This window comes from Vigna angularis, chromosome 2 (genome assembly GCF_016808095.1).
Source record: "Vigna angularis cultivar LongXiaoDou No.4 chromosome 2, ASM1680809v1, whole genome shotgun sequence".
Classification (NCBI taxonomy): Eukaryota; Viridiplantae; Streptophyta; class Magnoliopsida; order Fabales; family Fabaceae; genus Vigna; species Vigna angularis.
This window is the reverse complement of record NC_068971.1, coordinates 8,164,236-8,308,414: the sequence shown is the minus strand read 5'-3', so window position 1 is coordinate 8,308,414 and position 144,179 is coordinate 8,164,236. Positions and strand designations below refer to the sequence as shown.

The window sequence follows — 144,179 nt, the reverse complement described above, 5'->3', positions numbered from 1 at the left end:
GCTTTCGAACTAGTGGTGATGAACGAAATGAAAGCACAAAACGAAAAGAAGGAGACAAAGGAGATGAACGACTGAGATGATCTTTGCTATCAAAAGAAGAGATTGAAAATTGAGGAGAAGATGTGTAGATGAACTTCATGTTCTTCAATAAAGAATGAAAATAGAAGAGATTATGAGTTTCGTAAAGGTACATTCAAATGGCGAGGGAAGAAACTTTTGTTGAAATTTTAACCATAATAAGAGAATAAGTTTCGATTGTATTAATAACCAAAACATATTATGGAATAGACTTTATATTAGTAGAACCAAAGCCTATTGCTTTGCTTAAAAAAATGACATTTTGAAAATTTATGGAACCTTTTTGACTTCGATTTTGTGACAACTGAAGCCTATTCCTGGATAGACTTTAACTCCCTAATAGGAGAATAGGTTTTGATTCTCTTAATAATCAAAACATATTATGGAATAGGCTTTGTTTATTAGTAGAACCAAAACCTGTTACCTTGCTTATAAAAAAAAGATTGCATTTTAGGAATTTGTGGAACCTTTTTTGTTTCTGTTTTGTAGCAAGTGAAGCCTATTCCTTGCTTAAATAAAATGACATTTTAAAAATTTGTGAAGCTTTTTCGACTTTGGTTATGTGACAACCAAAGCCTATTCTTGAATAGACTTTAGTTGTTAATAAAATCGAAACTTATTCCATTCTCTCTCTCTCTCTCTATATATATATATAATATATATATATATATATATATATTTGTTTTGAGATAAAATATCTCATAAGTGTGACATATTGTTCTCAAGAGACCAATGAACAAAATATATCTAAATATATGTCTTAAGTTTAAATACTTATCCCTATACTTTCAAGTTATCTGGTTGTCCTATAGTTATTGAAAATACTCATATTTATTGAGGTAGGTAATTCTCGTTAATTTTAAAATTCGATTGGGTTTTTATTATATTTTGAAATTGGATGAAGGTAAAATTGGTTTTCAAAATTCAATTTTATCAAAATCAACATCCAAAATAAAAGGATTTATCATAGGCCAATTTTAGCATTCTAAAGAAAATTAGAGATGTGGGAAAAAAAGCTTTGGAAGTGTAAGGGAAACTCTCTCATTCTTTTTAGTATGACTTAACAAATCTATTGCAATATAGTAAAATAATAGTCTTTGGGTCAGTTCCAACCCTCTTCTGAGATAGTTGGATTGGGTTTAGTCAATCAAAATTTTGAAAAAAAGTTATTATTTTCAAGTATTAGCCTAATTAAAGAATATATAATTCAAAAAAAATTAGAATTAAAATAAGTTAATGAGTAAAGTTATAACAAATTTTTCTTGGTTGAATTCAAGAGAGTTATAAGAAAACAGGTGGTGGAAAATAAGAAGAAATGTTTTCATTTAAAAGAATGAAAATTATAAAATGTAAAACATTTTACTTAAAACACAAACATAGATAAGATTGTGTTAGAGAATTGATGACAAAGACAAATAATGTATGTGAGCAAAACTAACCCAAAAAAAAAATAATAATAATAAAATAATGAAGGCAAACAATTATAATGAAGGAAAATGGTGGAGGAGAACGACAAAGTTGAAAATGCTAGGGTTGATGTAAGGATGTTTAGGTTTGTTTCTGATGTTAGGGTTGAGATGCAACAAATGACAGAGGCCATGAGAGTTTTTATCTCTAATGACTTAAACATAAAATACACTCTAAATTATCTCTCAAGTTAATCAATGGTACACAATTTAAAATTAAAAACTGTCATCATTTAAAAATATACACTAAATGACATCATTTGGGTAAAATTAAAAAAAATTATACCCTATTTAATTATAAAGTCAAGTAATTTTAAAACATTGTATACACTAAATTACCTCCAAGGTTGTCAATGACATCATTTAAAACTATTACCTAAATATTCTTTAGCATCAATTTTATCATGGATGGGAAGATAAAGATAAGTTATTAAAAATTGATCAACTATATTAGTTACTTTATTGTTTGACTCAATTACATTGAGTTTATTGCCTATATTTTTCATATATTTTAATTCTCACACATTAAATTTAACCCATTCATTAAATATATAACGATGCAACTACAAGTTTAAAACACATAAATAACACGATATTTTAATTTTATTTTTATTGACAAGTCAGGATACCATTACAAATTTAAAGAATAGTAAAATATGGGAAAATTGTATAACATGACAATAAAATTGAAATAATAAAAATTGCTAGACAATGAAAATGGAGGGGTAAGATATATAATTAAAACTTAATTACGTTTTAAGTTTTAAAATAATTGCTCTATTAAATATTTAAATTATTATTTTTTATCTTCTCGAGGTGACTTCTCTCTGAACTTCAAATTCAATTAACCTAAATATTAAAAATTAGTCTTGATTTTCAGTATTAGTCTAATTAAAAAAATAAAATATTAAAAAAATTAATTTTGGAATTAATATAAGTTAATAAGTGAAGTTATAACAAATTTTTTTGATTGAAATTAATAGAGTTGTAAAAAAAGAAGACGGTGAAGAAGAGAAAATGTTTTCATTTAAAAGAAGTAGATCCATCAATTTGATCCTCTTATATGATTCTGTCTTGATTCACATGAGTTAAGGCTAAAAAAATAGCGTTATTTCCTTCACCACAACACAGTGTTTCCTGTGCCTCCCATCCCTCTTTTGCCTTTCCTGATATTTAATGTGATGGTTAAAAATTTTAACTTTCTCCAACTTCCAACCTCTTCATTAATAGTTTCCACCAATATATATGAATGCACCTCCACATTCCACTATTTCCACAGAAATCAAATTCCTCTTCTTTTCTCTTTTTCTGTGTAAATGTTTTTCTTTAAAAATAAAAAAAAATTCAAAGCAAAATCAATTAACTTTAATTAAATTAATAATAATTAATTAATTAAATAAAACAAAATTAATTTAATTAAAAATACATAATTTACTTAAAAGATAAATATAATTAAAATATAATTACTTAACTATCTAAAAATTAATTTACAAATCAATAAATTAATAAACTAAAAAGTAAAAAAATAAAAGAATTCGTTCAACTTTTAATGCTTTCTTTTATTTTTTTTTACAAACACTTCATTTATAAATAAATAATACTACATAAAATATTAAATTAAAATAAATGTACAAAAATTAACAACCTAAATAAAATTAAATTAATAACCTAAAAAAAATAAGAAAACGAAACGCTAAGGCCTCAACAAATATGGGATATCCGTTGGACCTTCAACGGAGGAAAAACACCCAAAACATTGAAAGGCTTCAACGGATATGGATCATCTGTTGAGCCTTCAACGGATCTCGAGATCCGTCGGATATCGAGATCCGTTGAAGGCTCAAGGAATGTCCCATATCTGTTGCTGCCTTTGGCGTTTCTCTTCTTCGTTTAACACATAATAGAGGCGCATATAGAATTACTAACCTGGATCGAAGACAACAAAAAGGAAACACCAAACTCCAAACACCATGAACCCACCATGAATCAAGCAACAACACAAACCCACCACCAACCAAGGACAAGCACGAACCAAGCAAAGGAGAATAGAACCTTGATGAAAATGGTAAATTGGGGAAAGAGGAAGATATGAAATTGGGGAAAGAGAAAGAGGAGAATAAGACAGGAAGAGAGAAAGTAAGAGTATGGGGTCGGGTGTGGTGTGCGACTGAGTGAATAAGAGAGTAAAAAATTAGGGTTTTAAGAAAAAGTTAAAAAAGGTAAAGGGTAAAAGTAATAAGGGTATTTTTGGAATTAAAAAAATCGGGGAGGTGTAAGGAGTAGTGTGTGGTGGTGGAGGGAGTGACACTCCTAGAAAAACTCATAAGGCCAAAAAGTTCATTATAAAAAAAGTTTACAGGACCAAAATATCTACAAAAGTCTTGTGGGTCAAGATCAACCCATGAGCTTTATTTTAAAAAAAAAGTGTTCATTTTGAATTAGTGCCGTCAAAATGGGTTGAAACCCGTGAGCCAACCCGGCTCACCACGGGTTTGAGCCGGGTTGGGTTGGAAAAAAATGCAAAATTTTTTATGCGAGCCAATTTTGACCCGGCTCACTAAGAACTCGGCTCACACGGGTTGAACCCGTGGTGGGTCGGGTTGGCTCACCAACCCACCTATTTTTTTAATTAAATTAAATTAATTATTCAAATCCTATTTTTTTATTGAAATCAAATTAATTAAATTAATTATTCAAAATGCACAACCTTTACTTAGCAATAGAGCATTTCGCGTTGCTGTCTTTCCAAAAGTTCCCCTTTGCAAATAAAACCCTAAGATTATAGATTGGATAATATTATAGATGGAGATAAAGAAGAAGATGTTTCAAGAGAGCATAATACTATGGATTTATCCATTCAGGACTCCAATTTAATAGATGGATAATATTATAGATTGGATAATTCGAGAATATATCATTTGTTTTATCTTGTTTTTAGACCTATCTACAAGCATGACAATTTTATCTTGTGCTATATATTTTTGTTAACGTCTATATGTAGTTTCTTGTATGTCTTACTAAATTAAATTGGCAAAATTTTACGCTTGATAGCTTAAAATATATATAACAATATATTTCTTTTGTTTCATTTTCTTTTATATCAATTGGTTCAATTATTACTGTTTCAATTTGATCGATCAAAGTAACATGTTATAAGAATCTGAGAAGAAGAAAGTGAAAAAAAAGTTAATTAAGTGAGCCAATGAGCCAACCCGTATAACCCACCAACCCGTGGTGGGTCGGGTCGAGTTCGAATTTTTTTGGCTCGCTAATAAATGAGCCGGGTTAGGTTGACTCACTAAGTGGTCAACTCGTGGTGGATCGGGTCGGGTCGGGCCGGGTTACCCATTTTGACAGCTCTATTTTGAATAACAAAAATGTAATTAATTCTTAATTTGTTACAAATCTAAGTGCTTTTAGTTTGTCAAATAATTATATACAAATATTTTAATGAGACTAAATAGACTTTGTAAGAGATTTCAATAAACTTGATTGCTTGCTTATATAGGAAAATTAAGCAACGAGGACGGTAAAATCTTTGATTGACTAAACATATTTTTTAAGTATATAATAGTCATTTAATTTTGTTGTGCAAAAACTTCATATATACATATATATATATATATATATATATATATATATATATATATATATATATATATATATATATATATATATATATATATATATTAATTACATATAAAATATGATAAAAAAAATATGGAAAGATGAAAAAAATATTAACAGAAGGTAACAAAGTATTTCAAACATTATTTTGGAATAAAATTCAATAAAAAACGATACATTAAATAATTATGAACTCAAATGACTTAAACATAAAATACACTCTAAATTATCTCTAAAGTTAATCAATGATACACAATTTAAAATTAAAAAAGGACATCATTTAAAAATATACCCTAAATGACATCATTTGAGTAAAATTAAAAACAAAATAAAACCCTATGTAATTGTAAAGTCAAGTAATTTAAAAACATTGTATACTCTAAATTACCTCCAAGGTTGTCAATGACATCATTTAAAAATATTATCTAAATATTCTTTAGCATCAATTTTATCAACATATAGGTAGATGGGAAGATAAAGATAAGTTATTAAAAATTGATAAACTTTATTAATTAGTTACTTTATTGTTTGACTCAATTACATTTTATGAGTAAATTATTACATTTTATAAGTTTATTGCTTATTTGTTTCATATATTTTAATTCCCACACATTAAATTTAACCCATTCATTAAATATATAACGATGCATCTATAAGTTTAAAACAAATGAATAAAACGATATTTTAATTTTATTTCTATTGACAAGTCAGGATGGCACTACAAATTTAAAAGAATAGTAAAATATGGGAAAATTGTATAACATGATAATAAAATTGAAATAATAAAAATTGCTAGACAATGAAAATGGAGGGGTAGGATATGTAATTAAAACTTAATTACGTTTTAAGTTTTAAAATAATTGTTTCATTAAATATTTAAATTATTATTTTTTATCTTCCCGAGGTGACTTCTCTCTCACCTTCAAATTTAATTAACCTAAAAAGACAATCTCAAAACCAAGGATGTTTATTTTTTTGTCTATAAAATCCAACAGTGAAGTCTTTTGTGGTCACTTCTTAAAAACCAGACAAGGGAAGAGACATGCAGCCGCAGAAAAAAACTGTCTCAATGGAAAAAATGAAAGCAGCGGTGGCTCCTCCTTCGCCCTCGCCGACGAAGAAGAGGTCACAGCCGACGAAGAAGAGGTCACTCAGCACCAATGCTCACCCCACTTACGTGAAAATTCGTGCTCTTGTTAAAGAGATTAGTCATCTCGTTATAGAGGTTCAATATTCCAGATCTCTGCTCTTTTTCTTTTTTTTTTGATACAGCAACCATTGGAATGTTTAATGTAGTAGTTGTTCATGAAACTTGTTGGCTGGTGTTTTAACTCTCCCTCTTCCATATCTTCAAATCTTGGTGTGAAAATCCGAAGAAAAGAATGAAGTTTTGCATGTCACTCTTAAGGAACTGGAACTATGGTAAATATGTAATCAGCACCAGATCCAAGTTATAGGATATCATTTCTTTAGTAGAACAGATTAATTAGTTAGAGATGTTCCGATTGAAAATAGTTGCATGCAGTTCTAAAGTTCTGAACTAGCAACTAGATCGTTTTCAGTATCATGTAGTTCAAAGTAACTTGCGTTTCTAAGCTCTTTTAATGTCAAAAGCGTTCATTTTGAAGTGTCAAATAGTAAAGCTATTGAAATATGGCTGTGATCCAAGATCTTTTCATTACTCCTCTTACCTGTTCTTCCACCTTACACTCACGATGTATATATTTTTTTTAATATTTTGAGATTTTTTTTTTAATATTTGGAGATGTTTTTTTTTTAATATTTGGCGATCTTTATTTTTTTAATATTGGCGATCTTTTTTTTTTAATATTTGGCGATCTTTTTTTTTCTTTTTAATATTTGGTGATCTTCTTTTTTTTAATATTTGGGGATCTTCTTCGATGTTTTGAATAAGTTAAGATTAATTAGTTAAAATTGTCTTATATAGTTTTTGCATGTGCATCTTTGTTTGGGTTAATATAGTATCAATCTAGAGAAGAGTTGAGGGGAGATTTGCAAATACATAATAAGGTCCCTTCCCTCATTTTTTGTGTTTAATTGTAAGATTCTTTCCTTCAAAGAAGAGAGTTTACTATGGAAAAAATTTGGAACTTTCCTCTTTTATTTTTTGTTTTTGGTCATGTCGGAACCAAGAAGGTGAGATTATTTCTTATCATTGCATACTTGAATGTACATCTTGAGTAGATGCTACATTAACTAACTCGTGACATGAATTATATCATTATGTATTGACTATATAGGTTGATCTATACTACCATGTACTGAGTAACTAGTTTCTTTTATTTGATGCAAGGTGGTATTATGAGTTCTTCAATTAGTATTTTAGTAAGTTATTATCTTTGAAACTGATTTGGATATACGTATGGACTATTGAATAATTTTCCTAATAGTTAAGATCATTTGAGTAAATTTCCAATGTATTTCTTTCCCTTTATCTGGTGTGTAGAGTAGTTGCCTTTTTTCACTTGAAACACTGGATGAAGTTCCTGACATTGCTGTTTGATCTTGAAGGTTCTCAAATATCCTGACATCAAAAAGTGCGAGTCATCCCGTGAAGTTGAAGAAAGTAAGCTCATCCTGACAAAATTATATTCATTTCATGATTGATTACATAATCAAATCATATATATATACACACATACATATATACACATATACATATATATATATATATATATATATATATATTTATATATGTAGGAGATTCATGTGTTTTATGATTGGCATATAGGTAGGACCTATGCTCCTTTAGTCAAATGCTAATGATATATTTGTTTTATTTCTGACTTATTTCTATTTTATTTATACGGGTTTCTCCACTGAGCATAAATAATTCTGCTGTCTGCATGGGTGTGGGTGGTGTGTTAGTGTTTCTGATGATGTCACCGTGTAAAAATACTCCATGTGCTAGGTTGAAACATGACTTTTGACTTCAATTGCAGAGTTGAAGATGATAACTAGTTTATATGAAAGCTTGCAAGCGGATGGTTTTTCACTGAAAGGGAAGAAGCTACGACAATCTGGAATTAAGCTTGATCCACCATCAGTTTCTGGCTCTCAGAAGCTGTTTAGAGATGGACTTCCAGAGACATACATGGTTGGAGCATCTGTATTTGGCTGGAATTTTATCACCTTTTTGGGAAAAGAACCTGTCTATTATGGTAGGTCAAAGGCTGAATATCGTGCTGGAAAAGTTTCTAAGTAATCCTATGAAGCTTTAAACCCCTCTTAATAATGTATGAGTTCTTAAACATTTCTTTAATAATAAACTCCTTTTAAGATACAAGACACTTGATGGTTCTGAGATGGGTTAGATTTTAATATTGAAAGCAAATGTATCTTATGTGGAAACTTTTATTCAATAAGGAAACTCATGCATTTGAAGTAATTTATGATATTCCTATACCATGTCTTGTTTCGTGATCTATATTATCTATATTGTTTCTTCGGATGTGTGGTTTGTTTGACTGCATGATATTTCAATTAAATAGTGATTTTTACACAGCTAAAGAACGAAATAGCCATTCAACATATATTCTTATTTTCTTCTCGAAAAAATATTGAGGTTTTTGTTAATTAACCTGTATAAGTTGCAAGTGTCTTTGAAAATTAAAAGGAAACTGTAATAGTTCTCTCATTTAGGTTTAGGCCAACCCACTTCTTTAGTCCTCAAAATAAAAGAGGTCATATGTTTAAATAAATTCAAACAAAGTTTTGCTGTCCTCTTAGTCTTTAAATTTAATTATTTATTGTCTTTATTTATTAAAAATATATCAATCTTATACTTTAAAATTACATGATATTTTGAGTTTGAACAAAGATGAATGGCTATTGTTTAGAATGTTTATAACTTTGTTATTTTCAAGAACTAAAATGTCAAGTTTAACATTTTCAAATATCAGTATAGAGCAAACTAATTCTAAATCTTGCAGCTGTTTAAAAACAGTATATTCAAATTGTCCTAATAATATCACATAGGATTTGCTAAAGAGTATCACAACATAGGCTAAGTCTTTTTGCCACCCTATATATATATATATATATATATATATATATATATATATATATATATATATATATATATATATATATATATATATATATATATATATATATATATATATATATATAGAAAGCAGAAAATTAAAACAAAACTAAAATAAGCACCATGTCCAGCAATTCATGTAAGGACCTAAATAATTTGGGGGTGGTGTATGGACAAGGATATGTTGGTAATTGATGTGGTGGGGGCTTCCTGTGATGAGTGGTGTGGTAGGGAATGGCTTCACGGGGAGGCAGCTGTTGAAGGGGTGTGGGAAGCAATTAAGGGAGTCACGGGAATTGGTTTTGGAGAGTAAAGAAGTCCGTGATTTCCCTCATGTTTGGCATCATTCAGCAGGCTGCAAACGTGGAAGATATAAGGGGATGCTAGGTTCTGAAATGAGGAAGGAAAACCTTGCTGCAAGGTTGGTGAAGGAGGTGAAGTTCAGAGTTGCTGGAGTGGGAAAGAAACCTTGGCACTGGAAATTGTAAGGACCTAGTATTTTATTTTTATTTTTATTTTAATATTATTTTAGAAGGGGTGGGGGAAGCAACTAGGAAGTCACGAGACTTGGTTTTATTTGGAAGTGGGGAACAAAGAAGTCCGTGACTTCTCTCTTGTTTTGGCACCATGTAAACTTGGAAGATAAAAAGGAGGTGCTGGGTTCTGAAATGGGGAAGAGTCTTTGCTACCTTGCTGCCATTTTTGTAAGAGAAGGAGAAGTTCAAAGTTTTGGAGGTGATTGGAGCTGCACATCTTGAGGAGGATAGATTCAAAGAATTCACAAAGGAAGTCTTCAAGAGGTAAGGGGAGATAGATTTTTCGTTTTGGTTAGTTCATTTTGCTGTTTTTGGTAGAAATCTAAAAGCTTTAGAGTTAAAAATGGAGGTTTTCTGGTTTTCTGGAAAATCTGTGATTCTGCAGAATCTGCAGAATCGCGTTCGTCCAATTTGGTTTCAAATTGGACGTTCGTCCAAGACTTGACAAATTGAACGTTCGTCCACGTTGGTTTGAGCGCTCGTCTCTTTTTCTCTGTCGAGCGTTCGTTTCTGAACGTTCGTTCGTCTTAATAACGAGCGCTCGTCCAAACAGTGTTGTCGAGCGTTCGTCCTTAAGTTACATGTTGAGCGTTCGTTCTTAAATATTCTGAACGTTCGTCCTAACAGTATATGACCAAATATAGGTGGGTTTCTGAGCGTTCGTTCATATATAGTGGATTAACGAGCGTTGGTGATAAGGATTTGAGTAGAGAGCGTCTGTGTGCGCCTGTAAACGTTCGTTCATTCCAGGTAAGGGAAGCTTATCTGATTTAATTCATGTTGAGTGCTTCGTTTGAACGTTCGTTAATTACTGTATGAATATATTGCATGATGTGCTGTGTTTGGAGCTGCATGAACATTCGTTGTTTACTGAGTGAAAATGAATATGACTAAGTTTACGTTTGTTGTATGAAATACATGAGACTTGGATGATATGAACTATATGAAGATTGTAAATTGTACCATGACTTGAACGAATGGAATTTATGAAACTGTATGATGAGAAATGAACTGGAATGTAAATGAATTGAAAAAGAGTTTCCCTTCATATTGAATGTTCGTATTGAACGGTCTTTGACCGTTCGGTTTCCCTTTTTATAGTCAAAAATGGGATTCGTTCATTTGGATCGATCCCTTGTTGAGGACGAGCGTCCTCGTGTCTAAAGTCTACTAGCGTTCGGTTTCACACTGAGCGTTCGTCCTGTGCTCGTTTTCAGATTGAGCGTTCGTCCTTTCGTGTGCTCGGGTTGAATATGAGCGTTTGTTCAAATTGGAGTTCGGTCTCATACCGAACGTTTGTTCAAATTGGAGTTCGGTCTCGTACCGAACGTTCGTCAAAAATTGGCGTTCGGTCTCAGATTGAGCGCTCGCTCTAATTGGTGTTCGGTCAGGTTTTTTATTTGTGCGTTCGACTTCAGATTGTGATTCGTGTTGTAAGGTGTACGGCTTGGATTTTGTTTTTAGTGAAAAACTGTACTGAATTATTATTAAATGTGATTTTTCTGAATCTATAGTTTTGACTATAATTTTTGGGATGTCACATTAGTGGTATCAGAGCAGTTTTGTTCTTTTAAGGACACTGTAGGTTATGAGTACACTGTGTTTTTGCTGTGTGCTTAAATTGCGTTGATAAGTTATTTTCAACTCTTTGAACAGGACTAAAGTTCATTTCTTTTCTCTGTTTCTCAGAGAACCTATGGCATCTAGACTACCTCCTCCTCCTCCACCACAGACCAATGATCATGATGGGCCCAACAACAACACCAGGCTATTGGAATCAGTGATCGAGAAGCTACAAGAGCAGAATGCTATTCTGATGCAGCAAAACACGGCTAATTCACAAAATCTTGAAGCTGCTCGCACCAATTCTGAAATGACTCAGAGGCAGCTGATGGAGATTCTTGCAGCTACTAGGGGTACGCCGGGGGCATCTGCTTCAAATGCTACTCATCAGGCTGAGTGGACTTTGGAGAGCTTCTTGCAGCACCGCCCTGCAAAGTTTGATGGGAAATGCCTTCCTGACGAAGCTGATCAGTGGATACGGGACATGGAGCAGATCTATGATGCCAAGGATTGTCCAAACGATCGAAGACTAGCATTCACTGAATATTTATTGACTGGAGAGGCCAGCCATTGGTGGACGACTGCGAAGATGATACTAGCAGAATCTCACAGCCCTATTTCCTGGAAAGTCTTCAAGGAAAAGTTTTATGAGGAGTATTTCCCGGATAGTGTTCGATTCAGCAAAGAGGTGGAATTTCTCCAGTTGGTACAAGGTAATATGTCTGTTTCGGAGTACACCAACAGGTTCAAACACCTGGTTCGCTTTAATACCCTTGCCACCAGTGAAGTGTGGCAGTGCAGGAAATTTGAAAATGGACTGAGAAGTGACCTTAAGGTGTTGATATCCAGCCTCTGCATTAAGTCTTTTCCTGTGATGATTGAGAGAGCAAAAGTGTTAGAGAAAAATGTGGCTGAAGCAGAACGACTGAAGAAGCAGCAACAAGCAACTAGGGGGCCGATCATGTCCAGGCCAAATCTGAATAGGAACAGGTTGCCGTATGCTCGCCCAGCACCACCATTTAATTCTCAAGCTATGGTTGTTGCCGGACAGTCTGGACAGCACGGATCAGTCAAGTGTTTCCAATGTGGAGGACCACACTACCGATCGTCATGCCCTCAATTATTGGGAGCGAAGTCCTGCACTCTTTGTGGAAGGAATGGTCACATAGAGCGCGAGTGTAATATGGGCAGACGTGCAGTAATGAGGCCGCCAAATGCCGGGAGGATGCAACAGGATCGGGGTGGAAGAGCACAAGCGGTTGGTCGTGTTTATGCTATAACAGGCGCCGAAGCCGCCAGTTCAGGTACGCTCGTCACTGGTACTTGCTTATTACATGGAATGCCTGTTTGTGTGCTGTATGATTCGGGGGCAACACACTCCTTCATTTCGAAGGCGTGTGTTGAGAAATTGGGATTAGCCGAACGCGAGATGCAGTTCGACTTGGTAGTATCAACCCCAGCAGCGGGTGAGGTTAGGACGTCTACTGTATGTGTTAAATGTCCTATAGAGGTTGAAGGACGTAACTATAAGGTAAACCTCATCTGCCTACCCCTAAAGGATTTAGAAGTGATCTTAGGAATGGATTGGCTGGCTACCAACCGCATTCTCATAGATTGTGGTGCAAAGGAATTGGTGTTTCCGGACGAGTATGAAGTGGATCTATCTGTGACGCTCGGTCAACTGAAAGAAGACATCGTGGATGGCGCCAGTTGCTTTCTGATCATGACGCATTCGGACGAACGACTTGAAGATTTGAATCATGAGCGATCGTCCAGTAAGTCGAGTGGAGAACGATCAGTTGTGGATGAATTCCCTGATGTATTTCCTGATGAAGTGCCTGGATTACCTCCTCCGCGCGAGGTGGAATTTACTATCGACCTAGTGTCGAATGCTGGACCTATCTCTATTGCACCCTATCGGATGTCGCCAGCAGAGTTAGCTGAACTCAAGGAGCAGATTGAAGAATTAATGGATAAGCAGTTTATCAGACCAAGTGTATCACCTTGGGGAGCGCCAGTACTCTTAGTGAAGAAGAAGGATGGCAGTTCTCGTCTCTGCATTGATTACAGGCAGTTAAACAAGATGACTATCAAAAACAAGTATCCTTTGCCTCGGATTGACGACCTGCTAGATCAATTACATGGCGCGACTATATTCTCAAAGATTGATTTACGGTCGGGATACCATCAGATTCGGGTGAAGGAAGAAGACATCCAGAAGACAGCCTTCCGATCTCGTTATGGACACTACGAGTATGTAGTGATGCCATTCGGGGTGACAAACGCCCCAGCAATATTTATGGACTACATGAATCGTATCTTCAGGCCGTATCTTGACAAGTTTGTGGTTGTATTCATTGATGATATTCTTGTCTACTCCAAGAGCTATGAAGAGCATGAAGATCACTTGAGGGTTGTTCTAGGCATCTTAAGAGAAAAGGAGTTGTACGCCAAGTTCTCTAAATGTGAATTTTGGATGAAGGAAGTACCATTTTTGGGACACGTGGTTTCAGCTGGAGGAATCTCAGTGGATCCGGCGAAAGTACGAGCAGTGTTGGAATGGGAGAGTCCACGCTCGGTAACTGAAGTTCGCAGCTTTGTGGGACTCGCGGGCTACTATAGACGGTTCATTGAAGGGTTTTCCAAAATAGTGGCTCCGCTTACTCAGCTGACCAGAAAGGATCAACCGTTCGCTTGGACCGATCGGTGTGAAGAAAGTTTCCAAGAATTGAAGAATAAATTAACAAGCGCCCCGGTATTAGTCATACCTGACACGGCTAAACTCTTCGTGGTATATTGTGATGCGTCTCATCAGGGTTTGGGTTGTGTACTCATGCAAGAGAAGAGGGTGGTTGCGTATGCTTCTCGACAACTGAAGGTTCATGAGAAGAACTATCCAACTCACGACCTGGAACTAGCAGCAGTCGTCTTTGCTTTGAAGATCTGGAGACACTACTTGTATGGTTCAACGTTCCAAGTATTCAGTGATCACAAGAGTCTCAAATACCTGTTTGATCAGAAGGAGCTGAATATGAGACAGAGACGTTGGTTGGAGTTCTTAAAGGATTACGACTTTGAACTACTCTACCATCCGGGAAAAGCAAATGTTGTAGCAGACGCTTTAAGCAGAAAGGTAGTTCACGTCTCCTCTATGATGGTCCGAGAGTTGAGTTTGGTAGAAAGTTTTAGAGATCTGAGGTTACAGTTTGACTTACAACCGAATTTTATCAAATGTTGTACTCTTAGAATCTCCAGTGACGTATTCGACCGGATCAGAGTGAAGCAACGAGATGATGAAGAGTTGGTGAAGATCTTGAGCGCACTCGGTACAGATCAAGCAAAACATTTTAACACTGGAACTGATGGTATGCTACGCTACATGAATAGAACGTGCATTCCGAATGATGGCGAGTTGAAAAGGATTATTCTTGAGGAAGGACATCACAGTCGTCTTAGCATACACCCTGGTATGACTAAGATGTATCAAGATCTCAGGAAGTCGTTCTGGTGGCCGGGAATGAAGAGTGACGTTGCACGTTTTGTGGCGTCCTGTTTAACATGTCAGCGAGCCAAGGCTGAGTATCAAAGGCCTGGTGGATTACTTCAGCAGTTAGAAATCCCAGAATGGAAGTGGGACAGCATTGCGATGGATTTTGTGACTCACTTACCTCGCACAGTCAGGAATCATGATTCCGTATGGGTAATTGTAGATCGACTGACGAAGAGTGCTCATTTCCTAGCAGTCAACCTGAAGATGTCTATGACGAACCTGGCTAAGCTTTATATCAAAGAAATAGTTCGTCTACATGGAGTTCCGTCTAGCATTGTTTCAGACCGAGACACCAGATTTACTTCTCGGTTCTGGCGATCATTACAAAGTGAACTCGGTAGCAAACTCCATATGAGTTCGGCTTATCATCCTCAGACAGACGGCCAGTCCGAGAGAACCATTCAGACGCTTGAAGACTTATTGAGGACGTGTGTCCTAGATCACATGGGCGTCTGGGATGAAGTCTTGCCTTTAGTAGAGTTCACATACAACAACAGTTTTCAAGCCAGTATAGGAATGGCTCCTTTCGAGGCTCTGTACGGGAGAAGATGCCGAACGCCCTTGTGTTGGTTTCAGGAAGGGGAAAAGGTGTTAACAGGACCAGAGCTCATTTAGCAGACGACTGAAAAGGTGAAGTTAATTCAAGAGAGGCTGAAGACGTCCAGGAGTCGACAGAAATCCTACGCTGACAAGAGGAGAAGACCCTTGGAGTTCGATGCAGAAGATCATGTTTTCCTTAGATTGCATCCGACCACTGGCGTTGGAAGAGCTATTCGACCCAAAAAGTTGTCTCCCAAGTTCATCGGACCCTATCAGATCTTGAGGAAGATTGGACCAGTTGCATACGAGTTGTCTTTGCCGCCTCAGTTATCAAACTTGCATCCAGTCTTTCACGTTTCTCAACTCCGAAAGTACGTATCCGACCCTTCTCACGTGTTGAAATGAGGAAGGAAAACCTTGCTGCAAGGTTGGTGAAGGAGGTGAAGTTCAGAGTTGCTGGAGTGGGAAAGAAACCTTGGCACTGGAAATTGTAAGGACCTAGTATTTTATTTTTATTTTTATTTTAATATTATTTTAGAAGGGGTGGGGGAAGCAACTAGGAAGTCACGAGACTTGGTTTTATTTGGAAGTGGGGAACAAAGAAGTCCGTGACTTCTCTCTTGTTTTGGCACCATGTAAACTTGGAAGATAAAAAGGAGGTGCTGGGTTCTGAAATGGGGAAGAGTCTTTGCTACCTTGCTGCCATTTTTGTAAGAGAAGGAGAAGTTCAAAGTTTTGGAGGTGATTGGAGCTGCACATCTTGAGGAGGATAGATTCAAAGAATTCACAAAGGAAGTCTTCAAGAGGTAAGGGGAGATAGATTTTTCGTTTTGGTTAGTTCATTTTGCTGTTTTTGGTAGAAATCTAAAAGCTTTAGAGTTAAAAATGGAGGTTTTCTGGTTTTCTGGAAAATCTGTGATTCTGCAGAATCTGCAGAATCGCGTTCGTCCAATTTGGTTTCAAATTGGACGTTCGTCCAAGACTTGACAAATTGAACGTTCGTCCACGTTGGTTTGAGCGCTCGTCTCTTTTTCTCTGTCGAGCGTTCGTTTCTGAACGTTCGTTCGTCTTAATAACGAGCGCTCGTCCAAACAGTGTTGTCGAGCGTTCGTCCTTAAGTTACATGTTGAGCGTTCGTTCTTAAATATTCTGAACGTTCGTCCTAACAGTATATGACCAAATATAGGTGGGTTTCTGAGCGTTCGTTCATATATAGTGGATTAACGAGCGTTGGTGATAAGGATTTGAGTAGAGAGCGTCTGTGTGCGCCTGTAAACGTTCGTTCATTCCAGGTAAGGGAAGCTTATCTGATTTAATTCATGTTGAGTGCTTCGTTTGAACGTTCGTTAATTACTGTATGAATATATTGCATGATGTGCTGTGTTTGGAGCTGCATGAACGTTCGTTGTTTACTGAGTGAAAATGAATATGACTAAGTTTACGTTTGTTGTATGAAATACATGAGACTTGGATGATATGAACTATATGAAGATTGTAAATTGTACCATGACTTGAACGAATGGAATTTATGAAACTGTATGATGAGAAATGAACTGGAATGTAAATGAATTGAAAAAGAGTTTCCCTTCATATTGAATGTTCGTATTGAACGGTCTTTGACCGTTCGGTTTCCCTTTTTATAGTCAAAAATGGGATTCGTTCATTTGGAATGACCCAGGGTCTAGGACGAGCGTACTCTTGTCCTACTGCTCTGTTGAGCGTTCGGCCAAACTTTGTTATATCTTATATGTTTGAAATAGTTCATTTCCGTTCGTAAAATCTATTATTTAAAGTTATTAACATTCGGTCTCAGACTGAACGTTCGTCCAAATATTGCCTGATATGAGCGTTCGTCTTTTCGTGTGCTCGGTTTTTATGATGAGCGCTCGTTCTAATTGGTGTTCGGTCTTATACCGAACGTTCGCTTTAATTGGTGCTCACCTTGAGCGTTCGTCCAAAATGGCGCTCGGTTTTGAATTGAGCGTTCGTCCAAGTGGTGTTTGGTTTTGTTTTGAGCGTTCGTCCTAAAGGGTGTTCGGTTTATACTGAACGCTCGTCCCAATGGTCTCGGTTTTGATTGAGTGTTCGTCCTAAGAGTGTTCAGTTTATACCAAACGCTCGTCCTAATGGTGCTCGGTTTAGAAAGGAGCGTTCGTCCTAAAAATGAGGCTCGGTCTTACACTGAGCGCTCGCTCAAAATGGTGTTTTGTTTTATTGAAAAAGCGTACGTCCAACTTCAGATTTGCCACGTTCGGTTATTGATTTAAAATTCACGAGCGTCCGTTCATTTAACTGATTCAACGTTCGTCCAAATAGCCATTCACGTCGTCCAAATGAACAGTGTACATTTGAAATTCAGCCAGCGAACGTCATTGAAATTCAGCCGTTCGTACTCTGATTCGAACGAGCGTCCTTTGTCTCGCTTACAGCGTTCGTCCTCGGTTTTATTGGGGACAGAACGTTCGTTTTTGATGGTTTCTTATGAATGGTGAAAATGATTATGCAATAATGATTATTACTTGGTGAACAGTAAATGACGAATGATAAATGATGAAGAGTATATGAGACGAAATGAAAGTATAAATACATGATGAAATATGAATGATGAAGAGTATATGAGATGAATGGAAAGTTAAAATTTTTGAAAGAGCGTTCCGGGGAGGAACGACTCAGAATTTGATTATTGAGATCTGTAAAGTATGACTGTGGGAAGTTAATGCTGGCTGTTCGATCCTGATGTTCCGTGAGTGCTTGTCCTCAAGTAGAGGGCGCACGTCATGTGTGGGAACGGCAGGAGGTCGTCGTCCTTAGAGGTACTTTGGACGGACGTACTAACCTCGGGTGGCAGCTGATGAGGATGCCAGTTACTACACCACCCGGGTGCGTGAACGCCTGTAACTACGCAGATTTCATACAGTCCGGACAGTCAGTCGTGTTGAGTTTTATTTAGTGAGTACGTTTAAGTGGGTTGTTATGTAATGAATGTGTATGTTGAGATATGCATGTATGTTTAATTGTTTACCTGAAATTGTATGTTGATGCATGAGTTAAATTACGTAAGCTTACCCTTTCGTTTTCCTTGTGTTGTCAATTGTCCTTGTACGTCCGTCTTGTCATTGCAATGATCATCCGTGTGGATGTGAGCAGAGGGAGATGAGCGTTTGGAAGAAATGCTGAATGAAGAGAACCTGATTAATGTTGAAGTGAAGACCGAACAGTGAGACCTCTCGGCCAGTAGTGTGATTGTTGAATTGAGTGGTCGTCCGACCATCCTTTGTTTTCGTTTAAGTTTATTTCGACCGTTCGGTAATTGTACTGTGTAAACCGTTCGGTCAGGTTTTTTATTTGTGCGTTCGACTTCAGATTGTGATTCGTGTTGTAAGGTGTACGGCTTGGATTTTGTTTTTAGTGAAAAACTGTACTGAATTATTATTAAATGTGATTTTTCTGAATCTATAGTTTTGACTATAATTTTTGGGATGTCACAGAAATCTTGGAGAAGATAGATTTAAAGATTTAGCAAAGGAAGTCTTCAAGAGGTAAGGGGAGCTAGATCTTTTGTTTGATTGATTGTATATGCTTTGTATGATGCAAATCTGGGTAAAATCTGGGAAGAAAGGGTTGAATTTGATGTTTCTGGAAATCTGCAATTCTGCAGAAATTCTGCAGAATCGTTCGTCCAATTTGATTTCAAATTGGACGTTCGTCCTAAATAGCTAACGTTCGTCCAAAATGGTTGAACGTTCGTCAAGGTGAATTTGGACGTTCGTCCAAATTATTCGGTAGTCGTTGGAGAGCGTTCGTTTGTGGACGCTCGTTCAAAGTTGGTGAAGTGAAAAGGGGACGTTCGTCCCATTCGCTATGCGCGTCCGTCCTTAAATCCAAGTGTTCGACATTGAGTGATTCGTTCTGTACGTGTGAGCGTTCGTCCGCAAAGAATCGTCGCGCGTTCGTCCAAGTTGTAGATTATGAGTGTCCGTGCTTCAGCTAGCAAGTGAGCGTTCGTCCAAGCTGTTAGTTGGCGTTCGTCCAGACTACGAGCGTTCGTCCATGACTTCAACTTGTGAACGTTCGTCCAAATGGCTCGACCAAGCGTTCGGCCTTAAATTCAGTGTTGAGCGTTCGGCCTTTGAGCGAGTGTGAGTGAGCGTTCGTCCTTAGTTAAATTCTTAGCGTTCGTCCTTGGTTTCATCTGTGAAGCGTTCGTCCATTTGTCCAAACCGAGCGTTCGTCCAAAATGATCAGCATTGAGCGTTCGTCCAAATAGTGAGCGTTCGTCCTTAACACATTGATTTGAGCGTTCGTCCTTAAATTGAGTGAGCGTTCGTCCAATAGTGTCCAGTGAATAATACTCGTCCAAATAGTATTTTACAAATATGTTGAATTTTAAGTTCCTTTGCTTTCGGATTGAATTATGTGTACCAATGTTTGGAATATTATCTATGACATGAATTATGTGAATGTATGAGATATGTTGAAATTGTTGGGATAATATGGTGGTATCTGATTTTTCATAATTGGGGTTAAGATTCAAAGTAACAGTAAGTTATGTTATTTAAATATTTCGGTTGCAATTTATGAATGCATGTTCATGTAATCAAGATTGGTTAAAAGGGTATGGTTATAAGTGGTTTATGATGTACATTGTTGATCTAAAAGAAATATCATGAGATTTAAAATGGTCGGATTGAATCGGAAATTTAGATCTCTCGGTGGGATCAGTTGGTGTAAAGAATGAATGTGGGAAGCTTAGCCGGTTGTTCATCCTGATGTTCCGTGAGTACTCGTCCTCACGTAGAGGGGGTACGTCATGTGTGGGAACGGCAGGAGGTCCTAGTCCTAGGGTATCTGGACAGATAGGACTAACCTCGGGTGGCAGCTGATGAGAGTTCCAGTTACTACATCACCCGGGTGCACGAACATCGAAGCTACACAGAATTCATTCTAGTCCGGACGAGTCTGTCTATGAAGTAACGAGTCGGTCTATAAAGTAACAAGTCGGGGTATAAAGTAACAAGTATTGTAATGTTGGTTTACCATGTTTGGATGACTTTTGCATGTTGTATGAGTGGGTGGAATTATGGTTTAATGAATATGCTCTAATTGTTCTTTTATACGAATCTAAGTATGATAACATTGAATTTAACTGTTCTATCTGTATAACATGTTTTTATATCTAGCTCACCCTTGCATTGTTTTGTTATGTGCTGTTTGGGTATGTTTCTTTGGCGATGATCATCCACTTGGATGGGAGCAGATGTTGTCGCGAAGTTTCCCTTGGAGCAATAGCTGGAGGTTGTTGATTTTGCAGAATAGTCTTCTTAGAATTTATTGATTGAACACTTGTAGTGTTCAATCCTTTCAAATGTTCAAGTTTGAATTTTTCAGTTTCTTTTATTTGGATGACTGTAATGTATTACATTTAATTACACGTCATACTCCGACTGTTCTCTATATTTGAATGTTAACGTCCTTATTATATAATATTGATTATTATATAATTGGGATGTTACATTAATGGTATCAGAGCAGTTCTTCCTTAGAACCCTGTAGGTGTGGGTGCGCTTCGTTTGTGATTGTGTACTTTGGTCTCGGGTTGGAAGTTGTGTTGGTTTGTGTCAGGCTAATGGTCTTTCTTTCTGTATGAACAGAAGATGGTACCTACTTCTTCTCCTCATTCGTCCCAAGGAGTTGATCCGTCTGACTCTAATTAGATGCTGAATGCGGTGTTCCAAGCGTTGCAACAACAGAATGCTGCATTGGTGGAGTAAAATACCATACCCCTGCATAATTAAGAAGCCGCTAGGGTATTTGCCGAGAACGCGAGAGTAACATCTGAGAACACTTAAAGACAATCCATTAAGGTGATTAACTAGTGGCAGGACCGTTCAGGGTGTTTTCTCTTCTGTTATTCCGGTCCAAGAATGGAACTTGGTAAGCTTTCTGCAACCCCATTCAGCCTGGTTTGATGGGAAGTGCAGTTCGAATGAAGCTGATCAGTGGTTTAAGGACATTGAGAGAATTTGTAGTGTTAAGAGATGTCCAGATGAGGACGAGGTATCATATGATGAGTACTTCCGTACAGTGTAAGGTATGACCTGGAGATTGAATTCCTTCAGTTAATACCGGGAAATATGTCATGACTGAGTATGCCGACAGGTTCGAGCATTTACTCTAATTGTACACCACGACTTCGGTTTTATATAAAATAAAATAAATAAATAAAATTTGTTATCCACTATGAATTTAATTCTCCCTGTCTTAACCTAGATGATGTGCTGTGTTTGGTCCATCGCTCGTGTTTAAGCCTAAACACTTTTTAAACCGTTTTTGTCATCAAGTTAATGTTTTAATCCAGTCACGCTCAACCTTAAACATTTATTCATTTCATTAACATGTATCATTTTTGGGTTATCAACCTCTATGTGTCTAAACCAGATTTCGGCTCCCGTTCATATGTCTTTTGTTTTCAATGTCATTGTGAGCCAATATAATTTTTCAGTTTCACCCAGTTCAGGTTGTGTTAAACGTATGTGTTCTGTGTTTTCAAAGTTCATTAATACTTTGTCATTTTTGCCTTAATGTGAAATTCTATTGATTAATTTAGAGTCTGCGAACACAAAGGTTGTTTTAAGTTTGGGGCAAATTAGTGTTTTGTTTACCTCATCGAGTATTGAAGTATCGTTAAAATCTTGATAAATTTTTAGACATAATTTTCACGCGTTTCAAACTCATTGATAACTTATTATGTTTTTTCGTTTGGGCCAAATAAAAATAAAAATAGTTGAGAATAACTCTGAGTCAAATTTCAAAATTTTGTAATAAATTAATATGAATTTATGAACAAGTACATATATATATATATTTTTAATAAATACAATAAAAATTACAAACAGGTGGTTGTGTTTCTGTGAGGTTTCCTCTTCTGATAATCTTGAGTTTGGTAACACGATAACCTGTAAATAAATCGTTAGAAAAATATATAATTGGCAGGGCAGATAATAAAAATAATAATCAGCAAACTAGCATGGCAGATAAATATTACAATGCATAATTAAAATAAAGATGTTCTAGAGTCGATCATAAGTGACCGTTAAATATTACAGTCCATAAAATACACAAATAAGGCAAATAAGCAAAAGCAAATAAAGGATGTTCGGGATTCGATCACTCGTGATCGTTAAGTTACAGATAAAAATAAAAATAAAAATTTAACGGAAAAATTCTCGAACGGGTTGTGGTGGTCTAAGGGAGAGCTCCGTCGAGGGAGCTCTGGTTCGGAATGCGAGAGGCATGGGTTGAGGGATTTGTCGTTCGTCCCTGTCATCGTCGATGATGATAGGAACGGGGAACAAATCCAGCAGCCTTGGCGCCTTCATAATTACCCAGCCATATTCTTCAAACAAAAAAAAAAAAAATTGTGTCAATAATAGAAGGGGAAAAATAAAATAAAATAAATAAAAATAAAAATAGTGGTAATTAGGGTTCTTACCATACATGTACAGCGGCAGTTGAGAAAATACGGTGCCAGTGGGGTCTAATTCCGCTTGCCAGCGCCTGACCCGGTTACCATGATTGTTGAACCAGCAGTGTACATTATATTCACTGACTTCTCCGAAGGCCCTGAGTCGAGATGCAATCTCGACGACTTGGGCTCTGCTGGGATGTGTGACCCCGTGGTTGAAGATATTGGTCATCATTTTGACCTGATCATCAGTAGGTTTCCACCGCTGACTGCTGAACCTCTCCATCTCCATCTCACTCATCCTTCCTTTCAAAGTGTTTCTAAAGCATAAAAATAAGGAAATAAAATAAAAAGAATAAAAAAAAAAAAAAAAAAAATCGTCAGTGTTTTCTTTATTTGTTTTGGTTCCTTTTAAGTTTACTTCGTCCAGGCGGTCTTTGTTGTTTCTGTGTCTAATCTCTGGTCTGTTTCACGGTCCTCGCAAATGTTCCTAAACGGATCTATGTTCATTTGTCTTGGTCCATTATTGTCCATGTTCGGTTCATACAAATAAATTTCCTCTTTTTAAGTTTTCTGTTTTTATGGGGTACGTGGCGTTGTTCTACCCGATTGTCTCTGCCATACCCTCAATCGAGGGGAGATTAACGTCTGGTTTCCAGCCGATATACCCCTTATCTTTGTTAAGGCAGTGTGTTCTTAGTTTTAGTTAATAAAAGGAAGGTAGAAGAAGAGGAAAGTAAATGCAGGAGCAGAAGTAAAAATAACAAGCGGAAAGTAAAGAAGAAAGCAGAATGTAAGTGCGAGTAATAAAAGCTCAGAAAATAAATAGTGTGTGAAAGGAAGCAAGGAAAAGAAAGGAAAGAGAAGAAGGAAGAAGTAAAGAAGAAGGAGAAACTGGGTAAAGGAAAGAAAGAAATAAGAGAAAAGAAATACTTACTCGAGGCGGGGCAAAGCCTTGGAACTTGCAGATTTGAAGCTTGCCGGAAGACTCTCCGATCTACCACACTCAGTCGTTCGGATCTCGCAAAGTTTTCACACTCAGAACTCTCAGTGCTCAGATATCTCTCTCGGATGCTCTCAGATCTCAACGTTTCGAAGTGTCGCCCAACGCGGCTAGCACCCCGTTTTATAGCCAAGGAACCTCACTGTGCTCACAGTTCCGGTCATGCATACCGGAGTCTTCAATAGTATCGGTTAAAAAAAAAAAAATGTAGCATGCGATTTTTGCCACATTTTGGGAGTATGAAATATTCAAATTAGAGAGGATCTCTTGCTATGTGAGTAAGTGTGACCTTATTTTGGTGTGAGATGTGTTATGTATGTTGATCTAGAATTGTCTCTTTGATGTGGTGGGAGTTGTACTGATGAGCTCTTTGAACGGTGGGAACTGCCCGGATAAGTTTGTTATATGAGTTGTGGTATGGCAACTCTACCTAAGAGTTAGAGGACAAGATGAGAGAGACGTATCTCAACTTGTTTTGGTAAGCTTAATTTTCGAGGACGAAAATTTTTGTGTTGGGGAGAATGTAAGGACCTAAATAATTTGGGGGTGGTGTATGGACAAGGATATGTTGGTAATTGATGTGGTGGGGGCTTCCTGTGATGAGTGGTGTGGTAGGGAATGGCTTCACGGGGAGGCAGCTGTTGAAGGGGTGTGGGAAGCAATTAAGGGAGTCACGGGAATTGGTTTTGGAGAGTAAAGAAGTCCGTGATTTCCCTCATGTTTGGCATCATTCAGCAGGCTGCAAACGTGGAAGATATAAGGGGATGCTAGGTTCTGAAATGAGGAAGGAAAACCTTGCTGCAAGGTTGGTGAAGGAGGTGAAGTTCAGAGTTGCTGGAGTGGGAAAGAAACCTTGGCACTGGAAATCTTGGAGAAGATAGATTTAAAGATTTAGCAAAGGAAGTCTTCAAGAGGTAAGGGGAGCTAGATCTTTTGTTTGATTGATTGTATATGCTTTGTATGATGCAAATCTGGGTAAAATCTGGGAAGAAAGGGTTGAATTTGATGTTTCTGGAAATCTGCAATTCTGCAGAAATTCTGCAGAATCGTTCGTCCAATTTGATTTCAAATTGGACGTTCGTCCTAAATAGCTAACGTTCGTCCAAAATGGTTGAACGTTCGTCAAGGTGAATTTGGACGTTCGTCCAAATTATTCGGTAGTCGTTGGAGAGCGTTCGTTTGTGGACGCTCGTTCAAAGTTGGTGAAGTGAAAAGGGGACGTTCGTCCCATTCGCTATGCGCGTCCGTCCTTAAATCCAAGTGTTCGACATTGAGTGATTCGTTCTGTACGTGTGAGCGTTCGTCCGCAAAGAATCGTCGCGCGTTCGTCCAAGTTGTAGATTATGAGTGTCCGTGCTTCAGCTAGCAAGTGAGCGTTCGTCCAAGCTGTTAGTTGGCGTTCGTCCAGACTACGAGCGTTCGTCCATGACTTCAACTTGTGAACGTTCGTCCAAATGGCTCGACCAAGCGTTCGACCTTAAATTCAGTGTTGAGCGTTCGGCCTTTGAGCGAGTGTGAGTGAGCGTTCGTCCTTAGTTAAATTCTTAGCGTTCGTCCTTGGTTTCATCTGTGAAGCGTTCGTCCATTTGTCCAAACCGAGCGTTCGTCCAAAATGATCAGCATTGAGCGTTCGTCCAAATAGTGAGCGTTCGTCCTTAACACATTGATTTGAGCGTTCGTCCTTAAATTGAGTGAGCGTTCGTCCAATAGTGTCCAGTGAATAGTACTCGTCCAAATAGTATTTTACAAATATGTTGAATTTTAAGTTCCTTTGCTTTCGGATTGAATTATGTGTACCAATGTTTGGAATATTATCTATGACATGAATTATGTGAATGTATGAGATATGTTGAAATTGTTGGGATAATATGGTGGTATCTGATTTTTCATAATTGGGGTTAAGATTCAAAGTAACAGTAAGTTATGTTATTTAAATATTTCGGTTGCAATTTATGAATGCATGTTCATGTAATCAAGATTGGTTAAAAGGGTATGGTTATAAGTGGTTTATGATGTACATTGTTGATCTAAAAGAAATATCATGAGATTTAAAATGGTCGGATTGAATCGGAAATTTAGATCTCTCGGTGGGATCAGTTGGTGTAAAGAATGAATGTGGGAAGCTTAGCCGGTTGTTCATCCTGATGTTCCGTGAGTACTCGTCCTCACGTAGAGGGGGTACGTCATGTGTGGGAATGGCAGGAGGTCCTAGTCCTAGGGTATCTGGACAGATAGGACTAACCTCGGGTGGCAGCTGATGAGAGTTCCAGTTACTACATCACCCGGGTGCACGAACATCGAAGCTACACAGAATTCATTCTAGTCCGGACGAGTCTGTCTATGAAGTAACGAGTCGGTCTATAAAGTAACAAGTCGGGGTATAAAGTAACAAGTATTGTAATGTTGGTTTACCATGTTTGGATGACTTTTGCATGTTGTATGAGTGGGTGGAATTATGGTTTAATGAATATGCTCTAATTGTTCTTTTATACGAATCTAAGTATGATAACATTGAATTTAACTGTTCTATCTGTATAACATGTTTTTATATCTAGCTCACCCTTGCATTGTTTTGTTATGTGCTGTTTGGGTATGTTTCTTTGGCGATGATCATCCACTTGGATGGGAGCAGATGTTGTCGCGGAGTTTCCCTTGGAGCAATAGCTGGAGGTTGTTGATTTTGCAGAATAGTCTTCTTAGAATTTATTGATTGAACACTTGTAGTGTTCAATCCTTTCAAATGTTCAAGTTTGAATTTTTCAGTTTCTTTTATTTGGATGACTGTAATGTATTACATTTAATTACACGTCATACTCCGACTGTTCTCTATATTTGAATGTTAACGTCCTTATTATATAATATTGATTATTATATAATTGGGATGTTACAATTCAAACAAATACTTAGTCAAGTATTTTTTATTTAGATATATATAATTATTACTTATATGTTGCTGCATGCATACAGAAAGGGAAAAGTAGGTGAACTCTATGACCGGTTTGAGGTGGAGAAGCCATACTGAGTTATGTTTGACTATTACCAGCGAGCTTGGGTTCTTCTGAGTGACATGGTTTATAGCAGAAATCGGTTATGTCCTCGCAACGACACTGTGGAGGAATCGATTTCGTGCAAACACAACTTTTACATGCAGAGTGACAAGTTTCTCCAACATCATTGCAACGACACTGAGGAGGAATTGATTTTGTGCATAGGCAGGTGTCACAACACGCTTTCTCTGTAGATTTCACGTACAGGTTTACATCTTCTTTGGAGAGAAACTGAGTGATTAAGGAACTTGGATCGAAGCGAGCATCAACTGTTGTCCCGGCGAACCCTAGGAGCAAAATAAAAAAAGCTACTTTCAGCAACCCTTTCGTCTTTAAATCCATCTTTCTCTCACTACAAATTCTAACCAATAGTGCCTCTTCTTTTACCACCAAAGAATCGGTCTATTTATAACCGAGTGCTTGTGTAAATAAATGAGTCCCTGTTTTTCTTTTCTTATCTTCAAATATTTTTCAACTTTACTACAATATCTACTTTCTTTGTATAGAATTTAAAAAAAAAAATATGTTCATTCATTAACTATAAAAATAATTTATTTTAATTTCAACTATAATTCACTTTTTATGTGTTAATTTTGTTATTCGCTATGCAATTTTAAGTGTATTTTAATTATTCCGGCAAATTTAATTCTAAATCTTAATTTTAAATGTTTTACCTTTCATTCTATGTAATTTTCATGCTAAAGATAGCTTCATTAATTCGATGAGTTATGAGTCACAAGTGGTTTAGTCAAACACGACGTGCACATAACTTCAATAATTTGATGATCCATAAAGTCTTCATTTACGGTGGCGGCGTTGTTAGGCTAATTATTGACTATTATTTCTATGATTCTGGATCACATAATCAGCTAAATTTATTACAACATTATCATTACAAGTTATTGACTATTATTTTTATGATTTTAGATGACCGAATTAGCTAAATTTATTACAAAATTATCCTTACCAACCTCCATCTAGTTTAAATTTGAAAAATTAATTTTGTAATATATGAAATAGAAGTACCCACAAACTAAAACTGACCACAAAGTGGAAGTGATGTTTGAATGGACTTTCGTAATGCTTGCTCATGTTTTCTGATGAGAAAGTTAATTCAACTAAGAATGTGATTAATTTCTTTGTTTACAAAGGGCACTGTTGAAACTTCTGAAAAAAACAATAAAAATAAGGTTATATTTTCCTGGAATGCTTTCTTTCTAAAGTTTCAAACAAAGACAGGTCATGCAAAAGAGTTTCTTCCTAAAGTTGTCTCGAGCTATTAGAAATTAAATATAATTAAATATTATATATGTATATCATATAATTAGCTATTTTACATTTTATTGTTCAAATTTGTTCTATTTATTAGTATATTATTATTATTATATCATATCTAATTCTATTTTAACTAATAAATAATTTTACTTCTACTTTAGCTCATGCTATTAGAAATGAAATTTTTAATGTTTAATAGACTATTTCTAATAGTATGAATATGTTTATGTTTACACCATAAACCTTATGATTATGTTTATATTATGACCTTGTTTTTTTCTTTCTAATTGTTTAGTTTTCTGCTGCTAATTTTATTTTAAAGATAATTGGATCACTGATTCCGGTAGGTAATTATACAACTCATTCCTTGACGTTTTCTTTTCTTTAATATTATAGATATATCACTGAGAAAACCTCACCTAATTAATTATATTATTCTTTTAATAACTAATTAAAACAGATATTATATATTCATTAGTTGTGTTTCCTTTACTGTTAATACAAATCTTGTTTTTTTCTTTCAAAATACCAATTCTTGTTTGATTTATACATCAACTTTCTCTCTTTCATAAAGAAATTTACTTCTCCTGTACTTCCGTTTATTTTTTGTGGTTATAAGAAAGTTTTTTAGAGACACAAATCATACAAATCCACCACAATATATCAAGAATACATTCTTAAATAATGAGTTAATTTGTAGAAGTATATATGAATATTCTCCAAAGTTACAAACCAACAACAAAAGGATTAGTTAACTAAAGTCTATATATGACAAACCTTGATGATGGTTCTGCAAGTTCTCCTCAACATTATTACAACATGATTTTACTCTCTATTCACTTGTAGTTCAATTTCTTCATTGTTGATTTTGTTGGCTAACGTGTGTGACATAATCCTAGCATACCCTAATTCTTTTTAAGCTAACAAAGTACATAAGTTCTTTGTTCAAAATAAAGGTCCTGGTTCTCTCCAATGCTTCTTAGGCTTAGAAATTGTCAAATACAAGGGTGTTTTCTTGAGTATAAAAGAAAATATGCTCTGACTTTGCTTGATGACACTGGTATCTTAGTAGCAATATCACATTACTCATGAATCATAGTTTACAACTTAGACTTAATAGTGATGACCTACTCAGGATTCCTCTGTATATAAAAACTAATTCGAAGACTCATGGACTTCACTATTTCAAGACCAAACATTACCTTTGCACACAAACTAAGTCAGTATATAGAGAATTCATTTAACCATACATTTAACTGCATCGATCACCTGATATAGTTCTTAAAGTTCACTCTAAGTAAATGTCTCTTATTTCCATCTAACACAAAATTGCATCTTTTCAATTAGGATGATAGACTGGGGCAATTGAAAGTTGTAAAAAGGTATTGTGCCCAAGTCTTTAGCATAATTAGAATATCTTGCCTAATCCTTAGTAGCCAGTGAAATGGTTTGACAGCTAGAATTACTCAAACATTTTGAAGTCTCAATTGACATAATCATGTTTTTTTGTGACAGTAAATGACGAGCTCCAAACCCCTACCATAGAGGCACATTCTTAAGAAAAATAAACATATTTAAAAGGAGAGTTTTGTTTATCTTCTTTTGGTTTAGTTTTGTGTTGACTTTTCTTTTTGTCGACTTAAATTAAGTTGATTTTATTGATTTGATTTGATTAAGTTGAGTTGATCTTGTTAACTTGATTTGAGTTAACTTGATTTGAGTTAACGGGTTGATTTTCTTGTTTAATTATTTGTTTTGTAAGAATAAGTTAGATCCAATTTGAAAAAGGATAGCACTAATGGGAGTGGAGGAGAAGCTTGGGCTTGGAGCCAAGCACCTTTGGAGTCTTGGAGAGCATTGGGAGGCAAGGTTGACCTTGCCTCTAGAAGGTCAAAGGCGCAGATTTGAGTCTTGGAGAGCATTGGAGAGCATTGGGAGGCAAGGTTGACCTTCCGGCTTGGAGGCTAGGTTTCTCTCCATTTCAAGACATCCTTTTTTACCTAGCTTCTAGAACCTTAATTTGTGTCATTGCTTTTGCATCATTTAGCTCTGTACTTTTGCTAAGAGACCCCTTCCCATCACTTATAAAAGGGCTCTTCTAGACTAATAATCATAAGCAAAAGGAAGAGGGTCCACAAAAACATCAATGTGAATGAGAAATGAAAGTGCTTATTCCTTCTTTTTTAAAAGTATATGTTGTACCTACGGAAAAAAGAACTAACACAGCAAAGTAAACAATATACCCTGAAGCAACCGAGTAAAACAACGAAATCAGCAAATTTGTGAACCCTCATAAAAACTTGGAACCAAAGGTTTCAAAGTAATACACGACATAGCAAAAACTTGCAGACCCATCACCTGGAAAAATTGAAAACTATTAGAATGAAGAAACATCTACCTTTCTCAGTTTATCCACTTCCACAAAATGAAATATTCACATGGATGGTTGCTTTCAACCCAAATTTCTTAACCGCAACAATGATATCAGAATGAGCAATTCGCCAATGAAGAATTGGAATGACCAAAAAACATGAATTTTGGGCACGTGTGAGAATAATAAGTAGGGTCACTATTGTATTTTACCTAATGGTAGTTTTTCTTACATATATATTGATAACTGTTAGAGAATCATAGTCATGAAACAATTATCTTCAACAACAAAACATAGTAACCAATGCTAATGCTAACAGGCTTCGACCCTCTGACTTACATGCCAAATCTAACCACTTTTCTGTTGGCAATTTAGCTGCTACGTTTTGCAACTCCTCCATATTGCTTGGACTATCTATTCTCGCAGGAAACATCCACGAGAAATAATAACATCCATAATCTACCAAAGCAACACAAACAGAACGAGCAAACATTTCATGATGTAAATCTTTTTCTCCAAATTATTTGATGATGCTACTAATATAGGATTTTATCAACGTCATACCCGACATTTGTCAATCTTAGTTGGTGGTAGGATCCTGGAGATGTGTAAATGGGAGTCTTGGGGTCATAAAACTCGAACTTGTGACTCTGCAAGAGAACGACATAGAGCATATGGGTGTTAGTTATAATCAACACAGAAATGACATTCTATGATGACAATTTGCAACATTCCAGGATGAGTCTATTAAATTAGAAAAATGACAGCCATAAATATCTTGAACCTACCTCTTCAGTAAGAGCCAAGTTAGCGTCATACAAGGATTTTATTGTTCCAATGTCTTCCTAATAATCTATGAAAAAATTCTACTGCAAAAATAACAAACATATAACTCGTTTACTTCTGCCATAGCTGCAATTAGAACTCTATTGTCCAAAAACATTTGAAAGAAGATATATTAATCGAATTTTCTCACAGCTGCAGGGATGGTTTTAGATCTGAAGTCATTGGAGGTGGATGCCTACAGTTGAGAAGATTGAGTAAAACGTCAGTCTTGAATACATAAACCCCCATAGTCGCAATATATGGTGACTTCAGTGCATCTGGGGTTGACAACACAAGAAGAGAGGCGTTCACTTGCTACGAGAATCCAACAGGAATATCAAATGAATCAAAAACCAATTTTTCTTAGAAAAAAAACACAAAAAACTTACCTTAAACTTCAAAAGAACACCAATGTAACCATAAACGACACCTGTAGAAAAGCATTAGCACATAGAGAAATGAAACAAAACCACAAACACTAAACTTACCTTTTCGGAAAAAGGTACCGATCGTATAGGACCTTTTTCAACGAAGTGCTAGACCAAAAAGCTAAAGAAAAAGAATCACAAGCAAAATGTAAAAGTTCTACACAGATATAAATTCACAACCCATACAAACCAACAACAATAAGAACTGCAACCATAACAAAAATAAACCAAACAGACCTCTACAACAAAAAAAAAAATACCCTTTTACTAACTTTAAACGTTGTCTTTGTGTTTGATTAAGAAAATCGTAGAACAAAAATCCATTCAAGCTGTGCAGAACCGGAAAGGAACAGGGAAAGTTCAAAAGACAAAAAGATCAATGGGTTGGGTTATGTGATATAGGTGTAAAAAGCTAAGGACAGAATGGACAATTCAAAAATGAAAAATTGGAATGACCAAAAACCTTGAGTTTTGAACAAGTGTCAGAATAAGAAAGAAGGAGGGTGAATATTTTATTTTACCTAATGGTAGTTTTTCTTAAATATTGATATATAGATTACCTATAAAAGTATAATCTCAAATTCAAGGATTTTCTTTTTCTATCTGTAAAATCCAACGGTGAAACCCTTGTGGTCACCTTTTAGAACTCCAGAAGAGAAGAGACACCAAGCCACAGAAAAAGTTCTGTTTCAATGGAAGAAGTGAAAGCAGCGGTGGCTCCTCCTTTTCCCCCGGCGACGAAGAAGAGGCCGCTCGACTCCAATGGTCACTCCACCTACTTAAAGATTCGTGCCGTTATTCGAGACCTTCGTCCTCAGTTTCTCGAGGTTCAATATTCCAAATCTCTGTTTTTTTTTCTTTCATACAGCAACCATTGGAATATTTAATGTAATAGTTGTTCATAAAACTTGTTGGCCAGTGTTTTAACTCTCTCCCACTTTTCAATTTTCAAATCTGTGGCTAATTGGTGTGAAAATCTCAAGTTTACTCCTCTTGTTGATTCGGTACTCTTTTGTGCTTGGGGTATTATTCATACCGAGTTTCGCTATTGCTTTTTAATATGTAGTTAGTAGGGTTTCTGTTAGGGTAATTCTAGGATGGGTTCCAAGAATTACACAGACAGACTAGGGAGGCCAAGGATGAAAAGCATCCGAATCTTATTAGAGGAAATTGGAGGTTCAAGAGTGTTAGTACAAAATTTTGATCCCATCCAAGAGGGTCCTCTGCTATTTATGGTTTACTGTATAACTGTCTAACAACTTTCCTCATTCTAACTATCCATTGACTAATTACAATTGAGATACTCTCTTATTGCTTGTTTACAAAATATCCCGTAACAAATCCCCTCCTTAGCTTCAGACTTGTCCTCAAGGCGGGAAGTGGGGGTATTTCTACTTCAAATCAAAACAACATACCTCTAAAACTTTAACCCCTGCTTATACGAGTGAGAGAAGGGAAAAAGGGTTATGTTATTTCCGTGATGAACCCTTTACTCCCGAGCATGGATTAAGCCATAAAAAGCTGCAGTTGCATGTGATGGAAGTAGATGAGTTACAAGATAATAAAGAGAAAGAAGTACTGCTTGAAAACTCCATGGGAACCAATTCTACATATCCTCAAATTTCTGTACATGCTCTCACCGGAATTGCCAATTTCCAAACCATGCGTGTGACCTTTTAACACCAAAAGAAGCCTCTCCAAGTTCTGATTGACGGTGGCAGTACCCACAAATTTTTTGACATTGAGGTAGCTAAAAGGTTGGATTGCAGGATAGATGCTTTTGATTCTCTGAGTGTGGTTGTTGTGGATGACACAAAGTTAAATGTTTCTACAGTAGTTAGAGGATTTCAATGGACAATCCATCAAACCAATTCACTTATGATATGTGGCTCATTCCATTGGGGTGCTGTGATTTGGTCTTAGGGGTCTAATGGCTAGTGTCGTTGGGTGATATTGTATGGAATTTTAACAAGTTGTATATGGAGTTTTATGTCCAGAGAAGGAGAAATGTATTGAGAGGAACCTCTTTGGGGTTGAAAACAGTTAAGAAACAACAATTGGGGAAAGCTATGGCAACTGGTGTTCATTTGTCATGTTTACTAGTTTGTGATGGCCAAGGTGGTCTTCTAAATTCTCTTACTACTCAGGCTGTTGTTGCTGAAGTCCCTCTTGCTGTTGCCAAATTGTTGGATGAGTTTGTTGACCTATTTCAAGAACCTAGTGAGTTACCTCCTAGCAGACTGGGTCATGACCATCAGATTCCTCTAGTCCCAGGAGTTCGCCCAATTAGTAAGAGACCCTACAAGTATGTTATTGGACTTTAACCGTAGATACTCTTTATATTCGTCCTCAATGAACTTGGAGTTGGTAGTTTTAGCCTCAGAGATATTGGCTGTTTTGAAAGGAAAACCATGCAAGGAGTAGCAATTTTCTCATATGTGATCCATCCTTTTACAGTATGTGCATTGCGGACGCCCCCAACCTCCACGTCCTCCTCTTCCTCGTGTGGCAACCATGACAGATGGTTCCACTAGTTCATGAACTTCGTGCGTTTGAGGCTCCGGGACACGAAGAAGGCATGTGGTCAAGGTCTCCATGTAAGGGACCTCATGATTGGTCAAAAATTGATCTCTGATATGATCAAAGTCTAGATGTAAAGCATAAAGGATCATCACCATATAATATTTGTCAAGTTTCTTCTTGATTTCCTCCAAAGATCCGACTTCCAAGAACATTGTTAGAGATTCAGGTAGGAATTCTAACTCACTCGTACTCTTACCCTCACGGAAACAACACCACGTAGTAAGGAATGAATAATGGGTGTGTATTCACAAGAAAGAAACTAGAATACAGAATAGTCCAGGAGCTTAACCTCCTTCACCAGGTGCTAAGACCGGTCCACAAATCAACAAGTGTCTAACTACCTAACTGATACAACAAAGAGGTCCTTATATAGGCCTCTTTCCCGAACCCACTTAACTGTCTAGCAGTTAAGTCCAAACCCACTTAACTGTCTAGCAGTTAAGTCCTCTGTTTTCCCTTTCTTCTCTCATAGACCCTCCATTCTCTAACATTACTCCCCCCTTGAAAACTGACCTTGTCCCCAAGGTCAAACTCGGGGAATTGTTCCTGCATCAAACTCTGATCCTCCCACGTTGCACTGTCTGCCCCTCCATCTTGCCATTCTATCAAAACCTGTTCACGTTGTTCCCCCTCTTGTTGCTGGACTCTTCTATTCAAAACCTTAGTTGGCCAGCACGTATATCCCCCGACTTGCAAATCTGCTGGTAGCTCAGCTTCCACCTGCTTTGTCCCAATCGCCAATTTTAGCTGAGACACGTGGAAAACCGGGTGAATCCTGGCAGTCGCGGGCAATTCTAATCTGAACGCCACCTCCCCTATCTTCTGGAGCACTTTGAACGGCCCATAGTATCTAGCCGTTAACTTCGGATGCAATTTCACCGACATAGAGGTTTGTCGGTGGGGCCTTATCTTTAAAAACACCCAATCATCTACCTTAATGGTTATCGGCCTCCTCTTACGATTTGCTTGCTTCACCATCGCGTCTTGCGCCTTCGACAAATGATATCGCAACTGCTGCAACGCTTCATCTCTTGTTTGTAATTCTTGAGCCACGACTTCCACCATTGTTTCTCCCGGAATAAACCTTGACAGCGACGGCGGGGCTCTCCCATACACCGCTTCAAACGGCGTGCATTTGGCAGCTCCTTGGTAACTGGTGTTGTACCAGTACTCCGCCCATGGAAGGACCACGTTCCATGTCTTAGGCTGCTCGGAACAGAAGCATCGTAAGTATCCCTCCAGCACCCTGTTCAGCACCTCTGTTTGGCCGTCCGTCTCCGGATGGTATGCTGTGCTCATCCGGAGATGGGTCCCCTGCATCTTAAACATCTCTCTCCAAAATGCGCTGAGAAATAACGGGTCACGATCACTCACTATGGTCTTGGGAATCCCATGAAGCTTTACTACCTCTCTTACAAAAACTTCCGCAACTGTTCGGGCAGTATAGGGATGTCTGAGCGGTATGAAGTGCCCGTATTTACTCAGTCGATCGACAACCACCAATATAGCGTCCTAGCCTTTGGATTTTGGGAGTCGCACAATAAAGTCCATGCTGACGTCCTCCCATATAGCTTGTGGAATAGGCAGTGGTTGCAACAGGCCCTGCGGTGACGCCGTCATGTATTTGTGTTGTTGGCACACCAAACAGCGGTTGACATACTCTGTCACTGATTGCTTCATCCCGTCCCAGTTCAGCAACTGTGCCAATCTTCGGTAAGTTCTATAGACCCCTGAATGGCCCCCTGTCGGGGTTGTATGAAACTCGGCCAACAATTTCTGTACCCACTCAGACTTTGCCGGAATAACCAGCCTCCCCTTGTAGTGCAATCGTCCGTTTTCAATGGTGTATGCCGGGTATTTGTTGGGATCCTGTGTGACTCCTTCTCTGATTTTATTCAAGTCATCATCTTCCTCCACTTCTCGCATCACGTCTTGGAAATCTTGCCAATACGGTCTCATTATCCCCATCATCCGCATTAGTTCTTGAATGTCTTTGCGTATGGCCATAGATTCTTGCCGATTTGCCGCTGATTCCGCTTTCATTCCATCCACCGCCATCTCGATGTGCTCCAATCGCCCCTCAACAACGTTCATCCTTCCCTCCATAGCACCCTCTCTCCTCCGCACAGATCCGGCAGGTCGGACCACTTGTTAGAGATTCAGGTAGGAATTCTAACTCACTCGTACTCTTACCCTCACGGAAACAACACCACGTAGTAAGGAATGAATAATGGGTGTGTATTCACAAGAAAGAAACTAGAATACAGAATAGTCCAGGAGCTTAACCTCCTTCACCAGGTGCTAAGACCGGTCCACAAATCAACAAGTGTCTAACTACCTAACTGATACAACAAAGAGGTCCTTATATAGGCCTCTTTCCCGAACCCACTTAACTGTCTAGCAGTTAAGTCCAAACCCACTTAACTGTCTAGCAGTTAAGTCCTCTGTTTTCCCTTTCTTCTCTCATAGACCCTCCATTCTCTAACAAACATCCTAGTTCTTCCACAACTGATTGGGTTTTTGTCGTAGGATACCATATCATGGTCTGCCATTTCTAGAGATGCATGCTTGTTTGTTGTATCATAGAGACATTGAATATTGTTGGCATAGATGTTTTGAGCTTTCTTCCAAAAGGAGTGACATGTTTTGAAAGTTCTAAGGGACGTCAGAAGTCTTGGTTCCGTGGATTGCCACAATAGGGCACACAATTGGGAATCTGCTTGTTTCCATTGTTAAGCTTTTTTAGCAGGCATATGACTTCCATTTTGCTCAAGGTGGTCATGATGTCCTTGGCCAAGAAACCACATTTCAAAAGATAGATAATTTTTACCATTTAGCTTCTCGGAAGTAATTGAGGGGCTTCTAGAGAATGAAATAACACTTCTAGTCATTATATGAGATCAAGGGAACAAAAAACAGTGAGGGGATGCACAAACAGTAAGGGAAAATGAAAACCTTAGGTGATTTCCACAAGGGTGGCTCCTGGACTTCATTGAAATGAAGTTTTAAGGGTCAAAAGAGAGAGGGGGTCTAGTGACAACTATGGAGGTGGCGCGATGACGTTCCAATGAGTGGACGACAGCGCGTGGACAACACGTGCCTGGTTGTAGTAGAAGAGATGATGCATGTGGTAGAGAATTGGCCCTCGACACTAGCAGGATTGGTCATCGCTTGGAGAGGTGATCCAGATTCGATGGTTGCTAGATGAAAATGAGATGGTAGAAGGCGGCAGACAGCGACAAATGACAACAAAAAGGCAGAGAACAATGGTTGATAGTGTTGGACAGTCTCAAATGGCAGTGGACAGTTGCGAACAACGATGACTAGTGTCGGTGGATAAGACGAGACAGAAACCAAAGCGGGATCGACCCGCTATGATACCAACTTGGGATTAAAACAGAGAAATATATTTATAGAGGGGTTGAAGAACCCCTCCCATGGTTCTCTATTTATATATTTGAAGGTTGATACAATAGGGAGATTAAACATCAAAAGCACTATCCTTAGACGTAATGATTACATAGATCTACTAATTATTTCAATCGTATCAATCCAGAGAAGTGTTGAGGAGAGATTTGCAAATACATAATAAGGTCCCTTCCTTCATTTTTTTCTTATAGGTGTCTTGTGTTTAATTGTAAATTTGTTTCCTTCAAAGAGAGTTTACTATGCAAAAAATGGACATGATTTGTAATTATGTTTATGTAAAGTCTCAAGTCCAATAATAAAGACCTGAAAAATCAAACAAATTTCAAGTAGCTTGATTTATATACCCGCACACCCTTACTTTGCTTAATCTAGATTTTCAATTGGTATTTGTAATGAAGAAAGACCTGCTAATAGATGATTTCTGAAGTATAGAACCATTTATAGAGGTTTATCCATTTTATAATTAGAAATAGCATGCTTAATAAGACTAACCCTAATCAAGAAAGTGATCTTAAGAAAAAAGTGAAAGTTAAGAACATAAGCTCGACAGAGCAAACTACTCTCTGCAAAATGGATGTAGAAAGTCCTCTGAAATACCAAATGGCCAACGCTAGTCTCTGGTTACACGCTGATTCAGCAAATTTTGGAAGTTTCCTCTTTTTAATTTTTGTTTTTAGTCATGCTCTAACCAAGAAGGTGAGAATATTTCTTATAGTTGCATACTTGCATGTACATTTTATGTGGATGCTTCATTAACTAACTCATGACATAAATTATATCATTATGTATTGACTATAGGTTGGTCTATACTACCGTGTACTGAGTAACTGGTTTCTTTTATTTGATCCAAGGTGGTGTTATGAGTTTTTAGTTAGCATTTTAGTAAGTTATTATGTTAGAAATTTATTTGGATACGTATGAACTATTGAGTCATTTTCCTAATAGTTAAGATCGATTGAGTAAATTTCCAATGTATTTCTTGCCCTTTATCTGGTGTGTAGAGTAGTGGCCTTTTTTCACTGGAAACACTGTATGAACTTCCTGTTTGATCTTGAAGGTTATCCGAACACCTGACTACAAAAAGTGCAAGGCAGCCCGTGAAATTCAAGAACGTAAGTTCATCCAGGCAAAATTATATTCATTACATAATGAAAACACACATTATACTTCTGATCATGAAACTGGATAATCTATTGATGTCTGTTTGTATTTGGTATGTCTTCTGAACAGAAACTAATGTTTTGTCTGTCTTGGAGGACCTGTGTTTTGAATGTGTCTATTTTGTCTGAACAAAACCACGTTTTTAATGATTGGCATATAGGTAGGACTTATGCTCCTTTAGTAAAAATTGTATTACATGATTGATAAAATAATATAATGCTAATGATATATTTGTTATATTTCTGACTTATGTCTATTTTATGTGTTTCTCCACTGAGAGCATACATAATTCTGCTGTCTGCATGGCTGTGGGCGCGTTAGTGATTGTCATACAGGCACAACCTTGGTTCCTGATGATGCCACCATGTCTATGATTTCTAGTAGTTTTGGTGTAGGTTGTGTAAAAATACTCCTCCATGTGGTAGCTTGAAATATGCCTTTTGACTTAAATTGCAGAGCTGAAGATCGTGTCAAGGTTATGTGAAAGCATGAAAGATGACCAGTCAAAGGCTGGTCAGAACATTGATCAGAAAACACCCAAAGAGCAGCAATCTCGACCATCTGAAATTAAGCTTACTCCACCAGTTCCTGGCTTTCAGCAGCAGCCGGTTGAAGATGGTCTTCCAGGGACCTATGTAGTTGGAGGATCTGCATTTGGCTGGAATTTTATCACCTTTTCAGGCAAAGATCCTGTCTATTGCGGTAGGTCAAAGGAAGAATTTCGAACTGGAAAAGCTTCTAAGTAATCCTATGGAACTTTAAACCCCTATATTGATGGTCAGGAAGAACAATAGAGTGTTGTAAGTGGTTATCTTAAACATTTTCTTTAATGATAAACGTTTTTTAAGATACAAGACACTTGATTGATGCTGTAGTGGTTCTGAGATTGGTTAGATTTTAATATTGAAAGCAAATGGAATCTTACGTGAAAAGTTTTGCTCAAAGGATAATTATGCGTCTGAAGTAATTTATGATGTTCCTATACCATGTCTTGTGTCGTGATCTATATTGTCTATATTGTTCCTTAGGATGTGGTTTGTGTGACTGCATTCTCAACTTTGATATTTCAATTAAATAATTTTTACACAACTAAAGAAAGAAATAGGCATTCAGCATATATTCTTATTTTCTTCTCAATCAAGGAAAGTATTGAGGTTTTTGTTACTTAAACGGTATAAGTTTCAAGTGTCTTTGGAAATTAAAAGGGAATGGCAGTAGCTCTCTCATTTAGGTTTTAGGCCGAACCACTTCTTTAGCCCTCAAAGTAAGCGCTGAGGGCATATAGTTTTTTAAGTGAATTCGAACAAAGTTTAACTACCATCTTAGTCTTTAAATTTAATTATTTACGGTCTTTGTTTATTAAAAATATATCAATATTGTATTTTAAAATTGCATGATATTTATTGAGTTTGAACCAAGATGAATAACTATGGTTTAGAATTTTTCTAATTTTATTATTTTCAAGAACTAAAATGTTAGTTTTAACATTTTGAAGTATAAGTATAGAGCAAACTAAGAATGGATCAACTTGTCCCTTTGTCTAGAAAAGATCGGCCGAGATAGAGATTTCAACTCCTCAACTCGAAATAGCTTGGTTTGCCCAACTTGTTGAGTTAGCCAGCGAGTCAAGTTGGGCCAGCTTGTGGCTGGTTTCGAAAGAAAATAGATGCAATGTTTGTGTTGTGTAGTATGCAAAAAGGAAGTCTTGTGTAGTTTTCATCACTCATATGTGCATGCCAAACAAAGGGAAAAATGCTCCCCCCTTACCTCTAACCGAACGGACAACTTCTACAACCTTAAGAATTTTGCTTATTCTTTCAGGAAATTCTAAGAACACATATGAACCATCGATTGGTGAAAGAAGACCAATCGTAGAACCAAAATGAAATCAGAAAAGGAAGAAGGAGAATGCGGAACACATGCAAACATGATTGTTCCTTGCATGCAGCAAAACCAGAAATCACTAAAAACTAGAGAACGAGACTTACCAGTTCTAAACGCTAAACCAAACAGTGAAACAGGAAGCCCTTTAGGTGCCTCTTGATTGTCGAACAGATGAGCCACCGGTGAGAATTTCTAGAGAAAAGGGAGAGGAAAAGTAGAGAATATTGTTTTTAGAGAGATAGAAAGTATTTAGATAATGAACCAAGCGTTTTAAATTCCTATTTACACTGCTGGCTTATTTTAACACAAATGCTCGATCTCATTACTTTAATATATCTATCTACTCTTAACAGGCCATTTTCTCGATTCTTACATTCTCCCTAACATCGAAAAATTTCGTCCTCGAAAATTCGCTTACCAGATAGAAAGAACAACCTATCCTCATCATATTCTCTAGTACAACGACCTATTTTGACAAAGATACTACTCCTCACAACCTGACTAACATGAAAACCTTGCCTTTGTGTTAAAATGCCCTAGTGATCAATAATGTAGATTTGGTCTAGCCATCATTCTCAAAACAAATCTTAACCTCTAAACCTCAATTAATACGAATCTTTCTTTCACATAAACAATTCTATTGTGTCTGCCACACTACTAACCCCGCTTCTATCCTCCGCTAATCTTGAATTCAAATCAACTCTTGACTGATACTCTTTTACCTCCTCTAGCTTCTTCTAAGAACCATTATCCCATTGGCTTGATCAACACAACTTATGATTTTTCTACCAACTGTTAACACTCTTGATCACCCTTAATCCCCACCTTTCTGATGACTTCACATTGCTTTCCTGATCTTCACTCTTGAGTAACATAGTTTCCAACTATGCTATCCTATTACCAAACTAGAACTCTTATCCGTTGTCATGACAAAACTAACCTGAGCACTCCATCTTTAGTTCTTCAACTTGTCAACCCGACCCATACTTAAAATCACTAGCTTGATCAGTAATTATCCACCTTAAGATACCTCTCAAACTAGGATTTATCCAACCGTCCTAGCTGAACCACTTTGAGAAACTCACCAATTATAGTACTTCAACAATACTAATGAGTTCTCTTCACCACATTCCCTTTAGACAACTAGCCTTCACACTTTGTCAACTAACTCTTATTCTATGCCCTTATCAAACCAACAACCTGAACCTTTTAGTTTGTTCCTACCACTATTAATGCTTATTCACCTCGAGACTAACGCTACAACTTGAAACCAAAACTCAGTTTCTCTTCTTCATCACATTGACCCACTTTCTTTGTTCAACGTCCTATAACACTTTATCATTTCAAAGTTTACACTGCAGATTAAACTGTAGGCTCACTTGTCTTCTTTGCCTCTTATCAAATTTTTCCATCTATTTTCACTTAAAACTTTCAAAAATCACCACACACTCTTAACTAAAAACAGACAATTACATCCTTACCTTGTTAAAGAAGCTCAATCTTCACAAACCACTGAACCAAGTTTAAGAAAGCGCTTCGCACAAGCCGCTTACTGATAAGAACCTGCCCACTAACATCCGCTGCGCTACTCTAATTCCATACTTCCTTGCTCCTCTGTTTACCGGATACTCTCTTCACACCAACTGTAACCCGAAACGATCCCTCTTAAGAACCTCCTTCAAAGCTACTATGATCTTGTAAAAACTCTTATAACTCTTCTCGTCCGTAATAACCTTGTTATCTCTCTTGCACTCACTCACAACCACTTATTCATATCATAGGACACTGTCGCACAAAGGCAACAATGTGTGATGTGACATCACCAGTGCACAACACTGCCTCAGCGACCACTATTGATGTCCCCCACAATTGTGAATCGAGAAGGTGTAAGATCAAAGGGAGAACGAAACCATTGTTGTTGGCACCCATAATAATAGATTGAGGAGGCGCGAGACCAAAGGGAAGACCACTATTGTTGTCAGCCACAATGTGGATCAAGGAAGTGTGAGACTAGAGGGAGAACAAGACCATTGTTGTTGTCACCCACAACGGGGGGATCAAGGAGGTGCACCACCACCACCAGTTTCGTTTATCATCTTCACTTGCTTTGTCTTAATTTTCCTTGATTTTCCTTATTGGCATTGCTTTGTGGTTGTCCTTGGTGATGTTAATTTTTACTATTATCTTAGCTATCTTTTTATTAACAAAATTATCTGTCTTTTAATTCTCTTAATTTTCATTTTTATCTTGTTTTTGTAAATGATTATATTTTGGATTATATTAATCCTCATTCTTTTGTGTTGATTTTGCGTTAGGAAGCTATTTGTCTCAAACCATACGAGTTTGCAATCCCGATAAGCATGAAGAAGCAATCAAGAACCTAAATTAAAAGAAGTGCAGTTGCAACGAGCCCCATAAAAGTTGTTCCCAACACCATAAAGTCAGAAACCAAATCTAGTTCCAGAATTGGCCAGCGTTGGGCGACATCTACATAGCATCGAGCACTAGCAAGTTAGAGAGCCCAAGCTATTCTAGGGTTGGCCAGCATTTGCTGACATGGAAATTTTTCCCTATTTCTACTTGGTTGCTCGAAGAGAAACTCATCTTTGATGGTTGGAGACATGAAAACACTTTTTTGGTAAGCTTTGAGATCTCCTAGTGTTTGTGAGAGCAATTTCTTCTTCCTCTTTGTATCTCCATCTTCTTCCATTTATCATTTTGTAATCTTGGACTTTTCATGACAATGGAGAACTAAACCCATTTTGTTGCAGGAAGATGTAATTGTTAAACTCTTAGTATTTTGCAAATGATTTGAAATATATATATGTCTCTTCCATTAAATGTTAGTATTCTTGTTTCTTTACTTGATGCTTGTTTTTATTTGGTCATTCATAGTTTAATACTTAGTTCATTAGATGTTAAAAAATATCTTTTGAAACCTAAACTTGAAACAAGATACCTAATGAAACTTATATTTAGGAATAATGCTTGACCCATTAGTAGTTTTAAACCCTAATTCATAAAATGAATTTGTTTATAAAAGATTGACTCTTAATAAAAAAAAAGTCTAGACTCATTCTACTAAGAGATTAGGATTTAAGTAAACTTATAAGTTAAATATATATATATATATATATATAATATGTTATTGGATATTCAAAAATTATTCTAAATCAATTTCCTTCATCTGTAAACTCCTAAGGATATAATTATAACATCTAATTTCTCAAATCATCATATAAATCTTTGCTTTATTTATATATATATATATATATATATATATATATATATATATATATATATATATATATATATATAATGTTATTGGATATTCAAAAGTTATTCTAAATCAATTCCCTCCATCTATAAACTCCTAAGGATATAATTATAACATCTAATTTCTCAAATCATCATATAAATCTTTGCTTTAAATTCAAATTGAACTTATATATTTAAATTTATCTTTGACATTCAAACATATTAAATGATTTGATTCAACATCATATTTAAAATTTATTTTTCAATTTCAATCTAAATTAATTAAAAAATAGTGATCAATTCATCAAATAATAACTAAATCAAACCATCAAACATTAAAAAAGTATGTAAAATTTATATATAAGAGAATGAGTACAAAGAATTAGGAACTGTTATGTTTAATCTCATTACAATAGTTAAGAAATAGTGAACATAAAACTGAATCAAAAAGATTGTCTGAGCCCAGGTTCGAACTGAGGACCTCTAGTGTGTGAGACTAGCGTGATAACCAACTACACCACCCAGACCCTCATACTACATTTTTTCCAATTATATAATTTGAAAGAAATATACTCGTTAAAGAGTGATCTCGATATGCAGCTTAAAATAAAACAATATTATATAACCAAGCAGGATGGATACAGTGATGATGATGTTGTGTGATAAAATATATCGATTTGACATTGGTAATAATGGTAATGTAGGTTTTCATTATATTTTATTACATTTGATCACTAATTATCATTATTTTATAAATTTATCTTTTAAATTTATTGAAGGGTAGATAAACGAATATAAATTAGATCTGACACTATATTGTCCATTCACTGTTGAAATGCCTTCAGGCATGGTAATCAACAATATCAACATTACGTAATCAGAAACCCGTTTTGATGTACTTATATGTGAATATTTGGGTAATGCAATATAAAATAACTTATGTATTATTAATGTTTCAACTGGTATGTGATGAATCTGGATGGAAATAAGAAATATGTATACCATGGTGTGAAATTATATGAGAAGTGTATTGTGTTTTGTTGGACATTCTTCTATGGTTGAAACGTATGATTTGAGATCATAATATAGTAGTTCTAAAGGTGAAAATTCTATTATTGATTTTTTGTATGGAATGTTTTGATATGAGATTTAGAGTGACACTATCCCGATTCTACTAAAGAAAAATACTTAAAAGTGAGAGTTGAATGAGGTATTTATAAGTAGATTTGTTGTTCATGGTTAAATCTATAGATGAGTGATTCATGTTGTAATAATGTTAGATTATTGCAAAAGAAAACATTGGATTGCAACGGTTAAAACTTTAATTGCCAACAATGTTCATATTCATTTTATTAAGTGCTCTAACGGTAAAATATTTAATGGTTTTTATTGTCTTTTATTGATTTTATTCTTTTCTAACTCTATAAATAGAGAGCTTTTCCCCCATTCCAAAAATACACCAAAAGCAATGTTCTCTCCTTCTCCTTTCTTCTTTTGCTCTTCTAAAATTATTCTGGGTTATTCTTATACTCTGTTTAGAGTTCCTTGCTAGTTCTGAGATCCTCAGAAATTCTGAGAAGTTCCTCTTGTATCTTGGGAGACTTGCGCAACACACCGCGGATAAGTCCTTAAGGACAGTGACTCTACACGCCTCAGGAAATTCTGTTTGTGATTCTGTCAACTTTTTACAACAATCTTAAGGACTTATGGCTGACAACAACAACAACTCAATCCCGAAGAATCAAAACTTTGTTTCCAGAACTCAGACAGTATTTGTGAAACCCATAACTTTCGGAGGCTGCCAAGGTGCTCGTAGCAACAATGACTTTTGATCGCATTTGTAAGGACTATGGATGAGAACGAATAAGCTGAGGTACTTGAGTACATTTTCGTATATTTTACCTACAAAGAGAAAATCACAACCAGGTATTTTCTCGTTCACTAATCTTAAATATTTTAAAATTGTGGGGGTGTAGGTAATTTTACTTAATTACTTGAAAAAATAAATTTTGGCTTTTCACCTAATGATATTGATAGTATTCTAAATTTGAAAATGGTGATTGTGTCATTATATGTTTGTATGTGGATGACATGTTAATTTTTGGTACATGCAATGAGATTGTTACTAGAACTAAATTATTTATAGGATCCAACTTTGAAATGAAAGACATAGGTGAAGCCAATGTAATTTTAGGTGTTAAAATCATAAGGAAGGGAGATAGTATATTACTATCCCAAGAATAATACATTGAGAAACTTCTTAAGAAGTTTGGGTATTACGATTTCAAACTCGTGAGTACCCCTTATGATGCTAACTCTAAATTAATGAAAAATAGAGGAGAATCATTATCTCAGCCTCAGTATGCCCAGATAATTGGGAGCTTACTACACTTGATGAGCTTTTCTAGACCTGATATTGCTTATGCAGTAGGTAGACTGAGTAGGTACACTCAATGTCCAAATTAAGAACATTGGGATGCACTTTCCAGGCTTATGAGATACTTAAGAGGTTCAATGGATTATGCCATTGAATATAGTAGACTTCCCGCTGAAGGGTATAATGATGCTAACTGGATCTCTGATTCAGATGAAACAAAATCCACTAGTAGTAATGTATTCACACTTGGGGGTGGTGCGATTACATGGAGATCAGCCAGACAAACTATTATTGTAGATCAATAATGTGGAATCTGAGTTTGTCACTCTTGAGATGGCTGGTAGTGAGGCTGAGTGGTTGAAAAACTTCTTACCAAACATTCTACTAGGAATGAAACCAACTCCATCGGTGTCAATACACTGTGATTGCCAATCGGCAATAACTATAGCTAAAAACAAGAATTACAATGGAAAGAATAGACAGATCCAATTGAGACACAATTTGGTAAAGTAGCTGCTAAAGAGTGGAACTATTTCCATTGACTATGTGAAGTCAGAACATAATCTAGCAGATCCTCTGACAAAACCCTTGGGAAGACAAATGATATTAGAAACATCGAGGAGAATGAGACTTAAGCCACTTGCAAACAAACAAGTGATGGTAACCCAACCTTTGTGATTGGAGATCCCATGTATATGGGTAAAAACAAGTCACTTGTTAGTTCTGATAGCACTAAATTAATTTTAATCAATTATGTCCCTTCCTATGGTGTGTATGTGAAAGTGTTAGAGACTGCATTATGAGAGGTTAAACTTTGTCATTAAAATTCTTTATGGTGAAAGAATTTTAGCTTAAACAAAGTTTTAATGATTTTCATATCTCTTATGGGGTGGTGTATGATTTGCAGCATACACTTGATGAAATCACCTATATGAGTGTCGAGTGGGGTCGCTTGTATGAGATCTTGGCATGATCTCTAGAGCACTCATGAATACCGGGCACGCGCATGGCCTAATTAGCGTAACACAGCGATAACATCAAGGATTGTGAGGGTGTATTGTGATTGATAAACCTCTAACACACGTCAAGTGTCTTTGGTTCATATAGCTTGCTATACCAACTACACTGTGTGTTAAGTATTTCAATCTAAGACTGGTTCATATAGCTTGCTATACCAGGTTTGATGCATTACATCGTATGAGACCCAAAATAAAAGTTTCTTATCTTTTTTCTTTTGCAATAAGTGGGGGATTGTTGTAATAATGTTAGATTATTGCAAAAGAAAACTTTGGATTGCAACGGTCAAAACTTTAATTGCCAACAACGTTCATATTCATTTTATTAAGTGCTCCAACGGTAAAATATTTAATGGCTTTTATTGTCTTTTATTGATTTTATTCTTTTCTAACTCTATAAATAGAGAGTTTTTCCCCCATTCCAAAAATACACCAAAAGCAGTGTTCTCTCCTTCTCCTTTCTTCTTTTGCTCTTCTAAAATTATTCTGGGTTATTCTTATACTCTATTTAGAGTTCCTTGCTAGTTCTGAGATCTTCAGAAATTCTGAGAAGTTCCTGTTGTATCTTGGGAAACTTGTGCAACACGCCGCGGATAAGTCCTTAAGGACAGTGACTCTACACGCCTCAGGAAATTCTGTTCGTGATTCTGTCAGCTTTTTACAACAATTCATCCGGTTATACTTAATGGTATAAGATGTGGTCATATGATGACAAAGACCTTTAAAATGTTAAGATGAGTATAATAGGTCAGATTCTAATTAATACATTGTATCCTCCGAAAGTCATGTCTAATGTACCATTAATATGAGTATGAAAAACTGTGAAAGTTTCATGTAAGATTAGGTGATTGTTTGAGATATGACTTGTTTTATGAAATTATGTATGAATACAATTATATGATAAATTTTTTATCATAACCATAATGTGTAAATCTATATAAATATATGTATGATATTTTATTATGGTCATAATATATAATTGTTAGTAAACATTTAATAACTCTAGTTTACCTTTGTCTTTTGTGTCTGATGTGGTTTTATCCACTTCCTCTTTCAATATTTAGTATTATGTTTTTGAAAAGTTTTCTTTATAAATTATTAAGAAATGAGGAATAATATACCTATGTATATTTTATGCTTAACCAATTATGATAATGCTTTAATATGTGATGTTACACTTTTTTTTTTGTATTTACTTTCTTAATTTTTATTGTTTTCTTTTATGGATATTAGAAATTCAATTTTTAATGTCTCATAATAGAATATTTTTAAAGGTAGGATTATGTTGACATTATAGACTTGTCCTTTTTTTTTCAATTGTTTAGTTTTTTTCTATTACTTTTATGAATATTTTATTTAAGGATAATTGGATAATCAATTGTTACAATAGTTATATAACTTACTTCTTGTCATTTTTTATCTTATAGATATATCAATTATATAATATGTCAGGTTTGATCAACTATTAGTTGCACAATCAACCTTTTGTTAAGTGAATTCCCTACCCATCAGACCGGACGATCGAACCACTACAGACATCAAACAATCAAGTTAAAAAGATTAAATCCAAAACCATCATGTTTAAAGGCTTAATCACAATTAATCATGTTTAAATTATAATTAGGCCTATCCGAATCAAAACTCCATCACAAATTCTATAAGTAGAGTACCCTATGTGTATTTTGTGTTTTGTGCTTAGTTCCTATTTTTTCTATTACAAAAAGAGTACCCTATGTGTATATTCAACACAAGGGGGATTAATGCTATACATAGTTTTTAGTATATTCAACATGGTAACTAGAGTTAGGTTCTTTTGAGAAACAAATTTTTGTTGTCTTTGCCACTGCACCCGTCGCTATTGGCGGCGGTGCCATTTACTATTCTTGGTCGCACCATTGTCTATTGCTGCCATTATAGCAATTTCAATTTCGATCGACGATCACACGATTTTGATCACCTCGGCCATGTGACCACTATGTCATCAATGGCGCCTTCAGCAGAGCTCCTACGCGCTCTCAATGCCTTTTTGAAGTTGTGGATTGCTCCTTTTTTCGTCATGTGTGGTGACACGTCTTGTCTCCTTTTAGGTAGTGATTTAAAGTATCAAGGTTTCTCTTTTTCCTCTTTCAAGTTCATCATGCGTGGTCGCACATCTTGTATCCTCTCAGGCAACTATTTAGAGCATCAAGGTTGCTTTTTTTCCTCTTTCAGGTGTCTCGATCGAAGAATATTGGATTTTTAAGGTTTCTCTCTCTCGTTCATCAATAGCTTCTTCCACTGTTGTCTTTTCTGACCTCCCTTCTTCCACTATTGCATTTGACCTGTCCATATATATTTTTTCTTCCATGACAAATATGACTTTTGTTAGTTTATTTATAATCGTAGTAGCTCTTCAACAATGGCATCTTTATCCACTAGATTTCAATAATGCATTCTTCAACGACGATTTGCAGGAAGAGATTTACATGGAGCAACCTCCCAGATTTGTTGCTCAAGAGAAGTCTTCTAGGTTGGCATTTCATCTTCTATGTCATCTGCATAAATCATTAACAATTTGGTGTTACTCGAGTCCAAAAGCAAATATTTTCACTAAGTCTTTATTGACTATATTAGTAACAAGCTTGATACATACGATTTGTATGCACATGCTTGAGGGGAGTGTTAAATATATTATCTTTATCTTATTTTTATATTTTATCTTTAGCTAGTTTGTTATTATTCCTTATTTGTATTTTGGGCTTAGTCCATATTTCTTCTATTATAAATAGAGTATCCTATGTGTATATTCAACATAAGGGAAAATTAATCTTATACATAATTTTCACTATATTCAATAGTATGAAAAAAGAACACACTTCTAACAAATGTAGAATCAAACATTAGGATGTTCCAAATGAAAGATATGTTTGGATTCCTATTATAAAGTAATTTCTTGTAATTTTAAAGGACCAAAATAAGATTTTGGGGACCAAAATTTTGTTGTCTTGTTTTGCAAGTAAAAATTCAAAAATTAAGAAAGGCTTTATGGTATTCTAGTAAATTTTATGAGCTTTGAAGATATCTATGAATATTGAATATGTATTACAAGCTTAATAATAGTTAAAATTTGATTTTTTTTTTCAAAAATTTATGTAAATAATTGATTATCAAGGGTCATAATCAATTATCAAGGTCTTGGAATGTTTCATTTTGACTTTAGTACATATTTGTTTATGGAATAATCGATTATCTCAAGTAATAATTTATTATCTTAAGTTCTAGACAAGAAAAACATTTTTTTAAGAATCAGTTTTAGATTTAAAGATTACTCTTCGTGGAAATATTTATTTTAATAAAAAGGGAGAATATTACATTCAAGGAAGTAAACTTTTAATGATTAAGGGAGAACTAAATTTTAATTGAATTAAAAAATTCAGGAGGAGCATATAAATTAGTTACTTTTTTATTATGATAAAAAAAGGAGGAGAAATATTTTGGTTGACATCCTGTGATAAATATTTGAGTTGACAGTTTGTGGTAGCTTGTACCTATTTGAGGAGAAAATATATTATTATGTTAATATCTTGTTATTTATATTTATTCTAGATTAACTTCTCTTTTCTCTTAAGTTGATTGATTAAGAACCACACATATCACAAGCCTTCAACAAATTTTTTATCATCATAAAAAAGATGAGATTGTTGACTAAAAGAAGATGGACATTTTGCTTCAACAAAGAGTTTTGATGGTGATGACTCATGTGTTGAAGATTTAAAGAATATTTGGACTCAAGAGATACATTAAACACTTAAGAATTTAGTGGCTGAAGTCTTGTGATTTATGTATTTATTTAAATTAGTAAACCAATAGTCAATAGGTATAAATAATCCAAGTAGAGCACTCAAGAAAAGTTTTATTATTCATAAAACTTTTGCGATAATCGATTATCATTAATGTAATTGATTATCCTAGTTAATTTCAAATTTTCCTAAAAGCCTCTAAAATAATCGATTATCACTTATGATAATCAATTATCAGTGGTAATTGTCAATAGACTCTTCAATTTTTTGACCTAATTTTTAAAATAATGGTTTATATATATTTTTTCTAAACTAAATCTAAAAATAACTTTTCATTGAGAGGTTTAAGAGTTCTGTGTTAGAGAAACTCTTAGTGTTTGTGAAAAAAGAACTTTGAAAAATCTAGTATGAGTGGAGTGGAAACTTTCAGTGAATATATCTAAGTGATTGAGTGTTGATGTTGTTGTTAGAAAAGATTAACAATTGGACATAGTTTATAATTAGATCTTCTTTCCAATTGTTTAGTCAACTTTTTCATTTATGAGTTAATTTTCTCTATAAATAATTTATTTGATTTAATTGATTATTTTATTTCTTTTTTCCTCAAGGCTACATATAAGAAAGGGAAATCTTGGAGCTATAAGAGGCCGTTAATATTGTTGTTGATACAAAACTACTTCAAGTAAGAACCTTGGTTTTGTTCTCAAGGATAAGAAAATGTGAGAAATTGTTCTTTTAGGCATTTGCCTCTTGTAATACTTAGAGATAACAAAAATATTTGTGTCTGCGACTATCCATGAATAAAATCTGTGATGAATAGTTGATATCCACGAGTATTTATTATCTGTAGGTAACAAATATTTTAATACTTACTTGTAAACAACGGGTATTATATTAGTCGTATCCGTGGATTTCCGCTACTCAAAAAAAGTAAAAATGAAAATTAATTTATATTTTATTAGATTAAATTTAATTAAAATTAAATTTTAATTTATATTATATTTTTTATATTTTTATTTTAAAAATTTATAAAATATATTTTTTTAAATATTCATAAATATTTGCATGTATTCACGAATTTAAAAATATTTGTGAATATTTTTTAAGCAAATAGACATTATGTGTCCTTTATCATTCTTAGGAACGCCTATTCACAGCAAAAATATTGCTTAATCACAAATAGATTACCACCCTAAGGTTGTGTTCTGTTCATAAATTTGGAGTTTTGTCCATCGTTCTTGATCTGTATGTATTCCCTCTATAATACTGTTTTAAGAATTAACAGTTACCATCCTAAAGTCATTTCTCAATTAATGAGAGTAAGGATTAACAAGATGAGGCCTATAAATATTCCATTAAGGTGCGAAAATCACAGGCACTGAAGTACCCTTTGCAGTTAAGAAGAAACATCACAAAAGATTTTGTAGTTCACTATTTACACAAATAACAATAATGGATATTGCAACATAAGAAGCAATAGTAAGAAATGATGTTCATCGAAAAAACTGCTTTGCAAGTATAACAGTGTAAAATGATATTGAGCAAAGAGTTCATGGTAACAATGAGTTTAGTTAGTCAATTTAAAATATGTTCCAACTACAACACTCTAAATTTGAGACCTTGAAAAGTTAATTCATCACTTGTTCTTCTTCGTTCCAAACTGTAAAATTTAAATTAAGTAGATTGTCTGAGCCCAGGTTCGAACTGGGGACCTCTAGTGTGTGAGACTAGCGTGATAACCAACTACACCACCCAGACACCGCTGTTACATATTTTTCAATTACTTAATTGATATAAAACAACTGGTTAAAAGGTAATCTCAATAAACAACTTAAAATAAAAAACCAAGCAGAGATAGATATAGTAAAATATGGATTTGACATTGATAATTCTGGTATGGGTTTTAATTAGATTTTAGTACACATTTTACACCAATTTATTGAATGGTAGATAAAGGAATATAAATTAGATTTGACACTAGTTTGCCCATTCACTTTTGAAACTGATGCGTTCAGACATGGTAATTAACATTTATATAGATTATATTATATACAAGAGATTGTGGAAGATAGCAATACAATATATCTAACACAAAAAATGATCATGTATGGAATAATGAGAAAAAATGTATTATTTCATAATATTAACGAAGCTTTTAACATACTTATATAGTTGTCCACTGTCAACAAAATGCTTTCCTCAATCCTTATCTTTAATTCTTCAAACAAAGTCCTTAGCAATAGAACTTGGCAAGCACCCATACTAGCAGCCGTGTACCCAATCTCACAAGGAAACCAAGCCACAATATATTGTTTTCTTGAACACTAAGAAATTGGAGCATCTTCAATTATGAATGCATTGCTTATAGTGCTTTTTCTTTCAATCTTATTTATACACCAATCAATATCAGAATATCCGACCATACCCTGATCAGAGGCTGCAAAATTTGTTAGGAAACATTAAACTATAACATATTGTTCTCTTAACATACCTGAGCAACCTCTCAATAACAAGCAAATAAAATTGTTTTAGTGCCTTTATGTACTGCTAACAAGCCTTATATATACACTATCTTAGACACTTATCCCAAATCATGCTTTCAATTCAGATAGAACTGAAAATCCGGTTGCCCATTCCAACAAAAACAACAAAGACTAAGCAAATCTAACAGAAGGGAAATCAGAAAGACATGAAACAGGACTAAGATTTCCAGGTCAAAATTAATTTGCAAATAGAGCACCTCTAATCCTAAAGAACCAAGAAGGCAAAATTTCCATTACTCCAATGAAACAAGCAACGTGGCGACAATTTCCAGGAGAGAGAGCTCAAACACAAATTTATCAAGTGACTGAACTGCACGAAAAACAGAATCCTGTTCCACAAGCTTTTCTACCCGGGCAGAGCACAGCACACACATAATGGCACAAGAAACACAACGGAAAAAGAAAAGAAAATTATAGAATCTTTGAGTCATCGAACCATTGCTGCCAATGGTGAATGTTAATCTAACAGGTAAATAAAAGAGGTAGAATGCTTGGAGAAACAAAACACACAAACTTATCATTCAAATAATAAAAACAGACCATTTATAGTCATTTACACTGAAACAAAAAGATTTGGATCACACGTTGGAGTGTGATTTCTAATTTATTGGGACTACCCTACATAATAAGAGAAAGTTCTGCAACAATAAAAAACATAACAAATAAACAGAGAAAAAAACCCTTCAAAAAACCTGACAATCCCTCTCTTAAACTAATGCATCTACACTAGTTATTCCAATCAAAGTATGAAGCCTTTAAAACTGGTCCAACTTAGGGGTTTTGTCATAATGTCTGCTAACTGATCTTGAGAGCTACAAAAGCTTAGCTTGACTGCTCCATCATTCACCAAGTTCCGAAGAAAGTAAAACTTTATATCTATATGTTTGTTTTTTCCATGAAATACTGGGTCTTTGGACAGTTGTATTGTAGAGCTATTATCACACAAAATCTCAACTTCAGTCTTATTTTTAAGCCCAATCTGTTCTAACAATCTTTTAAGCCAAATACAATGACAAGCACATAGAGATGCTGCTATATATTCTACTTCTGTTGTAGATAAAGCTACCACATTTTGCTTCTTGGATGTCCACGAAATTGTCCCTATCCCTAACATAAACACATACCCAGAAGTTCTTTTCCTATCATCCAAGTCTCGAGCAAAATCACTATTTGAAAATGCTAGTAGTCTTAAACTGTTAGTCCCCTTCTTGTACAGATTCCAAGGCCAGTTGTTCCTTGGATATACCTCATAATTCGTTTTGCTGCCAACCAATGTGTTGTAGTGGGATTAGTCATGAATCTGCTGAGAAAACTGAATGTGTACATTAAATCTGGTCTGGTGGTAGTCAAATAGATCATACTTCCAACTTGTTGTTTAAACAAAGTTTCTTCAACACTGTTTCTCTGAATTCTGTCAGACGAGAGTCCCTAGCACCATGGGATTTTTCACATCCTTGTTGTCCTGCATCAAGTGTTGATTTTTCACTGTTTTCACTCATATCAACATCAACTATTGTGTTTTCTACTGCCATGTCATTTTTGTCTTCATAAATTATCTCTTCTTGCTGAATTTTTGGCTTCAAATTTCTCCAGTCCCAACTTTCCTTCTCCTCAAATTACATCTCTGCTAATGATCACAGTTTTTGGGACTGGATCATATAATATCCATGCTTTAGACTCATCACTAACGCCCAGAAAAATATATTTTCTACTTTTGTCATCTAGCTTCAGTCTTTTCTGGTCTGGGATATGTGCATGGCCACACACCCAAAAATTCTGAAATATTTCACCACTGGTTTCCTGCCGCTCCAGGCTTCTTCTGGAGTAACATCCTCTACAACAGTTGTTGGGCATCTGGATATGCACACACCATTTGACAACTTCTAGCTAGAGCACCTTGGGAACATGCTTCTCATTTAACATAGAACAAACTGCATTCATAATCATTCTATTTTTTCTTTTGATTACACCGTTTTGTTGAGGAGTGTAAGGGGTGGTTAACTGTCTTCTAATGCCTTCTATGTGACAATTCTTCAAACTCATTAGAGAGAAACTCTCCACCTCGATTTGTATGTAAGCAGAGTATAGGGACTACTGCTTCCTTCTCAACTTGTCCCTTGAACATCTTGAACTTTGCTAGTGCTTATGATTTTTCATGCAAAAAATATACCCAAGTCTTCCTAGTGAAATCATCAATGAAGCTTAGAGAGTACCTTTTATTGTTGTGTGAAGCTGGATGGATAGGCCCTCCGAATATTTGTAGAGTTGAGATGCTCTCCAGGTCCCAGTAAGGGTACTTATACTGGAAATGCCCTAACCTATGACACTTGAAACACTCAATGGTGGCCTTGTTGAATAGTTGTCTTTCTCTGCCTCTGCCACGACTGCCTATAAACCCACCACGGCCTCTGCCTCTGCCAGGCTTCTCCTCTTGAGTGCTTCTGCTACTGGTGTGCTCATGGGTTGCTTTGAGCATATGTTCTTCCTCTTGTACCTCGATCATTCGTTGCTCATGCACCAATAGACTCCTATGTAACTCATCAATGGTGAGAATATTAATGTTATTTGACTCCTCTATAGCGCAAACGACATAGTTGAATTTAGGGATTAGAGATCTCAATATTTTACTCACCACAACACTCTGTTCCACTGCTTCTCCATTGGACTTCATTTTACTCACTATAGTCATGGTGCGGCCTAGAAAGTTGTCCACTTTTTCTCCTTCTTTCATGGTGAGTAGCTCAAATTCTTTCCTCAATGCTTGAAGTTGTGCACGTTTCACTCTAATAGATACCCGGTACTTCTGTTTTATAGAGTTCCAAATTTCTTGTGATGTACTTTTGTCAAGAATAGTCTCGAATATTTCCCTATCAATGGACTGAAAGAGAAAATTTTTGACCCTCAAGTCATTGAATTTGGCTGCCTCCACAACTACCTTTTGAGCCTTACCACTGGATCCTAAACCAATTACAGGTGTAGGTATACCAACCTCCACAAGACTCCATAGCTCCTTGCTCCGAAGGAAATTCTCCATGGTCATTGCCAAAAAGTCATAATGACCATCAAATTTAGAAATGGAGGGTTGCACAAACTCAGGGATTGTCATCTTACTAAGAATGAAAAAAATCACTCACTCACGGATTGGATCAGGCCCTTTACAGAGCTCTGATACCAATTGTTAGTCTAACAAGTAAATAAAAGAGGTACAATGCTTGGAGAAACAAAACGCCCAAACTTATCATTCAAATAATAAAAACAAACCATTTATAGTCATTTACACTGAAGCAAAACGGTTTGGATCACCCATTAGAGTGTGATCCCTAATTTATTGGAACTACCTTGCATAATAGGAGAAAGTTTTGCAACAACAAAAAACATAACAAATAAACAGAGAAAAAAACCCTTTAAGAAAACCTGACAGTGAAGATGCAGAGATCACAGTAAGTGGTGATATAAGAGTAAATTTTGGTAGGGGATCATGCAAGCAGACAACAAAGGAGCCACAGTTTGTAAATTCAGTTAATTGTAAACAAATAATCTAACACATCAACCAGTTCTCAGTCACATAATAACTTTATGGGATGGTGCTGTTGTATAGATGGACCACCGATTAGATGGTTCACTCTAGAATTCATCACAGAACGAAAACAAAATAATTGTCCTGACCATGCATTAAAAACAAGACAGAACTAAAAAGAAAATCACAAGTCCTTTGCCCTTTTGGCTATTTACAATTTAGATTTGATGGCTGAATTTTCAGAAATAACTTTCCTCATTAGGCCTTCTTGAACCGCTGATACAAGAAGCTGCAAGTTCCCAAACGGAAAAACCTTTAGACAAAATGAACCAGGGAAAAGAGGAAAAACTAATGCCGGAAAAAGTTAGTTCATGCATTAATCGCATATTCCACTAATTTAACCAAATAAAAACTGATAAAAAAAATTAATGGTTAAGCTTACTGAAATAAAGTAATAAAAACTTATTTAATAAGTTTTACTGGGAATCCTCATTTAACCAGCTAGAATATTGAAAGGTCATGTGTTACGGTATAAGGTAGAGGGTAATAATAAGGTTTGGAAAGTATATGAGAGAAGGAAGGTAGGAGGGAAGTGAGGCCGAACGGTATTGACCATAAAGGTCGAACGGTAGCCGAATGGTGGAAGGCGTGGAGAGATCTAGTCGAACGGTGGAAGGTGGTGAAGAGCGGGAGCCGAACGGTAGGAGGCAAAGGCAAAACAAGCCGAACAGAGGAAGGCGAGGAGCGAAGCAAGCCGAACGGTGGAAGGCGGAGAGAGGTCAAGCCGAACGGTGGAAGGCATCGAAAGGTCAGATCAGGCCGAACGGTGGAAGGCGGTGAATAGCTGGCGCCGAACGGTAGGGTGCAGGGGAAGCAAAGCCGAAGAGGAACTGGACCCGATCGGTTGAAGAGTGACTATCCTAACTGGAACAACAGTTAGGATAGGCGGAAAATATTTAGAAATAATTATAGTGAATAAGAATATATATTAGAGAAATATTTTATTCTAGAGAAAGATTTTATTCTAGGAAAATATTTTATTTAGAACAATATTCATATTTTATTCTAGGGAAATATTTTATTTAGGAAATAATTAGTATAAGTAAAGGGAGAGTCTAGGATTAAAGGTATGTTTTTTATTATTGAGTTTTGTTGACAGGTGGTTATGCGCCCTGTGAGAGAGGTTATACTCCCAAATAATTGAAGGAGATTATGCTACCAATTAATGTTTACTTTTGTTTATTCATATATTACCAGATATTCATTCGCCCATTATCATTCGTTTATTATTCTGTTACGTGTTGTGAGAGTGTGAGAGATTGTATTTGGCTAGTTTACGTACTCAGATCCGTAACATCATGGCTATTTTGTAGACCCAAATATGTTCTGTACAAGTTAAATATATCGAACTTTCCTGTGTTAAAAATAATTTAACAACCCCCAGTTTGAAAAAAGTTAAATGAGATGTTTAAAAGTTGAAATACATTGATTTTAACATACACAGATATAATACATTAATATTCATTTTGTTAGAGGAAGTTGGTTTCACAATATAACTTTACATTCCCAAGAATTATATTCCTAAAAATATTATGCCCAAAAATATATTACCATAGACGTGTTTGACTGTTAATCATCTAGTAATTTTAGACAAAAAAAAATACATTAAAGTTACTACGTTAAAAATTAAAAGCGAAAGAAAAGTATAATGTAGTAAGGATGAGTAGTTATTTGTTATAATAACTAGTGGAAAGGAAATATCCACCTTCTTTTAGATATTAACACCTTAAAATGTTAGGGTATAATTCTCGAGAGAATAAACATTGGTGATATTATATTTTCATGGTCTCTCAACTAAAAAAATATATTTATTCTCATCCCCATTTTTCTGGAAACAAAAGAAGATAGCTTAAACATGCACCCTCTCATTTTTTTTTTCTCATGAAGGTGTTCAAAAGGTTTACTAACCAAAACCATGGTTATATCATCAAAATTTATATATTCTTCAATCTGTCTTCTCCCCAACCCCTCTTGCACGCATGCATATAGGGGGCATATTTATTGAGAACGTGAAATAAATAAATATTGATCAAACAACCAAACATGGATAATCAAGAGTGTGTAGACAAAGTGATGTGAAGAGATAATCCCTTACCTCTCCCTTTTGATTGAACATTTGGCCAGTAACATAGCCCCGGGCATTACAGGAAGTAGGACTGAAGATCTGTAAAACAAATTGAACGTATTAACAACTTCACGGAATGAAAAAAAAAAAGAATTTTGGGGAAAAGTATTTTTTAATTTATGAAAAATGAACTAATTAGAGAGTTAATGATATTCAAAGAGTGGTTAACGAGTAGCCACTTATTCGCAGATTGAATGATTTATTGTTCCTAAAAATATTTTTAATAAGAATTTTGTTGTTTTATCTTTCCTAAATAATGAAAAACTTAACGGTACTCACCACAAATAGAATCCAGTCATCGGCTCTTAAAGGTCTGTGAAACCACATGCTGAAATAAAACCAACAAAGCATTAAACAAAAAATAAGAGAGAATATTTATAATCGTAGCTCGAAAACTTGTATTTTTTTTTCAAATTATGTTATTGATACTAGCAACAACTTATTAGTTGAAAACTTTTAGTTTGTCTCAGTGTTATGTTACTATACTCCCTTCTACACCAAAAAACATCTTAATTTACGCTGTCTGTTTCACAGTGACTGTAGTTTAAGGTCATTTCAGACAAACAACAATAAATATACCACTTAAAACAATTTTACTAAAATAGCATCATTCTTTTAGCAAATGCATTACTTTTGACTGAGATGAAGGGTGTAATTAATTTGAAGACAAATTAGGATGAGAAAAACTAATGCATCATTGGAAGGTGAGTAAATAAATCAATTGGAAAATTTTAGATGACTAAAACTATAGTCGTTGTGGGACGGAAGAAGTACAAATTAAACATTACACTCCGATACTTACGAGTGGTCCAGACTCACAGCGCGTGTCTTCATGCCCTTCCTACGGTTGGGATTCAAACTCACTTGAAGAAAGATTAGATCTGAAGTATATGCTACCACACACCTGCAACACAAAACCCGATTCACTTACTATTAGATATAAAAGCAAGCACTGAAGAGCTTTCACTACAAAAGCGTTAATAAGCTTTTGGACTAGTTGATCTTGATATGGTACTAACCCACTATGACCATCAATCAATAAAAAAGAACCACTATGCACAATAGGTCATTAATTTCATCATTGCCGCTCTCATTCTTCTAAGTGAGAGTTGAATTTCGGTAAATTAAAATGGCCCTATGCATTGTGTCTCAAACTCTCCAAGCTTGGCCTTTCTTACTACATAAGTTTTCCTTTTCCCAAGACGACACAGAATTTAACAGAACTTCAGTAACAAGCTATCCAAGGAATGCAAGCCTTAGCACATCAATAAAAGCCCTCCTAGCTCCTCCATACGCCAATTTCACAAAGAACTGGACATATCCAAAGGTAAATAGAAATTATGTACCTATGCAAGGCCTGATCATCTGAAAGTTTTCCCCTTGCTCTGAACCAGTATCTCAAACTGCAGTCAAAATTTTAATAAGATATTATAATATGCAGCATTAAAGTCCCATGACATTAAGTCTTCAAAAATGTTTTATGGAGAAGGCAAAGGATTGAATAATGATGTCTCTCGAATGGTACACCAATCCTTTCTCTTCTCTCTCCAAATCTCTGTCACCAACGTAGCATATAAGACCAGTAAAAAGCCCAAGCACAAATTGACAGAGTATCAAGCTAACCTAGGGGGAGATTTGGTCTGATTTGTTGAAGTTCTAGGTTCACAGAACCGTATCTCTATGGGCCAGGGAATGAATTCAACTGTAGCAACCTTGTTCCGGTAAGTTCTGAAACAACAATTTTATAAGTTATTAAGGCAAAAAAAATCTTCATACGGTCTTCTTAGGAGCAGAACCAAATAAAAAGTAAAATAAAAAACTGTAGCATCAAGCATAATATGCTAGATAGTAATTACTACCTTGGAAGGCGAGGGTCGGTAAGACGTTGCTCCCGAAGCTCTTCCAAAGACAAAAGCTATATAACAAAGAACAAAATATGACAGTCTAATACCCAAAACTGTTTTTATGAATATAAGCTAGTCACTTGCCTTATCTGGTGTAGGGACTGATGGGATAGACACTTCCTGGTGGTGAAACCCTAATTCCTCCTTCTGTAGAGTTAGAATAATAACAAAGTTAAATGTGCTCCTGAATTTCTAGAATAATCATTGACAACAGCAAGAGCATATATTCATGTTAAAAGATCATACGTCAATCAAAATGAAAACGGCTTAAAGAATGCTTCATTGTATGCTATATTTTGTAATTATTAAAAACTAATACTAGAAAAGCGAAACTTACCATAGATTCATATTCCTCCAAATATTTCCAATGCTAGATAGCATTTCATGTACTAAGTTAATATTGCATCGACATACCTACTACTCCTAACAGTAATAAAACCTTAATGACCATAACCCAAATAAATATAAATGCTTGTCATCCCAAAATCACTGATGGTATTCCACTTATGCATCGGTGTTTTATTGCATCAATGACAAGGATGCCATGATATATAGTTGCACTGGCTCAGTTGTCCCTCAGTTCTCCAAATGGCATTTCATCTTTTACTTCCATATTATACAAGCAGGGATGACAACAGGTTGAAGTGGGAAGGGATAGTACTTTCTTACTATCTGCCCCATCTAAAAATATTCATTCCATTAACTGCCTCACTACCTTTAAGGTATCTACAAAACAATATGTATCGTATGAAATATGGACCGAGCGGTTATTGAATAAGGCCGATCGGTCTATCCGCCATTGGTCAACCTGGTCAAATGGTTTGCGCCATAATTGGGCCTACAGCGCTTAAGTTGTTACTGGGCCAATAGTCCAGTGGATGATAAAATAATTAAAGATATCTGGTTAAAGATATTCGATAAACCAAATCCAAAATATTTGGTTGAAGATATTGATAAAGCTGTTTATGAATAACTAACCGGATCTCCAGGTAAGGTTGTTTTTATTTGATCTATGAAACACTTATAAATACATTGACAGGGCCAAAAGTCAGATACGTTCCATTCACGTTCAACTGACACTTCATAACACCCAAACATTCAGTAGTGATAATCCTTCACTAAATACTCAACCAAGAGTTGAAGCTCTTCAAATCACACGCCTAACTTGAGCGTCGGAGTATCTTTTGCAGGTACCTCCCCCTCGGAGCATGAAGGCAACCGATTGGCCAAGACTGACGTGACCGAACGGCCTAGACAGAAATCAACCGAACGGCTCCAACAGAAGAAAGGCAAGCAGCTCAGGCGATCCCAGCTTTCGGAAGGAAGGAAGACGCATCAGAACAGGTTAGTCTCTCGGTCCCATAAAATCCTACTGAAACATTTTGGCGCCCACCGTGGGGCATCCCTTATAACCACAAGGAACCAGACAAGGATGCAGTCTCACCATCAACGTCAACAAGCTTCTACGGCTTTACAGATAATTATTTTGATATAGATTCATTTTATTATTTAATTTAACTTAAATATCTTAATTCAATATTATAATATTGTTCAAGATTTATTAAGGGTCCAATAATGCACTCACCATTTAGCCAAATTTGGCATCAAGTATCAACCGTGCAACAGTTTGGCCATTCGGCCTCACTGGTATTCAGCCGTTCGGTTTCATAATACAGGTGACAGGACCATGCAGACCACTCGTCCAAGAGGAGGGTAAAAACCGAGCGGTGATAAAAGTTCTAAACGAACTGTCACTCTCGTAAACAAAACCCAGGGGCGTTATGTGAAAAACACCTGGTCCAAACCGAGCGGTGATAAAAGTTCTATACGAACTATCACTCTCGTAAACAAAACCCAGGGGCGTTATGTGAAAAACACCTGGTCCAAACCGAGCGGTGATAAAAGTTCTAAACGAATTGTCACTCTCGTAAACAAAACCCAGGGACGTTATCTGAAAAAACTTGGTCCAAACCGAGCGGTGATAAAAGTTCTAAACGAACTGTTACTCTCGTAAACAAAACCCAGGGGCGTTATGTGAAAAACACCTGGTCCAAATCGAGCGGTGATAAAAGTTCTAAACAAACTGTCACTCTCGTAAACAAAACCTAGGGACGTTATGTGAAAAACACCTGGTCCAAACCGAGCGGTGGCGAACATTCTAAATGAACGCTCACTCTCGTCTAAGCCGAACGGTAAAGCTCGTTCCCTAGGAAGAACTCCTAGGTCAAAGTCAAAGCAAAGAGGTAAAGACCTCTCGCTAGGAAGTTCTCTAGGAACTCCTACGTCAAAGCCGAACGGTCATTCACACCACAATCACCCAGCAACCCTGGATGGTAGAAGCGAGTGGGACGATCATTATCGACCATTTGCAGCCGAACGGTCTTGATTACATGGTACAACCATCTATTTTCTTTTAATTCGATTATTTTTCCTCCTTGGTACAGGTAATCAGCAAATACGGCCTCTCTCAAACTCATAAGTCCTATAGTTAATCAAGGCTAAAGCCGATCGATTACACTCGGACTTGGGGAGGGGCATGATGTATCGTATGAAATATGGACCGAGCAGTTATTGAATAAGGCCGATCGGTCTATCCGCCATTGGTCAACCTGGTCAAATGGTTTGGGCCGTAATTGGGCCTATAACGCTAATAAGCCACTTCAAATGGTAATTGGGCCAGCGCTTAAGTTGTTACTGGGCCAATAGTCCAGTGGATGATAAAATAATTAAAGATATCTGGTTAAAGATATTCGATAAACCAAATCCAAAATATTTGGTTTAAGATATTGATAAAGTCGTTTATGGGTAACTAACCGGATCTCCAGGTAAGGTTGTTTTTATTTGATCTATGAATCACTTATAACATTGACAGGACCAAAAGCCAGGTATGTTCCATTCACGTTCAACTGACACTTCATAACACCCAAACATTCAGTAGTGATAATCCTTCACTAAATACTCAACCAAGAGCCAAGGTTCTTCAAATCACACGCCTAACTTGAACGTCGGAGTATCTTTTGCAGGTACCTCCCCCTCGGAGCACGAAGGCAACCGATCGGCCAAGACTGGCGTGACAGAACGGCCCAGACGGAAATCAACCGAACGGCTCCGACAGCAGAAAGGCAAGCAGCTCAAGCGATCCCAGCTTTCGGAAGGAAGAAAGACGCATCAGAACAGGTTAGTCTCTCGGTCCCATAAAATCCTACCGAAATACAATACTTACATATCTTCTTTAGTACAAGTGGGTGGATACACGCAGAAATATTTTTCTTTTTTATATTTTCTAAATTTTAAATAAGATTATTTAAAAATAATTCCTTAAAACTAAGATAAAAAGATAGTTTTAAAGCATAATTCAAATAAAACTATATAATAAAATATTAGTGCAAATAAATTTGGTCTGTCTGGAAAACAAATTTAAATAAGTTGCACCACAAAGTTTAAGTTTTAAACAAATAATACTTTTAAAAACAACTTCAATTTCATAGATATAAATTATATATAAATATCTAAAATTCAACTATAAACAATTCTTTCATGGTTAAAACTTCTCTCATCAATAACTTTGTTTTGATCACTTAATTCTTTTTCCTAAAATATCCAAAAGAAATCACTAACAATGACATGCAGATAACATGATTTAGTAGGTTCGATATTATACTCGTACCTACCTCATCAACAAACGAACAATTAAAATACTCATACCCATTATTTGTAAGTATCATTGAAGATATTCATTTAGTATCCATTATAGATTTTACCCCTAGATATTCGCTTGTATGAAATATTGTGTCATCCTTGCAAATATTAAACTAATGAAAACCAAATGATTAACCTTAATATGCAATTAAGAATCATAACCGAAAATACATAAAATAGAGACAAAACATTACTTAACCAGATTCAGAGCTAAATAAACAGAGATTTTGTCTTATTCCAAGTCAAGAAAAATGTGGAATTGAGAAATACATGAAATGAAGCCAGCAAAGTGAATATGACGTTTCCCTTTTGAATTGCATCCACTTTCCTAGTAGCAAAACTCTTCCCATCACGGAGACGGCTAACTTGATATATAATGGGTACTGTAAGACAAAAATTTACAGCACAAGTGTTATCAACGGCAAGCCAGAAGTCCACAAATAAATATGGTAGATGGTATTGCGGTTTGTTGCAGAATGCATGCCGGAAGAAATAAAAATACAATATGTACATATAGTTATATAAGAATGCCAAAATAAATTTTCAATGAAGAAATAAAAAAAAAACAGCCACATAACTAACAACAATAGCAAGTTAAAACCTTCAAATAACAGTAAAATGATTATAAAACACCAAGTTTAACACTTCAAATAATGATAAAATGATAATAGTGAGTAGGATGAGCTACTTGGTACTTAAGCCATAAGGCTTTTCTACGTAATGGACTAATCTTTTGAATTAGCAATTGGCTTTTTTATTGAGAGTTGGGCTACGAAAAGATGATAGAAGCCCTCCCAAGGAGAAAGGTGCTACTGCTGAGTTAATATCAATAGAGTGAAGCCTTCATAAACATCAATCCTTAAATAGGGTGGCAATGTTAGAAGTCCCACATTGAGTAGGATGAACTACTTGATATGATACTAAAGCCTTGAGACTCCCCTACCTAATGGATTACTCCTATGGGTTGAGCTATTGTCTTGCGCTTAAGTCCAAATAGTGCCACAGTAATATTTTATTTTCCATCTCATGTAATTTCTTGTGTAGCCACACGTTCATCTTAACATATTCATTTTTGGTACTCCCACATTTTTCCCTTTTAAACACACCATTCACTAGATGATATACTTAAATATGATCTGTAGCCTTAGATAATAGAAACTTTGTTAGATGACTATAGAAAGTCAAGATAAAACTAACTCAAGAACTATTCAGAGCCTGCAATTGTTCTAGAACAGGAAATTACTTGACAGTACTGAGTTTAGCTAATAACCCATAACGTAGTTCAAATTCCTTACTTCCTTTAAAGCACAAATATGCAGTACAAGCCATCCAACCAATATAAACATGCACAGAAGTAAAAAGAAACTGGTGATGAAAACATGAAAAAGCCAGGAGTGTGATTTGTCTGCAAGAAAGTCATTGAACAGCAATTGTTTAAAAAAAACAGCTGTCCTTTGCAAATTTAAATCACAAAAATAATTAGATGAAAAAGGTTCTTTTACAAAACAATGTAGCAGGTGGACGAAGAAAAGAAAATGAATCTTTCAAGGGAGAAAAGTAGAAAGAGACAAAGAATGAGCTATATGGGAGTATTGTCAATGAAGTTCAGATTAAGCTCACTTACTATTAAAATCCCCCACAAGAAGAAAATAGACATGCAAGCTATGAACAACTTTAAGACAATCAACAGATTTTGATGCTGCAGCCAGTGCCTGTCAATTATACATTATCTTGTAAGAAATCATTTCCTAGAAAGTGATGCTAGCATGAGTAGAATTCTGTTTATGGCATAACGAGGTGTTTTCATACCTGTCCAACTATTTGTCCACCAAATACTTTTCCAAATTTTGGAGCATCTGGGGGAGTGATTCCTCGGAAGATATCTACCTTCCAAAAAGAAAGAACACATTGATATAAGGAGGAACCATACAAAACATAGCCTACTTAATATCAAAGATAAACTAGGACAACGATCTCCGTCTAGTTTCCATTTCCATCTCAGTTTATTACATTATATACTATATGAATGGATACCTCTATAGGTTCCAAATGCAATATATGCTCCACAGGTGAGCATGTATCACCAGATTTTTCTGCACTCCAGATAGACTTCGATTGCAACAATGCTAAATGCTCATGGGGCAGTACCAAGCACGATAGCTGTCACATCAACATAAACAATTGCTATAGGATAAAACATTGGAATGCAACGGGAAAGAAACCAAAAGGCACCTTTGTCAAAGCTATGACATCAGCATGGTGAACTTCATTTGATAACCCTGCAAGTTTTGAATTCACATTAGTCTTCTGTAATTATAGTTATATAGCAATATTATCTCTCACTGCCCTTAACGTAACATGATAATTCTAGACAAAAAGCTTATTCACAAAAGTATCAAATTAGATGCATGCATTATAGAGAAGTCAAACCTCATTTGTGTAAGATTACAAAATTTAAAACTAATAGTTGTTTAAACTATAATGCTTAAATCAAAACTAGGTATGGACTAAGAGAGAAAGGGGGACTTTTTATTTATATCATTTTGTGTATGTGTAAATTACAAAACATTAAAATCAATTGACACTAGTTCTGAACTCCTCATACTAACAAATAAATAAACAAGTCTGGAAATATAATAAACTCTAGAAGCCATTCTAAGAAGATGATCTTAGATACCCTAAAATATGGTACGTTATAATAAAGATATTTTCTAAACAGTCAAACTATCACTCAAAGAAAGAAAACAACACAAACATAAAATGTGCTGCATAAAAAATGGCTGAAAGACAACTCAAGGACGCAAGAGATATCAACACTATCAGATTTTATCTTAAAACCAATTTCATAGTAAGAAAAGTTGTCCAACTGATATATAAACTGCATTCTCGACTAAAGTGATAGGCACCTCCAAAAAACTAATTCAGCAAGATGGTTGTAATGATCGTCACCCTAAGACAGTGCGTCAGAGTGTTTCATGACCAATAAAGAAGAGATTTTGTCAGCATGAACATCAACAAAAATTTCCTGGCAAGCAATTATACAGCAAGAACTAAAAGTTGTTCTCCAAGATCATCAAGTACAGGATATGTGTATATTATGGTGTGTCAACATGACAAAAAAGTCACCACTAGTGTGATTGTTAGTGGAAAGCCAAAATGGTTGCCAACAGGAAGGCCTACTAATCAATAGAAAGGTTTGTCAGAATTATCAAAGACAATTTTATCAGTTTCACTCTTTTCTTCCATACTGTCAGAATTGGAAAACCAACAAATCAGAAAGGGAATTGAGCAAAGATCATGATTTAAAAAGGTAACCAAACAACATAAGAATGTTCGAAGAACAGACATCTAGGAAAGGGGATAAAGGGTAGAACCCAGAGAAAACAAACACCACAAAGGCATCCAAAGAATACAATTGCAGAGACAATGGAAGTGGAATTATTCTTTTTGATTGTGGATAAAAGTGTATTACTAATGGATACCAGTCAAGGAATGGAAGTGGCACGGTTAGAACTCTTGACGACTGAGTCATAGCCCACCAAGTTAAAATTAAATAGTTCAGGTAGAGGAGAAAAATAGTCTTTCATTAATAGAAAGGTGATTTACGAATATTCTTGCACATAAAGATGTGTTAAATTTTGAACCACTAAACCTTATATGTACTATTACTGAACTTTAATCCAAATTAAATAAGGAAATGAAACAAAATCAAGAAATCACTACTAGTACATCTAAGATGCTCTAAATTGTCTAAAAGATACAATAAAAATATGACAAGATATTTTCCAGAATATCTAACCGATACAATTAAGAATAACAAAATCATGATGACCCAAACTCCTAGACTTAACAAGCCTACACCTTTGAGGGTGTTAGCAACAGTCTTGAAACATATCTACATAAGAATGAAGTTTATTACCAAAACCAAAGTAGTCATATCTTTTCAATTGAAACTCTGGATGATCATCATCATCAGCACTAACAGAGTTAACAACCTCAGCCTGCAAGCCAGGAAACTGAATATTCAGCACATAACTGAAACTTTGAAATTGCATAAACAAAATCTTTAGATCTGAATCTACATCACTTCAACTGATCCAATGACCATTTTGTACATAACTTTCAATTCTAAAATATAACAATAAAAATGAGCATACCTCTCCTTCCCAGATGAAGTACAGACCATCCCCACGTTCCCCCTCACGAACAACATACTCTCTCGGCTCTACATAGTAATTCACCATTCAAGAATTGAAAACATTAATGCTAATACCAGTTCATCAGGCATCCTTCCAGAAATGAAAAATCACTTGCAATTGATTGTCGAAATTCTGCACAATATAAATCTTCCAAAATACTATAAATAATCACAACACCTAACTACGTTATTTAGTTCCTGAAATTTGAGATTAACTTTCGGTTCCCAAATTAAAAATTAAAATTATCATTTTAGTCCTTCAAATGTTAAAAAATACTGTTTTTTTATATCTGAAAAATTAAAATGAATTTATTATTTAATTTTGGTGACAAAAACTTATTATTACAAATTTCTGGACAAAAACAAAATCATGCCAAATAGCAATAATAATGAAACTACAATTACGTGAACATATTTTTTAACATTTTCCCACCTAATTCGCAAGAAAAAATCTAATTCAACAGCGAAAGAGGTTAAAACTTCAAAACAACTTTCTATTACCATAGTATTTGGGAATTACAAGCTCAGATATCTTCCGAACAGACGAGCCAGGAAGCCTCTGTAGCAGAGGAACGTTCCCGAGAAACTCAAACACTGCAACAAGATCAAACAGACAAAACCAAACCTAAAGATCGCAACAGAAACTCGGAAGCATTAAACTGAAAATTAATAAAAGTATCAGAAATACTCCGTCCTGATTAGTTACAGATAAATCATGGATTAGCAGAAACAAAAATCGCAAGAGGCTCCACTCACCTTCTTCCTTCGCCATTACAGTGATTGAATTGGATGTTTGGAGGACTGTGATTGATGTAGTAACATGAACTTGTATATGTAATATTTTATATAAAGGAAAACACTTCTTTCTACTGTTTTGGTTGTTAGCTATTATTAGCAGTGGAAAATGCACACACGTTTAAATGTCCATTGGATATTTTAGGACAATGATACTTTGAAAATATTTTTTTGACAATATTTTAACATCATCTACTTGTTATTCTATGATTGATCCATATTAATGTTTATGATTATTATTATTGATTATAGAGTAATTTTGGACCAATTATAGAATGACACGTAAATGATATATATTATAAAAAAAATGTTGTTAAAGTATCATTATCATATATTTTATTACCATTAGCAAAAGGGCACATGCATTTCTATGTTTGTAATTTTGAAAATTAAAATAAAATATTACTCATTAAAAAAATTTATAGGCTTAATCTTCATGTTAAGAGGTGAATTTTTGTTTAGTATCCGATTTTATTCATATATTTTTCATAACATAAGGACTCAATGTCTTTATTTTTAAAACTGGATGCTAAATAGAAATTTACTTCTCTTAACATGAGGACGAAGTAAATATTTAAGCCAAATTTATACAAGGGAAACACTTCCTTGTACTCTTTTTGGTTGTTAGTTATTATTAGGAGTGAAAATTGCACACACATTTAAATGTCCATAGTATTTTTTATTACAATTATTTCATTTTCTTATTGCCAGAATTGATTTTTTTTACACTCTTTACAGTTTTAAATCTCTTAAATAATATTTCAAACTTCAAGAAAGTTACACAAAAATAAATAAAATTATACAAAATATATATATATATATATACTAAAACTAATACACATATGAATACGTAAAAAAATAAAAATATAATAATAATTAAACTTTCACTTAGTTAAATAAAATAACATGATAAAAAAAATTGTAAAAGAATTATATAAACTAGTTTAAAAAAGTTCATCTCATTAAGAGTGAAAGAAAGGGGGTCATGATCTGGTGTGTAGCACTCGTGAAAGAAAGCTTGATGTGGAGATTTATACAATTTATGTTTTTAAATAGGTAATTGTTGGTTGTATGGATGATAACGGGTCGGGTCGGGTACGAATAGTGTCTACCAACAATCCGACCCGACAAAAAGAAATTCACTTGTTACCCGTTTGGATACCTGCTTAAAAATTACCTGCAGATATTTTAAAATCGGCAGATATATGTGGATACCGCAAATATTTAAAAAAATATATATTTTTATAAAATATTATAATAAAACTTAAATAAAATTACAAAAAATATATAAAATATAATATATATTAAATTAAATATAAATTAAAATTTAATTTTAATTATATTTAACCTTATAAATATAAATTAATGTTAATTTTAATTAAATTTAACTTAATAAAATATAAATTAAATTTTTATTTTTATTTTTTCCGGAAAGCGGATATCCACGGATACGGATAGTATAATACCCGCACTCGACCCGTGGATAGTAAATATCCGCGAATACCAACTATACGTCGTGGATTTTATCTGCGGATATCTGCGAGTGCAGATTTTTTTGTCATCCCTAGTTGGGTGTTAGTTTTAGTTGAATTTATAATTTTTCTAACATTTTTCTTTAATTTTTTAAATCAATTTTATATCTTTTGAAATGTTAATGTTTATGCACTGTTGTTGTTATTTTTGTAGAAGGATACTTATTTATGGTTTGATTGTGTTTAAACTTAAATTGAGGTTAAATTAATACAGAACATATCATCTCCAGAAAAGAGAAATAAAAAATTGGATCCTATAAAACAACTTGACTCAAAATATAGTACCAAGGATTTAATATAATAAGGTTTAATGTCTCAATAAGTTCCTATTTTCGTCCCAAATTTGAAATAGGTCCATGTTATATTTGAAGTCTTAATTAGATCCTTATTTTTGTTAGTTTGATGCAAATAAATCCTTTCCGTCAATTTCAAAAAACGGCGTTAAGGAGTGTGTGACGTGGCGTGTGTGAATTCAATTTTTTATGGTTTAATGTCTCAAAAGGTCCTTATTTTCGTCCCAAATTTGAAATAGGTCCCTGTTATATTTGAAATAGGTCCCTATTTTCGTCCCAAATGTGAATTCAAAATTTTGAATTCAAATATAACAGGGACTTATTTCAAATTTGGGACGAAAATAGGGACCTATTGAGATATTAAACCTTAAAAAATTGAATTCACACACGCCACGTCACGCACTCCTTAACGCCGTTTTTTGAAATTGACGAAAAAGATTTATTTGCATCAAATTAACAAAAATAAGGATCTAATTAAGACTTCAAATATAACAGGGACCTATTTCAAATTTGGGACGAAAATAGGAACATATTGAGACATTAAACCATATAATAATTTATAGTCAAAGAGAAGAAAAACGAATTGTGAAATGTATACAGCACTTAAAATTCACCTTAATATAATTTAATTTGATTCATGGTTTACAGATTAATTTCTACTAACCTTTAAAATAAAACTTTTTTTATTTGTTAGATGAGTGAATTAAAAAAGTTATAGTATCAAATCTCCTACATAAATTCGTTTATAGTTAGAACCAAAATGGACTTAGCTATTAAAACAAAATCTTAATTAATTTATGAATATTTTTTAAAATTGTATAAACTTTAAAAATATTTTAAACTATAAATTAATCTCTAAATATTTTATATTAATTGTAAAAATTGATTTTTGACTAATTTTTATTATTTGAAAATTAATTGCAAGATTAAGGTTTAGCACAATCTATCTAGACCAAATTTGACTTAACATAAGTTAGCTTTGATTCGACTTTCGACTTTTAATGGTTTAGGCTTATCTAACTTGATGTATTTTTTACTTAAATCTAATCTCACTTGCAGTCAACATGATTCAACTTAATAATTTAGCTTAGGATGCCCAGACTAAACTAGGCTTAACTTAATTTAATCACAACACTCAAATCTAAACCCAACCCAATTCAACTTAACATAGATTCAACCCAATCCACATTAATTAGTCTCATTTTAATCCAAATTGATTCTAACTTTGACATTTTTTTGACTAAGGTATAATTTAACATTTTTTTACTAAGGTCCAATCTAACTTTGGACCTAATCTGACTCAGACTCAAGTTAACTCAGCTTGATTTAAGTCACGATCAAATTAATTTAATTTGAGTTTACTCGACTTAGTTAAACATGATTTTGACTATCTTAACTCGTGATTTGGTTAACCTAGACTCGACACATCATCTATCTATCCTAACTTACTATGATGTGGATTCAAGAGAGTCTCGGTTGTCTTAATAATGCATAACTTAAACTTAATTCGATTCAAACTTGTATAATTTAAGCTTAAATTATCAATATCATATCTAGATCCAACTTGACTTAATTTTGCATAGTTGGAATAGACTCAATCACACCTTAATTTTGGATTTTTAAAATAAAAAACTATCAAATCCATATATATTTAAAATATCATTACTTATATTAGTGTTAACATCTAAAAATATGGATTTGTTTTTTTTTTGTCATGAGTAAAAAATATTGAAGCAATTAAAACTTTTTTTTTTCATGTGGATGAAGTTTATTTTATTTTATTTTTCTTTCTCATTTAAAAAATATTTTTTACTTGAAAAAATGACCCATAAAAAAATGTGGATATTTTTAACCCTGATCGAGAGCTCTCATTTTTCAAATATAAAAATAAATTTTGTGGTGAAATATATTTCAGGTACAAAATCACTTCACTGTATTATCTTGGACCAAGCTATTGCTTAATTAAAAATTGGCTTGATTCCCGTATGAAAAAGATTACTTGTCTCTTTGTATAATATGTAATATGGAGTATTGTTTTCATTTATTTTATTTTACACATGTAGTATTGTTCCATTTGAAACTATTTTTTTAGTATGTTTATCAAATCAATTGTTTTCAAATGAAATATGTTCCGTGTTTGAGAATATAAAATAACATTTGTAATTAAAAACGTTGCTTCTGTTTGGCTATAAAAATTTGTATTCTGAAATTTAAAATTGTTACTAAATGGATTTTTTTTTCTCTGGAAATACTATTTTTTTTTTTTGCAGAGTTTGTTGCAAGTTATTTTTATTCTAAATTTGATCATTTTCAGAATCCTGTTTTTTGACACTCACCACATCCCTTGTTTACTTTTGTATTATATCACTTATCATATTCATTACTTTCATTTTTTTTCTATTCATTTCTATTTAATGTTGTCAAACAATATTTACTTTATTCTTTTTATTTACACTAGCTTAGGCAATCTGTATCACGGCAAGTTCTCGCCATGTATGATGACAACTCCTGAGAAAAAAATGACATTCTCAAGGTTAAAACTATGCAATGTACGTACTGTGCTGATGATTTGAAATAAAAATTATAGATGTTTCATACAATTATATTCAAAAATACAATCAAGCCTTACCACATATTATGGGATGTAATTATGTTATCCATTGTGTTAGGATATTTATCCTATTTTATCATCATTATAGTGTGTCAAGGGTTACCCTATTTATCATGATTATATTATGTCTAGAATTACCCTATTTATCATGATTATATTGTGTCTAGGGTTACCCTATTTATCATGTATTTGTGTATCAATTTATTCTTATAAATAGAAGATTGTGAGAGGGATCAATCAAGCCCTCTAGAATTATTTTACAGTTTCAATCTTAAGTTGGTATCAGAGCGGGTCGATCCCGCTCTGGTTTCTGTCTCGTAATATATATTTGTCCGGCGCCACAGTTCTTTGTCGCCCGCCACTGCCCGCCGCTGCCCGCCGCCGGCCACCGTCGGCCGTCGCCGGCCACCGTCCGGCCACCGTCTCCGGCCACCGTCCGGCCACCGTCACCGCCGGCCACCGCCCGCCATTGCCGGCCACCGTCGTCCATCACTGTCAAAGTTTCCTTCGTCTAAACCCTTAGGGTTTTCTTGTTCTTCGTTAGTACTATTCGTCTTCTTCAGAAATGGCGTCTGGCAGTACTCTTTCCTTCTCTGGAAGTCCATCAATTACCTCCGAGAAGCTAAATGGAAAAAATTATCTATCATGGTCTGCTGCCGTTGAAATGTGGTTCCTTGGCCAAGGGCATTATGACCACCTTGAGCGAGATGGAAGCCATGTGCCTACTGAAAAAGCTGATCAGTGGAAACAAGCAGATTTCCAGTTGTGTGCCCTGTTATGGCAATCAGTGGAACCCAAACTTTTTGTATCTTTGAGGGCTTTCAAAACTTGTCACTCCTTTTGGAAGAAAGCCCAAAGCATTTATGCCAACGATATTCAACGTCTCTATGACACTACGAATAAACTTGCATCTCTTAAAATGACAGACCATGATATGGTGTCCTTCATGACTGAAGCCCAATCTGCTGTCGAAGAACTTAGGATGTTTTTGGAAGTAGATCCATTAGAGGATATAAAAAAGAAACTAGACAAATTCTACATGGTGTTGATCCTTCGTGCCCTACATCCCGATTTTGATCATCTCAGAGATCAACTTCTAACTAGTCATGAGGTCCCCTCTATGGAAACATTGACCACTCGCCTTCTGCGTGTCCCGGTATCTCAAACTCAAGAAGCGCATGAACTAGTGGAACCATCTGTCATGGTTGCCACACGAGGAAGAGGAGGACGTGGCACTAGAGGAAGAGGACGAGGAGGTCGGGGACGTACTCAATGCACATATTGTAAAAGGATGGGTCATACTCAAGAGAATTGCTACTCCTTACATGGTTTCCCTTCCAAAACCGCCAATATTTCGAAGACTGAAACTTCCACTTTGAAAACTGAAACCTCTACTTCTATGTTTTCTGAGGATGAATATCAAGAGTATTTAAGGTTAAAGTCTAACAGCTTGGCACAACCATCTCAATCTCCCAATACATCAACAGCCTGCGTTTCTCAATCTATGGAATGTCAAAATTCATGGGTAATTGACTCAGGTGCTTCTGATCACATTTCTGGTAATACCTCTTTGTTCTCATCTATTTCCTTTCGAGAAAAACCTCATTTCATAACCCTTGCAAATGGATCTAAAACTTCTTCCAAAGGAGTCGGTCATGTTTCTTTGTCTCCCTCCCTCAATCTCAACTCAGTCCTTTTTGTCCCTAATTGTCCTTTTAATTTAATTTCCTTAAGCCAGTTGACTAAAATGTTAAATTGTTCAATAACCTTTGATCATAAATCTTTTGTTATACAGGAGCGTGGTTCGGGGAGACAGATTGGAGAAGGATATGAAGCTGGCGGATTATACCATTTTGGATCTCGTCCAAGGGTGTCTTGTGTTGCTGCTCTTAATCCTAAAGTGCTACATGATCGACTTGGCCATCCTCATTTGTCCAAATTAAAAAAAGATGTGTCCTGAACTTAGTGGTCTCCAAACCTTAGAATGTGAGTCATGTCAATTAGGAAAACATGTTAGATCTTCCTTTCCTAAAAGGTCTCAATCAATATGTAATTCTAGTTTTTCCATCATCCATTCTGATATATGGGGACCTAGTCGTATCTCCTCCTTTGGTTATAGATATTTTGTTACCTTTATTGATGAATATTCAAGATGTACTTGGGTTTATCTTATGAAAAATCGTTCTGAATTGTTAGCTATCTTTACATCCTTTTTGAATGAAATCAAGAATCAATTTGGTCAAGTAATCAAAATATTAAGAAGTGATAATGCCAAAGAGTATTTTTCATCCTCCTTTTCTGCCATCTTGAGTTCCCATGGTATCTTACATCAGTCTACTTGTCCTCATACACCACAACAAAATGGTATAGCAGAACGAAAAAATAGACACTTGGTTGAAACTGCTCGTACCCTTTTGCTTGGTGCCCATATTCCTGTCCATCACTGGGGGGATGCCATCTTAACTGCATGTTATCTTATTAATAGGATGCCCTCCTCCTCTCTTGATAATAAAGTCCCTTTCTCCATTTTGTTTCCTAATGATCCTCTCTTTCATACATCTCCCCGAGTGTTTGGCTGTGTATGTTTTGTTCATGACATGTCTCCAGGTCTAGACAAACTCTCCGTTCGCGCTCTCAAATGTGTCTTCTTAGGCTATTCTCGACTTCAAAAAGGATATCGGTGTTACTCTCCTGAAACTAAGAAGTATTACATGTCTGCCAATGTCACATTCTTTGAACAGACTCCTTACTTCTCTCCATCTGTTCAGGATGTTTCTATCCTCCAGCAGGTCCTTCCTATTCCAATGGTTGAGTCAAATAGCTCCACTGTCTCTGTCATTCCCAGTCATGATCACAATCCTTCTACACCTGTTTCTCCACATACTGAGATCATCCCACACAGGGCCCCAATGGATAGTCCACCTCCCCAAGACAATGGTGAATCTCCTACTTCAGATTCTTCTCCCTCGTCACCTCCTCCCACGCCTCCTGGTGCAAATGATTCAGCATGGCCTATTGCCCTCAGAAAAGGTACTCGTTCCACTCGGAACCCTCATCCCATTTATAATTTTCTAAGCTATCATCGATTGTCGCCCTCCTATTTTTCTCTTTTATCCTCAGTGTCCTCTGTTGTTATACCCAAGAATGTGAAAGAAGCACTTGATCATCCTGGATGGCGACAAGCTATGATTGCAGAAATGCAGGCTCTTGACCACAGTAATACTTGGGAGCTGGTGCCCCTTCCCCCAGGAAAAAAGGCGGTTGGTTGTTGATGGGTGTATGCAGTTAAAGTTGGCCCTGATGGTGAAATTGATCGGCTCAAAGCTCGGCTTGTTGCAAAAGGTTACACTCAGGTTTATGGTCTTGATTATTGTGACACTTTCTCTCCTGTAGCCAAGATGACTACTATTGGTCTCTTCTTTGCCATGGCAGCCATTCGTCACTAGCCACTTCATCAATTGGATATCAAGAATGCCTTCCTACATGGTGATCTTGAGGAAGAAGTTTATATGGAGCAACCTCCAGGGTTTGTTGCTCAGGGGGAGTCTGGTATGGTATACAAATTGCATCGATCTCTATATGGCCTCAAGCAATCCCCACGTGCTTGGTTTGGAAAGTTTAGCTCCATTGTTCAAAAATTTGGGCTAAAACGCAGTGAAGCAGACCATTCAATTTTTTATTGTCATTCTTCTCTCGGGAAATGTGTTTACTTAATAGTATATGTTGATGATATTGTCATTACAGGAAATGATGCTGTTGGAATATCTCAACTAAAAGAGTACTTGTGTAGACATTTTCAAACCAAGGATCTTGGAAGTCTCAAATATTTCTTAGGCATTGAAGTAGCGCAATCAAAAGATGGAGTTGTAATCTCCCAAAGGAAGTATGCTCTTGATATATTACAAGAAACAGGCATGATTGATTGTAGACCGGTAGACAGTCCCATGGACCCAAACCAGAAATTAAGGACAGAAGAAGGTGAATTATTCTCCGATCCAGAGAGGTATAGGAGGCTGGTTGGCAAACTGATTTATCTCACTATTACAAGGCCAGATCTATCCTTTGCAGTTGGAGTGGTTAGTCAGTTCATGCAGGCTCCATGTATTGACCATTGGAATGCTCTCATTCGCATTCTAAGGTATGTAAAGAAGGCTCCCGGGCAAGGATTGTTATATGAAGATAAAGGAAGCATTCATGTCTTTGGGTATTGTGATGCAGATTGGGCAGGTTCACCTATTGATAGACGGTCTACAACAGGATATTGTGTTTTTCTGGGAGGAAACATTATTTCATGGAAAAGTAAGAAACAGAATGTAGTAGCTCGATCAACCGCGGAAGCCGAGTATAGGGCAATGGCATCACTAACATGTGAACTTATATGGGTGAAACAATTCCTTCAAGAGGTTAAATTTTGTGACATCCATACTATGAAGATGTATTGCGACAATCAAGCTGCTCTCCACATTGCATCAAATCCAGTGTTTCACGAGAGGACTAAACATATAGAAATTGATTGTCATTTTGTTCGTGAAAAGTTGTTGACCAAAGAAATATGTACTGAGTTTATTGGGTCAAACGATCAACTCGCAGATGTATTGACCAAGTCATTAAGGGGTCCTCGGATTGAGTTTATTTGTTCCAAGCTTGGTACATACAATTTGTATGCTCCAGCTTGAGGGGGAGTGTTAGGATATTTATCCTATTTTATCATCATTATAGTGTGTCAAGGGTTACCCTATTTATCATGATTATATTATGTCTAGGATTACCCTATTTATCATGATTATATTGTGCCTAGGGTTACCCTATTTATCATGTATTTGTGTATCAATTTATTCTTATAAATAGAAGATTGTGAGAGGGATCAATCAAGCCCTCTAGAATTATTTTACAGTTTCAATCTTAAGTCATTGTTCAAGATAAATTTAATGAATAAATGTATACTAGACATCATTTAAATTATATGATATTGGTGTAATTATAACATATAAACTTAGTCTCAAAACCAACAAAAATGTCAAACAAATTCTTGATTTCAAAATTATGATTACTAGATTAAAACTTTAGTATGCAACCTATCTACAGCTCCTTACATGACAGTTCAGAGGCAATCTGACAATTAACATTATTTGTTGTAAGAGTAAAAAGCTGCATGAAACTGACCTAAGCAGTTCATCATATCATCATCTATATGGGTGTGCTATAAAGTTGCAAGTGCAATAGTTGTACAAACAATTGTACACTGGCTAATAAGGTTAATGAGTGGCATGGGTAAATTATACATCTCTTATGTGACTTGTTTAATCCCAGAAGAAGGGGGAAGAACAAAAGCTCATTCTAGTCAAACTAGATGACTAACAAATATGTGCCGCAGCAAATAACAATCCTATTTTTCCTATTCTGTAGCAGAATACCCCAACCATTTTGTCAGGGGAATTACAAATACAAATCCTATTTTTCATGGGTTATACCTGAAGATCAAGAACAGCTTCCCCTGCAATGAGAAATAGTGCAGTCAACAACCCTAATATGATCAATGTCCTAAAAGCTAGCAACAACTTTAGCATATACGTTTCGGTGTTCTAATAACTGATTAACTTTCATATAAAATTACTTGGTAAATGATTCCAATCAGATAATAGGCATTGCTAAAGATTCCAATCAGATAATAGGCTCATGCTAGGTGGACCAAAGAACACTGCCAGTAGGAGCAAATAACGACATCCAGAGTTCAATAAAAAATGAGTAGCTGCTGAACTATATAACTATGAAACAAATTTGGTCTTTCCTCGATAGATATTTCCATAAATCAAGAAGAGCCTAAAGATACATTTGAAATATTCATCAACTTACCATGCATCCTTTTGACAAATCGTTCAAACTCTATGAAGTTTTGTCGTTCCATAAGAAGTGGACTAAGCCTCAGGTAAGTAAACGATGAAAAGTGCCTTCCATCTGGATCATTCATGGGCTTGGCATGATCCAAAACCTTGTTATAGCTGACTCTGTTTAGGCAAGGAAATCCATTCTGACTAGTAACTGGTAGGTCAACATCCCAACCGGCATTCAACACCTGCAATACACCATCAGCCAATCAGGGGTACACTTTACATTAATCGGCCTTAATTTTTGAAATAATATTCAGTGTAAATGATTCTTTCTATATATTAGACCAACACACATAAATTATTCCAACAAATTCTTCCTAATTAAATTGCTTATACATGACGCTAATCAGACAAAAGTATAAAGTTTGGCAAAGATTAGACACGTACTTGCCAGACTAATCCCTCAGGATCTGCAAATGTCTCTGGAAAACCCTCATGTTGGTTTAATGTGTGCAACTCAACACAAGGAATGTTTAAGCTAACTCCATTTATCTTTAACATTGTCATAATTGCAGCATAGCCATCACGATTGCATGGGTTATAGTACCCAGCAGTTAATTCAGTAGCATGACTTGCAGTCTTGTACCACCAGTAAATACCTGCTAACTGTATAAAACTTAAAATATATCAGACTGTACACGACCAAAAGAGATACGCACCACAATAACTAAAAAAATATACCAACAAATGTGTACCTCCTAGTCAAATAGGATTAGCTTTAAAGTAGCATTTTGGAACGGTTTTCTTTTGTTCTTATTTATGGGGCTTGGTGCAGAAAATTATTCTTTTTGATTGTGGATAAAAGTGTATTACTAATGGATACCAGTCAAAATAGAACACTCCCTTGGTCAGTGGTGGACAAACCAATCTGAATAACCAAGTAAAAAATTTTACATAAAGGGAAAGTAATTTTCAAGCACAAATCCACATCATGAAGATTAGGGACCTATTTTTTACCAACTTTTTTTACTAGAATATTTTCTTACAATGGAGTAGGCCACAACACCTGTAGCATTAATTTTATAAAAATGATTTTTTCTCTTATAATTTGTTAAGGAAGGTGCAGACAAGGCCGTTGCTCTTTTTTGTGGATGAAAATTTATTACTTAGCAATATCCATGATCAGTCTACCAAAGATGATTCCTTCCTCTGTGATAAACTTCGCTTATTGAAGAACCCATCCCCACACACTAAATAAATTTAAGATAGGGTTGGTTCTTAAAATTTTCTCAAGAAAACAATATTTTTCACTGAAAATAAGTTCTCAAAAGTGACACTTCAAATAATTGAAATTTAACACCACGTAAATAAGATAAGGGCTGATCAATTATTTGATTCCTTACCTACTATAAGACAAAATCATTAGTTTTAGATGCAGAAAAGAATCAAAGAATTTTTCATGATTTGGACTGCAAAATTTTCTCCAAAATAAATTTCTTTATTAAATTACCTTTGCAGTAACACAAGATCCCTCAAAAGCTAATTTTGCCAGAGAAAGTACCCGGTTTCCATGATCAACTAAAACCTGAGAGTACCAGCTAAGAAAAAACCTGCCATAGAAGCCATCATAATCACCCCCATCACAAAAGAAACCTGTTTCATGTGGCTGAGAATTATAGGTACCAGCATTATCTGGTCCTCTAGCCCAAATAGCGTGACCTCTTGCTTCTGCTGCTTTCCTAAGACTTTTCAACATATACTGATCATAACACTGTACACAGGATGGGGGGATGATGAGCAAACTGGTTAAAAAAAGATCCAAGAATAAAAAAATACATTTGAGCTAAGGAAGCATTTGCAAGGACAAACAGAATCTTAAAAATTGACAGACATAGATAACTATAATACACTTAATTACCTGGAATTCACCAATACCAGGATATCTCCAACCATGCTTTACAGGACAAGATGGATATCTTAGCTCTCCACATGGACCGAGTCCAACTTCAATCATGGAGATTAAGCCATCCTCAAAATACTCATCAAACTCTACCCGGAAACTTCTCATGAAATCAAAGTAAACCTACAAAGTACAACACACTTAATTTTATCAATGTAAAAAAAATGGAAACTAGTCTTCAATCCTAGCCCCAAAAGACATCTGATATATAATTCAAATTGATTTATTTGGAAGGAAATGATTTGAAACTAAGAAATTAACAGTCTAACACTGTTATTATTGTCATTGCATAATGTCATCATTACCTCCACAGCAGTACGACCTCTTAAAACCCGTTCCTTATCTATTCCCCAAGAAAGACATTCAGGGTTGTGCCTTCCCTCTCTATCAGTGAAAAAAATGTCAGGATTGCTCCTACCAATTTCAGCAACCCAATGCGGCAATGGAATACAAACATCATCACCAAAATTTCCTCCACATTCATGAAATGACATAACAACCTAGCCAAGTGTCAAAAGGACATATCACCACCCATGGCAGATCGAATCAGCAAGAGAGCACTTAATGATTGAACTATGAAACGTACCTGTAGCTTAAGCTTAACTTCTCGCACCATTTGAAAGAGTCTCTTGTAACCATTCCAATTATACTCTTGTGGAGCATGGGCCTCCACGATTCCCCACCAACAATCTACCATAACACCGTCAACATGCACCGATTTCAACACCCTCAGCTGCTTTAGCAACCCATCAGGATCAACAAGCTCACATTTTATATTGATCACCCCTAACTGCCAAAAATATATACAGAATGTTCCAATATAATGTTAGATTCATATTTACAGATAATTTCCTTAAGAAAATTACAGGTTTTTTTTTCATACCCATATATTATGAAGAACTACTCAATATAAGCATATAAAAGAAACATAACTTCAATATATTAGTGAAAATAAGAGTAAATTAATAGCTTACCGGCAGCATCACATAAACTGGAACATATGGGGTACCAGCCAAATCACGCTCGGGTAATCTAGCAGGCAAGTCAGCAATCTGCAAACAAGAAGTATAAAACAATGCCAAGATATAACATCCAAAGGCACCATACTGAAACAATTACATTGAAAATAAAAAGAATTAACGTGCCCTTTTTGATAATTATCCGACACAGGTTCTTTTCAAGTTTTCATGCTACTGACTTCTACTGACAAAAACAATAAGGTTAGCTCTTTACAAGAACAGAGCATGTAGAAAATAGTAGATAAATCAAGAGTTCTGCGTATCCACTGAACCTCTAGCTTAAAACCTTTCCTCTTAGTTCATCCCTACCTTGCACTATCTACCATCCACTGTTCCTAGCCAGCTCAGGAAACAGTTATGCTCCAAACTTATGCCCCTCCTTTGTGTTTGTCTACTCAGGTGTTTATTCTTTTACTTCTCATCCCTTTAATTCTAACATGTTGTGTTTCTATACATGCAGGAATGGTGAACTGGGTACTGATATAACAATGAATAATCAAATTGACACCAGTTCATGCTATCTGCCTATCACCGTAACCACAACAATAGTAAGAAGCTTTAGAAAAACAATTAACATGTTGGTCAAACGCCTTTATTAAATACCTGTTTCTCATCAGCATTATCAATTGAACCACTAATCAGAGGATGGTTGTCTCTTTGTGCTTCTCCATCCCCTACAATAGATGTTTGAGATCGGGAAGTTGAGGATAGATCATAAGGAGATGGAGTTGGCATAAAAACACCTTTTGTTTGACATGCACTATACTCTAAAGGGCTCCGATAGCCAGAAGCAACTCCCCTAAGAGAAGGGGATGGAGTTTGTTGTGAAGCCACATGGGAAGATGATGAAGTGAGAATTGTAGAATTACCACCAGCTGGCTTTTGACCCTGTAAGGTTGAGAAGAAAAGTTTCCAATGTGGGAGTTTTTCTGAGATTTGTCAGAACTGAAATTTGCAGATGCACAACAATAATAAGACATTAAAATATACAATATTTTAACTTGACTATACTGCACAGTAAGTACCATGTATCTATGTATACACTGCAGATAAACAAAACATATTTTTCAGCAACAGAGACCTCCAAAACAAATATTGTTGATAGGGGAGTTACAAAGTAAAATAACCAGGTTAACGAAAAACAATAATGATCAAGCCATAGTCCTCCCATTCTTGGGGAAAGTACATATGATGCCTGCAGATGCAGACCAAAAGTCACAAAATTCAACTACAGATTTAGTCTCAGAAAAAACAAAGTTTAACTTACATCTTGCAAGATAATTAATTACCTGAGATCTTGAGGGAAAAGTAGTACCATCTGGAAGAACCACCCATCCAGCCTCCCTTGCTAGAGCAGCAATGACATCATTTATGTCAGCCCTAACTCTTAGATTGTAGTTGCCATGCCTGCGTAGCCCAGCCAAGATCCTTGCAGTGATGGCCCTCCTGCGCCTCTCTCTTAGCTTTGTTCTCTCTTTCTCTTCTACTGGCCTAGATCTTCGAGTACCTCCACCAGGGGTACCTGCTTGTTCATGAAACTGCTGGTGCTGTGCAAATCTGTTGTCACCAGTGGCAGTTCCTATCTCATTTCCACCATCAATCCCCACCATCCCTGAAGCATTTCTCTGCTCGCCTCCATTTTCCTCATAATCATCTTCATCATCATCCTCATCCTTCACATCCATTCCTATTTCTTCATCATCCTCACTCGTTCCCACAAGCCTTTGCATATCGGTTGCCATAATCCCAAGTCTGAACCCTCAACTCTTCAAATTTTGTTCAATTTAATTAAAAACTATCATTTGCTCATAAAATTTTTGGAACAGCCTCCATTTCAAACCAAAAAGCTCATGTAATCAGGAATTCCACAAACTGCACAAAACAAGAATTAGTCAAGTTATTTTAGTGATCATTTAAAACTAAAGTCACTACAATTTCCTCTTCCTTAAATTTTGAAGTACTTCCCAGCATCCTCCACTGCATACACTATCAGAACTAAAACTAACAACTACTCACTCTAAATATTTTTTATTCATCGAAGAACTAGCTCTTCTGGCCAGATAGGGACACATTTAATTTCTTAACCACACATATTTTCTCATATAGAGCTGCAAGGAGAAAAAAATTCACATACTTAATTTTACCTCCAAATTGAAAATCAAAACAAATTATCCGGCAGATCTGTCTTCTCCTCACCGAAATCTTCAGAACTGACTCCGCAATTCCCGGCGACCGACACGGAGGTCCGGCGAGATCGACGGAGAAGGGGAGAGATCTGACGGAAAAGAGTTCAGACTAGGGAACTGCGGTGACTCCAAGTGTCCGGCAGCGGGAAAGGGAAGAAGTCCGGCCGGTTAGGGATGAGTGAGCGTGCGAGCGAGTGAAGCATGCGAGTAGACAGACGTCTCACGAGGTTGGGTTTTCGCTCGTGTCGTGTGCGTGCGTGCGGAACCAGCGTGTTTGCGAATTTGACACGATTGATCCGTGTCAACTTTTAAGTAAATGGAAAATAAAATTAGTATGACTGGGTTACACATAAAATGCATGATTTTAGTTTATTATCATAGGTGGACTTTTTTAAAATAAGTGGTTATGTCACATTTATGATATGATACTAATATTTGGCTAAATTTTATTATTTTTTTACTTTATATTTTTATTTTATCAATTATATATATATATATATATATATTTTTTTTTTTTCAAGCCTTTACATACTAATTATTTATTTTAGTTTGATATAAAATAATATTTATGAAAATGGATAGTTCTTACATATAAATATTAAAATGTAAAGTTTGTTTTATCATAAATAATTGAATTTGATATTAATGAGCAATAATTAAATAATAAAATTTATATTAAATAAAATTTAATACTTTTTAAAATAGATTTTAAACTTATTTCTGATTTAAAATCAGTTTTTAATATTTAAATCTGTTTCTAAAAAAACATGTTAAAATTTATGTAAACAAATAATTTAATAGGAGTAGTTGGTTTTTCTGTATTAAAAAAGTTAGAGCATGCAATTCAAATGTAAAGTTTGTTTTATCATAAATAATTGAATTTGATATTAATGAGCAATAATTGAATAATAAAATTTATATTAAATAAATTTAATATTTTCTAAAATAGATTTTAAACTTGTTTCTGATTTAAAATCAGTTTTTAATATTTAAATCTGTTTCTAAAAAAATATGTTAAAAATTATGTAAACAAATAATTTAATAGGAGTAGTTTGTTTTTTGGTATTTGTTTCGGTTGAATTGGTCTGAGGGTCGGTTGTCCTTCCTTGTTTTGCTCTCTTTTGATCTTCAATCCTCTCTGAGAATGCAAATGTTTGTAATAATTTAAGATAGAAAATGATGTCTTTAACTGGACAATAACCCTATATTTATAGGGCTTATGACAATCAAGCTCATTAATTCATATTGGATATGATAATAATGTCATATATTCATATTTGATACGACAATCAAACCATTAATATTTAATAATATACCTGCTAACTGCCCATAAATACCGTATATTTTCCACTGATATGGCCAACAAGTGTATTAATTGGTCATTAACGATATCCATCTTACCTGGCTCACAATCATTGAATTACCCTCGATGTAGATGGTCCTCTCCTAGGACGGTCGGCTACCCATGTATAGTACATTAAGCCCCCAAGCCCCGAGCAGCTATTTGCAGGTGCAAAGGGGTTTAACTTTTTGTAGTTGAGTCGTGGTAGGAGCGGTTTGAGCTGGTCACTAGAAGACCATGTAAGAATATGTAACAGATTCATAGTGAAGATTCAATAAATCTAAATATATCAAATAAGCACATTTAATCATATTCAGATTTACAAGAATAAAAGCGGAAGCAGAAAGACCAACCTCCAGCCATTATTGTACGCTTGCCTAATTTCTGGTTTCTGAACCCTTGCTTTTAAAACACGATGGTGATGTATACGAAGGAAAGAGTAGGCTCAGTGACCTGATATGAAATTTTCTATAGTCTATATTACTCCACAAAAACCATCACAGAGTATTTTTAACGTTAAAAGAGATTATTGTGGGAATAATGGCACACCCACATGTTTGAAAACGGTTTTAAAATGGACCACTTCCAGAATATTAACTGCTTTATAATATTAACTAAAAGAAATAAAATAAATGGGAAAGATATAATATTAAATAATATAATATTAAAAATGTAATCTCTCTTCTGTATAAGGCTAACAGACCATAGTTGGATGTCTTTGTATGGGCATCCGGGATTGCTAGTGAGTAGATCACCAGAAGACACAAGTGAGCTGATCACTTGGCCGCCCATGATTGCTAGTGAGCTGGTCACTAGAAGACCATAGTTGAATGTCTTCGTATGGCCGTCCGGGATTGCTAGTGAGTAGATCACTAGAATACACAAATGAGCTTATCACTTGGCCGCCCAAGATTGCTAGTGAGCTGGTCACTAGAAGACCATAGTTGAATGTCTTCGTATGGCCGCCCGGGATTGCTAGTGAGTAAATCACTAGAAGACACAATCACTTGGCCGCCCAGGATTGCTAGTGAGCTGGTCACCAGAAGACCATGGTCGAATGTAAGTCTGGACCTTCCTGCACATGATATTTTTACTCACAAAAATATGTGTTAAGTAAACACTTCAATATATTATAAATTATAATAAAAAGTCACTAGAACCTGATAAGGTTGAACGTAGGACTGAATCTTCCTGTGCAGGATATTTTTACTGACAAAAATATGAGTTAAACAAATATATTATAATTTATAAATTATAATGAAAAGTGTGTCAAAGTTGAAAGTATGACTGAATCTTCCTGTGCAGAATATTTTTACTCAAAAAATATGAGTTAAACAAATATATTATAATTTATAAATTATAATGAAAAGTGGAACCCTGTCAAGGTTGAACGTAGGACTGAACCTTTCCTGAAAGTTCTCAAAACAAAAGATATGCCTTTAGAAATTATTTCGGAATATTTTAGTCTTGTTGCAAAACCTGGTATTGATTCGAAGTAGCAATGTCGAGACCGAGCGCACGTCTGGTTCCTCGTGGAATCATGGGGATGCCGCTCGACCCCACAATGGGTGCCAAAATGTTTCGGTTGAATTGGTTTGAGGATCGGTCGTTCTTCCTTGTTCGACTCTCTTTTGATCTTCAATCCTCTTCAGATATGTTTCATAAAGACATCTATATTTTATTGTAATAGATTAAGATAGAAAATGATGTCTTTACATGGACATTAACCCTATATTTATAGGACTTATGACAATGAAGCTCATTAATTCATATTGGATATGACAATAATGTGGTATATTCATATTTGATACAGGAATCAAACCATTAATATTTAATACTAACTGCCCATAAATACCGTATATTTTCGACTGATATTATTAAAAAAAGTTAGAACATGCAATTCAACACCTAAAATATCAATCGAAAAACACATTCAAGGATGAAAAAAATAATAATATTTTAATTATAATTATTTTATTTTTTAATTTAAAATTCTAATAATATTATTATATTATTAAAGTAAATTGTTGAGTCAGTGTTTTCTTTAATATTATCAAACTATTATTTACCATAAATATATTTCCTAAAGTGACTTTACAAAGTAATTTCCTATCTTCTTTAATTATTATAGGTGTTATTTTAGTTCATATAGGATTCTCTCCTCATGTACCATGATATCACACGTTTATATACTAAAGTTTCATATATTTTTCTCAGTAAGTTTTATTATTTCATATATTCATATCTAGTTAATGATTTCCCTCGTGAACTAAATGGATTCCCATTATTTCATATCATATATAACTAAAATTATTTAAATTTAAACATTATTTTGGTTCTTGAATTTTTTTTAATTTAGTCTTAGCTTTTTTTACAAGTTTTAATTTTAATTAATTTTGTTAAATTTAATTTTTTTCTAACATCATTTAAGTAATTAATGACATGTGAATCTTATATGTCACATTTGTCATTTTGTAGTTTTTTAAATTGTTTTATTTTTTCTTAATTTTAAGGAAATGGTTAACGTGTCAAATTAAGCGTGCATTAGACAGTGTCTAAGTGTTATGATTAATGTCATATGTTAGTGTCTAATATTCAATTCAGTCTCAATTTTGTTAATTTTGTTCATTTCAATTTATTTTTTTTAAAATGAACAATTTTATTCTTTTTTAAGTTGAGACCAGCCTTTATATAAATGTTACACTTATATTTATATTAAAAAATTTAGCCTTTAATTGATGTAAATTTGTGTAGAATTTAATTGATGTAATATAGATTAAAAAAAATATTTTAATGAATAAAAAATTGATAATAATAGTAATATTAAATGATATTAATAAACAATAATTTTTTTGTTAAAAATTATTTTAAATAGTTAAATAAAACATTAATAAATAATTAATACCATTTTTTTTATGATACTGAAATTTTCATTGTAAATTTCAATTACTGAGAACTTCAATTCGAATGCTCTTTTCTTCAATATGCATAGTTCATTCGCATCAACTTCTTTTTTATTGAAAGGCGAATCTTCTATTCATGGCAGTCCATCTTCTCCCATTTAAAAGTGAAAACAATGTGGTTAATTATAAAATTAGTACTTGTTGAAATTTAAGCAAATAAATTGACATTAAGAGAAAACACATCCTTGGCCTAATGATTATGTGACTTTTTGTTTGTTAGTAAATTGAATAGGTTATCGGTTTCAAATACAAATTTACCATTAGCTTCAAATGCTGGAGAAGTCATAACGAATCTACAAGTTAAAATACTCAATTTAATTCATATTTTAGGTTAAAGGTCTGGTTTATATGTAAGTTGATTCGAGGATGAAGCAGAAAATACACTCATTTTAAACCTCCAAAAACTAAAGGTATAAAAAAAAAATTAGTACTAATATTACTCTATTAAATTAATTATAAAATTATGTTTAGAAAAAAGCATAAACACATATTTGTTAATACTATGTCGATTGACTTTTATTGGCATTAAAAATTATATTTAATTAGTTAAAACTTCTTTTCAAGTAATTTTGTTTATAAAATAAAGAATGATTAATTATTATATTATCTTATAATCAATTTTAATTTATATTTTTTTTATCTCTATAAGTTATTGAATTTGTATTAAGATTACAAATATGTTTTTTTTATCGGTTTTTCAGTACTTTTGTATTAATGAGTTTAGAAAGTTTTTCTGCATAATGAGAATTGAAATTTTCATGAATTGAATTACAAAACTATTAAATAGTTTAGGATTTAGTCTTTTATTGGACAATAGAGATAAATTTTTTAATAAAATAAGTCATAAACACGAGTTGGGATTTAAAAGTAATATAAAAGTTAAATAAAATTAATTACAATAATTTAATAAATAATTTTGCATAAGAAAAATAAATTTTAGCTTTAAGATCTTATTCTTGAAGTTTGCTTTAAACCTTTTAATAGTCTCTTACCACCATACATTGTCACCTCTACTCTTTAGAATTTGTCCAACCCAAATGGAGATATACTCATTAAATCAATGATTTCAAATATATTATGATTAGGAAAATATTTTTTAACAATTTTTTTGATAATTTTTTTACAATTATGTGATAATTTGTGACTGGTCTGTTTCAAATATACAGACTAATAAACCAGTAATATATATTTTATTGTCAAAAAATTATTAAAAAAAAGTTGTTAACATGTCTTAGTAACCTAAATAGTTAACATTGTCAAACATAAAACAGAAGTTCACAACTTTATCAGGCATGAGGAAGCATAGCAATGTTAAGCAAACAAAACAACAATCACTCAATTTCTTTATTTTGATGACATAATGACTCATCATGTAGATGATAACAATGTGGATAACTAATCATCCCAGTGATGGCAAAAATAATTAGTAGGTCCACCTATTCCTCTGTGCCTACAAAATTGGTCTTGTTTGATTTCCCAAATGGCACTTTCACAACCAGTGTACTTGCTTGGAGAACACATATCAAGAGAGTGATGAGCACCATTCCATCGAAAGAAACAGAGCAATGATGATTTTCCTGGTACTTCTGGAAGCCCACCATTGTACGGCCACTTAATGGAATCATCATTAGCGAGACTGTGTTGCTTACCATCAATATGAGGACAATAAACGTTTAACATCAACTTATCACCCAACATATTTTTTACCCCAACAGCAATGGATCCGTTTGTTCCCATGATAGCATTGTTTGCAAGCCAAACAAATGCTACAAGCATCATCCATGGCATGGAAAAGTTTCTACACATTGTTGCACCTTTGCCAACCCCTTTTTTTTTTCCTTTAAAGATGAATCTATGAAGGTTGGGGAGTTCATAATGCATGTTTATGAGAGGTTTTTATATTTAAAATATAGTAATATGGTGTAATGTAATAAAACCTTCCTCATTTTGAGAATAAAGTCAATAGTATTTGTGGAAACAACTAATTCAACTTTTGAAATAAAGCAAAAGAAAATTAATGTTATTCATTACTATTTGTAACTCTCATTTGTTAAGTATTTAATAAAGAGTTACGTTTTTTTTTTATTATTTTGTCAATCGAAAGTGTGTTACAGGTAAGGACTTGTCTTTTACCACAATTTAACGTCACAAAACAACTAAGTATTTTTAGTTAATAATTATCACATATTTTGTATATCTATTAATTAACAGAACTTAACATATAATTATTTAAGTTATAATACCCATTTCAAAAGGTTTTTGGTGAGGCTTGTAGACAATCTTCAAAAAAATCGAGTATTGTTGATTTATAATGTGATTGTCCTTATTGTTTGGGTACCTTGTTACGTTTTGTGGCCAGACGATGCTAGGTTGTCAGCTGCTCGGATTTTCATCATTTAAAGTTCACTCGAATAATACTTAAAGAAGATATTCCAATGTTAAAGTCAATAGATGACTAGTCATTTAATAATTAATGTAGTTATGCATAATATGTACAAATGTATGAAAGTGATACTTTAGACCTTTATTTATAGTAGTTGCTATGAGTTTTTACCTTTTTATCAACCTATTGACAACCATATCATACATTAATTGATATTAACGAGTTGATTTGTTATTATCATTGTTAATTTGACCATTATGTAACCAGTCACTTATGTTATTTGATTAGAGTTGTCCGTCATTTATTATTACTATTGTTAGACCATTATGTAATCATTGGCCATACCATTCGATTAAGGTGGTCAACACTAGTGCAATAAGACTAAATGGCACCAGTTGTTTTTGTTTATAGGCACCGGTTTTACAACCGGTGCATATTCGAACGAGGTAAAAAGTGTACATTTTATGCCTCAGTTATGAACCGCGACGTAAAGATACGATTACGCCTCGTTTCATTGTAACCGATGTCGTAAGATTTTTTTTTATTATTAATTCTGCTACACTCTTCCACCGTTTCCAAACCAATCACAGAAGCATGTTTCATCTGCAAAAGAGACCAAAAAACCCAATTCAGAACAGGGTGGATGATGAATCTATGTTCCCCTCCTTTCTGGTCCAAGAATCCATAACTGAAAAATTGAACAACAAAAATGCATGTAAGAAGATCAAGAACGAGATTGACAGATCCAAAATGGTGTTTCCAATGTCTCTGGATCCAAAAAAGAACACCAAGACAAGATCCAACAAAATTTCACTTACCAAGCCAACAGAGACAACGCGCCACGGCGGTGCAGCAAGAACCCAGCGGGGAGGCAGCGGCAGCAGGAAGACCACGCGACGATGGCGGCAGTGGCAGTGACGTTGTGGAGCGGATCTGGAGCGAATATGAAGCGGATCTGGAGCGAATCTGAAGCGAATCTGGAGCGGCTCGGCGATCTGGAGCGGTGGATCTGGAGGAGGCAGCAGCGGCGACAGCAGTGGCGGAGGCTACAACGGAGGGGAAGAGAGAGAGCCCGAGAAAGAAGCAGTGCCTGTGCAAATGTACAAATGCAGATTAAAAAATCAGAACGAGAATAGGCAACGGTCGTCTGTCAACCCGAGGCAATAGAGTCTTTTCAGAGAAAAAGTGTGTAGGTATAGGTTTCGGGTCTTATTTAACCGAGGCAATATCACCGTATAGGTTTCGGGTCTTCTTTTAACCGAGGCAATATCATCATTCTGCCTCGGGTCTAGATATAACCGAGGTATATAATCTTTTACACTTCGAGTTTTACTTAACCGAAGCGTATATGGCGAGTTAAATTGCACTTTTTTTACTAGTGCAACCACGGTCAATCCAGAGTGGACGGCTTAGAGGAGCTTGGCCCAGAAGAGTCAAATAAATGAGCTCTGTTTGGAGTGGTCGGTCATACCGTTCAGTTAGGATCGTCATCAGGGTTATGTCCAAGAGGTCGACTCAAAGTGAACAACCTAAAGGATCATTGGTCTTGGAACTCAACTTAGAGTTGTCTGTTTAGAGGAACTCAACAAAACATACATACATACAATACTAATACTGTTGGAAGTCCCACATCGACTAGAGATAAGGCCAAATGATAATATATAAGTGAGGTGCAAACCTCACCTTACAAGCCGGTTTTGTGGGGATGAGTTAGGCATAAGAAGTCTATACCTCGGCGTGAAGGGGGTGTGTTGGAAGTCCCACATCGACTAGAGATAAGGCCAAATGATAATATATAAGTGAGGTGCAAACCTCACCTTACAAGCCGGTTTTGTGGGGATGAGTTAGGCATAAACTCACTTTCTAATAAATACATATCCATAATTGTATATAGATTACATAAAGTACAAAAAAGAAATTAATCTTTAAATTTATATATATATATATATATATATATATATATATATATATATATATATAATATGGATAGTGAGTAAACTTATATAAAAGTTTATAGCATTATTTTTAAATTAAAATTTTAAAACAACAAATTTATAAATATTCTTTTTATATATTGTTTTCTGTTCATGGAAGCTTTTGTTTGATCGAAAACTTTAAAGAGTAAGTTTTATATCTCTATTTTATTTTCTACTTAGCAAGAATATCTCAATTGAGTGAAAATAAACCAGAAATGAAGATATGCATTATTGTAAAAGAGATTCTACAACGTCTAAAATTAATTCAACACAATTCATCAAGAGACAAACAACTTTAGATAGCTGTTTTTGGGTTCATAACATAAAACATTTTGGTTCTAACTCAAAAAGACTACCTATAACTTGAAATGGCTACTCAACATTGTTGTTTCATTTCAAAGCTTTACTAATTTATTGACTCAGTCAACTTCTTCTCAAACTTCATTAACAATCCAAGAACAAACAAATCTACACCTTAAACCAAACAACTTTATGGATGGGAGAAGAAGACCTTCTAGAGACTGTCTATGTTAGGCCTCTACTTGTGTATAGTAGGAGAAAGACAATTACATAACTTAACTGTCTAGGCAGTTAAGGGGGCTGGTTGAGGATACCTTGTATATAGAGGAGATTAGTGGTAGTTGAGAGGGGGGAGTGAATTCATTTGTTTTGATCAGGAACTTGTTAGTCCTGATAGGGGGAGGCTAAGCTCTCTTCTTTCTGTAACCATTACCTGCATATATAAATAAAGGAGGTTGTTTTAGTTCCACTGTGGGTTGTGTGTGAGTTTAGAGGCGTATTTCTCATAGGTTCTTGATAAAGAACCTATCATTTGGTCCGACCTGCCGGATCAAGAAAGAGAGGAATCAGTGATGGGAAGTCAGACAGATGGAAGATTGGACAATTTGGAGGTAACGGTGGAGGGAATCAAGGAGGAAACAGTGGCGATCAGGCGCGATATACAATAGCTGATGAGGGTGATGGGTGGAGGTTATAATAATCAAGGAGGTGGCTCTGAAGGAAGTAGCAACTCTGTGAACGAGAATCAAGAAAGGCGCGACAATGGGGGAATTCCCCAAAATTGGCGGAAAAGGGTCAAATTACCATCGTTTGAAGGAGTGGAACCCCATAGTTGGATCAACTGGGCCGAACGGTTCTTCGACATCCAAAAGGTGACCGAAGAAGATAAGGTGGATCTAGCCTACATTAGCATGGAGGGGAGCGCCAGCTACTGGTTCAAGTATTGGAGGGAAAAAACCAAGAATCGTTCTTGGTTAGGACTAAAGGCGGGATTGATTAATCGGTTTGGAGGCAGGTTTAGGGGAACCGTGTATGAACAAATAGCGAGGTGGAGGATTATATTAGGAGCTTTGAGATGTTGTTGGGACAGACTCAGGGGTTATCGGAGGAATTGATTTTGGGTTTTTTCCTTGCTGGGTTACGCGAAGACGTAAAGGGTCAAGTACGAATTCAAGATCCGCAGGACTTAATGGCTGCGATCAGGGTCGCGAGGGATGTGGAAGACGCAATCCAACGAGCACGCGGTGTAGTGTGGAACGGAGGAAAGGTGAACTTGATGAACGTGCGGGCCACTTCGACGATTATGAGGGGAGACGGGGAACGTAACGTAGTGAACAGGGTTAGCAGGACAGAAGGAGGAGGCGCGTTTCAACGGGAGGTGTCGTCATCGGCCAGCAACACCAAGGCGGGGGGTATCGCCGTAACCGGAGGCGAAGGGAGAGGAATAATGGTAAGAAACTTACCTTACTCGGAGTTTTTGAAAAGGAGGGCAGAAGGGCGATGTTTTCAGTGCAGGGGTGCTTTCGCTCCCGACCACCGGTGTTCCGAGAGGAGCTTGAGAGTTTTATTGCTGGCGGAGGACGAGGGGGAAGAGTCAACTGAGCACTCAGCCGAGGAGGAGCAATCCATGGAGCTATCGGCGTGTTCGGCGGAGGGCCTGACACCTCCAAAAACCATGAAACTGACAGGCGTGATCGGAGAACGGAAGGTGGTGGTCCTCATTGACAGCGGGGCCAGCCACAATTTCGTCAGCCGGAGGGTGGTGGAGGAATTGAAGCTGCCAGTGACCGAGACATCTTCATACACCGTGAGTCTCGGTGATGGCCATCGCAAAACGACGAGTGGGCGTTGCGAGAGAGTGAGGATACAGTTGGGAAACACCACTATGGAAGAGGATTTTTACGTGTTTGAGCTTGGAGGAGTAGATATCATCTTTGGTATCGCGGGAGAGGTCGTGTTGAACTGGAGAGAGATGTCCATGAGATATGTAGTGGGTGGTGATAAAGTGGAAATAAAAGGGGAACCAACTTTATGCCGACAACTGGTGGAACCTAAGGCCTTGATGAAGATGCTGGATGTTGACTCATGGGTATTAATCTGGGAGCTGGAGGTAGTGGAGCAAGGGCCTAGCAGTGAGGTGACAGGTGATTTGACCGCACAACAGAAAATGGAACTCAGAGCAGTGTTGCAGTTCCACTCACGTGTATTCTTGGAGAGAGAAGGACTGCCTCCCCAACGTAGTTTGGAGCACAAAATTTTGCTGAAGGAAGGAGAAAGCCCAATAAATGTTAGACCATACAGATACCCATACCTCTTGAGGGATGAAATAGAAAAACAAGTACAGGACATGTTGAGAGCGGGCATTATCCGACCCAGTCAGAGCCCATATTCCAGCCCTGTTATTCTGGTGAAGAAGAAGGATGGAAGTTGGAGGTTCTGTGTCGATTATCGGGCTTTGAACAAGGCTACGGTATCGGATAAATTTCCGATACCCGTAATTGAAGAACTGTTGGATGAACTTAAGGGGGCTAAGTACTTCTCAAAGCTGGACTTGAAAGCGGGCTATCATCAGATACGCATGGGGGCAGAGGACATCCAGAAAACAGCCTTCCGAACGCATCAAGGCCACTTCGAGTTCTTGGTTATGCCCTTTGGGCTGACAAACGCGCCGGCAACATTTCAAAGCGCCATGAACGAGTTGATGGCGCCTTATCTGAGGAAGTGGGTACTCATTTTTTTTGACGATATACTCGTCTACAGTTCCACGTGGGCAGAACATGTCGAACATCTAAAGGGGGTGCTGCAGCGACTGGAGGAGAACGGTTGGGTCGCGAATAAAAAAAATGCGAGTTTGGGAAGATGCAGATTCAGTACTTGGGCCATCAGATTTCGGCGAAAGGTGTAGAGATGGACCAGGATAAGATTAAAGCAGTGGTGGAATGGGATGAACCGAAAAATTTGAAGGCTCTAAGGGGATTTTTGGGCTTGACTGGATATTACCGAAGATTCGTGCGGGGTTACGGGTAAATGGCTAAACCGTTAACAGAACTATTGAAGAAGGGGAAGTTTGAGTGCTCCGAGAAGGCCAAGAAAGCCATGGATGCACTGAAGGTGGCGATTACCACGGCGCCAGTTCTAATACTGCCCAACTTTACTTAGGAGTTCCACTTGGAGTGTGACGCGTCTGGAGGTGGTTTAGGAGCTTTGTTGATGCAGAACTGAAAGCCTATCGCATTCTTTAGTAAGGCTTTGTCGGAACAGACTTTAAGCAAGTCCATCTACGAGAAAGAACTCATGGCGTTGGTGATGGCCATCCAGCATTGGAGGCTATATTTGTTGGGTAGAAGATTTGTGGTGCATACGAATCAGCACAGTCTAAAATACCTGTTGGAACAGAGGATAACGACTTGCAGTCAGCAGAATTGGATAGCCAAGCTTATGGACTATGACTTTGAGATAGTGTACAAAACGGGAAGTTCCAATAAAGTCGCTGACGCACTTTCATGCAAGGGCAAAGAGGGTATGGGTGAGATGGAGCTGCAGATTTTGTCAAAACCTTTTTGGCATGACTTCCACGACATACTGAAGGAAGTGGAGGAGGATGAAGTACTTCAAAAAATTGTTGAAGATGTCAGGAGGAACCCAGGATCCCGTGCAGCTTATACCTTGGAAAAGGACCGACTACACTACAAAGGAAGGCTAGTGGTGTCGGCAAAGTCCACCTGGATTCCGAAGTTGTTAGCGGAATTTCATGTGTCCAGTACTGGGGGGCATTCTGGAGTGTTTCGAACCTATAGAAGGGTGGCCCAATCACTTTATTGGTTGGGGATGAAGAAGATGGTAACGAAATTTGTTGCAACATGTGTTATTTGTCAGCAACATAAGTATATGGCTGCATCGCCTCAAGGGTTATTCCAACCTCTGCTGGTTCCACAAGCGATATGGGAAGAGGTTAGTCTTGATTTCATTGTTAAGTTGCCCAAATCTCAAGGTTTTGATGCGATCCTCGTAGTGGTAGATAGGCTAAGCAAGTATGGCCACTTCATAGCCTTAAAGCACCCATATTCTACTCGCACGGTAGCGGAGGTCTTCACCCAAGAGATAGTACGTTTACATGGGATTCCGATGTCAATAGTAAGTGACAGAGATCCTCTCTTCCTTAGCAATTTTTGGAGGGAGCTCTTTAAAATGCAAGGTACTCAGTTGAAAATGAGCACAGCCTATCATCCGGAAACGAATGGCCAAACTGAAGTGGTAAACAGGATTCTTGAAGAATATCTACGGTGTTTCTATTCCGAACAACCGAAGAGTTGGAAGTCGATTCTACCATGGGCAGAATACTGGTATAACACCAGTTATCAGGCTACAGCAAAATGTTCCCCTTTTGAAGTAGTGTATGGGCATCCTCCACCAACGTTGAGCAGGTTTATTCTGGGGGAGACAACAGTTGAGGCGGTGGCACAGGATTTGATGACCAGGGATGAGGCATTAAGACAATTGAAGGATCATTTAAAAAGGGCTCAAGAGGTGATGGTTAATCAGGCCAATAAAAAAAGGAGGGAAGTGGAGGTTAAGGTGGGAGATTGGGTCTACTTGAAGATCAGACCCCATAGGCAAGCTTCCATGCCAACCCGATTACATTCCAAGCTCGGAGCACGTTATTTTGGGCCCTTTCAGGTGTTACAGCAGGTGGGGAAGGTTGCCTTCCGTTTACAGGTACCAGAATCGGCCAGGATCCATCCCGTTTTTCACGTTTCACAGTTGAAGAAAGCTGTAGGGGAGAAGAGGATAGAGAGTGATTTACCCTTGGATTGCAGGCATATGGGCCCATGTTTTGGCCAATAAAGGTGTTGGAGAGGAGGCAAAGGCAAAGTGGGGAAGCGGCAATACCACAGGTGTTGATTGAGTAGCAAGAAGGGGGTCAAGAGGGAGCTACTTGGGAAGATGTAGCAACTATTCAGGAACAGTACCCTGACTTCAACCTTGGGGACAAGGTTGTTTCGGAGGAGGGTGGTATTGTTAGGCCTCTACTTGTGTATAGTAGGAGAAAGACAGTTATATAACTTAACTGTCTAGGCAGTTAAGGGGGCTAGTTAAGGATACCTTGTATATAAAGGAGATTAGTGGTAGTTGAGAGGGGGAGTGAATTCATTTGTTTTGATCAAGAACTTGTTAGTCCTGATAAGGGGAGGTTAAACTCTCTTCTTTCTGTAACCATTACTTGTATATATAAATAAAGGAGGTTGTTTCAGTTCCACTGTGGGTTGTGTGTGAGTTTAGAGGCGTGTTTCTCATATGTTCTTGATAAAGAACCTATCAGTAGGTTGTGTGTGAGTTTAGAGGCGTGTTTCTCATATGTTCTTGATAAAGAACCTATTAGTCTAGCATTAGTCTGACAGACCGCCTAGTGCGGGCATCTATGAGGTTTAGCTATCTTAATGGTTTTTTTGTTATTTTCTTAGTTTAAGTTCTGTGTAGAGACTGTTATAAGCTTAGACAGTACACTATATTTGCATTAAACTCTGTATAGAAACTTTGTGGATAAAAGTGTTTTCTTCAATCTTGTTCTTTGATTTTCTTGCTTGTTATATTGTTGAGAACAAACAATTGACGCTGTATGTGGGTACAAGAAAACAGAAATCAAGAAGTTGAAGACATGATTATCAAGTTTGACATCGAGAAGTCTTTCAGGGAGAACAACTTTGAATTATGTAGAACGAAAATGGATGCTATCTTGCTCCAACAAGATTGTGTTGATGCTATGAAGGGTGAGGTAAACATGACAGTGTCTATGTCTCAGAAAGATAAGACTGACATGATCAACAAAGTCAGGAGCGTCATAAATTTATGTCTTGGTGATAAGACCAGGCAGATTCTCAAAAATACTTTCTCTTCCTGAGTACAACTTTTCCCCTGTAGGAAGTCCTGGAAGGGATTTGTTGCATCATTCTGTGACTGCACAGGCAAGATTTTCTTCCTCGGGAAAAACCTCAATTGGTCTTCCAAACCAAGAAACTAACAATTCAGAAAAAGCAGTCAAGCATTTGTGATGAAATCTCTAAAAATAAAGTACAAGAAATTAAGCCAGTGTCAAATTTCTCCCATGATATTGGTCCTATTGATACATCTGAAGGCTGGTGTCCTATTAGAGATGAGAGAGCCACAGAAGGTACCATGTTCAACTTCAAAGTAAATGACCTAAGCTGTAGATGCTGTGATTAAATTTCAGTTTGTATTCATGCTTATATACGGTTTTTTGGCTTATCATTTCTGAACTATGAAGAAGATAATGTTGAATCTGCAAAAGAGAAAAATGAATTGGAATCAGAGCTGTTTCTAGTATAGGATCGAGTAACTTTACAGAATACGCCTTCACACCTTAGTCCACACTTGTTCAGGTAACTCTATTCGCCCTTTGTTCCTTTCTTGTCAATACTTCAAACGAGGTATCGGTCAAATGCTTGCTTAACGAAACCCTAACCACGACCCAATCTAGGATCATTACCCCCTAATTAACACTTACTCTTAATCTTGGTTAATTAACACTTACTCTTAATCTTGGTTTGTGGTAGCTCTTTAGTGATGTTTAGTGTCAAGGTTGCACATCCGACCCTTACCCACGTCCGACTAAGTGGTTCCCTTCTTGTTTGCCTAATTCACAGGTTTAAACGTGTGTGACTGGTCATTCATTTTCGGTGATTTTTCCCGCCCGGTCCTAGTTACTTGGCCGTCTGACCATGGCCACACAGTACCAGATCCAAATGGCTTCATTATAGGAAAGGACCAAAAAATAGATATCTCAGAAATTCTTGATGGTGCAAGATGTTCTGGATGTTTGAATCAGGTAATCACTTCCTACATAATACTTTTATGTAAATAATTTGGGAATGAATAGACTATGATGCCAGAAATATAGTCAAAGTTATATTATGGCTTCTCAAAGATTTCTTCCAATATTTATTGAAAGTCAAAACTATCATTTGGTTCTTTTACAGGATGAGGGTATAACAGAAGAGAACAAACTATCATCTCTGGCTATGTTCTTAATAGTCAAAACCATATCTTAAAAACAAGACCTTGAAACTTTTTGTTGCACTTGTTCTATTGTCTCTAAACAATAAACTAGAAGTAGAAACAGGATGCTGGTTGTGAGGGTTCCAGAAATCTACTCTTTATCTAGATAATAAAATGTTATAATTAAATTTTCATATTAATTCAATAAATTAAACTTTATCCTTATTTAATGTTATCTATGTCATTTTTTGTTTATTTAGTAAGGCGGAGAAAGCTTCTCAATACAAAAATTTGAATTTCTTCTTATCTGATACTATTTTTCTAATAACAAAATTTTGAGCCTTGTGAGTGAAAGTTCAGTGAGTATTCAATTTGAGTTTAAGGACAATTAGAACAACTTCCACTTGTAAGACTACTTACTCACTGTCTTTTGATCATACAATGTTTAGAGGAATTCCTATGTGTGAGGAGGAAGGGAAGCAAAGAGGGGATAAAAATTGATTAACAAGAACACTGGAGAGTTATAGAGTTCTTCAATTTGGTACAGTTTCTTTCATCCTACCAGACTAATTTGATATTGGATAATATATTGTGAATAAGGATACTCAAATAAGGAACAAAAAGTAAATGGGGAGGCAGTGGCAATTGCATCTTACAGAAATGAAAAATATAGGTTTGTTTACAATGACAAAGCACAGTCTTATTTAGGGTGTGACTCACTTCACCTATTGAAGGCCAAAGTTTGATTTGCTGATCCCATTAGAAGGTTTTTTAATTTTGTTTGTATCATGTTTGTATATTTGCTTTTTGGTTAGCCTATTGATTTCACGAAGTTATAAAATAGCGTACAATCAGCCTTTTGTGGTTGGGATGGGAACTGAGCAGAAATATGCACGATATGTGACAACAAAGAAATTCGGAATCTGTCTGAATTATTATTGTTCTTGCTTTTTTCTTCGTTTCTTTCCTAATAACTACCTCCTCCATCGATAGATTTAGCTTTAATATTTTATAATTTTAACCGAATTCACGCTTTAGATATATCAGACAAAAACTTAAACTTATATCTCAACATGGCAAGCACAGTTTTATTAATTAATTAGAGTACATTTTGGTATAAACAATTACGCGTTTGTAATTTTTTGCATATATTAGTGGTGTATGTAATCCAAAATGTTTAAGAATTGCAAGTTGAATGTTATAATATAAGGTAGAAAAAAAAAACGTTTCTCTTCTGAATGTCTAAGTTCTAGCCAAATAGTTAGGATAATTTTATAAACATCATATATATACAGCTAAACAACATAAATTTTAGTATCATCCTTTGAAAAGAAAAGTGTTTGTAGCGAAAACGTACATTCAGTTAATAGTGAAGAATTTAGCCAAGTCGCAATAACTGGTAGAAAGTAACACATTAAAGTAAAAATATGTAACTAGAAAAACGCCATTGGTCATGTCACTACAGCTTCGCATAAACAATTTATGCTAATATTTTCCTATTCCCTATAGCGGTCACAATACGTAAGAATCTGCACCCAGTAAAAAACATCATGGCCAAGACAAATTGGGCATACACAAGTATGTGTTCCCCGACAAACGACACCAATTCTTCATTGAAATTAGTATCAATTACACGTAAAAGTATATGTGCTCAAATGTTAAAATGTCAATCAGGAAAAATGTATATTAAGTCAAAATTCCAACAAGGCAAATGCAAAATGTGAATACTTTACAGCCTTGCAGCAAAAAAGAACTCATCAGAAAATGTCACTTCTGCTTCTTATTTCGCAATATAGATGAGATCAGAGGTGCCGTTGCCTTCCGCTTAGCAAACGCATTAGTTCTGCTATCCAAGTCCTCGCTGTCTTCATCGTCATCTAAATCATCTCTCGCAGTTGTGGCAGACTCCTTAGCAATGTTGGCTGCTTTTCTTTTTTCAGCAGTCAATTTGGCATACAACTTCTTTTCAACAGGGTCATCGGAAGGTACATATTTTGATCGGCGTGAAACTTTTGCACCTAGACCAAGCCTATAAAGTTGTGTAATTATATAACATAAGCCATATCTGTCATGACAAACAAACAAGTGCATCATAACATAAACGATACATTTGCTACTAACCCGGAAGGTCTACCCTCTAAATCTGCATTTGTTCTATGATCATCAGCATCTTTACTCATATTATTTACCCATAACTCGGCCTGCCAATCAGAATGGTTGACGTTTAAGTACAAGCAGCAAATTAACAATATTTTGATATAAATCAAGAGAAGCAAATTGTTCAGAAAGATGGAAATCACTCTAGTATATATATAATAAGTTCCAGTCTTTAACCAAGCTACTTTACTAACTAGTCACACACAAGTTTAATAAAATGTTTATTGTTGTCAGTGTACGTAATAATTTGCATGAATGAACATTAATACTGTCTAAAACGATTTGACAACCACAAAATTCATATGGGAAGAGGGGTAAAAATTGCTTACCAATTTCAATGCCTTGTCCAACTTAACAATTTGGGGAGCACCAGTTTTCTTGGATGTTTCTTTGACACTCATTTCAAGCTCTTGTGCCCTGATAAATTGAAAAGAACGAATTGATATACACTCATACTACCACATTTTAAATATTTGAAAACATGATAGCTCTCTTTTAAAACAAACAAATTGCTTACATACATATGCTTTCTATTCTGACATTCCCTAATTCAACGAGCCCATGAATTAAGTATTCCAATAACTATGGGGTGACTTAGGGCAGAAGGCTCTCACCTAGTACGCTGTGGGGAGTGTAGGGGTTAGATGCACGCAACCTTACTCTCACAAGTAGGGAGGTTTTCAGGATTTGAAGTTGTGAACTCCGTATCAGAAGACTTTACTCATGCAGGGAGAAAAGGGCACATTTTAAACAATTTTTAAAAATTAAAAAGCTATTTTATGGTTCTAGTTTTCTTTATTCACTAGGAATAAAATCTAACTAAACAAACTTCTAGTGCTTTAGCTTCACACAAAAAATGTCGCTGCAGAAACATTACGCGTTTTAAAATGACACATTAATAATATCTATCTCTAAATATCATCTATCTATCTGAGCTCCTGTTAGGAGCTTCTATTCATACTTTATAGTGTGATGCACTTAGATAGAGACAAGATTGGACATGGTAGAGAGAAATCGAGGGATGGACAAAGGAGCACAAAGATCAGAGAACCGAAGTGTGTTTTAGCTTCACACAAAAAATGTCGCTGCAGAAACATTACGCGTTTTAAAATGACACATTAATAATATCTATCTCTAAATATCATCTATCTATCTGAGCTCCTGTTAGGAGCTTCTATTCATACTTTATAGTGTGATGCACTTAGATAGAGACAAGATTGGACATGGTAGAGAGAAATCGAGGGATGGACACAGGAGCACAAAGATCAGAGAGCCGAAGTGTGTAAAAAGGAACTCCAAGAATCACATCACTGCCTAACTCTCCTATTCCTACTTCCATACACTCTCCACATAATGGGAGCAATCTGAGAAAAAAAAATACTAGTCTTTGGGTCTAAAGGTTTATTTACAGCTGGCATTGCCTCTTTCTTGAGAATCAGTCTTGTCCTCAAGACTGAAATATGGAAATTGACTCTCGATGGAGAATTCTTCTACCTATGTAGCCTCTTCAATTGGTTTGCCAATAACTTATTATCCAACAACACCTGTAAAACCTCACTAAAGTGTTTCATATGGGACTCCCAATCCTGACTGTATATTAGAATGTCATAAAAAAAGTAAATACATATTTTCACCGAATGGGCTTGATCTCATTCGTCAAGGCTTGAAACTAGAAAGTGCATTATAAGTCCAATAGGCATCACTATGTATTCAAAATGACTTTGTGAGTACTAAAAGCACATCACAAGCTTTCACCTGAGCTTGGTTATAACCAAAATTTCAAATCCAGATTAGAAAATAATTTAGCCCCATAGACCTTGTCAATAATTCATCAATGACAGGGCTGGGCCAATTTAGCCCCATAGGCCTAGTCATAATAGCGAAGCTGAATAAATCACGCTTTGGAGGACCAATTTGAGTATTCAGCCTTAACAAAGAGAAATGCATGATGGTGCTCGAACAATAAAAAGATTCTGAAGCAGTGACAAACTAAAAGCAATTAACAAATCGATGATGATATTAAATAATACTTACGGAGAATACGAATTCCAAGCAGAGGAAAGCTTGATCCACCAAAGCAGGGACCTAGGGTCGCAGTTCTGGGAAAAAAGTAGTGGAAGCTAGACTGTTCTTTATTCCTTTTCTGTTTCAATTTTACTTTTTTAAAAAATGATTTTTCTTTTATAGTTCCAATGAGTTGATAAGTGTTTAGATGTTGACTAGTTATAGGGGCTACATACACGTTTACCCTGGGTTTGATGTCAACCATGTGGAAACTCAACCAATAACAATCACAATACTTTTACCGAGGCAGGACAATAAAATTTAGCAGGGCTAGAGAGTTATTCTAGAGTTTTGGAGGGCCTAGCACTCGACATTGTTGCATGGATTGAAGATGTTCTTTATCGAGAGGTTTAGAAACTACAGAGATGTTTTTTTACAACTGCATCCTAACAATGTTGTCTTCCATAAAGACACCTAATCTCACTAGATGAGATGGATTACATATCATTTGGCTTGGTTAAAAACCAATTTCTCAAGAACATTAATCATCGTGAAATTGCTTCCATTAATTTCTTCTAACGTCCTTAAATCAATAGGTTAAAACCAATTTCTTAACATTCCACCACCCCCACACACATATGTTAAATTTTACAGCAACACGGGAAGCGGAAGCTCAAGATGAAGAAGTAATATAACTTCAACAGTAGACAATAAAATAAAGTAAAATGTCGCAATGAGACTTCCTACCTGACACAATCTAAAGCTCAAGCAAGATCTCCAGGTTCAAAAGCAGCAGTTTCTCTTATTTTCAACTTCAAACTGTTTCCAATAAATGTGAAATCAGCTAGTTTCTTTTGGGTAGCAGCAAACAGGTGCATGGCAAGAACAAATCAATATAGAGAAGCAACATATGGAATGTAAAAAGGAAACAAACAGAGAGCGGAGCGCAGCGAACCTAACCCAGAGAAGAGGACACGCCGCAGGCGGAGTTGCAACCAGCCGTCACGCAACGCGGCAGAGGTTGGGGATTTGGAGTCGTTAAGGGATTGGAATCGCCACTTGGGAGGGACTTACAAGCTCTGTATTTTTTTCTTTTTATTTGTTATAGAATAAACTTTCTAAACATATATAACTTTTTTTTTTTTTTTGTCTAGGAAAGTTCGTTCCAAAACAAATGATAAATGGTCCAAGAAATTATTTACATATATGTTTTATACTGATACACGTTACGTAACACTAGAAACACATCCACTACATATATGAGTGTTATTTCTTTATGATGATATAAAATAATAAAATTATTATTATTATTATAAAAATAAATATAAACAATTTTATTATAATTTTGTTTTTAGATAATTTTATTATTATATGTAATTGCTTTAATTTTAATAAATAATAAAAGTTTAAAAAAATAAAAATGTTAATATATATATATATATATATATATCCTTTTCTCAGATAATTTTTTTAATGTCTTTAATTTAATTATAATAGAAATATTTTTTATTTGGCTGAGATTTGAGTGTTACAGTTTTAACATTCTTTTTGATAAATGCATTACTTTTATTAAGTTCATAGAAGAATTAATGTATTTTGCTATATATAAATAGAAAATCGGTAGTTTCTTTTATCTCGATATTAAATGAAACTAATTAATTGTCATCAACAGAAGATCAAGTAACGCATTATAGGGATAAAAACCACAGTTGAGTTGAAAACTAAGAAAAAATATAGTGCCTTTGGAACTATGCAGTCAAGGAAAGATTAACCACGAGGAATAAAATCATAATAAATTGTCAGTTTAAACTTCAAGGAAACAGTTTTATCAAATTAACTGCACTTTATTCATGGCCAATATGTTTACATATTTCTTTTGACCTAAAACTTCTCAGCTGCATGCTTCTAGTTTTAAGCCTTTTGAGGGTTTAGATAACAAGAGAGATAGAAGAAAAATTAAAATGTGTGTGTTTGTAAGAAGTATTTTCTTAGTTTTGTGGCTAAGGCTACTATCAAGCAGCAATGGGTTTGAAATAACAACTCATAAAAGTCATGTAAGTGTTACAAATTCTTTAGAAGAAGGATTGATCCTAACCCTTCATTGCAAATCTGCAGATGATGATCTTGGACTGCAAATTCTTTCACCCAATTCTTCTTTCGTCTGGACTTTTAAAGTTAACTTCTTTTCTTCAACATTGTTCCATTGTTCCTTTCAATGGCAACAACATGTTATTCATAAGTTTCCTATATATGTAGCAAACAGGGATGAGTTTAGATGCATGACTTGTAATTGGACTATTAAAAAAGATGGACCATGTTTGTTTCTATACAATCATTTCAACTCTTGCTATCCTTGGAATGATTAATCACAAAAATACATCTTCGATCCTAATTTATATATCAATAAAACTGAAAAAAATTCGTCACATTTCATCAAATTTTGATATTTTAGTTTTCAACCAGTTATATAAAAATATTATTCATGGTTTTTTTAAATTTATATTTATCTTCTCTGTTATTTGGAATATTCTAAGAGATTGAGCATAGTCCAATTCAGCTAAACCATTTGCTTGTTTTTTAGATTATCTTGAATTCTGAAAATGGCTAAGTTAAATAAAAATAAAACTGTTAAAAGAATGTAACATAACATTCCATATCTACAAAAGGAAGAAGTTACACGAAGAGGAGATTATGATAATCAGGGTTGTTAAACTATATTTAAATTAATATTAAATTGAATTGCATAATAACAAATGTACTTAAATTATTGTGTTAATTTAGTTTTTAAAATTTAAATTGCTCTGAACAAGATAGTTTGTGAATTTTACATACAGTCATTCAATTTAACCCATTTTTAATATTTTTTATTCGATGATGAAACTAAAGAAGGTAAAACAATCCTAGAACAAAAAATTATACACATTCCTTTTAGGTTTTACCTTGAATATAAAACATCTTGGTATTCATATTCATCGTTAAAAATCATATGTCGAAAAGACCAATTCATAATTTATAAAATAGGTGCAAACTTTGTCTTATAAATAGTATTTAAAGTTTTACTGAAACCAAAGCAACAAAAATACATGCCTCAACGAAAGTGATTCAGAAAAATAAGAGACAGAACAGACATGATTATTATTAATATTGATTAACAGTCATTATTAGAATCATATACAGAATTTGAAGCAAGAAAGAAGATGAGTCTAAGTTTTCCAGTGAAAGCAAAGAGAGGTTCCATTAGGAGCAAACCTACATGGACCATCTTGTTTAATAAACCATGAGCAAGGGTTTGAACCTTCATCCCTAGATTTTACGAACATATCAAAGGAGTGATAGCCGCTGCTAACACCTAACCACCGAAAGAAACATTCGAATTCCTTATCAAAAGAATACTTCCATTGATGGTAAGCTCCATGTTTCACAGTAATGGGTGGACCTCTATCAATGTTGCATTGAATGTCTAAGTCCAGATTTCCCTCAAAAGAATTTCCCTCCAAAGAATTTGTAGCCCTAACAACAACTTCCTCTCCCATACCATTCTTCACCATTGATAATACCAACACAACCACCCATACCACTGAAACACTTCTACCTGATGAACACATTTTCTTCCACTTCTGTTTACATTCTCTGTGTGTATGTGTTTGTCTCCCTCTATATAAAGATTTCACAAGCATTGATTGGTTTTGAAATTTCACATTCTCTTTTTCCAGCATTGACTTTTTAATCTTTCTTTATTTTGATCTGTAACCCCCTTATCTTTTACCAGGATTGAATTTTTGAACGATTAATAATAATTTTTAATGCTTTAAGGTTTTTCCATTACTGTTATTTACGCTCTCAATGGAAAGATTTGATCTCAAATATGTCTCTTTTTTATTCAAATTAACAATTTCTTTAGCACTTTCAAAAAGTAATCTTTTCTCTCTTAGTATTAACAAGGTTGCTTTATACCTTAACATATAGACAAGTGTAATATAAAAATTTACTTTTTTTTTTCTTCTTTTGCTTGTTCTTTTGAGATGCATGTGTGACTTAAGTTTGGCAGCAAATGAGATCATCGTAAATTATATGCATTGAATGCATATATTTAATAGTTGTGTTAATAGTAAATAAGGAAATGTTAATAGCATAAAAAACATTTGTATGCTTCTTTATTAAAAGGATTTCTTTCCTCATTATTCTATATAATAAATAAGAAGACGTGGAAAATGATTATATATTATTGTGTTTTAAAATAATTTATAAGTATATTAGTTAAGAAAACTTACTCAAATTTATTAGTAACACATTTTCGCAAACCAACAAAAAATTATGGTAAAATAATGACGATAACTTTCCCAATGTATGGATGCTGTAAAACTAAAATGAACTTGGTTGCAAAATGGTCATTCTTTTGGTTTTGGGTATTCATTCTATTTTTAACTCATCATATGTGAATTATACTTCCCTTTGTTTTGTCTAAGAAAAAAGAAGAAGAAAAACTAATAGTACCATTGACATGTGTCCATTTCAACTAGATAAGTCCTCGTCTAAACGTGATTTATGTTAATTTATATTATAATTAAAGAAAAATTATTAGCAAATTTATTTATATTATCCATTTTATTTAGTTGACAAGTGATTTAAAAGTTAATTTTTTAATCATCTTACATTTTCAATTTCTTTTTTATTTATATTTATTTTATTATTATATGTGCATAGTTCTTTTATTTTCTTACCTATTTATTTTAATTTTTAATTTTTTATTTATATTTATTTTTCTATCACCTGTATAAAATTTACTTTACCTTTTTTTATCTATTTATTTTATTTTCAAACTAATTTTTTTAATTTGGATTTATTAGTTTCTTCTTTCGTGAAAGTTGATTTTTAAAAATTTTTTCTTGGTATTTTCTGTTATGTGTTGTATTTGAGTCTTCTTTCACTTGTATGTGTCTTTTCAATCATTTAGATGAGTCTATACTGATCACGTATCATAATGGTATTTTCTAATCATTCTTGTGATGTTTTTATGTGTAGATATATTTTAAAAATGAAAATTGTTATATTTTAAAAAATCAAATTGTTATATTTTAAAAAATCAATAAATATATGTTTGAAATGGTCAGACAATTAGGAAATTCAATTGGGAAATTTATGAAAAAAAAATAAAATTAAACTAAAGAAACTAAAAAGTAATTAAGGTTTGAAAGATGAAAAACATATAAGGAAGAAGAAAAACAAGTGATTGAAAAGAAGAGGCAATTAAAACCAGAGACATGAATAAAGCTTCTGAACTAAAATTTGAAAGACATGAAGAATGATATCACTCTTTTATTGAGATGATGGGAAGAAAAGTTGAAATTGTGAAGCCTAGATTCTAGAACTGATAGCAGAAATTATGAATCCCAATTAGAGCAAATAGTAGGCTTATTAGGACGGTTATAGACCCTACAAGGTCCAGTTTCTTTGATATACCAATGACACTCTTCACAATCAAAATCCCTAGAAGGATTATACATGTTAAACATGTGAGATGCACCTTTCCATTGAAAGGAACACTTGAAAAATGGCCCTCCGGATGGAGACGAATCAGCATTGTTAATCCATTGATGGAATTGACCACCGTGCAGAAGGTAGCTTTTGTTCTCAATATTGGGACATGCAACGGTTAAGTCCAAACTTCCATTGTCCAAACGATTTGTCACTTCAATAAGCACCAGTGCCGAAACCATGCAATTGTTTGCAGATGACAGTACAATGATCAACACCCATAGGAATGAAACACTTTTCCCAAACATAGCCATTGTTCCACCTTTTCTCAGTCTTTGATGATCATCAACTTTCATGTATACAAGAGAAATCAGGTTCATCAGAAATATATAATGGGAAAAAGGAACAACTGTTGCAAGAATAAATAATGACAAACAAAAAAATGCAGTGCATTCAATGTTACTTTGCAAAACAGCTCTAACAACATAAATATTTCTGCTTAGAAATAAAAATTTTCATTAAATATAATTAATTTTTATTTTAATGCAAATTTAACATATTTTTAGTTTAACTTAATTAGTCCTTATTTATTTTTAAGTACACATATTTTATGCTTAAAAAAAGATTACCTGAATTTATATATAATATCGCAACCAAAATTGCAATGAGACAGCTAATCATGAAAAAATTGGTTTAAGAAAAAGGTTTTAGAATTACAAAATGTGCCCTAACCTAAGACAATAAAATGTACGAAATTAATATGGTTTTCAAAAAATTTAATCTTTCCAAAAATAACACTACGCGTTTGGATTTTTTTCGGAAATGAACTTAGAAGGACTCACTTTGGAAAACAGCTAAGTCAACCATTAGAATTATAACAACATAAATATTTCTGCTTAGAAATAAAAATTGTCATTAAATATTAGCACTACAACCCTGAAACAATACCTAAATGTATGAAGTTAATGTTGTTTTCAAATATTTAATCTTTCCAAAAAAAAAATAACACTATTAGAAAACAAAAATGTTTGGATTTTTTTTGGAAATGAACTCAAAAAGAATTGACTCTATTCCTGAGGGAAAATCAAGAATCACATAGTTCAGACATTCTTTCATTAAAAATATTGATATTTTCTATTTTTGAGAATTATATATATATTTTTATATTTTGGAATTATTTAAAAAATGTCAATGTGAATAGTCTCACAAACATAAAAAAAACAAGTGATGAATAAAGCTATATTTTTTAATCTTTGAAGATTTTATATATTTTTTATTTTAACATGGTTGAAAAAAACAAAAATATTAAGTATTAGGACAAACAAATACTCATTATTTTAAAACATTATTTAACTATTTTAAAAAAATAGTATTAAATACTAAGACAATTCAGATTATCACAGAGTAATTTTTCAAACATTATTCAATTAAGAAAAAAATATTAAGTATTAGGATAATTGGGACATACTCATATTTGTAAAAATGCTGAAAAATATTTTTTATAATTTTATAGTTTTTTACCATCTTTTATATTTTGTTTTTTTTTAAGAAAAAAATAGTTTGAAAATCTAAGATATACAAATGTAAAAGAGTATAATGGAACCTGTAAAGTGAAATAGATGTTGTAGAAAAATAAAAAGGAAATTCATAACATTAGAAAGTGAGCACAATAATGTAGCAAAAGTGGAATAAGAAAAATGTGTGTACCTTACTTAAAAATGTTAAGAGAAGGATGAAAATGAAGTATGAAGTTTAATGTGTAGAGATGAGGTATGAAATGATGGTGTGAAAAAGAAAAATAAAGTAAAGTTTTAAAGAAGATATGTGTGTTTGTGTATTTATAAGCAAGTATTATAATCTTATTCTTAATTATAAAATGAACAGTATTAAAAAAATCAAATCATAATAAAATATCTTAAATATTAATTTTAATTATTATAAAGTATATTGTTTTAAATGATTAGAATCATATTTTTCTAAAAAACCTAACAGAGCAAATCATAACATAATATTATATTGATTAATTATTATCACGCTTCTAATTATCAAAATCACATATTCCTTTAAAATCAAATATTTTAAAATGTTGTTTTTGTAAGAGTCTCGTGAGAGGTAAAAGAAATAGTACGGTGAAAACTACACGATTGGACTCACAAAATGAATTAAAAACAAATTGAACTATTTTATTTTATTTTTATTATATTTATTTTTTGTGCTAAAATTAAAGTTTAAAATTTTTTAAAAATTTTATTTCATTTCTTATTTTTCTCACTTATCATTAGAAAACATATTTTTTTATATTTTTTATTTTTTTTTAATGAATTTATTTACTCTAACAAAATTGGAGATTAACATATATAATATATAATATTTAATATATATATATATATATATATATATATAAAATAATGATGCATATGTTATGAAATGATATCTTTAGCTATAAATCAATGGAGTGATGTGACACTTAAATCAATTATGTGTGACAATTATTTTTTTATCACCTCATTTAGTTTTTGTTACATATGATTTTATAATTATATAATATTATAATTGCATAATTTTATAGTTTTATAATATTATAGACAAGAAAAAAAAATACAAAGAATATAAAGAATAAAGAAAGTAGAGAAAGAAAGAAGTAGATGAAATCAAAATATATATTAATAAATTTTAACGAGAGATATTGATCATTAATAATTATGGATGAATATATAATTATTGGTCTGTCTCGACTTTAAACTTGAATAGATATATTGTAACCTTCAATCAAATCAGTCATGCCACGTACACACCAATTAAACGGTGTTTGTCTAATTTGACGGTAAACTCCTGTTTGCTTAAATTTTTCAAAAATAAGGATCCAATTTAGAAAACGAATAAAAAGGGGACCTATTTGAGATTCTAGCCGAAAAAAAGACCTACTGAAATATTAAACATTTAATTACAAATCTGATTATCATATGAAAGGCATCGTTAACATTAAGTGAAATTTTCTTATTCAAAATCTTCATGTGGGTAAGACAACCGATAGTTCAATGAGAAGTCTAGATAGCTTAATAAATTGCATGTAGAACTTAGATAGCTCGGTGAAAAGAATAGATAGTTCGATAATATGTATGAAGAACTTACACTACAAAAAAGAAGGGCATTACCGAAGGCCAGGAGCCCTCCGAAACAGCTCGAAACCGTCGGTAAAAGATAATTACAGACGGCTTATCGACGGCCAAAGAGCCCTCGGTAAATCCCTTGTCGCTAACATTTACCGAGGGCTTCCGCCCTTTGGTAATTATCGAGGGTCAAAAGTCTTCGGTAATTACCGAAGGGCGTTTTGAACCTTGTCCTGTCATGCACCACTGGACTTTGCATTTGAAAACATAAACCTGCACATGCAAACCTAGAATCGAAAATTGGAGCAAACAAATTTTCAAACAGAACTTGATTTGAACACTACACCAGGAAAATGCTTCTAATTTGGTGGTTTTAAACCCAATATTGATTGGAAGTGATTCAACATCTCAATTGATGCATCAAACATATTTTTATCATCATTTTAAAGATATTTAAACACTGAAACAGTTTGAAAACAGATTGCAATGTGAATTCACTGGTTCACTTCCATTTTAAAGCCAATTTTGATGGTTTAAGACATGATTCTACATATAGGCATAAAAATGATCATTTCAACAGTGCACACAACTTTAAAATGGCAAAATAAACTTGCTCAAACGTTGTATATGCACAAACACAACAAGATTCAACAAATCATACTTACTATAGCCAAATATGTATGAAAATGTCACCAAAACTGCATCAGAATTTTGTTGTGTCTTAGGCCATTTAACATCTCCTAGCTAAGATTTTGTACATAGATTTGGTGAATTAGGACTTTCTTTAGCTTTGTTTATGCTGTACAGTTTGATTCCAGTGTGTGTTTTCAATTCTAGTGCTAATTTTGGTTTAAAAATGCTGCATAATTGGCTATAGCAGGTGTGATTTGAAGCATCTGGTTGTTTCTGTCCATTGTGAATGTTTTAACAAGTTTATTTTACCATTTCAAACCTGTGTGCACTGATCATTTCGTCAAATTTGAGCCTACATGCAAAATCACTTCCTAAACCATCAATTTTGCTTAAATTTGGAAGTGAATTAGTGATTTTTGAGTGTAGTGTGATTCCTTGTTGTTTCAATGTTTAAACACCTTTAAATTGATGATATAAAGTTGCTTGAATCATCACTTGAGTTTAGAAACACTACCACTCATTTTTGGGTTTGAAAGCACACTTTTAAAGCCATTTTTCTGGTGCAGTTTTCATTTTTAGTGTTGTTTGATTTTGTACATTCTTTAAATTTCAATTCTGGGTTGGCAAGAGCTGGTTACATGTTTGAAAATGGAATTATATGATCAAAAAAGTATAATCCAATCATAAAAATCATTTGAAAACCAAGCAATCCAGTTTTGAACCCCAAAAACCGAAAATCACAAAATCTGCACTTCTTTGGAGACTTTCATCAAAGAGTTGCTTTTTTATCAAACACCTTACTCCACTACTTTTGGCTCTTCATTTTTTATTTTTCTTGCGTGCTTAATCTGATCTAGTGCCTCTCCTAGGTTAATTTTGTGTCCCTCTATTGATTCAAGGCTTAAAATCATTTGAAATCCACTTGTTTGGCCTCCAAATTGTGCCACAAAGTCTGGTGCAGTGCAGATTTTTGCTGTGACTGGTTTAGTGTGTGGTAGAGTGTTGTGACGTTTTGGTGAGGCTTCCAAGGTCCAGAATTCTTGCTCCAAGGGGGTAGCATACTAGGTAATGGAAGGGTTGCTGAATTGGACAAAGAAGCAGCTCTAAAGTAGCAATTTGGCTTGATTTTCAGCAGCATTTCACCAACTTGGAACCACTTTTTTAGGTTCTAACAACTCAAACTTTGAGTTTTACCTAATTTTTTGCTTTTGACTAGAATCCTAGGTTCATTTCACTACTTTAGACTTGTTAGGATGTTGACATTACTTAAAATGAGTCTATATTAGGGGAATTAACAATTTCTCACCTTATAAGTACACTTTTTATAATCTAAATACTCAAACTTTGAGTTTTAGGTTATTCTTTGCTTTTCACCACTTCAACAACTTTGTTTGGTGAATTGAAACTTGTTAAAACTGAAATTTAACTCAAAACCAAACTGCTACTCAAAATCACCTTTCTACTTCCCAAAATTGACTCAAAATTGGTGGTTTTGGAAGTGATTTTGTGCCTAAGCCATTCTGACACTTTGCTAATCATTTTAACAGTTTTAAATCATCAAAATACACTTATTTGAACTCTAATTAGGCATAAAACAGAACTGCAACTTAGATTCACTTTGCAAGTTCCAAAAATGGCTCAAATATGATGGGTTGACATACTAAATTGCATACAGGTCATTCTAACTTCATATCAATGGTTCTAATAGCTTTAATTGATCAATTTGGACTTGTTTAAACTTCCAAATATCACAGAATCACAGCAGAACGAAATTTGACCTGTAATGACTCAATTAGGTACTTTTTACTACATTTTTTGAGGTTTTAAGTAGTGTCATTTTGAGTTTTAGGGAATTTTTTGCTTATGACCACTTTCCTACCATCATTTCACTACTTTAGACTTGTTAGGATGTTAACATTACTTAAAATTACTCTACTTTAGGTTAATTGGCAATTTGTCACCTTTTAAGTGAACTTTTTAGGTTGAAACTACTCAAACTTTGAGTTTTAGGTACTTGTTTGCTTTTGAGTAGTTTCCTACCTTCACTTGACTAATTTAGACTTATTAGGATATTAACATTAGTTAAAATTAGTCTACTTTAGGTGAATTGCAAATTTCTCACCTTTTTAGTAGACTTTTTTAGGTTCTAACTACTCAAAATTTCAGTTTTAGGTACTTGTTTGCTTTTGAGTAGTTTCCTAGTGTCATTTCATTACTTTAGACTTGTTAGAATATTAACATTAGTTATTCTTAGTCTACTTTAGGTGAATTGCCACTTTCTCACCCTTTTAGTACACTTTTTTGGGTTCTAACTACTCAAACTTTGAGTTTTAGGTAGTTTATTGCTTTTGAGAAGTTTCCTAGCTTCATTTCACAACTTTAGACTTGTTAGGATGTGTAGAATACACATTCTTAGGTTACTATAGGGGAATTCCTAATTTCTCACCTATTTAAGACACTTTTTTAGGTTTTAAGTACCCAAATTTTGATATTTAGCTACTTCATACAATTTGACATCTTTCTTAGCTTCATTTAAGTTCTTTAAACTTGTTAGGCTAAGAACATTACACATTGTTAGGTTAGTTTAGGTCAATTTCGAAATTGTCACCTATTTACAACACTTTTTAGGTTTTAAGTACTTTAATTTTGAGATTTGTGTACTACTTTGAAATTGACATGTTTCTTAGTTTCATTTAAGTACTTTAAAGTTGTTAGGATATGAAGATTGTACATTCTTAGGTTACTTTAGGTGAATTCCCATTTTCTCACCTATTTAGTACACTTTTTAGGTTTTAAGTAGCCAAATTTTGATATTTAGCTACTTGATACAATTTGACATCTTTCTTAGCTTCATTTAACTACTTTTTACTCTTGTTAGGATAAGAACATTGCACATTCTTAGGTTACTTTAGTGCAATTTGCAACTTTTGACCTTTCTAGTGCATCTTTCCGGTTTTCATAAGCAGATTTTGATTTCTTTCCTATTTTCATTAGTTACCATAGTTTTCAATAGTCTTGTACCATTTAAAACATGCTTAGATAGTTACATTACAGTTTCATCCGTTAGTTTAGAGAATTTTTCATGATTTGAGAGTTCTAGCATAATTTTAGGTTCTCAATAGTCAATTTTTGAGTTTTTGTAAAGAGGTAGGTTTTAGGTTGTTTCTTAACTTGCTTTTAACATTTAAAACTTGTTTACAAAGCTACAGTGCATTTTACTGCACTGCAATTAGTGTAGTCCTCATTTCTATACTAGTTTGAGTGTACTTTTAGGCTTTCATTAGTGAGTTTTAGAATCTCTTAGAATTAGTGACTTTTGAAGTGTTCTTAGTTTTCTTTAGACATTTAAGACTTTATTAGGAAGTTTCTTTCTGTTTTAGTTTAGTTCTTACTTTTACCTTGTTTAGCCTAGTTTTAGAGTGCTTTGGTAGGTTTTGAGTATTGAAATTTTGAGTTTCTTGAAGATTTTAATTTTTAAGTTGATTTATAGCTTTCTTTAGTCATTCAAAATTTGTTTAAATGGATTTTACCTCTGTTTTTGAATGATTTTTATAGATTTGTTTTTGAATTGATCTTAATAGCAGTTAAGTATCTCAAAATAAACTTTCATTCTCTTATTAAATAGTCCAAACAAATTAACAAATAGCTTTAACCCCATTACCCAAATATGATACATTCATGCATCAGTAACTTAGATAGCTCGGATCCTTACCGACCTATCTAGACTTCTCACCGAACTATTTGAGTTCTCCATGCACTCTACCAGATCATTTAAATGTCTTATCATACTATTTGAATATTTTGTTGACTTGGAAAAACAATACAGGTATCTAGTAACTTTACCGGCGTGACACACCATTAATCATATAAAAGAAAAAAACTAATGATATTAATCATGAAAGACTAAATTCATGACATTAACTTTTTAAAAGGTGAGAGACCTAAATAGAACAAAGTTTAGAAGAAAAAAGACAAAAACAAAAAATACATAATAATTTAGGGATAAAAACATAATTAATTCTTATATAAAGTTGACATGAACTAGGTAGATCTACTTAAATAAACAAAAAAAAAATCAACCTTGAGCTGGTTACGTGAAGAACGGATGAAAAATTAGACCTTTGAATTGGTCCGTTGATAATTTTGTAACAATTAAAAGATGCAAATTTTTGGTGATCGATAATTTTATGAGAATTGTTAATTATATCAAATGTATTATATTTTTATGAAATTAAAAATATAATATAATAATGACTTAAATGAAAAAAAAAAGAAAAGAAATGATGATATATTTGAGAGAAGCAATGTTACATGTAGAGGAATTTGTTTATTTAAAATATTCCAGAGAAGATGGGTAGGTAAAACTGATGGAATGAGGGTGTTAGTATTTTGGTTGAGTAGAGGAGTGAAGTGTTGTTGGAAGAGTGGTTGGGAGCCATTTCAAGCAAACGAGTTTGTTGGAGTAAAAGTAATTACATGGTCCAGATTCTCTTATAAACCATTGGCAGTGTTGTTTACATTGAAAATCAAATAATGTAAACATATTATACATATAAACTTGAAAGTTTTCACCCCATCGAAATAAACATAGGAATGGTGGTTTCGAAATTGGAGCATCGCCAGAATAATCCCATTGATATGAAGTGTTGTGATGAATAAGTCGCTCGTTAGAATCAACATGGTTGCAATACACATGTAGGTCAACATTTTCATCCAAAGCATTTGTCACCTCCACATGAACTTCCACACACATTCCATTTTTTCCATTCCACAATAAAACAACCATAATTAACACCCATTCTATCCAAACTCTTCTGCCAAATGAACACATTCTTCCACCCTTTTCTTATTTTTCCTCTCACAGTTCTATCAATATCAGTTTTTTCTTTTTGGGTCAACAATAACATCTATATATAAACATATATCAGTGTGTAGTTAATTAACTTTCAAATAATGTAATTATTATACATTTATTTATTAATAATGACTTCTTACGTTATTATTAATTATACTTTTATACCATCATGAAGATAAGATTGTTTATTTTTCTAATGAGTTCCGTAAAAGTCTAGATTAACGATTGACCACGTCAGGAACAGTGTCTAAGTGAATAAACAATTTTTTTATTTTTAATAAATTAGAGAATATTTTTAACTTTGTTTAATATTAAGAATTAAATATCATGAGTAAATACTTAGTTTAATATAACAAGCATTGATATATTTTATCTTTCGTATAAAAACAAATATAGTCTTAATACAAAATTTTTAATTCTGTTAACTTCGTTAGAATTTCTTCTAATAATTAAGAGAATTGAACACATACGTTATTTAGTAATTGCCAAACGTGTTGGATTTATTATTTGACAACTTTTCATTCTGAAGATATAAGAAATTACATATAATACATTTATCATATGATTCCGAGCTTTTATTATATTTGAAGCTAAAAGTACATAGGTCAATTCAAATTTCAATAATTAATTTGTATCATCATATTAATTTCCTGAATATGAATTACATTGAATGTTTCCTTTCTTTGTTAAAAACAATTATTACTTCCAATTTTTAAAAATATAATCTAATTCAAATGCCTTATAGATAAAATGAAATATCAAACAATATTCAATTCTTTCATTATTTGCTATTAAAAATTACCATATGTTTTCATTAAATGTTATAAGGCAATTATTTAATTATTTAATTATTTCTTTACAAAATTAAAAATCCATTTTAATAACATACCTTTATAATATATACAATTATAAAATTTAAATTTATATATACTAAACCCATTTATACAAATATATTATATTTCAAATATGTTATTATTTTAATATTAAGTTTTGTTGAACATTTTTTATTCTTTTAATATTTTAATATATGATGTATTGTTTGTAATTTTATTATTGGATTATATTTAACTTTACAAAAATTTAATTCCAATAATTATTACTATTTTATATTTAAAAATATATTATATTATGTTGGTGATAGATAACCTAGAAATTTGAGTATCTAAAGTAGATGGGTGTTTTATTTTAATGAAACGACTTATTTTAATAATAAATATGTTATTATATAAACAAAGGTTTATATCGCGTCTCATTATCTAAAACACAAATTGTCTCTAAAAATTCGATCCTTGCATTTCTCTATCTTCTCTCTAAGGTATTTGATTCTTGAGTCATCTTTGACGATCAAGAAGTGTGAGTTAACGAAAAATTAATATTATTATTCAATTAAGGTTAAGGTTCACTTCTTTCTTTTTAGTTTTACTTCAATATTTACAATGTATTAATATTAACTTTTTATTTAATACATTAATTATACTTGATAAATATACTTTAATAAATATATTAATATCCTAACCAGCTCAAACGTTTACATATTAATATTAATTTTTTATTTAATACTTTAATAAATATATTAATATTAATTTTGAACCTTTTTAACTAGTTTTGCATCAGTTCTTTACATAACCAGCTCAAACGCTTACATATATTAATATTAATATTAATATTTATTTAAATCTTTAATAAATATACTTGATAAATGTACTTTAATAAATTTAATAATATTAATTTTAAACCATTTTAACTATATATATATATATATATATATTAATTTTTATTTGACACTTTAATAAATATATTAATATTAATGTTAAACCATTACATAACCAGCGTTACTTCAATGTTGTAATATTAGTATTAAACCATTTTAACTAGTTTTGCATAATAATAATAATAATAATAATAATAATAATAATAATAAAAGAAAAAGAAAACATCATATAAATATTTTTATGCTTTTAATTGATTAATTAATATTTTAATTTGATAATTTAAAATAAAGTTTAATTGTTTGGGTGGTTCTCAAGATAATTGTATCTGTTTGGTATACCCTTTTGAAAAAGTGCCAAACCTCGTTTACAATCTTCTTAATATGCATCAAGTATATTTTGTTAATTATCCAGCAATGATGTGTCCCCGTTTAATTTCGTCTGAAATCGTGTTAATGTGCATCAATCAAGTGTCCATTAGTCTTCTCATTTATCTCTCAATGCATTCTAGTGTCTACTTTTCCAAATCCCACCAAAACCTAAACCTAATTGTCTTGACACAATTTAAAATTGGGGTTATGGTTTTCAGTGTTTTTGTCCAAAAAAGAAAGGGAAAGAAGGAAAAAGGATACAAACATCGTGATATTACAAAAGGTGTCTCAGATCGTCTTCTTTATCATCACGGTATAAATCTTGGTGTGCAATCCTCTGCGGTGTTCCATGGTAGCAAAAACAACATCATGAAGGTCCACCCTTTTTTGCAAAAACCACAACATCTCAATCCTGTTCGGCGTAGACGGGTGAACCCATGTCAAAGGCGCAAGCGCAGTTAAGGATCACTGGCAAGAAGCTCTGAAGACTCTCATTGTAACATCCCGTAATCTCACACTTGATAATTCATAATTTATATATTGTAGCATTACATTTAAGGTAACATCCCTTAATCTCACACTTGAAAATTCATAGTTGACATATATATATCTATATATGTTTTAAACTCAGATTTCAACTACAAACTCATAAATATAACTCGAATTCTTCTAATTTATTCTTCTATCTCTTTCTTCATTGGCACTGGATCAGACGACATTCCTCCTTCTGCTCTCGTATAACGAATTATACGATCATCGCACATACACAAACACAAACAATTAGGGTAAGCTAACATGCAACCAATCATTTATAAAACATGCATAATTACTTTGATACACTCCAACAAACATCATATAATATAATTATGTCAGACACCCTCATACCATCATACAACAATCGCATCATAGATACTCATCCCACAATACCACAATTACTAATAGACACTCGTTCCACAATACTTAATAGACACTCGTTTCACAATACTCAATAGACATTCGTTCCACAATACCCAATGGACACTCATTCCGATGATATGTTGATGAGCGGTCACGGGAGGTTATGCACTTGTGATGCCTTCTACTTCCTCTTACAAATACACTTCTAAAATACTTCATACCATCCACAAGGTTAGTCCTCAACACTATGTCTAAAACCGACACATAGACCAGGACCTCCTGTCCCTCTCACCATATAATTCAAATTAAAATTTAAATTTATATATACTAAACCCATTTATACAAATATATTATATTTCAAATATGTTATTATTATTAGGTTATGTTGAACTTTTTTTATTCTTTTAATATTTTAATATATGATGTATTGTTTGTAATTTTATTATTGGATTATATTTAACTTTACAAAAATTTAATTCCAATAATTATTACTATTTTATATTTAAAAAAATATTATATTATGTTTGTGATAACCTAAAAATTTGAGTATTTAAAGTAGATGGGTGTTTTATTTTAATGAGACGACTTATTTTAATAATAAATATGTTATAATATAAACAAAAGTTTATATCGCGTCTCATTATCTAAAATACAAATTATCTCTCTAAAAATTTGATCCTTGCGTTTCTCTACCTTCTCTCTAAGGTATTTGACTCTTGAGTCATATCTTTGATCAAGAGGTGTCAAAGGTATTTGACTCTTGAGTCATATCTTTGATCAAGAGGTGTCAAACGATCACAGCAGTTAAGTCTACATTTTTATTCAATCAATTTCTTCTATAGAGCAAGTAAGTTTTTGCTCTCTTTTTCTCGCTATTATGTTCTAAAATCCCTAAATTTGAAGGTTGATGCATGTGTCCACCCTTATCTATTCTTCGTTCTTTGTCAATCAACGGCCTAGTGACCTATTCTGATCTCAATTATGCGGTTTGTAGGTGTTCTTAGGGTTCCTTGAGCTTGAAGCAAAGGATTTTGGTCTAAGGTAAGGGAAGTTAGTGACCTTTCTTGATGTTATTTTAGTTGATGATTTAATTAGGTCGATCGTGTTGAATTTGGTTAAAACTAGAAGTTTATCTCTCTTTGTATGAATTGTGATTTGAATGTATTAAAATAGTTAATTGATGTTTGGTGTTGTGATGGATGTTTTAGAATGTGATGAATATGTTTGGATGTGTTCTTGATGTTGAATTTTTGTGTTTGTGAAGTTAATGATGTTAATTGAATTGGAATTACTGGGAAGGAAAAGTTAGGCTGAGTTTTATGTTATTTTGGTCTAAAATGGGAGGTTTTAATATATGAGTTTGAGAAGTAAAGATCTAAATGCAGATTATTGGGACATGTGGATTCTCAGCATGAATGTGTCGATAACTACTTGCAGCAGACACAATCATCTTCTAGTCAATAAGTTAATGAGGAGGAGTTACAAACCAGACTAGCATAGAGTGAGTCGCGACTAACAAATAGTGAGTCGCGACTAACTAGTGGTGAGGAACAAATAAGACATATCACTTCACAATTCCAAACTTTTATTGGTGCAATAATGCAGTATCTTCCACTGTTGATAGCCACGGCTGCACAAAGTATCCTCCCAACAGACCAACAAAATCAGCCCTAGCACAAAGAAGACCAGCGAGAAGATCCAGAAAATCCTTATAAGGATTATTAGTATTAGGAATTTCAGACATTTGATATTCTTAGTAACTTGTTAGATATCTTATATGAATGAAGACTATTATGTATGGATCCAACAAATTATTATATATGAGAACTATTATTATTCCATCAATATATGAATGTATGAGAGTATTGTGCTTCTTTAAAATGTTTGCATTTGTATGATTGAACTGATTTTACAGGTATGTGGGATCTTTGCACCAGGTTATACATTTAAATCTGCCAACACAAACATACGGACAAATCCGTATGTAATATCTGCATGTACTTACATACGGATGTGTCTATATGTAATATTCGTATGCAACATCTGTATGTAATATCTGTATGTAAAATCTAGATGTAATATTCGTATGTAAAATTTGTATGTACTATTCGTATGTAATATCCGTATGTAATTACATACAAACTTTATCCGTATGTAATGTTATCTACGACCAAATTACATACGGATTTTTATTTGTATGTAATTCGCATGTAACTCATCATTACATACGAATTTTTGAGCCTACATACAGATTTTGGCCGTATGTAACAATGATTTTTCTTGTAGTGGTTGTATGGTTATTTTGAACTTGTTGAGTTGAGAATTGGAAAAATTATGATCTAAAACAAAGTAGTATACAATTGGTTATGTTTTTTGATGGTTTTAAGTATGTTTTGGGAGGTTTAGAGTAGTGAAATTTAGAAACAATAGGTCTAAAGTATATTAAAGGGTTTGGGGTCTATGGTTGAGTCATTTTGGACTTGTTCAGACCCTTAAGTGGTTTAGTTATGAGCTAAAACTTGTAGAATTAGATTTTGATCTCTAAAGTGAGGTTTTGGTTATTTTTGGATTGAAATCTTGTGGTAAAATAATTCAAAATAAGTTTAGGTTGGTTTATATACTTTTGATTAGGTCAATTTTAGTTTAGAATTCAATCTAGGAATGTTAGAAGTTGGTGAAAGTAAATAAGGTAGGTCATGAGGGGTTGAGGGGTGCAAATTCTGCATAATGGATGCTGTAGAATTCTACAGTCTCGTTGGACGAGTGTAGTCGCTGAGCGAGTGTAGCCACTGAGCGAGTGTAGCCACTAAGCAAGTGTAGTCGTTGAGTGAGTAAAACTATATCTAACTTAGCGAGTGTAGTCACAGAGTAAGCATAACTCACTGTTTTTGTATTCGTAGAGCGAGCCATGGTGACTAAGCGAGTGGGTTGGTTATCACTTTTAGTTAGCGAGCAGATCTGGTAGCTGAGCGAAAATATCAGAATTTTCAACTATGTTTTTATATACTTCTTAAGGTGTGTCAATATAGGTGATTGTTTGAATGATTAATTTACAATACTTATTGTGAAGTATGAATTGGTTTATAATATGAATTGGAAACAAGATTTTTTATATGATCATGTATACGATCATGCATATGATTATGTATGATATATGATGATGATGAGTTCTGTGATCTTTTCTCTTATACGATTTGTTAATCATGTAAAAAGGGGTTCCATGGGGAAGACCTTATGTTTTTGGTTGTGTAATATATAGGTGTAGGAGCTTAGAAACGGGGGAATGTTTTCTGACTCCAATAACTATTTGATCTCAAGTAGAGTGGGGTTGTTATATGGTGAGGAGTAGTACAGTGTCCTTAGCCCCAGGTTAGATTGACCATAGGTGTTTGACGGACTAACCTTGTGTGAAAATTTAGAGGTATGTTGGAAATTTGGAGGTATGTTGTTTCATCACACATGTGCAGGTTCCCTTAATAGCTAGACACCAATATATATATCCGGATTGTCAGGTCTAGTGTTAGGAATGTGTGTTGTTTAATTGACTTGATATTAGAACTACATGCTTTATGATTTATAATTCTTTTTATCATTAGCTTACTATTTCTTTTATCTTTGTCTGTTTGTGTGTGTTTTATTTTTTGTTATGATCACCTTAAATTGTGAGAGCTTAGGGAAAATATTTTTCTAGTTGTTTTAGTTTGAGGTTGAGGGTGAACCAACAACATAGATAGATTTTTTGTTCTTTAAGTGTAAAATCTTCTTCTTTTGAAATCTGTAGATTTTATTGGTAGTTATCATCTTTGTAACTCTTATTTTAGTGGTTTTGTGCTATTAAAATGGAATGTTACAATGTTTATTTTCTACTCCTATTTTACATTTTAATATATTTATTATTGTTTATAATTTTATTTTTTTATATAATATACATTAAAATTTAATTATTAAATTAATACTATTAACTTTAATCAAGCAACATTATTAATGTTTTACATAAATTTAACTTTTAAGTACAAGTTAAAAAATAATATAAAAAATTATTAAATATTTTAATAAAATTTGAAAACATAAGAGAGAAAAACGTCAGCTCATGTTTACGCTCACTGGTGCAAAATAAGGCTTCAACGTTTCGCGTTAAACGTTAGAAAACAAAAAGACAACGTTAAAAATGACCAGTGCCAATTTTGTAGATAGAAGTTCATTGAAGAAGTCAAAATTTGGAGTTTTTCGACGTCAATTAATTATTGGTCGTCGAAAATTGAGAAATTCGACATCATATTGGCTAAATTTCATTAAAATCTTTGGCGCGAAGGTGAAAATTGTAAGAATGCTGCAGGAAATAGAAAAGGGAGATGGCATAGAAAAAAGAATATTCAGAGATGAAGAGAGAAAATTTCAGAGAGGGAAATTTACTGTTATATTCCTGTCTCCTCTCTATTACATTACTGTATTATATATGCACTTGGCTCTGCCTTGCAGTACTAATCATGTGCATATAACAATAAAAGAAAAAATACAATAATAATTCCAATCATTTCTTGCTAATTGAATTCCCCTTTTTACTAGTTGTTGGACATGTAACCACTTTAGGTAATGTGGCTATTTTTTAGTTCTTTTGGCTCTCTCCTCTAACGGTTTCTCAACAGCTGGAGTTGGAGTAACAACTGTGTTTGGGCTTCTAGAAGGAGTGAGGGGAATGGGCCCTTCAGCCCTTACATCTCCTCCTAGTTCGAGAAACACCTTATCCTCAACGTTGAATTGTTGTTGAATCTGTAGCCAAGGTTCCCAGCTTGCTTCCTCAAGAGGTAGGCCTCGCCACTGAATCAAGACTTGAATTTTTGGAGGAGAATTAGAATTATCCCATTTCCAATCCAGAATGGCAGCTGGTTCTAACACAGGCTGATTATCCTCAATGTCAAGTGGGAGTGACAAGGGGGAAGAAGGTAGTGGCCCTTTGTGAGGACAAAGGATGTTAACATGGAAGACGTTATGGATCTTGGCAGTATGGGGAAGGTCCACTTCATACGCAACCTCTCCAATTTTCCTCGTGATTTTGAAAGGGCCAAAAAACCATTTCGTAAGTTTCCCATAGGTAGTGCCTGTCAAAGAGGATTGACGACGAGGACGGAGACGAATGTAAACCCAATCATCTACCTCAAACGGTAAGTCTTTTCGGTGTCGGTCAACCCATTTCTTCATTGCTGCTTCAGCCTTTTGCAAATTAGAGGCAAGCTTTTGAAGAATCTCAACACGGGTGGATATTTCGTGTTGCACCGCTGCATTAGAAGTTTCTTCTGGAAGGAAAGGAGACATGAGTGGGGGCTTGCGACCATACATTACCTCAAAAGGTGTGAATCTAGTTGATGCATTGACTGAAGTGTTGAAACTCCATTCTGCCCAAGAAAGAAACTTGCCCCAAAGGGAAGGCTTGTGGTGGACAAAGCAGCAAAGGTACTGCTGCAATACCTTGTTGGTGACCTCTGTTTGACCATCCGTTTAGGGATGGTAGGCAGTTGACAAACGCAACTTAGTGCCACTTAGGCGAAACAGTTCCTACCAAAAATGACTTAGGAAAATGGGATCACGATCAGAAATGAGGTTGTGAGGTAAACCGTGATGTTTGCAAACTATATCAACAAATCATTGTGCCACATTGGATGCGGTGAAAGATCTTGGAAGAATTCCAAAATGAGCGCCCTTACAGAACCTGTCCACGACAACCAGGATAGTGATGAATCCCTTGTAAGGAGGAAGGCCAATGATAAAGTCAAGTGAGAGATCTTCCCAACAGTGAGAAGGGGGGCAATTGGTTGAAGTAAACCAGGTTAGTAGTGTGTAGGGAGTTTAGTTTGCTAGCATGTGACACATTGTTCAACAAATGCCTTAACATCTCTGCGAATGGTGTGCCAATAGAAATTATCCATTAGTTTACTCAAGGTTCGTGAAATCCCCGTATGCCCAGCTATTGGAGTGGAATGAAACTCGTGTAGTAAGAGTGGAATGAAAGAGCACGTATGAGGTAGCCATATTTTGTCTTTGACGAGAATGAGATCCTCCTTTAATGAAAAAAGAGAGAATTCTTGTGGGTCAATCGTGATCTTGTCTCTTAAAGTGATAAACTCGTGATTACTTTGTAAGGATGATTTGAGATCCGACAAGAATTTTGAATGTGGGATAGACAACACCATAAGTGAATCTGTGGCTGGATGAGTAGAAGCATCAAGTCGAGAGAGAGCATCAACTGTTGCATTGCTCTTTCTAGGACGATATTGAATTTCAAAGTCAAAGCCCAACAATTTGAAGAGATACTATTGTTGCTCCAGTGTGAGAAGTGTTTGAGATAACAATTCCTTAATGGATCGTTGATCTGTTTGGATGAAAAAATGGCGACCTAAGAGGTATTGGCGCAATTTCTGAACAATAGTAGTTATGGCACACAATTTGCGTATATATGTGGAGGAATTGCAGAGTTTGGGACAAAATTGGTTATTAAAATAAGCAATTGGATGACCCTGTTGTGAGAGAACTCCCCTCATGCATGTTCCTAAAGCATCTATTTGAATAGTGAATAGAGAGTCAAATTTGGGAATAGCTAAAACAGGTGCAACCAGTAATGCATTCTTCATATGTAAAAAAACCTCAGAAGCTAGATCATGCCACAAAAAAATATCCATCTTAAGGAGCTCAATGAGGGGATGGGCAATGGATGCATAGCCTGAAACAAATTTGCGATAAAACCTTGTAAGGCCAAGAAAGCCACGTAGGGATTTGATTGTAGTAGGGGTAGGCAAATTCCTTACTGCGACGAGCTTTTTCGGGTCTAGTTTAACACCCTCATGGGAAACCATATGCCCAAGGTACTGGATGGATTGGTGCCCGATAAAACATTTGTTTCCCTTGAGTCTGAAACAATTTGAAAACAGTAACTGGAAAGTGGTCTCCAAGTGGTTGACATGCTCAGAGAGAGTAGCGCTATACACAAGGATGTCATCGAAGAACACTATGATAAAGCAGCGTAAATGAGGACGAAATAAATCGTTCTTAGTAGCTTGAAAAGTGAAGCGTGCGTTACATAAGCCAAACGGCGTTACTCGAAACTCGAAGTGCCCATTATGAGTTTGGAATGCAGTTTTCTCATAATCAGCAGGTACCATGAGTATTTGATGAAAACTCGAGAAAAGATCCAATTTAGAAAACCAGGATGCATGTCCCAATTCGTCAAGTAATTCGTCGACGGTGGGTATTGGGAATTTGTCCTTAACGGCGGCTGTGTTGAGGGCCTTGTAATTCACGCAAATACGCCATGTTCCGTCTTTCTTTTTGAAGAGAAGGATTGGAGAGGAGAATGAATCGTTGCTTGGTTTGATGAAACCGAAATCCAACATTCTCTGAACTTAGGTTTCAATTTCTTGCTTTTGGAAATAAGGATAGCGGTATGGTCTCACTGATATAGGAGCTGTGTTTGGATTTAATGTAATTGAGTGATGAGTAGGGCGTTGTGGAGGAAGGGCGGTGGGGATGAAGAATAATGTGTGGTATTGGGAGATTAGGGATTGCAGTGTAGGTTCAGGTGAGGAAGGAATGGGTGAAATTGAAGGGGATGAAGTTGTGATAATTGGAGGAAATGAAAGAGGGTGTGAGTCCATGGTAAGTTGAAAAGGGGCTTCGACCCTATTAATGGAGTGTAAACGGCGGAGTTGGTGGGCTGAAATGGGTGAGGGATTTGGGCCCAGATCCCCCTTTAACTCCACAAGTTTGTTTTTCCAATTGAACCACATAAATGGACCGTTATAGTCCATCATTAACAGGCTTATCAATGAAAGCCAATGAACCCCAAGAACCACATTAGTGCTAGACAATTCAAGCGGGTACAAATCAATAGGAAATTCTTAGTTGTCCAAAGTGAGTAGAACATTGGGACAGAAACTAGAACATGGCAAAAACTCACCATTACCTACCATTACACGTAATAGGCTTGGTGTGGGTTGTGATGGTAAATGGAGGAATTGGGCTACTCTGTGTTGGATGAAGTTATGTGTTGCCCCACTATCAACCAAAATATGGACAGCATAACCTTGTATGGATCCTGTGACCTGTTACCAATGAGGAGCATTGGTAAAATTGAAGATAAATGATTTTGATGATGCTGAAAGACGATAGATTGTGATAACTATTTTAAAAGCACTTTGTAGATTATAAATGTATTAGGAAAAGCCTTAAACATGTAATACTTAGAAAAATTCGTATTTCTAGAACTGTTATGCATTTAATCGATTATTAGAAGCTATAATCGATTATCCTGAGTCCTTTTGGAAAACCTCGTTGCTCTGTAATAATCGATTATTACTCCAAATAATCAATTATCACTAGTTCTGATGAGAACTGCCAAAGTTTATGGAATAATCGATTATTCCTCAGGATAATCGATTATCACTTTTGAAAAACCCTGTAACGGACTAAAATAATCGATTATCACTAACAATAATCGATTATCTGTGGCAGTTATAATTCATCTCTGCGAACTTAGACCAGTTGGCTATATAAGTTATTTCCAAAACTCTTAGAAGATAACTTTGAGCTTTTGAGAATACAATGTGATCTGAGGAAGTTCCATAAGCTAGTTCATTGCACTGCCTAGTCTCGTGAAAAGGAGAAGCTCACGCTTTGTGGGTCAAAGGTCGGAGCGCTTCTCTTCGAGTTAGCAACGCTACTGTTCTTCCAGTTCGTTGGTCGAAGGAAAAACTGTTTTGCACTGTTCCGTTTCGTCAGTCGAAGGAAAGTGTAGATTGTTTGCTTCCAGTTCGTTGGTCAAAGGAAGGTTTTATCTTTCTGTTTAGTCACTCTTAATTGTAATTTGTTGAAACTGATTTTAGTGAAATCGTTAATCACTTTTTATAGTGATTAACAATTGGATGTAGATTCTTTTGAATCGAACCAGGATAAAAATCCAGTGTGTTAACTTTTCTATTCCTTACACTCTTTACTGTTTTATGCACATCAATTGTTTGTTAAATTTTCTCTAAGAAAATTGATTTTCTAAAACGGACCATCATAACTTGATTTGTGACCGTAACACGCTTTCCGAGTATTTTATTCCGCTGCGCGACTCTATAACAGTACCGATTGTTCCGACATGACCCGAAATGTTATAGGGGTCCATTGACCCGAAAAGACATGAAGACTAATGAGCCCCACTTCTTGTGAGGTGTCCTCAACAACTATCGAGTTCTCGGAGGAGAGGCAATCCTCTTGGTTGTTAGTGTCGAATGGAGTGAGGAGCAGAAATTGCGGTTTGCATCTATGGCCTCGTGTGTAGCGCTCATCGCAATTAAAACAAAGGTTTTTCTCTCTACGGGCCTACATCTCTGCCTCAGAGAGGCGTTTAATGGGAAGTTTGGTAGGTGGTGTAGGTAGTAGAGGAGGGAGAGGTTTAGGCTGTGTAGGTGGGGTTGTTGTCAAGGGCGGAGGAGGTATGGGTGTGCGGTCGAAACGGTTGGGTGGCGGAAGGGAGGAACAAAATTTGTCTTCATGTAGTTTAGCTAAAGCAATAGCATGGGGTAGATCGGGGGTTGGAAAGCGGTAACCTCGCGGCGGAGATAAGGTTTCAAGCTAGAGAGGAAACAACTTAGGTAAAAGCTGGGTGGATAATCAGAGATGCGACTGGCCAAAATTTCAAACTCGGATAGATAATCTTGGAGGCTCTGAGTCTGGGTATCTGCAATGGGATCATCGAACTTAGAGGAGGCGAAACACAACTCGAGAGCTCGTAAGAATGATTCCCAAGATGAAAGCAGTTCATTGTTAAACATCCATTGAAACCAAGCTAAGGCTTGACCCTCCAGGTAAAAGGATGTTATCTTGATGCGTTGGTCGGTTGGTGTTTGGTGATAGTCGAAGAATTGGTTGACCTTGAAGATACAACCAAGGGCATCAGAGCCATTAAAGGTAGGGAGGTCAAATTTTAAGGGGCAGGTAGGAGAGGGGAAGTGGGTTTGGTGAGGTTGAGTTTCCAAGATTGTGGTGCGGTTGACAATATCGTGGAGGGTGTTGGAAAGGTTAGCATGGGAGAGTAAAAGTTGTTCAAGCTTTATATTTAATTTGGTGAGCTCATCCTGGGGGAGGGAAGATTCTGCCATGGAGTAAGGGTCAATGAAAGCACCAATGTAAGGATGTTGCAGGAAATAGAAAAGGGAGATGGCAGAGAAAAGAGAATATTCAGAGATGAAGAGAGAAAATTTCAGAGAGGGAAATTTACTGTTATATTCTTCTCTCCTCTCTATTACAATATTGTATTATATATGCACTTGGCTCTGCCTTGCAGTACTAATCATGTGCATATAGCTATAAAAGAAAAAAATACAATAATAATTCAATCATTTCTTGCTAACTGAACTCCCCTCTTTATTGGTTGCTAGACACGTGACCACATAATCCTTTAAGTAATGTGGTTGTTTTTGTGGTTCTTTTGGCTCTCTCCTCTAATGGTTTCTTAACAGCTGGAGCTGGAGTAACAACTGTGTTTGGGCTTCTAGAAGAAGTGAGGGGAATGGGCCCTTCAGCCCTTACAAAAATGTACTCACTATGAAGTTAGATGCCCTTGTTTCAAACATCAAAAGGGTATAAGACGTCAAAATGTAATATTTTCTTGAACGAAGTTTGGCAACCAACATATGTTATCTTTCTTTCATTTTATACAAATGATGTTGATTAACTAGTTTAGGTATGATTTTCGTTCATTTTTATCGATTGATTTTGTGTTCTCCTTCATAGGCGCGTTCTTTTTCCTCTCTCACAAGCAGCAACACTTTATTCCAACAAAGCCACCTTAAAAAATGTTAGTTTTCGTTTTTATTTTCAAGAAGGTTGAACTTGTTGGTATTGATATTGATGTTTTGAACTTGTTTGTTGTTCATACTATAGGTTATACATTTGTTGTTCATACTACACGTTATATATAAAAGCTTAAGTTAAATTGAGAGTATATTCAAAACAATTCCAAATGACTTGAAAATTTGTCTAAAGCACCAAAATATCATGAGAAGCCCGCACAAGAAATTTTAGATCAAAATTCAAAGTTTAAGTGTTTAAAATATTTTTGCAAAGTTTGGAAAAAAAACAAAAAGATTAACACAAAATAGAAAACGACCTTTTTTGTGGTTGTTTAAAGATCTATCGCAATTAACTTTCCAAATGATTTTTATACTTCATAGAGATCCAAAGTAAGAGTTCCTCGTGTTTTTCTCCTAAAATAGGAGTTCTAAGAAGTGGTAAAAAAATCCAACCAAAATCAATAACCATAATTATCAAAACTAAAATTCACAAATTAATACTACTATTGTCATCGTTTTTGCTTTAGTTTATATTTCATATACTTCATGCTCTATAAAATGATATAAACTGAATTATATTGGTTGTTTTTATGCCTTTCATTGTAGATTTATAAAAGTAGATCATTATTGATTAATAAAACAAAAAAAAGTTTATTAACCTTGGAAAATGAAAAAGGAAAATGTTGCCAACGTCAAAAATTATCAGTTTCCAACATTAATAACGTCCAATATAAAAACCGAAAAGCACTGACTTCAAAACTTTTTTTTAGTAGTGGCTCGGTTTCAGATAATATTTATTCATTTAAATTATTTATTTATTTATCTAAACATTACTTAGAAAAAAAAATCGTAAACGTATAATCATTTACCCATTTGATTACTGTTAAACATTTTAATATCGCATAATATATATATATATATATATATATATATATATATATATAATTTTCAAGTACATCTTACTATCCCATATAACATGTTTGTTGCTTGCTATATATTATTATTAAATCAAACTCAAATCTTATTTATTCAAAAATATATTTAATTTTGTTATTTTTCTTTAAAAAAATACAAATAAAAAACAATTGCGTACGTAGGCAAGGATTAAATGCACTAAAAATAACTTAAATTTTCTCAAATCTACTATAAAAAAAAATTTCTAGCAGAATTTTACTATTTTAATTGGACTCATTATTTCTTTGCATTATATTTGTTAACACTGAAGATGTAAAAAATTACAAATATAATGCATTTATCATATGATCGAGAGCCTGTATTATATTTGAACCTAAAATTAAATAACTAATACCAGGTCAACTCAAATTCCAGTCATTAATAATAATTTATTTTATTAATTTATTAAGTGAAAACTCAATTCATAAATGAATATGAATTACATTGACTATTTTATAATTTTATTTTCATAAATAACATACATTAAAACTTATTTATTATTTGAGTATTAAATTATAATGTTAACATTATTCAAACATTATAACTAAATATTTTACATAATTTTAACTTTTAAATACAACTTTAAAAAATTTATATTAAAAATTAATAAAAATTGGATACATATTTTAATAAAATTTGAAAAATAGAAAAAAAAACTAATATTTATTCATTTAAAGATAAAATTTATTCAAACATTACTGTCACAACTGAGATCACAACGGAACGACGAATAAAAAATAAACGGGTTTAAAGAAAAAATAATTTAGGAGTCGTCCCCATAATTTATTTTGAAAAACCAAAAAATAAGAATGTTCTACAAAACGTACTTTTTGAAAATTATTATGGATTGTTTTGGATTTTGAGAAAGTGAACCCGACAAGGGCTGACCTTGCCTTTACGTATCTCCATCATAACATCAGGGATCACATAGTTCTCGTAAAGAAAATTTGTTTAGCAATGTTGATATTTTGATTTTGAAGATTTTTTAATTTTTTGGTATCTTAAAGTGGTGGAAAAAGGAAAGAACCAAGTACTAGGTTGACGCGGACGATCAATACTTATATTTTTCTTAAAACAATATTTAATTATTTAGAGAAAGAATTAAGTACTAGTATGATGCAGACAATCACACGATTGTTCATACCTTTGTAAATGTGAAAGCATCTTTATCTTTTATTTTATAATTTATTATTTTTTTTAAAATAATATGTAAATATTCTTTAGTTTTTGGAATTGTTTATTTATTTATTTATTTTAAAAAAGGAAATTTGAAAATAGGTATCACGTTGGAAGAGATCTAACCAATACTAAAGGAAACTAAGGAAGACTTTTGTTTTTTATGATTTCAAACAAGATATTTGCGAGTAGTTAAGATAATACCCTTAGAGAAAAATGTCAAAACTAAGCGTGAAAGAAAAGTGCGTACAATATAATATAATATCCAAATCAAAAGAAAAAAAAAAATTGGAGGTAACATACCTTGGTAGCTTTTGGTACTCCAACCATTTCTTCGTTAGTAATTATTGTTGCAAAGCCCCCTCTTATGTGAGAACTTATTTCCCTCTCGGCTCTTTCTTTTCCTATTATTTATGCGTACCTCTCAGTATTTTTTTTCTCCATTTTTTTTTGTGTGATAGTGTGTATTTATATACACATGGTAATATTATGCTAATCTTTCCTTAATTGTGAATTAATTAACAATAAAAGATATAAGAAAAGAAATGATCTTGGTTTCAATATATTTCAAAAAATCAAATAATATATAAGACATTGATTATTGTCAAAAAATTTGTCAATTTTTAGAATCATATCTTTATCTTTTAAAAAGAAACTAACGCAGCAAATTATAGTATAATATCAAGATATTATACCTAATTATCATAAGAAATATTGCTTATAATTATTAACATAATATTGATTCAAATTATTACCATATTAAAAAAATACATTTACCTAGAAACCAATATTTCAAAAATATTAATTAACTAAACAAAATTTTTCAAAAATATTTAATTTTCCCCAATTATAATACTATAAAGAAACAAAAATGTTTTTTGTTTTGTTTTATGGACCCGAAAATGATTGACCTTGTTTCTACGTATTCTCATTCGGAATGAGAAATCTGAGTTACGTACTGTTTGAATATTTGTTTGAAAATTATTATGGATTGTTTAGGATTTTCAGAAGATGAACCCAACAAGGGCCGATAAGGACTGATATTGCCTCTACGTATTTCCATTTATGATAGAAAATTAGGAATCATATAGGTATGGTAAAGAAAATTTATTTAGCAATGTTGATATTTTGGTTTTGTAGATTTTGTAATTTTTTGGTGAATAAAAGGAAATATCAAACCAAATTCATTTGTTTAATTATTATTATTTACTATTAATATGAACACACTTTTTTTCATTAAATGTTATTAGGTAATAATTTAATTATTTAATTATTCCTTTAAAAAAATTAACAATCCTTTTTAACATACCTATATACTATATACAATTATAATATTTACATCTACATATACAAAAAAATTATAATACTTATTAAATGTATCCTAATTAAAAAATTTTAAAACTAATTAAGTACACAGTCATATATCACTACAAAAAAGACTAATTTTACTAGGAATTATTTTTGTCGTTATCGACAGTTTCAATCCCTGGTAAATGCATTTCTCACAATTACGAAAATTCCTGAAAAAAGCATCGTCGATAGTGATTACCGGGAGTTTTGATCAAAACCGCCACCTGGGGATTTTAGTCAAAACCGTCGGGAATTACAAGAATTTTACCGTCGAAAATTACAAGAGTTTTGCAAATCGTCGAAACTTATAGGAGTTCCAAAATTGCCGGGAATGCTGTCAGATTGATTTTTTTTGGTAATATTTAGTTGATTATATTAAAAAAATGCTATAATAAACAAAAGATATAATAAAATAATTTGAAACTAAAATTAAATATTATATAAAATAAATTATAAACATGTTTTGTTTTGATACAAGTAATTGTTCCATATAAATAATAACATTATTCAAATAATATGTTCACTTAAAATGACTAGATCTTCTTCAATTCAATTCATCATCATTTGGTTCCTTCTTCCATTGGACTTTGAATCTAGAGTGTCACTCTCTCTGTAACAGAAATCTCCCTATGAGCCTCCACCTCCATCACTCTTCTCATTCAGTAAACCAGAATTGGCATATTTCGAAGCCACATATCTGAAAAACGCAATTGAATTTAAGCCAATTAAGCAGTCAAAAAAACCAATTCGGTTATTTTTATAGAACATTGCAATCTTTTCATAAATATCAAGGTAAATGAAATGCTTGATTCCAAGCACATGTTCTTGGAAAACAACTTGAGGTCGAAACCAAGCACATGTTACATGAACCCACAACATTTCAACATCAGTTGGCTTAAGAGCACCACCTGAAAAGCAAGTGCTTCCAATGTGGGAAAAGCATATTAGCACTTGATCACGACACTGACAATTAAGGATAAAACTTATGGAGGAAAAAAAAACAAGGCCGGTGCAAATTGCAAATTCATAACACTAGAACTACAACCACATTTGTATCAGGATTAGAGTTATAAGAGGATTTCTTAACAATGTGAAAATGGACAAAAAAGGAAAAATATTATTATTGATGATCCACCAAAGTAAAACAATTTTTTTTAAATAATTAAAAGGTTAACTCAATATATAATAATGAAAAAGACCTCCTTTTAAGAATGCTGAATCCATCGTGTACTACTTTCATAAATAATTTAACATCACAGGAAATAGACAAGAAAAAAGAGGTCAGACTTTCAAAATACTAAATGTGACATGCCTTTTACTAGACAGAGGCAACACTCTCTCTCAACATCGGGAGTTTCACATACTCTACAAACCCAAGAAGTTAAATCCTAAACATTTTTTCCCCACAGCACTCTTGGTGGACTGCTATTTGTGGCATCTGCACAATGAACAAGTGAACCTGTGTAAATCACTACCTTTAAAGCCTAAGAAATTTGAAATAAAGCATTAGAAAACCCAAAAAATTATAAAAAAAATGAAAAAAACCTGTTACAGATAATAATTTTGTTATCTTCCCAATCTTCAACCCATCTGCAAACAGCACATCTTTTTGTTGTCCATTTTGCATTAACAGGCTCATACTTCTCTGAAACAAGGTATAAGTAAAATAAATTTGTATCTTGAGATATATTCAAAATAAAACATGTGTATGCTATGTGGAATAAGTACCAGTCAATTAAAAAAAATACAAGCAATCAGTGTGTAATAGTTTACATGAAATGCACATTTACCTTGCAAAAAAGCAAGTACCTGCTGCTGATCTAACTACTGGGATACTCCCTCTAATGGAATGTGTTCAGCCAACTGAAGTAATTCATGTCAAGTCAACCACAAGAAATAAGTACAGAACGGTAACAAAACAAGAGCACAATAATAGACACTAAAAAACAAAGTATTCAAACTCAGAATGTGGAGACTTCTGGAAATAAAATAGATATAGGCAGTAATCAAGAAATCCATGTCACAAGACTAATGCTATCACTGTTAATTAAAAACCACCCAACAGAATACTAGGCATCCCCCTAATCTAGCAAGAAACACTTCATTTTTCCAGAGGTAGCATTGTACTTTTCACTTTCACACTATGGAAAATGGAGAAGCAAATGGTCAACTGTGAGACACTGGAGAACAAAATGGAAAATGGAGAAGAAGAAAGAGGAAACATAGGTAATAAGAAGGATTTGAGGGAATTTTTTTAGATGTTTTTACTAGCAAACCGCTAAAAATATAACTTTAAAAACGTAAAAATTTATTTATTAAAAAAATAAATTCAAAAATTAAGGACAGTTTAGAAGGAAACTGCCAGAAATATATTTTAAAAAAATAATTAAAAACTTAACTGCGATTTTGAAAAAAATCACTAGAAATTATCTGAGGTTTTTAAAACCGCAAGAATTGAACCCCAATTATAATATACTATTTTTGTAGTGTATATTATATATATATATATATATATATATATATATATATATATATTTTGTTCCCTGAAGCAAAGAGTATAACAAAGGGTGAAACAATGTCTTCCTTTGACAGAAAAGTATCCATAGAATGGTTGTTAATTATGGTTGTTATTTTGTCCTCTGCAAAAAGTGGTGTGTCTGAGGAAGTCGATGTTAAGGTGACAAAGTCTGTGACACTCCATGTTCAGGTAACAAATTCTTTGGAAGGAAATTCTGACCTAACAGTTTCTTGCGACAATATTGATCATGTGCAGCACCTTCTTCAACCCAATACTTCTTATCAATGGGATTATACTGGCGATGTTCCATCTTCCAAACCACCATTCCTCTGTTCCTTTCGATGGGGTCTTCAAGATCATATGTATAATTTGGTTGTTCCATTGTGGGATTTTGAATGTAAACAACACTGCCATTGGTCCATAAAAGAAGCTGGACCATGTAAGTATTACTATACTAAACTTGTTTGCTTTAAATGGCTTAAAACTTAAAATATATTCTATCTTAATAATATCTATTCTTCATTCTGCATTTATCAAGCTTTTCAATTATTATTATCAATTACTATACTATCTAAATCTACTACCCTAAAATTAAACTATCAACTGTGTTATACACTTAGCATGTACAAAAAATATATCAATACAAAATACAACCTAAATTTATACAAAAATATATAAATACAAATATTTATAAAAGATAACTTCAAATAATAAAATCTCTCTTATTGTTTAAACGTTATCATAATATAACATATATGTCAAAATTACACCAAATATCTTACAATAACCTAATCTATTTTACAATACTTCTCTTATCCTATACTTTTCTAATACTTGGAGGAGAATGAATGTTATTTATTTACGATTTCCTCCTCATCAAATTGCCATTGAAAGAAACAGAAGAATCATTACTATAGAATGCGATTCCACTACGATTTTCTAATCGTTGTAGATGTCATTCTGTTAATTTTCAATAAAGGTGCTAACTGGATATTGATATGGCAAAATACATTTGCAACATATAACCCATAAGGTTTTCTAACGTGAAAATTTGGAATTAGGATTTAGAAAAAAAAAATTATCATTTTCAAAAGCAGGGGTCTCCTCTATCACCACGTCGGCGTCGAAGCAAAATGAGTGTAAAACCCATAAAAATATTTATCTTAATAGTAATAATTTTATTACTAGATTTCTTTGTGAATGGAAAATATAATAAGTTTATGTAAAAAATAAAATGTGAAAAGCTAAATAAGAAATTTTGGTAGTTTAATTGGTAGAAAATTTTGGTGATTTCAAGAACATGGGTTCAAACTCTCTTCTATCTTTTTCTAAAAAAAAAAATTTAAAATATTGATAGTAGATAAAACACTCAGATTTTAAGGCATTATTGAGGAATCCAATATGTCAAGTAGTGAATAGGAAAATTTTTGGACTATAAATAGCCATGAGAGGGGAGGCTATTCTGCACAAAGAGATTGAGAAATAGAAAAGAAAGAGTTAGGAAGAAATTTTTAGTTGCAAGAAGAGTAGAGGTTCTGGAGGGTTTTCGGGGAAACAAATTCTGAGTAAGAGATTAAGTCTGGAATAGAGGTAGGGGAGCTAACCTTTCTAAGCTTTTATATTATGATTTAGTATTGTTTTATTACTATTCATGTCTTGAAATTCTGTGTGAATACTGTTAATGAAAAACATAGGTGCTTACTGTATATCTTTCTATAGTGAATTTCTGTGCTAATATTATATGTTGTTGTTTTGAATCTGTAAATAAGAAGTTTGTTAAAACTAGTTGAAGAACACTTTGGCTAAAGAAAGACTTGGTATTTAAGTTGTCCATTGTGACACACCTCTCTTTCCTAGAAGTCTACTCAACGAGTTTTTAACTTAAATCTTGTTGAACAGATTATGTACTGTTAAATTATTGTGCAATATATCTTGTTGGAATGAAAATTTCTGATGAATTCATGTTATTGTGGTAGATATGGAATTATGAATTATAATTGTGATGGTAGGATAGAGGAATCTTAAAAACCGGAGTTGGTACATCCCTGATCATAGAGCAGCCCTGGTCAAATCTAGTAAGTTGTGACTAGTCATATGTACTAGCGTTTATGGTGAGTTTGATTCGTCAAACATTTGATTCTTCTCCGGTGACCATTTATGGTGATATTTTAGTATTGTTAATTTATTGTGATATATTCATTTTGTATGATTTTTACGATGATTTGATTTTATTATATTGGATTTGAATTTATGCATCTGAACATGATATGAGTATTATGAGGAGATTTTGTAAGGGTATAATGTGAGTTGAGGAATATGAGTATGGTATGAGTCTCGTGGAGAGATTCAATAAAGATATGGTATTTGTGTATATGTTGATGTTGAGGGTCCTATTGTTGGAGGTTATCCGGATACTCTAATAATCATCCAGTCTCAAGTAGAGAAGGATGAATTATATGGTGAGAGGGACAGGAGGTCCTGGTCTATGTGTCGGTTTTAGACATAGTGTTGAGGACTAACCTTGTGGATGGTATGAAGTATTTTGGAAGTGTATTTGTAAGAGGAAGTAGAAGGCATCACAAGTGCATAACCTCCCGTGACCGCTCATCAACATATCATCGGAATGAGTGTCTATTGGGTATTGTGGAATGAATGTCCATTGGGTATTGTGGAACGAGTGTCTATTGAGTATTGTGAAACGAGTGTCTATTAAGTATTGTGGGACGAGTGTCTATTAGTAATTGTGGTATTGTGGGATGAGTATCTATGATGCGATTGTTGTATGATGGTATGAGGGTGTCTGACATAATTATTATATGATGTTTGTTGGAGTGTATCAAAGTAATTATGCATGTTTTATAAATGATTGGTTGCATGTTAGCTCACCCTACTTGTTTGTGTTTGTGTATGTGCAATGATCATATAATTCGTTATACGAGAGCAGATGGAGGAATGTCGTCTGATCCAGTGCCAATGAAGAAAGAGATAGAAGAATAAATTAGAAGAATTCGAGTTATATATATATATATATATATATATATATATATATATATATATATATATATATATATATATATATATATATGTATGTGTGTGTGTGTGTGTGAACTATGAATTTTCAAGTGTGAGATTAAGGGATGTTACCTTAAATGAGAGTCTTCGGAGCTTCTTGCTAGTGATCCTTAATTGCGCTTGCGCCTTTGACATGGGTTCACCCGTTTACGCCGAACAAGATTGAGATGTTGTGATTTTTGCGAAAAAGGGTGGACCTTCATGATGTTGCTTTTGCTACCATGGAACACTGTAGAGGATTGCACACCAAGATTTATACCGTGATGATAAAGAAGACGATCTGAGACACCTTTTGTAATATCACGATGTTTGTATCCTTTTTCCTTCTTTCCCTTTCTTTTTTGGACAAAAGCGGTGAAAACCATAACCCCAATTTCAAATTGTGTCGAGACAATTACGTTTAGGTTTGGTGGGATTTGGAGAAGTAGACACTAGAATGCATTGAGAGATAAATGAGAAGACTAATGGACACTTGATTGATACACATTAACACGATTTCAGACGAAATTAAACGGGGACACATCATTGCTGGATAATTAACAAAATATACTTGATGCATATTAAGAAGATTGTAAACGAGGTTTGGCACTTTTTCAAAAGGGTATACCAAACAGATACAATTATCTTGAGAACCACCCAAACAATTAAACTTTATTTTAAATTATCAAATTAAAATATTAATTAATCAATTAAAAGCATAAAAATATTTATATGATGTTTTCTTTTTCTTTTATTATTATTATTATTATTATTATTATTATTATTATTATTATTATTATTATTATTATGCAAAACTAGTTAAAATGGTTTAATACTAATATTACAACATTGAAGTAACGCTGGTTATGTAATGGTTTAACATTAATATTAATATATTTATTAAAGTGTCAAATAAAAATTAATATATATATATATAGTTAAAATGGTTTAAAATTAATATTATTAAATTTATTAAAGTACATTTATCAAGTATATTTATTAAAGATTTAAATAAATATTAATATTAATATTAATATATGTAAGCGTTTGAGCTGGTTATGTAAAGAACTGATGCAAAACTAGTTAAAAAGGTTCAAAATTAATATTAATATATTTATTAAAGTATTAAATAAAAAATTAATATTAATATGTAAACGTTTGAGCTGGTTAGGATATTAATATATTTATTAAAGTATATTTATCAAGTATAATTAATGTATTAAATAAAAAGTTAATATTAATACATTGTAAATATTGAAGTAAAACTAAAAAGAAAGAAGTGAACCTTAACCTTAATTGAATAATAATATTAATTTTTCGTTAACTCACACTTCTTGATCGTCAAAGATGACTCAAGAGTCAAATACCTTAGAGAGAAGATAGAGAAATGCAAGGATCGAATTTTTAGAGACAATTTGTGTTTTAGATAATGAGACGCGATATAAACCTTTGTTTATATAATAACATATTTATTATTAAAATAAGTCGTTTCATTAAAATAAAACACCCATCTAT

At 34.2% G+C, this 144,179-nt stretch overlaps 8 protein-coding genes, 1 long non-coding RNA gene and 2 other non-coding genes across 16 annotated transcripts; 3 read left to right on the top strand and 8 right to left on the bottom strand.

Moving 5' to 3' along the window:
- The first annotated feature begins 6,154 nt into the window (after positions 1-6,154).
- Positions 6,155-8,617, top strand: LOC108321162 (uncharacterized). Its single transcript, XM_017552831.2, has 3 exons — positions 6,155-6,396; positions 7,704-7,758; positions 8,135-8,617. Exons 1-3 carry the CDS (start codon positions 6,214-6,216, stop codon positions 8,395-8,397), a joined length of 501 nt encoding a protein of 166 aa, XP_017408320.1. The 5' UTR covers positions 6,155-6,213; the 3' UTR covers positions 8,398-8,617.
- A 23,800-nt stretch (positions 8,618-32,417) lies between these two features.
- LOC108321166 (uncharacterized) lies at positions 32,418-39,978 on the top strand. The gene is made up of 3 exons (XM_017552833.2): positions 32,418-32,667; positions 38,910-38,964; positions 39,470-39,978. Exons 1-3 carry the CDS (start codon positions 32,533-32,535, stop codon positions 39,757-39,759), a joined length of 480 nt encoding a protein of 159 aa, XP_017408322.1. The 5' UTR covers positions 32,418-32,532; the 3' UTR covers positions 39,760-39,978.
- Positions 39,979-44,608: 4,630 nt separating this feature from the next.
- On the bottom strand, positions 44,609-44,682 carry TRNAV-CAC (transfer RNA valine (anticodon CAC)). Its single transcript has one exon. It is a non-coding gene; the product is annotated as a tRNA-Val (tRNA).
- An 8,329-nt stretch (positions 44,683-53,011) lies between these two features.
- TRNAV-CAC (transfer RNA valine (anticodon CAC)) lies at positions 53,012-53,085 on the bottom strand. Its single transcript has one exon. It is a non-coding gene; the product is annotated as a tRNA-Val (tRNA).
- A 264-nt stretch (positions 53,086-53,349) lies between these two features.
- On the bottom strand, positions 53,350-57,239 carry LOC108321170 (uncharacterized). 2 transcript variants are annotated; one of them, XM_052873162.1, is made up of 2 exons: positions 56,503-57,239; positions 53,350-56,406 (listed from the first exon to the last, which is right to left on the bottom strand). In XM_052873162.1, the coding sequence occupies exons 1-2, from the start codon at positions 56,974-56,976 to the stop codon at positions 56,014-56,016; spliced, it is 867 nt and encodes a 288-aa protein (XP_052729122.1). In that variant the 5' UTR covers positions 56,977-57,239; the 3' UTR covers positions 53,350-56,013. The 2 variants fall into 2 exon arrangements, with proteins under 2 accessions (XP_052729122.1, XP_017408329.1); XM_017552840.2 differs by having other exon boundaries at positions 53,350-56,398.
- A 137-nt stretch (positions 57,240-57,376) lies between these two features.
- On the bottom strand, positions 57,377-70,253 carry LOC108321169 (acyl-CoA hydrolase 2). Its single transcript, XM_017552839.2, has 17 exons — positions 70,130-70,253; positions 69,875-69,967; positions 69,333-69,400; positions 69,095-69,176; positions 67,408-67,454; positions 67,210-67,335; positions 66,985-67,062; positions 66,800-66,887; positions 65,446-65,558; positions 61,561-61,623; positions 61,432-61,487; positions 61,196-61,300; positions 60,919-60,975; positions 60,375-60,476; positions 59,852-59,900; positions 59,543-59,611; positions 57,377-57,676 (listed from the first exon to the last, which is right to left on the bottom strand). The coding sequence occupies exons 1-17, from the start codon at positions 70,143-70,145 to the stop codon at positions 57,599-57,601; spliced, it is 1,290 nt and encodes a 429-aa protein (XP_017408328.1). The 5' UTR covers positions 70,146-70,253; the 3' UTR covers positions 57,377-57,598.
- Positions 70,254-79,717: 9,464 nt separating this feature from the next.
- Positions 79,718-85,893, bottom strand: LOC108321171 (beta-amylase 7). 2 transcript variants are annotated; one of them, XM_017552842.2, is made up of 12 exons: positions 85,556-85,893; positions 84,701-85,283; positions 84,155-84,299; positions 84,015-84,085; positions 83,367-83,444; positions 82,979-83,182; positions 82,698-82,892; positions 82,351-82,515; positions 81,943-82,203; positions 80,880-81,098; positions 80,458-80,677; positions 79,718-80,098 (listed from the first exon to the last, which is right to left on the bottom strand). In XM_017552842.2, exons 2-12 carry the CDS (start codon positions 85,151-85,153, stop codon positions 80,070-80,072), a joined length of 2,040 nt encoding a protein of 679 aa, XP_017408331.1. In that variant the 5' UTR covers positions 85,154-85,283; positions 85,556-85,893; the 3' UTR covers positions 79,718-80,069. The 2 variants fall into 2 exon arrangements, with proteins under 2 accessions (XP_017408331.1, XP_017408330.1); XM_017552841.2 differs by having other exon boundaries at positions 84,015-84,299.
- Positions 85,894-91,297: 5,404 nt separating this feature from the next.
- LOC108321159 (uncharacterized) lies at positions 91,298-91,708 on the bottom strand. The gene has a single exon (XM_017552825.1). It carries the CDS (start codon positions 91,706-91,708, stop codon positions 91,298-91,300), a length of 411 nt encoding a protein of 136 aa, XP_017408314.1.
- Positions 91,709-94,714: 3,006 nt separating this feature from the next.
- LOC128195522 (uncharacterized) lies at positions 94,715-102,472 on the top strand. Its single transcript, XR_008247144.1, has 4 exons — positions 94,715-94,790; positions 99,947-100,959; positions 101,224-101,405; positions 101,557-102,472. It is a non-coding gene; the product is annotated as an uncharacterized LOC128195522 (long non-coding RNA).
- Positions 102,473-103,009: 537 nt separating this feature from the next.
- Positions 103,010-106,845, bottom strand: LOC108321161 (uncharacterized). 4 transcript variants are annotated; one of them, XM_052873891.1, is made up of 5 exons: positions 106,692-106,842; positions 106,484-106,587; positions 104,062-104,149; positions 103,697-103,776; positions 103,013-103,604 (listed from the first exon to the last, which is right to left on the bottom strand). In XM_052873891.1, the coding sequence occupies exons 3-5, from the start codon at positions 104,131-104,133 to the stop codon at positions 103,343-103,345; spliced, it is 414 nt and encodes a 137-aa protein (XP_052729851.1). In that variant the 5' UTR covers positions 104,134-104,149; positions 106,484-106,587; positions 106,692-106,842; the 3' UTR covers positions 103,013-103,342. The 4 variants fall into 4 exon arrangements, with proteins under 4 accessions (XP_017408319.1, XP_052729851.1, XP_017408318.1 ...); XM_017552829.2 differs by having other exon boundaries at positions 106,484-106,555; positions 106,697-106,842; XM_017552828.2 differs by having other exon boundaries at positions 103,014-103,604; positions 106,484-106,555; positions 106,692-106,845.
- A 4,272-nt stretch (positions 106,846-111,117) lies between these two features.
- Positions 111,118-111,567, bottom strand: LOC128195241 (S-protein homolog 3-like). The gene has a single exon (XM_052872476.1). It carries the CDS (start codon positions 111,565-111,567, stop codon positions 111,118-111,120), a length of 450 nt encoding a protein of 149 aa, XP_052728436.1.
- Between the last annotated feature and the right edge of the window lie 32,612 nt (positions 111,568-144,179).

Bases quoted from the DNA above. Each gene is read 5' to 3' on its own strand.
- LOC108321159 (XM_017552825.1), bottom strand. From the start codon at position 91,708: ATGTGTAGAAACTTTTCCATGCCATGGATGATGCTTGTAGCATTTGTT.
- LOC128195241 (XM_052872476.1), bottom strand. From the start codon at position 111,567: ATGAAAGTTGATGATCATCAAAGACTGAGAAAAGGTGGAACAATGGCT.
- LOC108321161 (XM_017552828.2), bottom strand. From the start codon at position 104,133: ATGAGTGTCAAAGAAACATCCAAGAAAACTGGTGCTCCCCAAATTGTT. The intron at 103,777-104,061 runs GTAAGCAATTTT...TCTGATTGGCAG, and splicing joins TGGACAAGGCATTGAAATTG to GCCGAGTTATGGGTAAATAA. The intron at 103,605-103,696 runs GTTAGTAGCAAA...ACAACTTTATAG, and splicing joins TTAGAGGGTAGACCTTCCGG to GCTTGGTCTAGGTGCAAAAG.
- LOC108321169 (XM_017552839.2), bottom strand. The intron at 66,888-66,984 runs GTATGAAAACAC...TATAATTGACAG, and splicing joins GTGGACAAATAGTTGGACAG to GCACTGGCTGCAGCATCAAA. The intron at 60,976-61,195 runs GTTAGCTTGATA...TTTTGACTGCAG, and splicing joins CAGACCAAATCTCCCCCTAG to TTTGAGATACTGGTTCAGAG.
- LOC108321170 (XM_052873162.1), bottom strand. From the start codon at position 56,976: ATGACAATCCCTGAGTTTGTGCAACCCTCCATTTCTAAATTTGATGGT. The intron at 56,407-56,502 runs GTGAGTAAAATA...ACCATTGATGAG, and splicing joins CAGTGGAACAGAGTGTTGTG to TTACATAGGAGTCTATTGGT.
- LOC108321166 (XM_017552833.2), top strand. From the start codon at position 32,533: ATGGAAGAAGTGAAAGCAGCGGTGGCTCCTCCTTTTCCCCCGGCGACG. The intron at 32,668-38,909 runs GTTCAATATTCC...TTGATCTTGAAG, and splicing joins TTCGTCCTCAGTTTCTCGAG to GTTATCCGAACACCTGACTA. The intron at 38,965-39,469 runs GTAAGTTCATCC...CTTAAATTGCAG, and splicing joins AGCCCGTGAAATTCAAGAAC to AGCTGAAGATCGTGTCAAGG.
- LOC108321171 (XM_017552841.2), bottom strand. From the start codon at position 85,153: ATGGCAACCGATATGCAAAGGCTTGTGGGAACGAGTGAGGATGATGAA. The intron at 83,445-84,014 runs GTATTTAATAAA...TCTTGTTTGCAG, and splicing joins ATAATGCTGATGAGAAACAG to ATTGCTGACTTGCCTGCTAG. The intron at 81,099-81,942 runs GTAATTTAATAA...AGTTTTATACAG, and splicing joins GATCTTGTGTTACTGCAAAG to TTAGCAGGTATTTACTGGTG.
- LOC108321162 (XM_017552831.2), top strand. From the start codon at position 6,214: ATGCAGCCGCAGAAAAAAACTGTCTCAATGGAAAAAATGAAAGCAGCG. The intron at 6,397-7,703 runs GTTCAATATTCC...TTGATCTTGAAG, and splicing joins TTAGTCATCTCGTTATAGAG to GTTCTCAAATATCCTGACAT. The intron at 7,759-8,134 runs GTAAGCTCATCC...CTTCAATTGCAG, and splicing joins ATCCCGTGAAGTTGAAGAAA to AGTTGAAGATGATAACTAGT.